General features: G+C 41.1%; 1 protein-coding gene and 1 non-coding gene across 4 annotated transcripts; both read left to right on the top strand.

Moving 5' to 3' along the window:
• Positions 1–56,076: 56,076 nt before the first annotated feature.
• Positions 56,077–121,592, top strand: LOC132636117 (uncharacterized). Of its 3 annotated transcripts, XM_060352834.1 has the most exons (15): positions 56,077–56,319; positions 56,727–56,828; positions 56,916–56,975; positions 57,077–57,298; positions 57,401–57,660; positions 65,194–65,347; positions 65,841–65,950; positions 66,059–66,146; positions 117,281–117,613; positions 117,690–117,764; positions 118,014–118,263; positions 118,336–118,600; positions 120,334–120,442; positions 120,536–120,715; positions 121,119–121,592. In XM_060352834.1, exons 4-15 carry the CDS (start codon positions 57,134–57,136, stop codon positions 121,293–121,295), a joined length of 2,166 nt encoding a protein of 721 aa, XP_060208817.1. In that variant the 5' UTR covers positions 56,077–56,319; positions 56,727–56,828; positions 56,916–56,975; positions 57,077–57,133; the 3' UTR covers positions 121,296–121,592. The 3 variants fall into 3 exon arrangements, with proteins under 3 accessions (XP_060208817.1, XP_060208808.1, XP_060208810.1); XM_060352825.1 differs by having other exon boundaries at positions 56,078–56,319; positions 118,014–118,600; XM_060352827.1 differs by lacking the exon at positions 56,727–56,828 and having other exon boundaries at positions 56,078–56,319; positions 118,014–118,600.
• On the top strand, positions 73,149–73,255 carry LOC132618701 (small nucleolar RNA R71). Its single transcript, XR_009574267.1, has one exon. It is a non-coding gene; the product is annotated as a small nucleolar RNA R71 (small nucleolar RNA).
• Positions 121,593–144,179: the final 22,587 nt, after the last annotated feature.

The following is a 144,179-nucleotide window of genomic DNA, read 5'->3' as shown; positions in this document are numbered from 1 at the left end:
GGTTTTGTTGTGAGCTCAAGGGGAGTTGAGGTTGATGAATCCAAAATAGACGCTATTAAGAATTGGCCAACTCCTAAATCCATTGGTGATATTAGAAGTTTTCATGGATTGCCTAGTTTTTATAGGCGGTTTGTTAAGGGGTTTAGTACCATAGCCGCTCCTTTGACCGAGGTAATTTGAAAGGATAAAACTTTTTCTTAGGGTATGGAGCAAGCAAAGGCTTTTGAAACTCTAAAACAAATGCTTAGCTCCGCCCCGTTGTTGCAATTACCCGATTTTGACAAAATCTTTGAAATTGAATGTGATGCTAGTAAAGTAGGTGTTGGTGTCGTTTTGATGCAAGACCAAAAACCCATTGCCTATTTTAGTGAAAAGCTTAAGGGTGCGACGTTGAATTACTCCACCTATGATCTTGAATTGTATGCTTTGATTAGAGCTTTGGCTAATTGGCAACACTACTTGTGGCCTAAAGAGTTTGTGATTAGGACCAGCCATGAGTCCTTAAAACATCTTAAGGCCCAAGGAAAGTTGAACAAAAGGCATGCTAAATGGGTTGAATTCCTTGAAACCTTCCCTTATGTAATCCAATACAAAAAGGGAAAGGAGAATGTAGTGGCGGATGCCCTATCAAGGAAACACGTTTTGATTAATACCTTGTCTTCAAAATTGATGGGTTTTGAAAGCTTGAAGACATTGTATCCCGAGGACCCCGTCTTTGCCAAAATATTTCTAGATTGCGAAGAGTGGGAAAGGGAGAGGTGGATTAGGGATAGGTATTCTACTCCCTATTCTAGGTTTGATGGTTTCTTGTTAAAAAATAAGCGTTTGTGTGTGCCCATGAGCTTTTGGAGGGAATTATTTGTGAGGGAGGCACAAAATGGGGGATTGATGGGACATTTTGGGGTTGATAAGACTTTGGGAATTCTTGAGGAGCAATTTTATTGGCGTCATATGCGGAGGGACGTAGCTAAGATTTGTGGCCAATGCATTAAGTGTCGTGGCGCCAAGTCTAGACTCCTTCCCCATGGTTTGTATACCCCTCTCCCCACCCCTCAACAACCTTGGGTTGATATTTCGATGGATTTTGTGTAGGGTTTGCCTAGAACCAAAAGGGGTAAAGATAGCATCTTTCTTGTGCTTGATCGATTTTCTAAAATGGCTCATTTCATTGTTTGTCATAAAGTTGATGATGCTCCTCATGTTGCATCTTTGTTTGTTGAACATGTGCTAAAGTTACAGGGTATTCCCAAAACCATAGTGAGCGATAGGGATCCCAAATTCCTTAGCCACTTTTGGAAAGAATTGTGGGGACGACTTGGTACTAAATTATTATTTTCTACCTCTCGTCACCCACAAACCAATGGCCAAACCGAAGTTGTCAATAGGACCTTGCGTTCTATGCGTAGGGCCACGGTTAAAGGGAAACTAGCATCTTGGGAAGATCCATTGCCTTTGGTTGAATTTGCTTACAATAGAGTCATTCATAGCACTATTGGAATGTCACCTTTTGAAGTGGTTTATGGTTTTAACCCCCTAACCCCTTTAGATCTAACCCTTTTGTCTCAGGATGTTGTGTTGAGTTTAGATGGCAACAAAAGAGCCGAGGCCATGAAGAAGTTGCATGAGAAGGTGAGGTTTCACTTTGAGAAGAAGAACCAAGAAACGGCCAGCAGGGCAAACAAGGGCCGCAAAAGAGTTGTTCTTGAACCGGGTGATTGGGTTTGGGTACATTTCCGAAAAGAGAGGTTTCCCAACAAAAGAAAGACAAAGTTGTTGCCTAGAGGAGATAGTCCATTTGACGTACTTGAACGGCTCAATGATAATGCATACAAAATTGATCTTCCACCCGAATACCAAGTTCACAACACCTTCAATGTGTGTGATCTCTCTCCTATGGTTGTGCAAGATAATGATCCCTTAAATTTGAGGACAAATTCTCTTCAAGAAGGGGAGAATGATACAACCCGAGTGACATCAAGTCCTTTTACAAGGAGCCAAGCGAGGGAACTTCAAGCTATGCAAGCATTGTTCATGAGGAGGGACATACTTCAATACATTCTAGAACCTTCCCGAGGATTCCAAGTGTTCATGACAGCATGGGAGGATGGTTTGGAAAAGATTTTTGAAGATGGCCATGCTTGCAATGTGGCCATTACTTGAAGATTTGCAATTTCAAGTTCTCTTGCCAAAAGAAGACATCTAAACAAGGCCCTTACTTCATTAAGGGTAGAAGTGTAATAATATAGTTGTCTTCTTTTGAGCTTTAGTATAAATAGTAGTTTCTTTCATTTAGAAGACTTAGACTATTTTGAATATTGATATTTGCTATTGTAAAACTCTTGAGAGTTGAGAGCTTGTGAAACCTTTGATTGAGTAATTATTGAGAGGATTGGTTATTAGGGAATTCCAAATCCCTCTTGGTCATCCTAGGAATTTGGTGTTTCTTTTGTTCTTAATTTAGAGGTCTTAGTTTTTTATAATTGTGGTTGCTAAATTAGGTCTTAAGTTGTGTCAAATTATCTATCCTTTTCTTTTGTTGCCCTTTTATTCTATTTTCGTTCTTAATCTTGTATCACCTGGGCACGAGGACCCACTGTAGCCTTTAGGGATCTATATCGGAGATTCAGGGATGTCACCGGGTATACTCTGTATCAGAGGGATTTCAAGAGTAGAGAAGAGTGGGAAGCTGTCAGACCTTTGGCGTTCGCCATAGCCTTACTAGGCACTATGGTGTTTCCACAAGATGAGTCGTTGGCCATAGACACACGAGTGATCTACTTGGCCCACGCTATCTTCTATGGTACAACCAAGAATCAAGAAATGAGGTATTTTGACCTGGCACCCATCATCCTGGCGGATATTTTTCAGGCTTTAGACAAATGTCGGAATCGCTTCCGATACTTCCAAGGATGTAGCATGTTGTTACAATGGTGGATTATCAAACACATCAACATGGCTAAGGAAGTCCAGTATCTGAACAACCACAATAGGATAGACCATCTTAGATATTATTGCCTGAGCCTTGGTTGCATGTCCAAAGGGGCATGGACCCGCTTCTTTAAAGAGTTGACTGAAGATAGGATCCAATGGATGTTCCCTGACTTTATTTCTAAGAGCATAGTGGTTCGGGGCAAAAATTGCCCGTTTGTGCCATTAGTCAGGATTCGAGGAATCCGTCCTTATTACCCGTCTCGGGTCTTAAGGCAGTTTGATAGTAGGCAAGTGATACCCCAGATGGGGAACACCAAGCAGTTCATCATTGAGCTTACTGAGCAGAAAATCAAGAACGCCGGGGAGATCCTCAGGGAATGGAACGGCCGTGTAAGTTGGGTTCCAGACACTTTAACCTCAGACAGGTTCGAGGCGAGATGTGACCCAGGGTATCATGAATGGCTACAAGGACACTTGGCCCGCGCATCCATCTCGAGGCCCACACTTCCTCACGATGCCCAAGAAGAAGAGCGTCTAAAGGAATGTTTGGAAAGCACAGATGAGAACTTAGCCAAGAATTTAGCAGAAACAGATCCGGTGATAATCAGGATGGAGATGTACCAAGCATGACATCGGATTCAGACCACCCTTCAGAGGGACAAGAAGGCCAAGACAAGCCAGGCCTCGACATCAGCCGCTGGAGGAGAGCCTTACTGATTTATTGCTTTTATATCAAGCCCCTTGTCAGCTTCGTCATCTTAATCCCTTCGAGGAAGATATTTTTATTATTATTATTATTTATTAACTAATTATGATTTTTTGGGGCAATGGTTCATCTTCACAAATGGCACTTGCACGTTTCAAACGATTAAGAGAGCCTTAACTCAAAAGGCCTTAGGAACGCGAATAGTGTAAATATTTGCAAAATTACATAAATACTTGCTATGTGCTTCACAAGCCTACATGTTGTGTGTTGTCACATGTCAAAGTTTGAATACATTTGATCCAATGTCTAAACTACGTACCACAAAAGAAAAACCATAAAGCCTAAAACTTACCTGACTTTATGTCCATAAAAGGTTGACTAGCAATGGCAAACCAAGGAGAACAAGAGACGCGGACTCTAGGAGAGACAACTGAGATGCTGAGAGACAAGGTACTACAAATGGAGAAGCACCTCCAGGAAATAGGGGGTAAAATCGAGGAAGTGGATAGATTGCTGGAGATAGTTGGGAACCAGCCAAAGCGCATACCCCAAGAACAATACTATGGGAATATCCCAGAAGAAGTAAGGGATTTGGTGTTGAACTATATACCTTTAAAGAAAAGGCCTATGACGCCTAGAGAGAGGACTCCAGAAGGATTGAATGGCAACTAAGGAGCTAGATCAAACCCGTGGGTTACGAAATCAAATCTGCAAGAGGAGTCTGAGCCTCAACAGGAAGCCTCTGAACCCGTCGAGGAAGAAGAACCAGAAGAGGAAGAAGAAGAGCCCCAGGACATGGAGGAGAAGGAATTAGAGCCCGTTGACATAGAGGATGAGGGAGAAGAAGAGCCATTTGAGATGTTTCCCGAGTTTGCAGAATAAGAGAATGATGCGAATAAGGAATCTGACTACTACGCCCTAACCAACAAGGGATCTAACTTCTATGCACCGTCACCCATGCTAGTACCTGCAACCTCTACTATGGCGTCAGAGAATTTTGGGAGAGCAGGCCCTTTCGAACCAGCCTGGTGGGGCATAGCCTTCAAAGTCCATTCCTCCCCATTCAGAGTAGCTCCACAGCCCGTCACCTGTAAGGAGGTATACGAAAGATGGTCGCCACGAGAGTGCCTTGCATCACTACGGCTAGGTTGGCACCGCCCGAGTTGGTGTACGCATACAAAAAATGGCCTTTTCACCGTAACCAGGCCGGTCATACCTTAAACGAGTGTCTGGGGTTAAGAAGAAGAATTTGCAGCTTGATTGATGATAGGATCGTTGGGACCTTGTGGGGGCCACACACCCTGCTAGTCCATGACCCTATTATCCCTGAAGAAGGGGTCACCGCTAGTACTCAAATATGGCGATGTGATTTGTTATAGCCCGTATTTTGTACGTTCGGATAATTAAAGATAATTGCCAAAAGTTAAGGGCAAGACTATTTTCCAAATTATTTTAATATACAAATTGTTCATTAGTATGGAAATATTGAGAAAGGCTAAGGGTAAAAAGGGAAATTCACAAGGTGGCCCATGGTAATATTGTGGAAGGCTAGGGGCAAAACGGGAATTTCATAAAATGTTCAAGAAAATTCTTGAAAATGCCACTTTGGCCGTGTGTCATAAAGAGTGGGCCCCACCCATGGCCATGTGTCCATATTCTTACTTGAGGGGCTAAAATATATATATAGATAAATGGTGGAAAAAAATAAATAAGACATATTTATCTTCATCTTTTAGAAAGATGAAGAAACTTGGAGAAAGCAAGAAACATAAGAGACCATTCGGCCATGGCTATCAAAATTTGGTCCATGGAAATTGATCAAGGAAAATTATTTTCTTCTAGCAATTCAACTAATTGGAAAGCCCTTATTAACATGGAGTAGTTGTTGGAACAAGCAAAGCATTCATTTGGACAACTCATAAGCCTAGCCGAATGAAGAAGTTAAGTGAAAAAGGTATGTGTTCAATCTTCTCTTTCATATGTTATGGATGGTTTGTATATGTTGTAGTGTGTAGAAATGGATGAAAATCATGAATTTGGTGTGTTGGGGTGTTGGCCGTGTATATGTTATGTTGTGTAGGAATGATGAACTAATTTTTATTTAGTATTTTGATTGTTATAGATGTGAATTCCGTGATGAGAATGAAGGTTGGATGGATTGAAATGAATTTGTAATCGTTATGGGATTGTTGAAGAAGATAATGTGATACTAGTATGGTTCCTTACATTTGTATGAATGTTATTGCTAAAGTAAAGATTGTTGGTGTAGTTTATGAATTTGGAAGAAAGGAAATGTGTTGTTAGTGTTCTTGTGGAATTTGGAAGATTCCGGGTGAAGTAGTATGTTGATTGAGTCGTTGTGAATATTATGTGAATTGTTTGAAGTATTCTTGAATCATGTTAGAATGATTTCGGATAAATACTTGAATGTGGGATCATTGTTGTTAGTTTTAATATATGTGATTGAGTTGAATAAAAATGAAATGTCGTTGAATCGTGTAGAAAGAATTGCTAGTGTTAGAATGCATTTGAAATAATTGTTGAAGTTGGAGATATGATTGTTGATATTGTTGTTGATAATTTGGCCGAGTTGAATTCTCGGATTGTTGTTGATAAATTGGCCGAGTTAGATCCTCGGGGATGGTGTATTTACAGGGGAAATGCTGCCGAAATTTCGGTAGAAAATAAATGAATCCATTTGAAAGACTAAGACAAGTATATGTCGATGAATCTAATGATTATGTCAATTCTCTTGAACGTAGACTAGCAAGTTTGGACGAATAAGCGTAGCTAATAGGACGTGGAGCAGGTATGTAAGGCTTACCCTTTCTTTCTTTCTTTTGGCATGTCCTAGAGCCAAATAAGGTATGATATGCACCTCGGGGTTACTCTATTCTTGGATTCCGAGTCTGTTTACGATTCTTATGTACTTTTGATATGTTTTTAAAAGAGTTCTATAAGCTATTTCATATGGTTTTGATGCGTATCTATGATGTCCAAAGTTCTATTTGATATGTTTTTGAATGGCATTCGAGAGAATATTGGAGATGACTAATGTCTTGATTTTCAAAGGATAGCACGTTTGATTATTCCGTTGAGTCTTTGATATATTTGATACGTACATATGGTTCCAAAAGCTCTGTTTGATTTGATCCATAACGATATTCGAAAGGTACCTAACGTGATTGTTGCTTTGATTTTCCAAAAATGGCTTCTGAAACGTTCGTAGAAGGTTCTGTACTAAAACGTCCATAACTTTTTCATACTAACTCGGATTGACTTGAAACGTGTTTATGATCCTTCAAATGTCGGTAAGTGTACGTATCTATCGAGTCTTGATTTATGTGCATATGGTTTCTCACTACTCTGTTCGTGCAAGCCTCAGTATGTCTTTCACTGCGTCCCGGGCCAGGTTCTGTTATCGTGCGTCTTCCTCTGCATTGTTCACCGCGTCCCTCTCCCTTGCGAGTCGGGTTCTGTTATATGTAGATGTATATGATGATATGGGATGGCGGCCAGGATGGCATATGATGATTCTGTTCACCGCGTCCCGCAATAGAGGGCCGGGATCTGTTATATGCATATATGATATACGATTTCGACATGCATTGATGATTCTGTTCACCGCGTCCCTCACTAAAGGGTCGGGATCTGTTATATGCATATATGATATATGATATCGGCATATATGATGACTCCATTCACCGCGTCCCTCACTAAAGGGCCGGGATCTGTTATATGTGTATATGATATATGATGTCAGCATACATGATGACTCCATCCACCGCGTCCCTCACTAAAGAGCCGGGATCTGTTATATGTATATGTATATGATGACATATGATGTCGGCACGCATGGTCTGTGTTAGGAAAGTAAATATTTTGGCACTCTGGACGGTTTACTTATTTTCTGTACTTCTTCTGACATATGACATCGGTATGCATGATTTGCGTCCGAAAAAGTAAGCATTTTGGTATTCTGAATAATGTACTTACTTTTGTCCGGTTTGTTCGATTTTGGTTCTCTTTTCTGTATTCCATGCTTTACATACTCAGTACATATTCCGTACTGACCCCTCTTCTTCGGGGGCTGCGTTTCATGCCACGCAGGTACACCCAGATTAGTAGAAGACTTTGCTAGAAGGTGTTCCAGCGGGATTGGCGAGCTCCACTTCCTTCTGGAGTGTTGCCGAGTCTGAGTTTATATGTTATGATTTCTGAGTGATGATTAGAGACTTTGCAGACAGCGTCGTGGGTATAGAATGTCGGTATTGTAAGCGGCTCCATCAGCCGATGTGTCATTCTGTGTTATGTGATAAGTTCCATATGATTACAGATTTTGTTTGAATTGAGAATACGAAAAAGAATATTTCTGAAAGCTTTACTATGTATTTCATCCTTATTTGATTAAAAGTCCAAAAAGATTATGTATGTATTAAGAGTCAGTGGGTTCGCTCGGCTCCGAATATGGGGTCGGGTGCCCATCACACCCTAGCAGGATTAGGGTGGACATGATTTTACGGTCTTCGAAGAGTCATATGCCCATATCTTCTCAACTCTGGCTAATCTAAGAAAGATTAGACCCATGCAACCTGCCCACAAGGCTGCGCCATTAGGGCCCAACAGGAATAAGTTTTGCCTGTATCATACAGGAGCTATGGGGCATGACATAAAAGAGTGTTATGCATTCAAGCTCGAACTCGAGCACAAGATCAGTATACAAGAGATCTTGGTCATCCTCCCACCACAATACTGAGCGGAAAGTGAAAATGTGAAAGAGCGAGTTCGTAAGGACAGCGACTCGCAAAACCATATTTTTGGGTAGATATTAGGTGTCCCTACTTTTGCACATAAAAAGTTACCTCCTCCCCCATAAATATTGTAAGGAATCGCACCAACCAGACGTCCCTATGAAAGGATACACAGGAAGCCCTAGCCGGGACTGGTCTGGGGATGTCTTTAGCTAGGATTAGCCCAAAGGATATTTAGGAAAGTGTATATCCTTCTTTTGTAAAACGAAGTACGATAGGGCCTGATTTCCCCTGGTGGGATACGTAGGCAGTCTACGTAAGGCTCGGCCCCTACATAATATAAATTATAATTCCCCCATTTGTTAAAATTCTGTAACAGGGAAAGGTTTGCCAAAGTAAGTCAACCATAAAGCCCATTAAACCAAGCTCTACCCAAACATCAAAGGCCCATAAACGTCCGAACCTTTAGAACAAAGGATCAAGAGTATTGAAGCTTTAATATATGACTTTATGTGTTATGTACGCTTTAAATATAAATATATGATATCTTGCTTTTATATTTTTATGACAAGTAACTAACTTTGTCTACCGTTGAGTTATTCTTACCTTATAGAATGAGGCCGATTAGCGTAGTACCGAAAGGTGGCATACTTCACGAGATCCAAAGTCGCGTTAGCATCCTTCTCAGATAAAGGAAAAAAAAGATGACTAGTACGCCCGATAATGGAAATGAGCTCACTCTCCGTGACAGAGATACCCAAGACCCACAGGAAGCATCATCTCAAGAAGATGTGATCACGACATTACTGACTGTCGTCACGGCCCTCCAAGAAAAGGTGGAGGAATAAGGCAACAAATGCGGACAAGGATGCCTCGACTGAGGGAAGAAGTCCTCCCCCTTCTTTCCCATCATTAAGCTCCCCAATACCTGATCACTTTCCCATATATCCACCAGGAACCATCCCACCTCCACCAAACATCACCAACCCTAGCCACGCTAGTCCCTCTCACCATACCCCACCGCCAACAAAATACACCCAAATCCCAGGGACTACTCGCTTGGTCCCCTCTTACCAGGTTCCCGGGACCGTAGTCGTCAATCCGGCGAGCCAAGTACGTGCTGTAGCACCACCAACTGTGCAGACCACCACTGCCCCGCTCAACCATACCACCCACCAAGCATCATTCTTCACTCCAAATGTCCCAAATGAATCCTCCCCAGCGCATACGGAGCTAGACCATTACGAGGAAATGGAAAGGGCCTGGAGGGCCGAAAAGGATAAGCGCGAGAAAGATATGGAGAAGAAGATGGAGGAATTACTGGAAAAATCCAACCGGTCTGTATTGAAGGCACCAGGTCTAAGATATGATGACCTATGCATGCATCTGAATTTGGACCTACTAGAAGGGTTCAAAATCCCAATATTCGAAACGTTTAATGGGACAGGGAATCCCAAGGCATACCTCTGATCCTACTGTGACCAATTGGTCGGAGTGAAGAAAAATGAACCTCTGATTATGCAACTATTCAGTCGTAGTCTGATAGGATAAGTCGCTAAGTGGTTCGCAACTCAAGATATGCGCCAATGGCATACCTGGAAGGACATGGCAGGATTCCTCATGGAGAGATGTCACTTTAATGTCGAAACAGTACCCGACTGCTACTACCTTGAAAAAGTAAAGCATAAATCAACAGAAAATTATAGGGAGTTTGCTAGCAGGTGAAGGGCCGAGGTAGCCCGTGTGTAGCTACCGATGTGTGAGGGAGAGTTAGTCTATGTGTTCATTAGATCCTAGGAGCCTAATTTCTATGACAGAATGCTATCTATGGTTGGGGGACCATTCGCTGAGTTGGTCAAAATGGGATAGGCCATAGAAGATAGTCGCAAATCCGAAAAAATAGTTAGTGTCTTTAATAAGGCATCTGGACAAGCTACTGTAGGAATCTTCCGCAAGAAGAAAGAGGACATGGCAAGCATATCCCACACTCCAAACCAAAGCCCAAAAGAACCACAATCCTCCCACATAACTGTACCCCTCATAAATTATCCAACACCTGTGTATTACGCACAACCAAGCTTCACCACCACTGTACTAGTCTACATGGCTCCGCCTAGCATCCGTGTGTCTTCTCCCACTTACCAAACACCGCCACAACAAACCTACCAACTACCACCTTAATAAAATTACCTCCCACCACCAAATAACCCACCACAAGCATATCAACCACCTCAGAATTACCAAAATCAATCACCACCCCAGCATACAATGCTCCATGTCCTGCCTTCGAGAGGAGGACAGTAAGAGAATTCACCACACTCCTCGAGCCAAGGGCTCGGCTCTTTGAGAGGCTATTGGCCGCCGGCTTGATCCAAAAGGTCCCCCCGAAACTAGCACAGCTAAGGAACAGATTTTACAGGGATGATCAAACTTGTGCTTACTATTCAGGAGGAAATGGGCACAGCAAAGAAGACTACATAAATCTCAAGCACAAAATTCAGGATCTGATCGACAAAAGGGAAATCATTCTGGAAGCCGCAGCTCTCCCAATGTGAACACAAACCCAACCAGAGGGACATGACGGGCACTTGAAGCTAACCTACCGAGCACCTTTGAACATACATCTCATAATCATTTGTAGGTGGGCCACAAAGCTAACTCATGGACGCCATACTCTGTAAGGTCATATATCGTAAGACGATGGCACATCTGTATATAATCATCAACAACTATGCCCATACATATAAGCCAACAAGGCGACCAAAATACTATATAACAATATAGACTGATAAGGCTATGGAACATCTGTTGCACCTCTCGTCTTCGTCGCAAAAAGTCCTTGGCTTATGGGTGGTCTATACCCTTAGTATGGGAATTCGTATCTGAGTTTTTTAGAAATTAAGTGCCTTAATCCGGTGTACCAAAATGTAAGTATACGTTCTTTGCGATTTGATAGCAATTGAAGCTAAACGAATCGAATCGTCGCGGGCCGGAGCGACTCATGAGAGTCCACAGAACTCAATCACCATTGACGGGCCGTCGACATGTCGACGCGCTGTCATGGTGCACCATCCCTGCTCTGCCGCCTCTGAAGTTTTAGGTAGCAGGTCAACGGAGCACGTCGACGAGCCATCGACCCGCACCACTGGAACTTCCTAGTTCCATTTATATATATTTGACCCTCAAATTTTTTCTCATTATTTTCCACTTCCAAAATTAGAGAAAGTCCTAGAATATTCCTCTCAATATTTTCCATCATCATAGTGAATATTTAGGAAGATCCGAGCCCCGTAAACCCGAGCTTGTGAAGGGAAAGTAGCTCCTAGGGTTCTATTGGAGTTGTTAAGCTTTGGGATTGGAGTTGAAGTTTGATTCTTGGAACCCTAGATTCCTCAAGGTATGTATATGATTCCTAACTTTGTGTTTAAGTTAATTATCATGAGTTTTAGTGTCCTTAAGTAAAGAGAATTATAGCTATGAAAGTTGTAAGTTGAATAAGGGTAAAGTTGGACTTGAGGGATATTCTGAGGGATAATTTGGAGTAGAATTGATTATATTTTGATATGTAAGTATTGATATGGTTGTTTTTAGTATTGTTGTTGATATTCAAGCTAAAATTGGAAATTGAGCAATTATTCAGTTATGAAGGAGATGTTATCCGAACTTTATTAAGTCCCTTTTTCACTTGAATTGGATGCTAAGTGTTATAAAGGGTCTAATTGTGGCCTATGTCATCGTGGTTGTAGACTTACGAGTTCAAGAAGTAGACGTTGGACGAGTAGATACGCTTCAAGGTATGTTAAGGCTGTCCCTTTTATTCTTTTAGCATGATCCTTATTATCTGAATGAACAAGTGAGCGAGCGAGTTCCAAAGACTCTACTGTTAGATGGTACAGGATTCATCGTATCCTTGATCCCTTATGTTCATGTTCATGACTTCTAGAGACCTTTTATTATCTAGAGTAATCCGGAGTGCATCTTTCATGAGTCCTTTATGCATTATATATATATATACACACACATACATGTACAACTATATTTTTGCACCGCGCCTATATGGCCGGGCAGTATAACACCGTGCCTATATGGCCGGGCAGCACCACTAGTGGGCGGCGTGAGTTGACTACCGTCCCGGAGGCGGGATGCCCGGACGCGGGAAGATGATGATGACACCGCACCTATATGGTCGGGTATTTTACTCTCTCTCTCTCTCTCTCTCTATATATATATATATATATATATACACACACACACACACACACATATATATATACACAGAGATGTCATGATTTTTACAGAGTGCATGCATATCTGTCACACCCCGACCTTACTAGGGTGTGATGGGCACCCGACCCTTACTTAGGGCCGAGCGAACCCTCAGACTCTTGATGCACATAAAGTTACGTCAACCTTTTAAATCAAATCAGATAAAATACATAGTAATTTTTTTTCTTTCAGAAATGTTCTTTCTCGAAGCTTCCAAGCGAACAAATCTATAGTCATACAAAATTCAATACATAACACAGACCGACATATCGGCTGACGGAGCCGCTTACAGACTGACATACTATACCCACGACGCTGTCTGCAAAGTCTCTAACACCATACAGAAACCACAACACATATACCATACACTGACTTAGCAGTCCTCCAGGAGCAAATGGAGTTCGCCACCACTGCTGAAATATCTTTTATAGCGTCCTTGTCTCGTCTGGGAGTACCTGCGCGGCATGAAACGCAGCCCCCAAAGAACAGGGGGTCAGTACGGAATATGTACTGAGTATGTAAGGCATAGAATACAGGAAGCAGAACCATAATCGAAACAAACAGTACCAAGGGTAAGCATATTATCCAGATTGCCGAATTACTTACTTCTTAGACACAGATCATACAGACCGTACAAATCATACAGAGCGTAACAAAATCATACAGAGCATACAGAATGCCGACATACTTACTTTCCAGACACCGATCGCACATACCGATATCAGACATCAGAAGGAGTGTGGCACGTACAGAACACACAGATAATGTCATAAGTCAGACGGAGTACAGAACGTACTGAATGCTCAGATGATGTCATATATCGGATGGTATACAGAACGTATAGATTACTCAGATGATGTCATATATCGGACGGAAGACAGAACGTACAGATTACTCAGATGATGTCATATATCGGACGGAATACAGAACGTACAGATTACTCAGATGATGTCATATATCGGACGGAATACAGAACGTACAGATTACTCAGATGATGTCATATATCAGACGGAATACAGAACGTACAGAATACTCAGAATCGTATGTCACATATGTGTATAACAGAACCCGGCCCTGTGATAAGGGACGCGGTAAACAGAATCATCATATGTCAAATTCATGTATCATATATGCATATATCAGAACCCGGCCCTCCAGTGAGGGGCGCGGTAACAGAGCCCGGCCCTCTAGTACGGGACGCGGTGAACAGACAGATCATATGCCATCCTGGCCAACACCCCATATCATCATATCATCATACCGTATAACAGAGCCCGGCCCGCCTATGAGGGACGCGGTGAACAATGCAGGGGAATGCGCACGATAACAGAACCTGGCCCGGGACGCAGTGAACCATATCGTAGCGGACACACGAGGACATAACAGAACCTGGCCCGGGACGCAGTGAAAGATACATTGAGTCATGCACGAGCAGAGTCGTGAGAAACCACATGCATAGAAATCAAGACTCGACAGACCAGTGTACTTACCGATACCCGGAGGCTCGGAACAGATTTCAGGTCAATCCGACGTAGTATGAGAAAATTACGAGCGTTTGAAGTACAGAACGCTTTATAAGCGTTTCAGAAGCCTTTTTCGGAGGATCAGAGTCATAGTCATATCAAGCACCTTCGGATGTCCTTACGAATCAGATCAAATAGAGATTTTTGGAACCATACTTACGTATAAGAAAATTTTGGACGTCTTGATACAGAAACCTCTTCGAACATTTCAGAGCAATCCGAGATCGTATACGGAAGTTAGGGACATTAAATCTTACAGAAGTTTCTCGAACCGGAATAAACATATCAGAATGCTCATATCAGGATACTGATTTCGGAATTCTCATATCAGGATACTCATATCGGAATACCTATATCAGCATACTTACATCAGAATACTTATATCAAAATACTCATATCAAATTACTTATATCAAAGGATGAACCAGAATCATAAACTCAGATCAAGAAGTGATTTAGAATCATAACCAGTCTCAGAATCACAGGACAGAGTTACTCCAAGGCAGCATATCACATCATACCTTACTTGGCTCTAGGACATGCCAGAGAATGAAAAGGTAAGCCTTACATACCTGTGTTGCGACCAACTAGTTACGCTTGTGCATCCCACTTGTTTGTCTACATGCAAGAAAGTTCATCCCTTCATTAGTTCCATTATCATATACTTGCTTTCACCTTTCAAACACATTCACTTATATTCTGCCGGAATTTCGGCAGCATCTCCCCTGTAAATACCCCATCCCCGAGAATACGGCTCGGCCCAATCAACAACAACAATCCGGTAATTTGACCCGGCCACAATATCAACAACGATGACAACAAACATTCTAACAACATCGACCATTAATGTAAACGCACTTTAACATCAACAACCTTTTTTCGCAATATGCGACGACATTCCAATTACGTTCAAATCAAGATATATAATCAATCCAAAACCATTCAAACATGATTCCATAACATTTCCAACAATCCACAAAATTTTCCAAAACGACCCAAGCAAGGTTCCAACTCACCCGGAATTGTCCCCAAGCCCGAGAGCAACACCAAACACATTCTTTCCTTCCAAATTCACACATTATGTCACAATACATACATTTACAACTTCATTTCATAAATTCAAGAAACCACATCAAGACTACATTTCCTTCCAATGCGGCCCACACGATTATAATCTTATCTTGGATTATTAAAACTTCATTTTCCATCATAAAACTCACAACGACGACAACCAAAATACTAACGACGATTTATTCATTCTCAACTACACAAAAGGGGGACCATACGGCCAACACCATACCCACACACTACATGCACAATTCCATGAATTTCCATCCTTTTCCATGCATTATAACCATCAACATACTACATAAACTTGACATAATCTTTTCAAATAACACAACATACACGGCTACATAATACACACGGCTAGAACTTCAACATAGATAATTCCATGTATTTCATTCATTTCTACACACTACAACAACCAAACATGCTAAATAGAGCTAGTTCATCACTCCTACACACATACACCTACACGGCCACATCAACATACACACTTCCATGAATTTTTATTCATTTCTACATATTCCAACATGTTCAAAACTCCCATAACATATGAGAAATAAGATTAAATTTTTACCTTTCTTCTTCACTCCACAACTTGCCTAAAGTTGGTCACGGATGAAAACGGACAATCTAACGCTTCCAATAACGCTTCAACGTTAATGAGCACCCTTCAATTAGTAGGTTTGCTTGGAGAAACAATTTTTTGGATGGCCAAATCTTGGTCTTGTTTTCCATTACTCTTGGCCGAAAATGGCCCCCTTTTTTTTGTTTCCCATGTTTCTTGAATTTTCTAGAGAGAGAGATATGAATTATATGTCTAGCTTGGTCATCCATAATATATATATAGTTATAGTAGCATGTGAGGGGCACATGCCCCTCTCTAGATTTTTCTCCTCTTTTTCTATTTTTCCTTTTCTAGAGTTTTCTTCTTCTTTTCTTTTCTTTTCTTGAATCTTGTGAAATTACCTTCTTGCCCCTAGCCTTTCCACAAAATTACCATAATGCCATTTTTCCAATTTCCCTTTTCGTCCTTGGTCTTCCTCAATATTTCCACACTAACAATATTCATAAATAATATTTTCAACAACTCGTATATTAAACTAATTTTTGAAACATAGTCTTGTTCTTAACTTCTCCCCATTATCTTGAATTTTCCGGACGTACGAAATACGGGCTATAACAATATCATACACCACAGAGGTATCTTCAGTTATGCAGATGCATTCAGACAGTCAGTTTGTTTATGAGTTTCAGATTCCTTTTATGATTCTTATGTATATGTTACTCTAATACCTTGCATACTCAGTACATTGTCCGTACTGACTTGCCTTTTTCTCGGGGGTTGCGTTCATGCCGGCAGGTACAGGTAGACAGACAAGCAGTCCATCCCAATAGGACATTTCTCCAGCGGTGGTCAGTGCGCTCCACTTGATCTGGAGCAGCAGTTCATTTTAGTATGCTACTTTTGAGATATAGATATGCATATGGGTATGACAGGGCCCTGTCTTGTCCTTTCGATTGCTTTTATTCCAGTAGATGTCTGTAGACAGTTATGTGTAGATGACTTGTGATGTAGCCTTGTCAGCTCCTATTCTTTTGTGTACAGTTCATGTGGCAACCTAGTGGGCTTGCATTGTTGATATATATATATAATTCCTGATATTCTTCTTTCATGAGTCAGTTTAATCCAAATTGAGTTGCTTGTGGGCCCTTATTATGTAGTATTATCCAGGTAAGAGTATAAGGGTGTTTGGTCACTAGTGATTAGGCACTTATCGTGACTCATCAGTTTAGGTCGTGACAGAAGTTGTATCAGAGCAGTTCCATCCTAAGGTTGTCTACAGACCGTGTCTAGTAGAGTCTTGTTTATGGGTGTGTCGTGCACCACACTTATAAAAAGGAGGCTACAGGACATTTAGGAAATTGTCATTCTTTCTCTCTTAGATCGTGCGATAGAGCCGTATGTTAAGAGTTCGCTTCCTAATAGTTTATTCTGATTTCAGCGATGCCTCGCAAGAAAGCTACAGCTACCCAGAAGGGCAAGAGAGTGGCTGGTGAGGCCACTAGCCGTACTCAGAGGGCTACTAGGGCTCGGGGCGAGTCTCAGCGTGAGAACCCATCTCAGACTTCGCATATACCGCCTCCAGCACCTGCCCTAGTGCCCTCAGTTCCTCAGCCAGATGCACCGGGCCAGGATATGCGAGATGATATACAGTTATTGACCAAATTGGTAGACGCTCAGGCTCAGTGGTAGGGAGTTAGTGTTGATCAGGGGGACCGAGCCGGTAGTGTGAGGGTTAAGACTTTCCTTGGGTTAGATCCTCTAGATTATTCTGTGTTGAAGCAAAATATGGATCCTCAGGACTTTATTGATAGTATGCAGCGGACTTTGAGGGTTATGCACGCCGATGATATTGAATTAGTGGAGCTGGAATCTTATAGGCTCCGTGATGTTGCAGTGTAGTAGTATCAGGCATGTGAGCTGTCTAGGGGAGAAAATGCTCCTCCAGCCATTTAGCAAGAGTTTTCATATGCTTTTATTCATCATTACTTACCACTAGAAGTCCGACGGGCCCTAGCAGATAGGTTCTTACATATTGAGCAGGGCAGTATAAGTGTTCAGGAGTATTTTGTACACTTTTATTCCTTGGCTAGATATGCCCCAGCCATGGTGGCTGAGATGGAGGATCGAGTTCATCGCTTCGTGGCTGGTCCAGGGCCACATTTGATAGATGAGTGTACGACAGCTGCATTATAGCCGGGCATGGATATTTCCCATATACGGGCATATATACAGATTTTAAAGGACCGCAAGCTTCAGCGAAGGACAGAGCGCGAGCGTGATCGGAGCCATAGTAAAAGGGCCAGATCCTTAGATATTGCGGGTGAGTTCAGGGGAGGACAGAGACAGCAGAATTCCTGGTATTCATTTCATTCAGCAGGGAGCGCACCTCTGCGATTTTCAGGCCTTAGATTTGATCGGTCTTCTTGTTCTGGAGTGGGCTAGAGTTCTAAAGCACTAGGTTCTTAGCATAGACCAGAGTCAGGCCAAATGAGACCACCTGCACCGCGGTGTGCCTAGTGCGGTAGATTACATTCTGGACAGTGCCGATGGGGATCAGATGCTTGTTATGCTTGTAGCCAGCAAGGTCATGTGATGAGAGAGTGTCCGTCGAGGGGGGTGTAGGCATTGTTCAGCCCACCGGGTCCGTAGCTGGTTCTTCTTCATCAGTACGCCCCTTAGGGAAATTTCTAAGACACCAGCGGGATGCGGTAGAGTAATGAGTGGAGCATCTAGCTTAAGTGGGCCTCAACACCGCATTTATGCATTAGCCGGTAGACAGGATCGTGAGTCGTCTCCTGATGTGGTGACAGGCATATTATCAGCTTCTTCCTATGATGTATACGCACTGATTGATCCAGGCTCAACCTTATCATATGTTACTCCATTTGTTGTTGGCAAGTTTGGGATAGAGCCTGAATTGATTGAGCCATTTGAGGTGTCGACACCAATTGGTGATCCAGTTATAGCTAGGTGAGTATATCGAGGCTGTGTTGTGATAGTTTGTAACCGCCATACCCTAGCAAACTTGATCGAGTTAGACATGATTGATTTCGATGTTATTATGGGCATGAATTGGTTGGCTTCCTGTTATACTAATGTTAATTGTAGAACAAAGATAGTTCGATTCCAGTTTCCCGATGAGCCAGGCCTAGAGTGGAAGGGTAATGCTACTTCACCGAGAGGTAAGTTTATTTCCTACCTTAAGGCAAGGAAGATGATTATAAAGGGGTATATTTATCATTTAGTTCGGTTTCAGAATATGTAAGAAGAGTCACTGACCCTTCAGTCTGACCCTGTGGTCAATGAGTTTCCGGAGGTAATTCTTGATGAGCTTCCAGGCATTCCACCGGAATGGGAGATCGATTTTACTATTGATCCACTGTCACATACTCAGCCAATATCTATTCCTCCTTATAGAATGGCACCTGCAGAATTGAAAAACTTAAAGGAGCAGTTGAAGGATCTTCTTGAGAAGGGCTTTATTAGCCCCAGTACATTGCCTTGGGGAGCACCGGTATTATTTGTAAGAAAGAAGGATGGTTCTTGTCACGACCCAGCTAGGGGCCGCGACGGGTACCCGGAGCTAGTTACCGAGCACCGCTCACTCTATTACTTATCTTACTCAATTAATACTCTTTTATCAATTCTACATACCAATTGTAGAAAAATCATATTTAATCAAATATAAATACTTTATATACATTTGCCTCTTGGCCATCAAAATAATATACATACATAAGAAAACATCTTGTGAGACCATCTAACCCACACTGCGTATCTACGAGCCTCTACTATCATAATGAATACATGGACGGAACAAGACTCCGTCATGCCCAAGATATGCATTTATGAATGTACATCAAAAGAATAGCCATAAGCACCTCCGAACAATGGAGTGCTATCTAACAGCTGACAGCTACTGAGGACCTGGGCCAAGCTCTCCTCCCTGTCTACCTGTGGGCATGAACACAGCGTCCGAAGAAAGGACGTCAGTACGAATATTGTACCGAGTATGAGAGGCGTACATAATGAAAGGAAACATCAGTAATATGAGGATAACATCAATATGAGACAACTGAATCTGACTGATAATCATACATGAAGTAATGCATGCTGTCTTACTCATCATCATAACATGTATGCATCATATGCAAGCTGCCCGTCCATGCCGGAACGGTGTGAAAATCAATAATATTAGCCCGCGTCCAGGCTTCCCGCGTCCGGGGTACCATCTCATGCCGCCCACTAGTGGTGTATGCCCACGCCCGTAGGTCGTGGTGTATCCGTATCGCCGCCCCCCGAAGCGGTGTCTGCCCGGCCAACTAGGCCCGGTGTGAAATGCTCATGACATGCTCAATATAAATGCTCATAGTAATATGCTTATCATAAAATACTTATCTTATCATAATGCGTATATAAAACTCATGATCAACTTTACTCTATCGGGGTGACGTAAGGTCGTGATCCCCCGATTACATTATGGAACCATCATGGACATTCCGCCTCACCTTGAAAGGACTAGTACATAAGGTGAGTGTAGGCAAGGAATAACATCATCATCATTCTAGTGTCATCATATCACATAACTTATCTCATATAGACATTCATCGGCATAAGCTTTTAACTTCTTAGAATGTAAGAACTCATGAAAGGAATAGGGATTCAAACTAAAAGATTCATGCCATTAGAAAGAAGGACTAGCCTCACATACCTTGGTTGCTTAGCTAAGATATTGCTCACTTGTTCTCCGTCGACATCACGTCGTTACCTTCATAAGAGAATTCGTATCAACATTAGTAAGCTAACAACAAGAATGCGTCGCTAATTCTAGGAGAAGTCGGACAACGCTTCCTTCGCTCATACTACTTTTCTCACGTTCTATATCAACTCCCAATATTCATAATATTATTCGCAATATCATGATCGACAATCGTCATTTACGTACATTTGGCAAAATCCACCATTTTCCTCCAATTTTCCCTTATTTCTACTTCTAGCTCATCCTTGCGTTTTCATGCATTTAATGCTTGTTTCGTGATATAAACATCATTTATAACGTATTAGTACTCACAACACTTCAATATTCATAGTCCAATTCCACTATCATTCATTTATGTCACTATTCACTCAATAATGACCCATTTCTATGTTCTTCTACATTTCAAGTGTCTAAGCTTTCCAATACTTCAAACAACATGGAATAATCATGAAACTTACCTTGGATGATGGTTGAACAATCCTTAAGTTGAAATACTTCAATTAGCCAAAACCCTAGTTCCACCTTCTTGGGAATTTCTTGACTTAGAAGATCCTTTGATGTGTTCTTACACTTGATTCCATGAAATTAGTGTTGTTGGTCTTGATATTCCCTTTAATTCTCTTGAATTCTTGTGGAGGAATTATTTGGAATGTTCTAGAGGTCTCTTGAGTTGGTTGAATGAATAATGAGTTGAAATGAGGCTTAGGTCCCCTTTAAAAATCACAAAATCTGATCTTTAATGAATTCTTGTCGGGGTGAACAGTGGTCGTAAACCACCATATACGGACCGTATTTTGATTTACGGACGGTCCGTCCACTGTGGTCGTATTTAACCATTTCAAAGACAGAAAGTTTTGGCTGATGGACATGGTAGTTTACGACCTGGTTTACGGTCCGTAAACCAGTTTACTGGCCGTAAACTAGGTCGTACTTAACCATATTCAACATTTACAGAAAGATGAGATTTTTGACAAGCTGGAGGACGACTGCACTATACGGTCCGTAGATCACTTTACGGGTCGTATAGTGCCATATACGACCACTGGGCTGAAAAAATTTTCGCGATTTTCTTATTTCCAAAAATTCTTAATTATCCAGTCCCGACTTAATAAAACATCATTCACTCAATTTTTCATCATTCCACTCATCATACAAGTACGGAGAAATTTCTGAGGTGTAACATTCTTCCCCCCTTTTGGAACATTCGTCCTCGAATGTTCGACTCGGGGATTCTGGAAAAATTTTGCCAGAGTTTCCTTTGTAATTTGGATACTAACTTTCCATTACAACACCCACAATATCTTCGCCTCACAGGCTATATCACAATATCAACACATTTATGGCCACACACTACCAAAAACATAGAACTAAAACATACATACCTTACACCATCGACGCCTCATCTTGAATCTCTTCTGGGGATTGGAACAAATGGGGGTACATAGATTTCATCTTCTCCTCCGCTTCCCAAGTCATTTCTTCCCGATTATTGTTTCGCTATAGAACTTTGACTGAAGCAACCTCTTTATTCCGAAGCCTTCGTACCTGTCTATCCAAAATGGCAATGGGCATTTCCTCGTATGTTAGCTTCTCTGTTACTTGCACATCATCAATGGAACTATTCTTGTTGGGTCTCCAATACACTTGCGGAGCATCGAAACATGGAATACTGGATGCACGGATTCGAGCTCTGAAGGCAAGTCCAATTCGTAGGCTACTCGACCCACCTTGCGAATGATTTGGTCGGGTCCGATATATCTGGGACTTAGCTTTCCTTTCTTGCCAAATCTCATCACTCCTTTCATCGGCGATACCTTCAGGAACACCCAATCGCCCACCTGAAATTCCAAATCTCGTCAGCGATTATCTGCATAAGACTTTTGGCGACTTTGAGCTGTTAACAGTCGGTCTCGAATCACTTTAACCTTTTCAATTGCTTGTTGGATCAAGTCGAGGCCTATCAATTGTACTTCTCCGGTTTCAAACCATCCAATTGGATATCTGCATTTTCTTCCATATAAGGCTTCATACGGGGCCATTTGAATGCTGGAATGATAGCTGTTATTATAGGCAAATTCAATAAGAGGCAAATACTCATCCCAACTACCGCCAAAGTCCAATACACATGCCCGTAGCATATCCTCTAAGGTCTGAATACTGCGCTCGGCTTGTCCGTCAGTCTGCGGATGGAACGCCGTGCTGAGCTTAACTTGGGTACCTAGACCTTCTTGAAAGGACTTCCAGAACTTGGCTGTGAACTGTGCCCCTCTGTCTGTGATAATGGCCAAAGGAATACCGTGAAGTCGTACAATCTCCTTGAGATACAATTTAGCATAATCTTCCGCTGAATATGTGGTTCTAACGGGGAGAAAATGAGTTGCTTTCGTGAGTCTATCCACGATCACCCATATAGAATCATACTTCCCTCGCGTACGGGGTAATCCTACCACAAAATCCATGTTAATTTCTTCCCATTTCCACGTAGGAATTTCCATTGCTTGCAATAACCCTCCTGGCTTTTGATGCTCGGCCTTCCCTTGCTGGCAATTCGGGCACTGTGCTACAAATTCTGCTATGTCTCGCTTCATGCCATCCCACCAATATATCAATTTGAGATCGTGGTACATCTTGGTTGCACCTGGATGAATAGAATACCGGGAATAATGTGCTTCCTCTAAAATCCGTTGGCGCAAGTTTGCCACATTCGGTACACATAGCCGGCCTCGATATCTAAGAACCCCTTCTATGGAAACTTCGAATGAAGACTCTTCCTTTTCCTGAGATAGATCTCGATAGTGGCTTAACTGAGGATCTGCATATTGTCGTTCCTTCACTTCTAGATTCAATGATGAAACTGTGGGGTCATAGATGCTAATACTTGCATCTCCTGAATCAATTGGCCGTACGCCGATACTTGCTAACCGATGGACCTCACGAACCATTTCTCGCTTTTCCGAAGGAACCCCACATAAACTACCCACCGATCGGCGGCTAAGTGCATCTGCTACTACATTCGCCTTCCCTGGATGATATAGAATGTTCACATCATAATCCTTCAGTAATTCTAACCATCTCTTTTGCCGCAGGTTCAACTCCTTCTGTTTGAAAATATATTGAAGGCTTTTGTGATCCGTATAGATGTCCACGTGCACACCATATAAATAGTGTCTCTATATTTTCAATGCATGAATGACCGCAGCTAGCTCAAGATCATGAGTGGGATAATTCTGTTCATGTTTTCGCAACTGTCTCGAAGCATATGCAATAACTTTCCCATTCTGCATCAATACACATCCTAATCCCACACCGGAGGCGTCACAATATACTACATAGCCATCTGATCCTTCTGGCAGTGTTAGCACTGGTGCTAAGGTCAACCTGTTTTTCAACTCTTGGAAGCTACGCTCACAGGCATCACTCCATTAGAATTTAGCCGACTTCTGGGTTAACTTTGTCAATGGGGCTGAAATAGATGAGAATCCCTCCACAAATCTTCTATAGTATCCTGCTAACCCAAGGAAACTACGAACTTCTGTGGGTGTTGTAGGCCTTGGCCAAGTCTTCACAGCTTCTATTTCCTAAGTGTCGACTCGGATAACATTATCTGAAATAACATGGCCTAGAAATGCCACTGAGTTTAGCCAAAACTCGCACTTCGAAAACTTTGCATACAATTCCCGATCTCGAAGAACGCCAAGAACAATTCTTAGATTATCTGCATGTTCCGATTCTGTGGGAGAATACACCAGGATATCATCGATAAACACTATTACAAAAAGGTCCAAGAACGGCCTGAACACATTATTCATTAAATTCATAAATACTGCCGGGGCATTTGTCAACCCAAACGACATTACTCGGAACTCATAATGGTCGTACCTCGTTCTGAAGGCTGTCTTGGGAATGTCTTCTTCTCTGATCCTCACTTGATGATAACCCGATCTTAGGTCTATCTTGGAAAACCACTTAGCGCCCTGCAATTGATCGAACAAGTCGTCAATTCTAGGAAGAGGGTATTTATTCTTTATTGTCACCTTGTTCAACTGCCTGTAGTCGATGCACATTCGTAGAGATCCATCTTTCTTCCTTACGAACAGGACTGGTGCTCCCCATGGCGAGGAACTAGGCCTTATAAACCCCTTCTCAAGTAAATCTTTTAGCTGTGCTTTTAGCTTTTTCAGTTCTGCTGGAGCCATTCGATGTGGAGGAATAAAAATAGGCTCGGTGTCTGGTAGTACATCAATAGCAAAGTCGATCTCCCTTTCTGGAGGAAGGCCTGGTAACTCGTCGGGAAACACATCTGGGAATTCATTTACTACCGGGACAGACTGGAAAGTTGGCACTTCCGCTTCCGTGTCATGAACCCGAACTAGATGACAAATATAACCTTTGGCTATCATCTTTCTCGCCTTAAGGTAGGAAATAAACCTACCCTTTGGGGAAATTGTATTACCCTTCCACTCGAGTATGGGCTCCCCAGGAAATTGGAATCGAACTACCTTTGTCCGGCAACAAACATTAGCATAGCATGATGCCAACCAGTCCATACCCATAATTACGTCAAAATCTATCATCTCAAGTTCAATTAGATCAGCCCTTGTCTGACGACCACCTATAATGACTACACAGTTCTGATATACTTGTCTCGCTATTACAGGATCACCAACCGGAGTGAATACTTCGAAAGGTTTAATTGGCTCACGTCTCACCCCAACACAATCAGCGATATACGGAGTAATATATGAGAAGGTAGAACCCGGATCAATCAGAGCATATACGTCACGGAAAAATATAGTCAAGGTACTTGTGACAACATCTGGGGAAGACTCAAGATCTTGTCGCCCAGCTAAAGCATACACACGGGGCTGAACAGCACCTGAATTAGATGCTCTCCCTCTACCTCTGCCCCTACCTGCCGTAGTCTGAGGAGTTTGTGCTGTCGGGCGTGCTGAAGAAGAACCCGCTACTGAACCTGTAGGATGAGTCCCAGCTCTATCTCTCACTGAGGGGCAATCTCTCATCATGTGACCAACTTTCCCGCAAGCATAACAAGCATCTGAACCCTGACGACACTGTCCGGAATGTAGTTTGCCACACTGGCTACACCGCGGTACTGGAGGTCTCCTCTGGCTAAAGTCTCCCCTAGACTGCGAATCTGAGGCCCTCGAACTCTGCCCCTGGCCTGACTGAGTAGAACGATCAACCCTCCTATCTGATAATCTAGGAGGTGCACTAGTCACTGACTGACCTGAGTGCCTAGAATATGTCTGTCTCGGTCCCCCTCGGTACTCACTGCTCTCCCTCATAGATCTTTCCCTCTTACCTTGTCTTCTGTCACCCTCACGATCACTTCTCTGCTGTCGTTGTCGTTCCTCGAGGTTCTGAGCATGGGCCTATATACGGGAAATATCCATCCCGTCTTGCAAAGAGGCTGTCAAGCAATCTTTGAACAAGTGCGGTCCTAAACCACTCACAAATCTATAGACTCGGTCCCCCATGTCAGCCACCATAGTCGGAGCATACCGGGCCAATGAGTTGAATTGCATACTATACTCTCGGGCACTCATGCTTCCCTGTTTCAAATTCAAGAACCTGTCCGCTCTAGCTCGGCGGACTTCAGGTGGCAAATAGTGACGGATAGGCATCTGCAAACTCTTGCCACACGGGAGGTGGTGCATTCTCTCCACTTAATATCACCCAATTCTTATACCATAGCACCGCCACGTCGCGAAGTCTATATGAGGCCAACTCTACAGATTCAGTCTCAGAAGCATGCATAAGTTTCAGCGTCCGCAACATTTCATCGATAAAACCTTGTGGGTCCTCATCCGGCTTCGACCCGAAAAATTCTGGAGGATTTAAAGTAAGGAAATCACGGGCTCTAGTACTAGTTGAACAATCACTTGGGCCCGCATTCTGTCGTTGTGCCTGAGCGACAACCAACTGCGTCAATAAATGTATGGCCTCGGACACTTGTTGACCCGAAGCACCCGGTGGAGGAATCGGAGCTGAGGCTCCTCCCTGCTCTTCTACATTGGGCGCGGCCTCACTGTGCGATTCACTTTACTCTACATTTGCCGGAGGCTCTCTTTCCGCCTGCCTCTTTGTCGTAGCTTTGCCTTTCTGGGCAGCTGTAGCTTTTCCTTTCGGCGGTATTTTTCTGAAACCATAACGCACTTTTAGGAATGATATAATCCTAGACATGGCTCTATCGCACGATTCATGATAAGAAGGATGGTCATTTTCCTAAATGCCCTGTAGCCTCTTGTTTATTAGCGTGGCGCGCAACACACCATAAACAAGGCTTTACTAGACACGGCTCGTAGACACTTCCTAGGGCGAACTGCTCTGATACCACTTCTGTCACGACCCAGCTAGGGGCCGCGACGGGTACCCGGAGCTAGTTACCGAGCACCGCTCACTCTATTACTTATCTTACTCATTTAATACTCTTTTATCAATTCTACATACCAATTGTAGGAAAATCATATTTAATCAAATATAAATACTTTATATACATTTGCCTCTTGGCCATCAAAATAATATACATACATAAGAAAACATCTTGTGAGACCATCTAACCCACACTGCGTATCTACGAGCCTCTACTATCATAATGAATACATGGACGGAACAAGACTCCGTCATGCCCAAGATATGCATTTATGAATGTACATCAAAAGAATAGCCATAAGCACCTCCGAACAATGGAGTGCTATCTAACAGCTGACAGCTACTGAGGACCTGGGCCAAGCTCTCTTCCCTGTCTACCTGTGGGCATGAACACAGCGTCCGAAGAAAGGACGTCAGTACGAATATTGTACCGAGTATGAGAGGCGTACATAATGAAAGGAAACATCAGTAATATGAGGATAACATCAATATGAGACAACTGAATCTGACTGATAATCATACATGAAGTAATGCATGCTGTCTTACTCATCATCATAACATGTATGCATCATATGCAAGCTGCCCGTCCATGCCGGAACGAAGTAAAAATCAATAATATTAGCCCGCGTCCAGGCCTCCCGCGTCCGGGGTACCATCTCATGCCGCCCACTAGTGGTGTCTGCCCACGCCCGTAGGTCGTGGTGTATCCGTATCGCCGCCCGCCGAAGCGGTGTCTGCCCGGCCAACTAGGCCCGGTGTGAAATGCTCATGACATGCTCAATATAAATGCTCATAGTTATATGCTTATCATAAAATACTTATCTTATCATAATGCGTATATAAGACTCATGGTCAACTTTACTCTATCGGGGTGACGTAAGGTCGTGATCCCCCGATTACATTATGGAACCATCATGGACATTCCGCCTCACCTTGAAAGGACTAGTACATAAGGTGAGTGTAGGCAAGGAATAACATCATCATCATTCTAGTGTCATCATATCGCATAACTTATCTCATATAGACATTCATCGGCATAAGCTTTTAACTTCTTAGAATGTAAGAACTCATGAAAGGAATAGGGATTCAAACTAAAAGATTCATGCCACTAGAAAGAAGGACTAGCCTCACATACCTTGGTTTCTTAGCTAAGATATTGCTCACTTGTTCTCCGTCGACATCACGTCGTTACCTTCATAAGAGAATTCGTATCAACATTAGTAAGCTAACTACAAGAATGCGTCGCTAATTCTAGGAGAAGTCGGACAACGCTTCCTACGCTCATACTACTTTTCTCATGTTCTATATCAACTCCCAATATTCATAATATTATTCGCAATATCATGATCGACAATCGTCATTTACGTACATTTGGCAAAATCCACCATTTTCCTCCAATTTTCCCTTATTTCTACTTCTAGCTCATCCTTGCGTTTTCATGCATTTAATGCTTGTTTCGTGATATAAACATCATTTATAACGTATTAGTACTCACAACACTTCAATATTCATAGTCCAATTCCACTATCATTCATTTATGTCACTATTCACTCAATAATGACCCATTTCTATGTTCTTCTACATTTCAAGTGTCTAAGCTTTCCAATACTTCAAACAACATGGAATAATCATGAAACTTACCTTGGATGATGGTTGAACAATCCTTAAGTTGAAATACTTCAATTAGCCAAAACCCTAGTTCCACCTTCTTGGGAATTTCTTGACTTAGAAGATCCTTTGATGTGTTCTTACACTTGATTCCATGAAATTAGTGTTGTTGGTCTTGATATTCCCTTTAATTCTCTTGAATTCTTGTGGAGGAATTATTTGGAATGTTCTAGAGGTCTCTTGAGTTGGTTGAATGAATAATGAGTTGAAATGAGGCTTAGGTCCCCTTTAAAAATCACAAAATCTGATCTTTAATGAATTCTTGTCGGGGTGAACAGTGGTCGTAAACCACCATATACGGACTGTATTTTGATTTACGGTCCGTCCATTGTGGTCGTATTTAACCATTTCAAAGACAGAAAGTTTTGGCTGATGGACATGGTAGTTTACGACCTGGTTTACGGTCCGTAAACCAGTTTACTGGCCGTAAACTGGGTCGTATTTAACCATATTCAACATTTACAGAAAGATGAGATTTTTGACAAGCTGGAGGACGACTGCACTATACGGTCCGTAAATCACTTTACGGGTCGTATAGTGCCATATACGACCACTGGGCTGAAAAAAATTTCGCGACTTTCTTATTTCCAAAAATTTTTAATTAGCCATTCCCGACTTAATAAAACATCATTCACTCAATTTTTCATCATTCCACTCATCATACAAGTACGGAGAAATTTCCGAGGTGTAACAGTTCTTTACGAATGTGTATTGATTATCAGCAATTGAATAAAGTGACTGTAAAAAATAAGTATCCACTTTCGAGGATTGATGATTTATTTGCCCAGTTGTAAAGCGCCAAATATTTCTCGAAGATAGATCTAAGGTCGGGATATCATGAGGCTAGGGTGAAGGAGGAAGTTATTCCCAAGACGGCATTCAGAACTAGATATGGGCACTACGAGTTTCGTGTCATGTCATTCAGGTTAACTAGTGCTCCAGCCGTATTCATGGATTTGATAAATCGTGTATTCAGACCCTTCTTAGACCTGTTCGTGATCGTATTTATAGATGATATTCTGGTTTATTCACCATCAGCAGCTGATCATGCAAATCATCTACATGCAGTGCTTAGAGTTCTTCGAGATAGAGAGCTATATGCAAAGTTTTCCAAATGTGAGTTCTAGCTGAACTCTGTGGCTTTTCTTGATCACATTATTTCGGATGAAGGCATTAGAGTGGATACTCAAAATATTGAAGCTGTGAAGAATTGCCAAGGCCACGACATCAACGGAGATACGCAGCTTCTTGGGCTTAGAAGGATATTATAGAAGGTTTGTGGAAGAATTTTCTTCTCTTTCAGCCCCATTGACCAAGTTGACTCAGAAGTCAGCTAAGTTCCAATTGACGGATGCATGTGAGTAGATTTTTCAGGTATTGAATGATAAGTTGACTTCAACACCCATCTTGACTTTTTCAGAGGGAACAAATGGCTATGTGATATATTGTGATGCTTCAGATATTGGTTTGGGCTGTGTATTAATGCAGCATGGCAAGGTTGTTGCTTATGCTTCTAGACAGCTGAAGCAACACGAGAAGAATTATCCAACCCATGATCTTGAGCTAGCTGCAGTGATCCATGCCTTAAAGATGTGGAGACACTACTTATACAGTGTTCATGTTGATATCTATATTGATCATAAGAGCCTCTTGTATATCTTTAAGTAAAAGGACTTGAATTTACGTCAAAGGCGATGGCTAGAGTTGCTGAAAGATTACGACGTGGATATTCTGTACCATCTGGGAAAATCTAATGTAGTAGCTGATGCTCTTAGTCGTAAATCCATGGGTAGTATGTCATATGTGCAATCGGAGAAAAGGGAGATAGCCCGCGATGTTCGCCAACTAGCCAGCCTTAGAGTCCGGCTGTTAGATTCAGGTGATGCAGGAATTACGATCCAAGATATAGCGATATCATCTTTGGTATCAGAGATAAAGGAACGTCAATATGAAGATCCCGTTCTAGTTCATTACCGAGACACGACACCTCAGAAAAAAAAGACACCCTTTGTAATTACAGGGGATGGAGTACTTAGGTATCGAGGTAGATTATGCGTTCCTATTGTTGCATGACTTCGTCAGCAGGTTATGGGAGAAGCTCATTATTCTCGGTATTTTATTCACTCGAGAACAACCAAGATGTACCTTGATCTCAAGGAAGATTATTGGTGGGATGGAATGAAAAAAGACGTAGCAGAATTTGTCGCTCAATGTCCGAATTGTCAACAAGTCAAGATAGAGCACCAGAAGCCCGGAGGTTTATTGCAGGCTATGGAGATTCCAACATGGAAATGAGAGGTAATCAACATGGATTTATTTCATCACAAGTTTGCCCCGTACTCAGCGGAAGTATGATTCAATATGGGTCATAGTTGATAGGCTTACAAAGTCAGCCCATTTCCTATCTGTCAGAACTGCTTATTCAGCTGAAGATCATGCGAAGCTTTATCTTAGGGAGATTGTACGACTTTATGGTGTTCCTACAACCATTATTTCAGATAGAGGAGCGCTGTTCACCGCTAACTTCTGGAGATCTTTTCAGAATGGATTGGGGACTCAAGTGAGTCTTAGTACTGCATTTCATCCAGAGATAGATGGACAGGTGGAGCGTACTATACAGACACTTGAGGACATGCTAAGGGCTTACGTGATTGACTTTCAAGGTAGTTGGGATGATCATTTGCCTCTCATTAAATTTGCATATAATAACAGTTACAATTCTAGTATTCAGATGGCTCCTTACGAGGCTTTATATAGGCGAAGATGCAGGTCACCTATAGGATGGTTCGATGTTGGAGAAAGTCAGTTAGCAGGCCCATATTTAATACAACAAGCAGTTGACAAAGTGAAAGTAATTCAAGAAAGGTTACTAGCGACGCAGAGTCGACAGAAATCCTATGCAGATAATCGGCGGCGCAAGTTAGAGTTTAAGGCAGGAGATTGGGTCTTTCTAAAGATTTCGCCTATGAAAGGAGTGATGAGATTTGGCAAGAAGGGTAAGTTGAGCCCTCGATACATTGGGCCATATAAAATCGTTTGTACAGTAGGTGAGGTAGCTTATGAGTTAGAGATACCCTCTGATTTAGAGTCTGTGCATCGGGTATTCCATGTGTCCATGCTCCGTAAGTCTATAGGAGATCCTTCGAGGGTCGTACCGGTAGATGATATTCAGGTAACCAAGCAATTAGCATATGAAGAGATTCCTATGGCTATATTGGATAGGCAAGTTCGTCGATTACGAACCAATGATGTGGATTCTGTTAAAGTTCTTTGGAGAAACAATAATGTTGAAGAAATGATTTGGGAAGCTGAAGAGGAAATGAAGGCTAAATACCAGTATTTATTTCCGTTATCCCAGGAGGCTCGGTCTGAGGCATCATCTCCCCCAGGTATTGATTTTATTTACAGATGTGGTGATTGGTCGTGTGAGGCCATGGTGTTGCATATTTTAGTTTGTGGCCCTGTGTAGCATTATTTTGGGTTGCTGTGTACAGGTAGGATTGGTATATTTACAGGGGAGACTCTGCCAAAATTTTTATAGCCCATGACTTGCATAAACATTCGAGGACGAATAGTTATTGGGGGGGAGAGTGTTACACCTCTAGTCTTCGTAGCAAGCAGTCGTTGGCTTATGGGTGGTCTATACCCTTAGTATGGGAATCTGTATCCGTGTTTTTGAGAAATTAAGTATCTTACCCTGCGTGTACCAAAATGTAAGTATACGTTCTTTGCGATTTGATAGGAATTGAAGCTAAACGAATCGAATCAACGCGGGTCGGAGCGACTCAGGAGAGTCTGCAAACCTCACTCACCATCGACGAGCCGTCGATATTTCAACGCGCCATCGTGGTGCACCGTCCCTGCTCCGTTGCCTCCAAAGTTTCAGGTGGCAGGTCGACGGGGCACGTCAACGAGCCGTCGACCCATTGTCGACCCGCACCACTGGAACTTCCTAGTTCCATCTATATATAGTTGACCCTCACGTTTTATTCTCATTATTTTCTACTTCCAAAATCAAATAAAGTCCGTCCATCATCATAGTGAATATTTAGCAAGATCCGAGCCCCGTAAACCCGAGTTTGTGAAGGGAAAGTTGTTCCTAGGGTTCTATTGGAGTTGTTAAGCTTTAGGATTGGAGTTGAAGTTTGATTCTTGGAACCCTAGATTCCTCAAGGTATGTATATGATTCCAACCTTTATGTTTAAGTTAATTATCATGAGTTTTAGTGGCCATAAGTAAAGAGAATTATAGCTATGAAAGTTGTAAGTTGAATAAGGGTAGAGTTGGACTTGAGGGCTATTCTGAGGGATAATTTAGAGTAGAATTGATTATATTTTGATATGTAAGTATTGATATGGTTGTTTTTAGTATTGTTGTTGATATTCAAGTTAAATTGGAAATTGAGGAATTATTCAGTTATGAAGGAGATGTTGTCCGAACTTTATTAAGTCCCTTTTTCACTTGAATTGGATGCTAAGTGTTATAAAGGGTCTAATTGTGGCCTATGTCATCTTGGTTGTAGACTTACGAGTTTAAGAAGTAGACGTTGGACGAGTAGATACGCTTCAAGGTATGTTAAGGTTGTCCTTTTTATTCTTTTAGCATGATCCTTATTATCTGAACGAACAAGTGAGCGAGCGAGTTCCAAAGACTCTACTGTTAAATGGTATAGGATTTATCGTATCCTTGATCCCTTACGTTCATGTTCATGACTTCTAGAGATCTTTTATTATCTAGAGTAATCCGAAGTATATCTTTCATGAGTCCTTTATGCATTATATATATATATACACACACATACATGTACAACTATTTTTTTGCACCGTTCCTATATGGCCAGGCAGTATGACACCGTGCCTATATGGCGGGGCAGTACCACTAGTGGGCGGCGTGAGTTGACTACCGTCCCGAAGGCGGGATGCCCAGACGCGGGATGATGATGATGACACCGCACCTATATGGTCGGGCATTTTACTCTCTCTCTCTCTCTCTCTCTCTCTCTATATATATATATATATATATATATATATATATATATATAGATATATATATATATATATATACACAGATGTACATGATTCTTACAGAGTGCATGCATATCATACACCACAGAGGTATCTTCAGTCATGCAGATGCATTCAGACAGTCAATTTGTTTATGAGTTTCAGATTCCTTTTATGATTCTTAAGTATATGTTACTCTTATGCCTTGCATGCTCAGTACATTGTCCGTACTGACTCCCCTATTGCTCGGGGGGCTGCGTTCATGCCCGCAGGTACAGGTAGACAGACAAGCGGTCTAGCCCAGTAGGACATTCCTCCAGCGGTGGTCAGTGCGCTCCACTTGATCCGGAGTAGCAGTTCATTTTGGTATGCTACTTTTGAGATATACATATGCATATGGGTATAACGAGGCCCTATCCCATCCTTTCTTCAGCTTTTATTCCTGTAGAGGTCTGTAGACAATTATGTGTAGATGATTGGTGACATAGCCTTGTCGGCTCCTATTCTTTTGTATACAGTTCATGTGACAGCCTAGTCAGCTAGCATTGTTGCCTTCAGTATATATATATATATATATATATATATATCATATGCACAGTTCCTGATGTTGTTCTTTCATGAGTCAGTTTAATCAAGATTGAGTTGCTTGTGGGCCCTTATTATGTAGTATTATCAAGGTATGAGTATAGGGGTGTTTGGTCACTAGTGATCAAGCACTCGTCGCGACTCATTGGTTTGGGTCGTGACAACATCTAGCTACATAGATCTGTCTACGAGCCTCCATATAGAATACAGGAATTCATAAGGATGGGGCAGGACTCCGCCATGCCCAAGTATATACACAAAAGAGTAATACCAGTAGATTACAGCTCTGAAACAAGCGGAGTGCTCCTGAACCTCCACCGATGAATCTCATAAGGATTAGATCCATCTATCTATCTACCTGCGGGCATGAACGCAGCGTCCACAAGAAAGGACGTCAGAACGAATAATGTACAGAGTACGTAAGGCATGAATAACAACATAACAAGTGATATGGAATATAACATGAGGTAAAGAGATAACATGTACATCTGATTGCCTCTCAAGGCAGATATTATGCACGCTTAGCTTTAGAAAAATAAAAAATTTCATACATATATATATATATATACACACACACACACACATTGTTGCGGAATGTGCATCCGGATCCATACATCATATCTTCATTGTATATATTGCTGCGGAACGAACAGCCCGATCCATATATCCATATATCCCGTGTCCGGGCATCCAGCGTCCGGGACGATATCGTAGTATACCAACTAATCAGGTGGTTATGCGTATATAACGCCTCGCCCCCTTATCCCATATATATAATATAAATAGCATGCATGAGATCTCAAATAAATGCTATAACTTTATTGGAGGGGCGTAAGGTCGGTAGCCTCCGATTTATATTATGGAACAATCAGCATCGCTATATCTCACCTCGAAGGAACAACTATCATAAGGTGAGATCAACAACAATGAATAAAATCAAGAAAATCATGAAATAAGCTCAACGATCTCATGATAGCATCAAAACCATAAGCCTTGGAATCTGCAGAAATGGGATCATCATCATCATCATAGAAAACATCTATCTTTCGTATCATAAGAACTTTGAGAATCATGAACTTCTAGCTTTGTGGGAACAAGGATATTATGGAAGACATGTATGGGTTCATAAGAAGAAAATCATGCCTTTAGAAAGAAAGGGATTAGCCTTACATACCTTTTGGTCTCCTTAACTACTTAACGCTTATCCTCCCAAGCTCGTAAATCTACATTCAAGAGAATTCATACTATTGTTAGGCTTATCGTCATATGCTTGTCTTAAGCCTTCAAATTAAATCCTTTTATAATATGCCGAAATTCAGGCAGCGTCTCCCCTGTTTATATCCCTAGCCCGATATCACAATACCAATAGCCAACAACAACAACACTAACATCAACAACAACATCCTCAATACAAATATACTCCATAAAACATCCTGCACGTTGTTTACCCGATTTCTCAATCAACTAATTCATTATACGACTATTTAGTAGCTCTATCTTCGTAAGTAAACCTAAATCAATATCAATAAGGAGAGATTCATACCTTGTTCTCACTAAAACTGCAATATCTTCAATATTCACTTTGAATCCAAGCCAAGACCCACCGCAATACGATACTATAATCACAACTATACGCTATCCAAACCTAAATCCCGAGATTTCACTTGATTTACGCTAAAATTTTATGGGTGGAAGTTAGGAGAATGTTCCAGAGGTTTTGGGGTATATTTGGAGGGTGGATAGTGAAAATGAGGGGTAAATCCCCTTTTGTTTCATTTTAGAGTCGGTTTACACCGACCTAAAATTTACTCTGCGTGTTCGCGCAGCCTTATGGTGCGTTCGGGCAGAGTTACTCAGCGCTTCTCTGCGCATTTGCGCAGCCTTGTGGTGTGTAGCACCCCGAAAATTTTAAACTAACACTTGAATTTTCGATTGACCATATCTTGATAGTAAGGGTCTATTTTACTTCGCATTTCCTAAACGTGAATTTAACAATGTTTGGAACTTGTTTGAAGTGTTACGGTGTAGTTATGTAAACTACTCCTACTTTTATTATTTTAAGTGAATTAAGAAATGGAACAGATATTTAATATTTTGGGCAGCCACCCTTTCATATTATCCAAACATAAAGTTTGGGTAGCCACCTTTTCTTTTCATCCTTATCCGAGGAATATATAATATCTTTTGGCTCATATCTCTCCACCTCCTCAAATTTCGTTTTCTCCAAAAAAAAAGGAGACCCAAAACTTCTCTCCTCCCATAAAATTCTCCCACTAATCACCATCAAGACTTGTTTTGGTTAAGCCACAAGCTACTCCACACTTTTAAGGTAAGTTTACCAAATCCGTTTTTGAACTGGACAGCTGTTAGTAGTTTTAGCATATCTCCTTGTATAAAATTTCGTTTTAAGAGATCCAAGTTGATCTGGAAATCTATTTCATAGATCTACAACTTTTGTTCAGGCTCGAAAACCTAGTTTTGCTTGTATTTATTCGAAAAAGGGTGATGAAGTACAGGGCAGGTGCTGCCCAGATTTCCGTTTCACAAACCCTCCATGTACTACTGTTAGTATTTTGAGCATCTCTTTTTGTACAAAACTGATATAGGAGTGATTTAAATTTCTCTAGAACCCCAAGACATATATCTACAACTTTCGTCAAGACAACAAAGTCTAGTTTTGCCATTTAGCCCTTTGAAACTGATCCATATTACAAGACAGTGGTACTGTCCAGAATTTCTGTTTAGATAGTTTAGGTTGATTTTCACTGATATCATGTTTAGTTTCGATGTGCTGAAACCATTGAACTTAAATAGATATTTGATTGTGTATTTAAGGTATATATACTCTTGTACAAGCTAAGGGAAATTGGCTAAGGAAGTTGACATATTTATTTGATCATTGCTTTGCGGATTTATAACTTCTTGATGTTTGTTTGAGCTTTAGAAGCACTAAAGCTCCAAGGTTTGCACCTAAACTTGAACTTTTCTTTCAATTTATTTTGTTTGAGATATTGTTAGAATCTTGAATCTTGGTTAAATAGTATCTACTTTAAATTGTTGTCATATTGATTTTGTTGTTACTTTAATAGTTTACTTGCTTTGTTGGTTGAGAAAGAATATCTTGAGACACTGCAATATGATAATGTTATGATTGAGGGTATAATTTTTTAATTTTGTTATGAGTATGTTAAAATCACATTGGTGTTATGTGAAGTATGTTTGTAAGACGACTTCATTCGCCCACACATATGGATTGCTTCAGCATTATTGCATTCTTGTCGGGACATTGTCCTTCTTGTGATAGTGACCTTGTCACTTATAATAATATACCTCATGGTATTGTTCGGATCCTTCCCATCTTGACTTTGGATTTACATTTCATCTTGACAATGGACTTTTGTCCATTTTAGAGTATGAGTGGAAAGCCACTTTCAACATGGCTCTTGATTCCCTTGATTATTGGGTGACGACCCTTCTTGATTTCGGATCGTGCCCATATTGACTTTGGATTTACATTTCGTCTTGATGATGGACTTTTGTCCATTTTCGGGTATGAGTGGAAAGCCACTTTAAACATGGCTCTTGATTCTCTTGATTATTGGGTGACGACCCTTCTTGATTTTGGATCTTTCCCATCTTGACTTTGGAATACATTTCGTCTTGATGATGGACTTTTGTCCATTTTCGAGTATGAGTGGAAAGTCACTTTCAACATGGCTCATGATTCTCTTGATTATAGGCTTCGACCCTTCTTGATTTGGGCTTCGGTCCTTCTTGTTATTTGATTATGCTTGAAGTGATGGTATGACGTATGTGTTGGGAAAAATTAACTAACTGAATGACTTTCTCGAATTAGCTTGGGAAGCTTTCTTGACACTCGAGATATGACTATTATCATTTGGAACTACTTCTTGGGTTGATATTTGATTCTCTTGAATATCGTATATAGCTTACTTTGATAAGTCTATTCCTTGAATTTAGTTTTTGGACTCATTTTTGATACGTAGCTCACTATTAAATTAACTAATTGCATGACGTTTCATGAATTAGCTTCGAAAGCTTTCTTGACACTTGGTATTTGAACTATCTTATGGTTTGGTGGTTCTCTTGAAATGTCGTACATTGATTAAGTACTTGATGATAAATCGGATAAGCTTATGTCTTGAATTTACTTCTTGCACTCACATTTGATACATAACTCGCTATTCAATTAACTAATCGATTTTGAATTAGCTTTGGAAAGCTTCTTGACATTTGAGATTTTGAATATTGATATATTGAACTATTTTATTATTTGATATTTGATTCTCTTGAAACAACTGTACCTTGATTAAGTACTTGATGATGATTTTGATATGCTCATTTCTAGAATTTATTTTTGTACTCCTTACATAGCATACTTTTTTATACGAAATGTTAGTTAAGTTTATGTGTCACTAAGCTTTATGCTTAGCGATAGTTTGTTACTATCGTAGGTGAGGGAGACTTAAGGATGACCATTTAAAGTAGACTATTTGGAAGCTTAGATGAAGATCACATTTGCATGAGCATGTTCGTATTGTATACTTTTGGGGACTTGTACGTGATCCCTGGGATACACTTAAATATGCACTTTTGAATGAAATTTGGGTCATGATGCTAATATTTTGTAACTTGATTTTGTTTGAATAACTTGACTATTTTGGGAGTGTCCATGCCCAAGTCTTGTAATATTTTAAATTCAGTACTTATGTTGAACTTGGGAAACTTAACTAGTTTGTATTTAAGATTGGGAGTTGAATTCATGCTTGGTATGAGCCTTGGATGTTGTAGCATGAAAATATCTCTCTACTATGTGTTTGATGAATTCTAAAGTGTTGATTTAACTCAAAATAGGTGTTTTCCATTTTTATGATTGGATATTTCTATTTTTTTTAAGTCCTACTATGTTGAGATGTTGTATTTTGAAATTTGTTCACATGGGCCTATTTCCGCTACTAAATTATTGTGAATATCTTATTAAATAAATTTCTTCTGAATGTTGTAAGTATGAAATTTGCTTTTGTTTCGTAAGTGACATTCTCCCAAAGGGGGCGCAACAAGTTTTTGTATCAGAGCCTTAGGTTTGAGATTCTGGGACTTTTGTTGTGACTTGTTGGTACACTTGTTTCTTTTTAACATGTTTTGTTGCTTGTATTGTGCATATGCATCCTGTACATGTCCCTAATGCAATGTGATCTTCTCTTCTATAGGAACTAAGACATGGCCTCTTTTTTAATAGAGCTAATGAGGATATTGATCTATGTTTTACCAACTATTATATTTCTCATCACTTGCATTTTCTATAGGTGTGATACTTACGAGATTGATTTTGATGTGTTTGTCGGAAATCTTTTGGGTCACCAAGTTGTTGTTAACCAAGTTAATAAAGATTATCCTTTCATGATTAAAAATCTAATTTTCTCTATAGACTTGGTTGTAATGCCTTTTCAAGACTGGTCACCATCATCCGTACAACAAAATATAGGCTGACAAGGCTATACAACATCTATATACATAATAACTGTCTACAAGCTCTAAAGAGTACATAAACGTCATAAGGTCGAGACGGGGCCCCGCCATACCCATATATACGCAAAAATCATACCAAAATAAGACAGCAACTCCGGAACAAGTGGAGTGCTCCAATACCAACGCTAAGCGGGGGAACCTACTGATATGCACTATCGCCCTATCTATCAGCACCTGCGGTCATGAAACACAGCGTGCCCAGGCAAAGGGACGTCAGCACGAATAAAGAACCGAGTATGTAAGGCAGATAACAACATAAGTGAGACATGAAGATAACATAGGATAAGAAGATCAACTTGAACATCTGAAATGCCTCTGATGACATGATACGCATAGTACAGTATATATGCGTATATAACGCCTCGTACATATATATGAGTATATAATGTCATCAAGCCTCTGTGGGCATCATCATCGTAATAACCAACATATCAATGGTGTGTATATAATGTCGTTGTACACACACATGTGTATATAACTCCGTCACGCCTCTGTAGGTATCATCATAGTAATATCATATGTATATAAATGTATATGAATGATAAAGGAACATTTTGAGCCAATCGGAGTGATGTAAGGTCGTTGCACCTCCGAATATCATTATGAAGCTAACATTATCAACATATCTTGCATTAAGGATCAATGACCAACATGACAAGAATCAGTAACACTATATAGAAGACAAGAACATAAGTTTCTAGCGTTTCTAAGAATTGAGTTGTTATGAGTATTGTTCGTTTACGTTTCGTTTCGTTAGGAATCATGTCAAGAGAACAAAAGAATGTGCCTTAAAATACCTCGATCTCCTTGTCTCCACAATACTTTCAACGCAGCCCATAATATAACTTAATCTATATTAATACAATAAGGTCTATGATTAATGCCATGAAGGGACTTATTTAGAATCTCTAAGTAAGTAACTAGTCTACAAATTTGGGCAGCACCTCCCCTATAACTTTGACTTCCTCCAACTCCACACACCAACAACAATAACCCGAGCAACACAATAAGAACAACATCAACAATAAGGTACAGTATATCATTAACAAGTCATTAACATATCACGACGAGCTGCTAGCTTAGATTGGAACCAATATAACCCTTGTCGCCTCTTATGAATTTCTCACTTTAACTCAACAATATCTATAACAAGATAACAAGTATATTCATCTAATTTTCCAGCCTTATATCTCACAAAATAATAAGAAAACAGTCCATAAAGTTCAGCAACCTCAACTAGCAGTTCTAGGTGCTAGTTTATGCTTTTTTCAATTATCTACATCAACCAACACCAAAATAACCTTAAGCACAAGCAAGGAGATGATATACTTACCTTATACAACAACTAAAACTCGAAATCCAAGCCCCTCTTGGCTCACAATAACCTTTAATATCACAACAACACCATAAAAATATTATTCCTCACTTATTAATGTTGATCTTGGATGAAAACACTTGATTTAGCATTTAAGCATTTAAGCCTTTAAGAACTGACAGAAAGGGTTTTAGGGAGTGTGTGAACGAAGGTTGGATGGTAAATGATCAACAATAACCCTTCAAACACTTTTAAAACATAACAAAGTCGGCCACTGCCTAGAAGTACGGCCAGATGTACCCTATGAAAATATTGTCCGTACCTCATTGCACGGTTCGTACATTGTGTCCCAAATTTCGATTTCCGACGAAATGTATTCTCTGCAACTTGTTCGACCCCAAAACCTTAAGATACATGCTCAACACTTGTTTAAAACCTCCCTTACCTTTATAAGGGTTCCATGGCCTCTCCGGGCTTACGTTAGTTTATTTACGACGCAAAAATTTACGAGGTGTAACGGTGTATGTGTGTGTGTGTGTGTCTATATATATATATATATATATATATATATATATATATATATATATATATATATATATATATATATATATATACGTGTCTATATATATATATATATATATATATATATATGTATGTATGTATATTATATTTTCAGATTAAATATCTGGAGCGAAAATTGTGGAAGTAATTGCTTGGATTCATTTAATATAAAGGTTCTACTAATAAAATAATTATCATTTGGCTATAATTGATATAATCATTCTTATGCTAAAAATTAGTAATGTCTATTCTAACATTGCTTATTTAGGTTATCTTCTCATTAAAATAGCTCCGCAAAAAGAGGAAATAAGATCTCTTGGCCTCTTATAATTTGAATAGAAGAAAATGATCTTTTCATATCTCTTATGTGTAAAAAATGAGAAGAAAATGACTTTTTCATATTTCTTATGTGTAAAAAGTGAAGATCTCTTGTAATAGAGTCATAAAACTAAAAAAAAAAATTGTAAAGGTCAAATAACCATTTCTCCTCAGCAAAAGTATCATGTATTTGTGAAAGGGTGAATTACGTATATATGCATATTAAGAAAAAATATTTACGAAACGTGACGATATTTTTCTATTTACAAAACATCACATTACAAACCCTATAGCGAACATACTTTTTTTTTTAAAACAAAAAAAATATTTTTTATTTTTTTAAAAATTATTTTTAAAAAATTATGTTTTTATTTTTTTCGCTAAACAATTTATGTATGAAAGTTGTATGAAATATGTGTATCTCGCTCAAGGTTTAAAAAGTTTGCTCAAAATTTAGTGTATGAAAACTGTATGAAATGTGTATATCTTAGTCAAGGTGTAAAAAATCGCCTTAAAATTGTATGTATGAAAACGGTATGAAATTTGTATCTCACTCGAGGCTTAGAATTTCACTCACATTTTCGCGTATAAAGTTCATGTTAGATTTCTCTAAAATTAATATAACTACAACAACATTGTAGACAATTTTGATACAACATTCAAGACTCAAAATAATCGCTTAAATTTTTGTGTATGAAATGTGTACATCTTGCTCAAGGCTTAAAAAATTCGCTCAAATTTTGTGTATGAAAAACGTATGAAATGTGTTATCTCGATCAAGGCTTAAACATTACGCTCAAAATTTTATGTATGAGAATGGTATGAAATGTATATATCTCGCTCAAGACTTAGAATTTCATTCACATTTTGGGTATAAAAAACTATATTAAAAATTTCGCTTACAGATACACATTTCATACACAAAAATTTGAGGTAATTTTTTAAGCCTTTCAGCAATTTTTTTTAAAAAATATTTTCTTTAAATATAAAATTGTTTTTTAAAAGTTTAAAATAACTTTTTTAATTTTTTTAAAAAATAAAATTATTTTCTAAAATTAAAATTATTTTTAAAAAAAATTATTTTCTGAAAATAAAATAAAAAAAATATATATATAAAAATCTATCGTGTTTCATAAAATATGTTATATTTTGTAAGTAAGGAAAACTATCACCACGTTTGTAAATATTTCTCCTTAACACCCTTTGTGAAAATCTCGTTTTTTTTTTCAAGAAAAATAAAGATGACTAAGAAACCTTTTGGGCCAAAATTGTAGTCCAACATGACATCGGGCCTAATTAAGGAAGATCAAGCAAAGACATTTTTTTGCACGGATTGCCCTTCTTTTGGGGTGGTCTTTAAATTTTGCCCCTCATATTTGTGTTCTTTAAGTTTTGCCCTTCGCTTGGATACCTGAGGTTCTGGGATCGAACCTCCGTTCAGGCATAAAATAAAAAAATAATTTCACAAGGCAGGGCTGGGGGGAGTGTATGCCGGATCCGGCACACAACCATAAGGAAAAACTAAAGTTATGCCGGAGGGGGCAGACTTTGCCTTGAGACATATATTTTATTTTATTTTACTTTTCAAGGCAAACTTTTAATTATGCCTTAAGGAAAAGTTCCGCCTTATGGGGCATACTTTTAGTTATGCCTTAACTAAAAGTGTGCCCCATAAAATATAACTAAAAGTATGCCCCATAAGACGGAACTTTTCCTTAAGGCAAAACTAAAAATTTGCCTTAACGAAAAACTAAAGTTATGCCGGAGGGGACAGACTTTGCCTTGAGACATATATTTTATTTTATTTTTACTTTTCAAGGAAAACTTTTAATTATGCCTTAAGGAAAAGTTCCGCCTTATGGGGCATACTTTTAGTTATTGTCACGACCCGTCGGGAGGGCCGCGACGAGCACCCGGTGCTAGCCCACCCGGGCACGCCTAAACTTACTCTTACATCTAGGTGAGCCATACAGTTAAACATATAAATCTATTCATTCATCATATTAGTCCTTTTGGACGACAATGCCTTTATATCATAATTGGCATCTAGGCCACATCAAATGTACACAAGCCGACAAGGCTACCTAAAGATATACAAAACATAGGCCGATAAGGCTACCAAAAGATATACAAAACATAGGCCGACAAGGCCGGACATGTCTACCTATATACACGTGGCTACGAGCCTCTAAGAAGAGTATAACATATCACATGAGCGGGACAGGACCCCGCTATGCCCATAATTATGTACACAAAAGAATAAGTACCCAAAAGCTATGGCTCAGAATGAAATGGAGCTCTGCTATGTAATCTCTGAGAAAGCAGCAATGGATCAAGTCTGTCTCCCTGTGCACCTGCGGGCATGACGCAGCGTCCACAAACAAAAGGACGTCAGTACGAAGAATGTACTGAGTATGTAAAGCATGATCAATATCAATATAGAAGCATAAGTAGCAACATAAGAAATAACATTGAATGGGAGATGGCAATATCATCGTCATATGCACTTACTTGCCTTTCCTAGGAACTTTCCATTTGCTAATACGCATTTGTGTACATACATCATCATTCGTATTCATAATAGTACCCGTACCATATTTGTGCTCGTATTCGTATACATGCCCTTATTCGCATTCATATACATAGTCATATCATATTCATATTCACGTCATATACATAATCATATCATATACATAGCATTTACATAGCATACCCGACCACGTAGGATCGGTGTTTCATACATACTTGGCCAACCAAGGCTCAAGGTTACTCATACCTGGCCCTACCAAGGCTTCAGGGTTACATCTACCTGGCCCTACCAAGGCGTCAGGGTTGTCCGTACCATCTGCAGAGGTGTGCGCGCGTTTCGTAATCGTATACGTATTATTTACATGTCATGCCCAGCTTCATAAGCTCGAGGTTCCATAATAGTCATACATATACTAGCTCATAAGCATCATTTCTAGTAACATCATTATCATCATTGTCATCATTATCGTCATTGATATCATTATCACTATTATCGTCATTCGTCACATTTGCCTTAATGGGCCTACTCGTCATTCGAGGAATTTAGTACAATCGTAGCATATCGAGGATCATAAGCTTAGTAGCTTTGAAGATAGAAGCATTTGGAGAACATCATAAGCTCGTAAAAGATTTAGATGATTGGCCAAAGAACCATGCCTTATGAATGAAGGGTTAGCCTTACATACCTTTCCGTTCAACTATTTACCACTTGTGCTTTCTCCTCCAATGCTAGCGTTTCTACCTTCATTAAAGTCATACTATCGTTAGAATCGACAACTAGCACACATGGCTAAAGCTAGAGAAAATCGAACAGCATCTCATTTATTTATACGACATTCCTCCATAGCGTATATCAACTCCCAAACGTCAATAGTGCATTCACAATACCATAACAATAATCATTATTCACCCACATTATCCACATTTCTAGACTTACTTTCAATTACTCATATCCGTGGCTATAACACACAACTATGTCCATTCACGTACATTGCTCATCTCATTTTCTCAACATCATTTATAACACATTCATATCACAACACAACAAGAACCATGGTTCAATTCAAACTATCTCTCAAAATATCACTATTCATCATTCATGACCCATTTTTTCTATACTCATCTAATGTCCAAGAATTTTAACTCTCAAATACCTTAAACAACATGTATATACCATAAATCTTACCTTAGATGTCGTAGGAACGAGCCTTAGTTGATAGTACTCCACTTTGAGCAAAACCCTAGTTTATCTCCATTTGGATTTCTTGACCTTGGATGATCTTTGATGGTTTTCTTACACTTGATTCCCTTGATTTATGTTGTTGATCACCAAATATCCTTGAATCCTTGTGGAATATATGTAGAGAGATGTTCTAGAGAGAAGGGGTGTGATGTAGAAGTGAAATAAAATAAGCCTTGGTCCCCTTATTTAATGACTTAAAAATCTGATTTGAAGTGCACAGTGGTCGTAAACTTGGTTTACGGTCCGTATTCCAGTTTACGGACCGTCCTTCATGGTCGTATTTAATCATAACAGAACCAAAAACTCAAACTGAGACGTGGTGATTTACGGACACAGTTTACGGGTCGTAAACCACTTTACGGTCCGTATTCCAGGTCGTATTTAACCATTTGATCATTTGGCAGAAAGTTGAAGTTTTGGAAGCCAAAATACGTCATGGCAGTTTACGGACCGTATACCACTTTACAGTCCGTATTTCACTTTACGACCAACTGGCCAGAATGCAAACCTGCAACTTTTCACATTTCCAAAACCTATAATTATTCATTATGGAGCATAATGTCACCACCCGGATAAAGGGCCGCGACGAGCACCCGGTGTTACCCCACCCGGGCACCCCCTTATCGTACATAACATAACATCTAGGTGAACCATAAGTCAATTCGTGCTTTTCTTATCGTTAATCATATTGATCCCATTAGACGACCATCATCATTTAACATATCATAGGCATCTATGCCACATCATAAGTACAAGGCCGACGAGGCCAACAAAAGATATACAAAACATGGGTCGACATGGCCGAACATCTCTACCCACATACACATGACTACGAGCCTCTAAGAGTATGACATATCGTATGAGCGGGACAGGACCCCGCTATGCCCATAATTATATACACAAAAGAATAAGTACCCAAAAGCTACGGCTCCGAAAGAAATGGAGCTCTGCTATGCAATCTCTGAATAAGCAGCTATGGATCAAGTCTGTCTCCCTGTGCACCTGCGGGCATGACGCAGCGTCCACAAACAAAAGGACGTCAGTACGAAGAATGTACTGAGTATGTAAAGCATGATCAACATCAATATAGAAGCATAATAGATATCATATGAAATAGCATAGGAGGGGAGACAGTAATATCATCATCATCATGTCGCTTTCTTGCATACATCGTCGTTCATATCCCATAATAATAGCCATACCACTTTGTGTTCATATTCGTATACATGCCCTTACTAAGTCTTATCACACTCATATTCATATTATATACATGGTCATATCATATACATAGTATTTACATAGCATAACCAACTTCGTAGGATCGGTGTGTCATACATACTTGGCCAACCAAGGCTCAAGATCATACATACCTGGCCCTACCAAGGCGTCAGGGTTATCCGTACCATCTGCAGAGGTGTGCGCGCGTTTCGTAATCGTATACATACTTTATACATAGTCATATACATATAGTCTTACCCGGCATCATAAGCTCGGGGTCTTATCATAGCCCTTCATAGGCATACATATACATATATCATAGCTCGTAAGCATCTCTAATCTCATTTTACTCTCATCATCATTACTATCCTCATCATTATCGTTACATCTACATTATAGACTTACTCGTCATACGAGGAACATAGTATAATCATAGTACATATCAAGGGTCGTGAGCTTATGAGCTCGGAATGTCAACCATGTGAAGACAACATACTCATATAGAGGAATTAGGAATTTGGCCAAGAACCATGCCTTATGAAAGAAGGGTTAGCCTTACATACCTTTCTGTCGAACTATTTTACACTTGCACGTTCCCTTCCAATGCTAGCGTTTATACCTTCATTAATATCATAACAATGGCCATTAGTCATTCACATCATCCACATTATCTAGATTTCTCAATTTGCTACTAATTCTCCCATATTTATGGTCATGACCTCCAACTTCGTCCATTCGTCTAAAGTGTCGAGTTCATGATCTTAGTACCATTTATAATACATTCATATCGTAACACAACAACATTCATAATTCAATTCAAACTATTCCTCAAAATGTCACAATTCACCATTCATGACCTAGTTGACCACATTTTCTACAATCCATGTATTTTAATTCTCAAATACCTTAAACATCATGTAAAAATCATGAATCTTACCTTAGAAGTTGTAGGAACAAGCTTTGGTTGATAATACCCCACTTTGAGCCAAACCCTAGTTTTTCTCCATTTGGATTTCTTGACTTGGATGATCCTTGATGATTCCCTTATCCTTGATTCACTTGTCTTAATGTTATTGATGGCTTATAATCCTTGAAAACTCATATAATACATGTAGAGAGAAGTTTTAGAGAGAAGTGGTGTAATGTTGTAATGAAATAAAACAAGTGTTGGTCCCTTTATTTAATGACTTGTGAAATCTGTGCTGGGTGAACAGTGGTCGTCCATGGAGATTTATGGACCGTATTCCACTATACGGCTCGTCCTCCATGGGAGTATTTAGCCATTTCCAGAACCAGAAGTTGGGATGCCTTCATGGTGGTTTACGACCACGGTTTACGGGCCGTAAATCACTTTACGGTCCGTCCACCAGGTCGTATTTAACCATTTCCTCGGCTGGCAGACAGTCGAAGCCTTACATGGCAGTTTACGACTGCCAGTTTACGGACCGTATTGCACTTTACGGTCCGTATTTTGCAATATACGACCACTGGGCAGTTGCAATTCTGCAACTTCCCATATTTCTTAGACTTCTCATTTTAATCACCCCCGTCCATGCACATGCATTGCTCACCTTGTATCTCATCTTAACTTAGCCAACTTCTTCGTCTCACATCGGATACTTTCGAAATCTCGCCTATGGTTATCAATGTCGTTTCTTGCTCATAGACATCATGCACTCATATTCATCACTAGTTTATCCACTTGCGTACCAACGGAAAATTTTCCGAGGTGTAACATTCTACCCCCCTTAGGAACATTCGTCCTCGAATGTTAAAGGCTTGGGGAATTTTATAAAAATTTCGCCAGAGTTTCCTCTGTAATGTGGCACTACCACCCTGTCACAACAACCCACAATAACAATGCCTCACAGGGCAATAATACAACAGCACTAGAAATTTGGCCACACACGACCTGAATGTATAAAAGGAAAACATGCATACCTTATGATTTTGACGTCTCATCTTGGACTTCTTCCAAGGGCTGAAATAAATGTGGGTATTTGGATCGCATATTCTCTTCTGCTTCCCATGTCATTTCCTCTCGATTGTTATTTCTCCACAGAACTTTAATTGAGGCCACTTCTTTGTTTCTAAGGCTCCGTACTTGCCTATCTAATATGGCAATGGGTATTTCATCATAAGTTAACTTTTCTGTCACTTGAATATCATTCACTGGGACGATCCTCGTAGGATCTCCAACACACTTCCGAAGCATCGAGACATAAAATACTGGATGGACTGACTCCAAATCTGGAGGTAGATCTAACTCATAGGCCACTTTGCCTATTTTGCGCACAATCTCATAGGGTCCGATATACCGGGGACTGAGCTTCCCCTTTTTGCCAAATCTCATAACGCCTTTCATTGGCGACACTTTCAGGAATACCCAATCCTTCACTTCGAACTCTAAGTCTCTTCGACGATTATCCGCATAGGACTTTTGACGACTTTGTGCCGCTAGCAACCGATCTTGTATGAGCTTAACTTTCTCTATTGCTTGCTGGACCAAGTCTGGCCCTATCAACTTAGCTTCTCCGGTTTCAAACCACCCAATTGGGGATCTACACTTTCGCCCATATAGAGCTTCATACGGTGCCATTTGAATGCTAGAATGATAACTGTTATTGTAAGCAAACTCAATGAGTGGCAAATGGTCATCCCAATTTCCTCCAAAATCTATCATACATGCCCGTAACATATCTTCAAGAGTCTGAATAGTACGTTCAGCTTGCCCATCGGTCTGTGGGTGAAATGCCGTGCTTAGGCGCACTTGGGTCCCTAGACCCTCTTGGAAGGACTCCCAAAACTTGGCTGTAAACTGAGTTCCCCTATCGGAGATAATAGATACTGGAATATCGTGGAGTCTCACTATCTCTTTAAGATAAAGCTTTGCGTAATCTTCAGCCACATAGGTCGTCCTGACCGGTAAGAAATGAGCTGATTTAGTGAGTCTATCCACGATCACCCATATGGAATCATACTTACGTCGAGAACGGGGTAACCCTGTAATGAAATCCATATTGATCACTTCCCACTTCCAAGTTGGGATTTCTATAGCTTGCAATAATCCACCCGGCTTTTGGTGCTCGATTTTCACCTGTTGACAATTAGGACATTGAGCCACGAATTCCGCTATATCTTTCTTCATGCCATTCCACCAATATATGGACTTAAGATCATGATACATTTTCGTCGCTCCAGGGTGAATGGAGTAACAGGAACAATGAGCTTCTCTTAAAATCTGATGGCGTAGACCTGCCACATCGGGAACACATAACCTGCCTCGATATCGGAGAACTCCGTTTTACGAAATGTCAAATGATGACTCCTCCTTCTAAGGGAGTGTATCTCTGTACTGCATTAGCATGGGATCCTCATATTGTCGCTCTTTTACTTCCGCTACTAGCGATGAGACTGCTGAATTCTGAATAGTAGCTCCGCTGCTACCTGAGTCCACTACTCGGACTCCTAGGCTCGCTAACTGTTGAAGCTCACGGGCCATCTCTTTCTTTTCTGGTCGTACATCACTTAGACTTGCCATGGATCTGCGGCTAAGAGCGTCAGCCACAACGTTAGCCTTTCCGGGGTGATACAAGATATCAACATCGTAATCCTTTAGCAACTCCAACCATCGTCGTTGTCGCAAATTCAACTCTTTCTGCTTGAAGATATACTGAAGGCTCTTATGATCTGTATAAACATCCACATGGACACCATATAAATAATGTCGCCATATCTTTAAAGTATGGACCACTGCGGCTAATTCTAAATCGTGGGTTGGATAGTTCTGTTCATGTTTCCGTAATTGTCTAGAAGCATACGCAATCACCTTACCATTTTGCATCAATACACAACCTCGCCCGACACCTGAAGCATCACAATAAATAACATATCCTTCCAATCCCTCTGGAAGTGTCAAGACTGGGGCTGAAGTCAATCAGTCTTTCAACTCTTGGAAACTACGCTTGCAAGCATCTGTCCATTGAAATTTAGCTGACTTCTGAGTCAACTTGGTGAGTAGCGTAGAAATATAAGAAAAACCCTCAACAAATCTTCTGTAATAGCCTGCTAAGCCCAAAAAGCTACGAACCTCCGTAGGGGTCGTGGGCCTTGGCCAAGTCTTCACCGCCTCAATCTTTTGGCTATCCACTCGAATACCGTCAGCTGCAACAATGTGGCCCATAAATGCCACTGAGTTCAACCAAAACTCGCATTTGGAAAACTTCGCGAATAACTCTCGGGCTCGAAGAACTCCAAGGACAATTCGCAAATGATCCGCATGCTCGTCCTCGGATCTAGAATACACTAAGATGTCGTCGATGAATACAATTACAAATAGATCCAGAAAAGGTCTGAATACATTGTTCATTAGGTCCATAAACACTGCTGGTGCATTAGTTAACCCGAACGACATCACTCGGAACTCAAAATGTCCGTAACTTGTTCTGAAAGCTGTCTTAGGGATATCTTTCTCCCTAACTCTTACTTGGTGATACCCGGACCTCAAATCGATCTTTGAAAACCACTTGGCACCTTGCAATTGATCAAATAGATCATCAATCCTCGGAAGAGGATATTTGTTCTTAATCGTCACCTTATTTAATTGCCGATAATCAATGCACATTCTCAAAGAGCCATCCTTCTTCCGGACGAACAATACGGGTGCTCCCCACGGGGATGAACTAGGCCTAATGAAGCCTTTATCAAGCAAGTCCCTCAATTGCTCCTTCAACTCTTTCAATTCTGCGGGTGTCATTCTATATGGGGGAATAGATATGGGTTTAGTGTCTGGCAACACGTCAATATCAAAATCAATCTCCCGCTCGGGAGGAGGGCCTGGAAGCTCTTCCGGGAACACATCCGGAAATTCATTCACTACCGGAACTGGCTGAAGAGTCGGCGACTCAGCTTCTACATCTTGAACTCGTACTAGGTGATAAATGCACCCTTTCGTGATCATATTCCTTGCCTTTAGATAGGAAATAAACCTACCTTTTGGTGACGCCGTATTTCCTTTCCATTCTAAGACTGGTTCTCCCGGAAACTGGAAGCGAACCATTTTCATTCTACAATCAACATTGGCGTAGCAAGAAGCCAACCAATCCATGCCCATAATGACATCAAAATCTACCATCTTTAGTTCATGCAAGTCAGCTATAGTACGGTGGTCACATATCACGACTACACAATCTCTATACACTCGGCTAGTTATCACCGATTCGCCAACGGGCGTAGACACCTCAAAAGGTTTGATCGACTCCGGCTCGACCATAAACCGACCCGCAATATATGGAGTAACATAAGACAATGTGGAGCCCGGGTCAATCAAAGCATATACATCATGAGAGAATACCGATAATATACCTGTGACTACGTCGGGAGAAGACTCAAGATCTTGGCGTCCAGCCAAAGCATAAATACGGTGCTGAGAACCGCTAGTACTGGGAGCTCTCCCTCTGCCTCTACCATGGCCAGCTGGCGCATGTGAACCTGGCCCCGTAGGGCGTACAGATGCCGAAGATCCGGCTACCGACCCTGATGGCTGGGTCCTACCTCTACCATGTACTGAGGGGCAATCACGCATAATATGGCCTGGCCGACTACATGAATAGCAATCATCTGAACCAAATCGGCATCGACCCCAATGCATCTTCCCACACTGGGAACACGGTGGTACGGGTGGCCTTGACTGGACCAAATCACCTCTGAACTGAGGTCCTGTATAACTCGGACTCGGCCCTGAACGAGCAGATCTATCAAGGCCCTGGCCTGAAAACCGTGGAGGTGGACTGGTCATAGAATAGCCTGAATGGCTGGGAAGCTGCTGTCTGTGTCCACCCCTGGACTCGCTCCTCGAACCCGAAGGTCTAGCTCTCTTGCTATGTCCCCTATCTTGCTCACGTTCATTTCTCCGCTGCTGTAGGTGTTCCTCTAATTCCTGAGCATGTGCCTGAATGCGTGCAATATCCATGCCATCCTGAAGGGACGCAGTTAAGCATTTATCCATCAAGTGTGGCCCTAGGCCTTTCACAAACCGGTGCACTCGATCGCCCATATCCGCTACCATGGCCGAAGCATACCTAGCTAAGGAATTGAAGCAGAGACTATACTCTGTAGCACTTATGCTACCTTGCCTCAGATTCAAGAATTTATCGGCCCTAGCTCACCGAACTTCTGGAGGCATATAATGACGGAGAAAAGCATCAACAAACTCTTGCCATACCGGTGGAGGTGCATTGGCTCCCCGCGAAGCCATCCAAACCGTATACCACTGGATTGAGACATCCCTCAATCTATATGACGCTAGCTCCACCGATTCGGTGTCTGAAGCATGTATCAATCGAAGCGTGCTCAACATACCGTCAATGAAGTCCTGAGGATCCTCCTCCGGTTTCGACCCAAAGAATTCCGGGGGTTTCAAAGCAATGAAGTCACGGGCCCTTGCACTAACGGCCCTATCACCATGCCCTGAACTCTGCCTCTGAGTCTGGGCCGCAACCAACTGAGTCAACAAATTAATGGCCTCTTTGACATCTTGACCCGAAGCGTTTAGTGGAGGAGCTGGAGCTGGGGCTGAGGCTCCCTCACGCTCCTCAGTAATAGGCACTGTCTGGGAAGACTGAGATTGAGCCGCACTCTGGGACTCACCTTCCTCTACTACCGGTGGCGGTGCTCTTTTAGCCGGCTTTTCTGCCACCGTCTTGCCCTTTTGGGCTGCTGTAGCCTTTTTCTTTTTAGGCATCTCTGAAATACACAACACACGATTAAGGAATAAGAATTTCTTACATTATAGCTCTATCGCACGATTCTTATGAAGAAAGAAGGTCATATATTCCTAAAATGTCCGCAACTTCTTGTTTATAAGTGTGGCGCGTAACACACCCATAACCAAGACTCTACTAGACACGGCTCGTAAACACATCCTAGGACTGAACTGATTTGATACCACTTTTGTCACGACCCGGCTAAGGGGCCGCGACGAGCACCCGGTGTTACCCCACCCGGGCACCCCCTTATCGTACATAACATAACATCTAGGTGAACCATAAGTCAATTCGTGCTTTTCTTATCGTTAATCATATTGATCCCATTAGACGACCATCATCATTTAACATATCATAGGCATCTATGCCACATCATAAGTACAAGGCCAACGAGGCCAACAAAAGATATACAAAACATGGGCCGACATGGCCGAACATCTCTACCCACATACACATGACTACGAGCCTCTAAGAGTATGACATATCGTATGAGCGGGACAGGACCCCGCTATGCCCATAATTATATACACAAAAGAATAAGTACCCAAAAGCTATGGCTCCGAAAGAAATGGAGCTCTGCTATGCAATCTCTGAATAAGCAGCTATGGATCAAGTCTGTCTCCCTGTGCACCTGCGGGCATGCCGCAGCGTCCACAAACAAAAGGATGTCAGTACGAATAATGTACTGAGTATGTAAAGCATGATCAACATCAATATAGAAGCATAATAGATATCATATGAAATAGCATAGGAGGGGAGACAATAATATCATCATCATCATGTCGCTTACTTGCATACATCGTCGTTCGTATCCCATAATAATAGCCATACCACTTTGTATTCATATTCGTATACATGCCCTTACTAAGTCTTATCACACTCATATTCATATTATATACATGGTCATATCATATATATAGTATTTACATAGCATACCCAACCTCGTAGGATCGGTGTGTCATACATACTTGGCTAACCAAGGCTCAAGATCATACATACCTGGCCCTACCAAGGCGTCAGGGTTATCCGTACCATCTGCAGAGGTGTGCGCGCGTTTCGTAATCGTATACATACTTTATACATAGTCATATACATATAGTCTTACCCGGCATCATAAGCTCGGGGTCTTATCATAGCCCTTCATAGGCATACATATACATATATCATAGCTCGTAAGCATCTCTAATCTCATTTTACTCTCATCATCATTACTATCCTCATCATTATCGTTACATCTACATTATAGACTTACTCGTCATACGAGGAACATAGTATAATCATAGTACATATCAAGGGTCGTGAGCTTATGAGCTCGGAATGTCAACCATGTGAAGACAACATACTCATATAGAGGAATTAGGAATTTGGCCAAGAACCATGCCTTATGAAAGAAGGGTTAGCCTTACATACCTTTCTGTCGAACTATTTTACACTTGCACGTTCCCTTCCAATGCTAGCGTTTATACCTTCATTAATATCATAACAATGGCCATTAGTCATTCACATCATCCACATTATCTAGATTTCTCAATTTGCTACTAATTCTCCCATATTTATGGTCATGACCTCCAACTTCGTCCATTCGTCTAAAGTGTCGAGTTCATGATCTTAGTACCATTTATAATACATTCATATCGTAACACAACAACATTCATAATTCAATTCAAACTATTCCTCAAAATGTCACAATTCACCATTCATGACCTAGTTGACCACATTTTCTACAATCCATGTATTTTAATTCTCAAATACCTTAAACATCAGGTAAAAATCATGAATCTTACCTTAGAAGTTGTAGGAACAAGCTTTGGTTGATAATACCCCACTTTGAGTCAAATCCTAGTTTTTCTCCATTTGGATTTCTTGACTTGGATGATCCTTGATGATTCCCTTATCCTTGATTCACTTGTCTTAATGTTATTGATGGATTATAATCCTTGAAAACTCATATAATAAATGTAGAGAGAAGTTTTAGAGAGAAGTGGTGTAATGTTGTAATGAAATAAAACAAGTGTTGGTCCCTTTATTTAATGACTTGTGAAATTTGTGCTGCAAACAGCTTATAAGCTAAAAAAAATAAGTTGGGGTAGTCTAACTTATTTTTTTGGCTTATAAGCTGCTTTAGATAAACTAAGTCTAATGGGCTCAATTATTTAAACAAAATGACTTTAAGTTGGCCAGCCAAACACTCAAAAAAGCTGAAAACAGCTTATAAGCAACTTATAAGCCAATCCAAACGGGCTCTAACTTTAGTTTTTTCTTAAGAACTTTATGCCGGATCCGGCATACACTCCTTCCAGCCCTGTCTTGCGAAATTATTTTTTTATTTTATGCCTAAGTGGTATAAGGGCAAAACCTGGGCCAAATTTAAAGCCGGGGCAAAATTTAAACACCACCCTGTTTGTTAGGTAGACCAACCATCTTCAGTGATTCTTTTGTCGGAATTCATTTGCTCAAAAGATAATTGGTAGTTTCAGTTCAGATGCTTAACGCCTTAGCCATTTTTTGAATTGTTTGAGTAAATTGGAAAGGGATGAGATAATGAAAGAGAAGAATCCAACTGCTTCAATTTTCAAGAAAGTATTGTTGAATTGTTCAGCTCAGGTAGAACCCTATACCTTCATTTTTACCCTTGGTAAAGTCGTAAGGATTTGATATCCTTTCTTTTCATTTTTTGTTTTTCCCCCTTAAATACATCCCTTCGTCTATATAATGTTTGGGCGAAGAGTGAATACTTTTATGTTCTTTGGTTTTATATTTGATTTGTAATGAGATATATTTGGTGGGTGGTCTCTCCCACAATACTTTGTTACATGTCCATTGAGGCTTGCGGTAATTGGAATTAACTCTATTTTCAGAAAGGGTGAAAGGAGAAAAAAAAGGAATTTGTTTATCTTAAATTATGACCTAATAATGACTGTAGTAGATGAAACATTACTCCCACCACCTATGTGAATTGTTTCGAAATACTGAAAGCATCAGGATCTTTGGTCTTGCTTGATAAAACACAGGCGAAAGTGTATGGCAGTTGTGTTGCAGCAAAGGTTCCAGAAGTAGAACGTGATATGTGCTTAAAAGAATTCCTTCAATTGAGGAACTGCATGCAGAGTGTGGTATGATAAATTCACCATCATGTTTGATCAACAAATATGTGTGCATCTCATTCCTTTGCTTGCCTTTTTTTTCTGTTTATTTTGCAGCTAAAAAGAAAGGGTTGAATAGTTAGAGTGAAAAGCAGCTGTTAAATCATGCATGAAAAGGTTTGACGTTTTAGTTTTTGAAGGATAATATTTTTTTCATTTAATTATAATGTGTTAGCATATAACTCGTTGCACCGTTATATTTATTTATGCATTTGCAGTTGGGCATAGTTTAGGTGTTTCTCAAGTCAGTAGTTCTACGTAGAGGATAGTGAAACATGTCAGCACAAGCATCCTCTTCTCAGCCTTGTGGTTTTGGTAGTTCTGGTGCTCTATCACATGTGTATATTCAGTATCCACCTTTAAGATGCAAAATCCCAGGAGCAAGAAATATTTTCTATGATGATGGCACGAAACAGCTTATTGTACCCACATCTGATCAGGTAAAATGCTATGCGAAACTCAATACACACGGTCTGCGTTGAGAAATGATACTGCAACATTCTTTTGCTGCCTCTTACCATTGAACTAAACTCCTTTTGCAGGTTTTCTCTTGGAAAACAAATCCATTTAATCCAAATGTGACTCAATCCTCTGATTTAATAGGCGAAGGTCCAGTTTTGTCCATTCGATATTCTTTAGATTTAAAGCTTTTGGCTGTACAACGATCCCCTCATGAGGTTCATATCTGGATCAGAGAGAGTGGGGATACTTTTAGTCACAAGTGCAGGTCTGAGTCAGAAAGGATTCTTGGATTCTTTTGGACAGATTTACCAACGTGTGATATTGTCTTTGTCAAGACCAGGTATATATAGCACAAAAACTTAATCTCTTAAGTTTCTTGTCTGTATCGGCTTTCAAACGTAACTATTTGATTACTTCATGGTTCTTAAATGTTTACCTACAAAAAGAAAAAGTGGTATTTTCATTAGTAACTCAAAGCTACTTTTTGTGTCTTTTGAAATTTGACTTTTTAATCACTTCCTCGCTAGGACAGATCTTTATATCTATTTGATATATTAGCATGTCTGGTTTGGATATATTACCTCATCTTTGTCTGAATTTTAGGTCACTTCCGTAATCATAACTAGAGCTTGGTTACTTCAGAAAACAGCTGGAAATTTTTTAGTGAGGCAATATTCAATTATGTAGAAATCAGTTTCAGAATCCAAACTAAACAGCCTGTTGTTGTGAAGTCTGCTTTATACTAATTTAATCAGTAAAGGGTAACTTTGTATTTATTATAACAAAACCAGCAAAAAGATGATGCTGAAAAGTTACTCTGTTTTTATACTCATGGTGACCAAAAAAATTATTTTCTTACAAGAAAATTAGAAATGTCTATTTGCCAAATGTTCAATAATATTTTCATATGTTCAGTTATATAGTTGTCCCACATGGTTTCTGTAAGGGCTACACAATTTTTTTTTTTTGGTAAGGTAATGTTTTGTTATTAATAAGGTACCAAAATGGCATAGAAACAGAACAGGATTCAAGTACCTCCAAACAGCAGACTAAGCTCCCTGTTCCCTCCCAATACAAAAAATCCAAATATTGATCCATACTTTCTAATGTACAACTTTTACACCAGAAATACAAATTACGCAAACATTTGTTCTCGACTCTAGAGATATGACTTCTCTTCCCTTCAAAGTAAGCATTATTTCTTTCCATCCATATGGTCCAGAATATACAAATGGGAATGGTCTCCCATAGCTGCGTCATGCTTCTTGAGACTTTTTGGCCTTGCCAGCTTTCCAATAAATATCTAATCTTCTGAGGTATAACCATGAAATACCGGCATTGTTTAGAAAGGGCTCCCAGCATCGTCTAGAAAACCTGCAATGAAGAGGTAAATGCTCCATAGTTTTCTGATCTTCTTTACAGAGGCACATCTGTTGTTTGATGAAAAACCTCTTCTCTGCAGATTGTTTTGAGTTGAACATGCCTCCCTGGTTGCAATCCAATCCAAAGGAGTCTGCCTTAACCGCCCTGCTGCGGTAACAAGCTATAGCAATTCTTGACTGAAAACCTCTTTTCCCTGCTGTTGATCCAAACCAAACTATCCACTTTATTTTGATCTATTGATATTTATCCCAACTATTGAAGTAACTGACATAAGTCTTCCATTTCCCATTCATTCAGATATCTTCTGGAAGTTAACTAGTGCCCTGAACTATCCACTTTATTTTGATCTATTTATATTTATCCCAACTATTGAAGTAACTGACATAAGTCTTCCATTTCCCATTCATTCAGATATCTTCTGGAAGTTAACTACTACCCTGAACTAGAATAGGAGTCTGAAATATAACCATCTTTCTTCACAGAACAACTGAACGTATCTGAATATCTGAATATGTGATCCTTAAGTTTTCATTTTCTGTCCATGAATCTGTCCAAAACCTTATCTTGGCCCCATTCCCCTCTAATTTAGTGAGCTTTGGAAATTCATCCCACAACTCACTAATTCCTTTCCGGATTCACCTACTGGACGTTAATAATGAAGAATTCTGTCTCCATTCCCCAAACCATTCATGTTACCATAGGTAGCATCCAGTACCTTCTTCCAAATTTCATCACCACCCCTGCTATATCTCTATAATCATTTAAACAACAAGCTCTTTTTATGTTAACTTCTTCCTCATTCCCAACCGTCCATCCTCCTTGTCATTCGTAATCACTTGCCATTTGACCAAGCGAAACTTCCTCTTACTGGCACTCCCTTCCTAGAAGAAATTGACTTCTTATGGAATTCAGTCTCTTTTCCATTGTGACAGACAAAGTGATTAAAGACACAGTATAAGTAGGCAATCCATCCAATACACTATTACTGAGGATGAGTTTTACCTCCAAAGGAAAGATATTGCTTATTCCATGGATTTGGTTTTATTCATATATCTATTAATAACTCCTATACAAATACTTTTGTCTTTCCTTTTCACCCCAAGTGGCAACCTTAAATTGACTGTAGGGAATTTTTCCACTACAACAACATAAAGTAATCCCACAAGTGGGGTCTGGGAGGGTAAGATGTACGCAGACCTTACCTCTACACCTAAAATATTTGCCAACTTCTCAATACAATCATCAACATTAATGTTAAATATACTACTTTTAGATAGATTAATCTAAATCTTAGTTACTGCCTCAAAGCATAACAGATCCTCTCAGATTAAGGGTGTGTTTGGTATGGAAGAAAACATTTTTCAGAAAATGTTTTCTGATCTACCCATGTTTGGTTGGTCAAAATGTTTTGGAAAACAGTTTCTTTAGGAAAACAAGTTACTTAAAAATGAGGAAAGTTACTTCTCTAATAGAAGTAGGAAAAACAAGTTCCATAAGTGACATTCCAAGTTCATTGTCTTCTCCGCATCCATCCAACGCCCCCAACCCTTACCCCTTGACCATCCCACCCCCTGCCACCTCTGAACCCCACTCCCAACCCCATAATGATTTGTTAAATTACATATAAATGTTCTTGGGATAATGTTTTTTTGCTTACTGAACACTAGAAATAAGTAAGATATCCAGTTGTTTTCCAAGAAAACATTTTCTAGAAAAACATTTTCCTTCATACCAAACACACCCAAAGAAATTGATTATTTTCTGCCTCATAGAAGAATATCATCAACATACAAAATATGATTTACAACCATTCCCCCGTCATTATTTCTGCCAATTCTCAAGCCATTTAACCAGCCTAGATTTTCTGTCCTTTCCATATCATGCTGAGAATCTCCTTTATTAAGGTTTATCTTGTCTCAATCCTCTTTGAGACTTGAAAAAGCCTAGAGGGTGATCATTTTTCAAAATTGAAAAATCTGACCATAGAGATGCATTACCTGATAAAGTTTATCAGTTTTAAAGTATTCAGACAAGATCAGTTGACTTGATCATATGCCTTTTCTAGATCTAGCGGACATGCTACCACTCTCTTCTTCCTTTTCAATAGATGGTCCACACTTTCATTGGCGACCATGGCCGTATCAGTAATCTGTCTACCTAGAATACATTCTGATTTGGTGAGATTAGTTTACTAAGAGCTTTGCTATGATTTTATATATACTTCCCAATAGGTTGATAGGTCTGACGTTTTTCATCTCAGATTGCTACCGTCTTCTTTGGTATTAATGCAATGAGAGTAGAATTCAAACATTTGGTAAGGGTGTCTTCGGATGAAAATTCTCCGCTATCCTCGATACATCAAGGAGCCTTATAACTTTTAGAGCCTGTTTGACCAAGCTTCTTGGAGGCCAAAGCACTATTTTTACGGGAAAAAACACTTTTTTTTTTTTTTGGAAATTTGAAGTGTTTGGCTAATAAGTAAAAGTGTTTTTGGGTAGAAGCAGTTTTCTGCTTTTGGGAAGAAGCTAAAAGTTTCCACTTCTTGAAAAAAGCAGAAGCAAAACATTGTTTTTCCAAGACAAAAATATCCTTACCATAAATATCCCTCATTAATTGTTTAATTGAAACAACCATTTCCTTTTCGTTTGGTTTCTACGTTCTAATATTATACGAAATATTTAATATTTCTTTGATTTCTCTATGTATTATGTTGATTAGAGATTTTAATATAGATTTTTTGTTTTAATTAAATAGAAGTACAAAACTTAATATAAGTATTTCATAATGGATATTTAGAACAATTTCTCTCTTTCAAATAATCATAATAGGAAACATGCCTTGATACTTGTCCCTTTTTGTAATTTGACACTCAAAAGCACTTTTTTCAAAAGATTGACCAAACACAATCTGCTTATCAAATACTAAAAAAACACTTTTCAAACGAATTAGCCAAACACACTGTTTTTGTCACGCCCCGAACCTGGGCCGAGCGAACCACATAGCTTGCTGAATCAGTATGAGACATGTACTGATGCGGAATATGAGTTAAAACATGAATAGTCTGAATAAAACATGTGACATCATAATAGTACTGAATATGTTGTTTTAAAACATGTCGGAAACAATCTAAAAACATGATGGTGTAGCCCACAAGACTGAACATAATTGAATACCCAACATGACACACTGACTAGTCTATGAAACCTCTGACATGAGTCTGAAGCTTATATCATTAAAGAATTAAGAGTTCTGAAGCTTTTTCATGAAACTAAGGCATACTCTCTATTTCTGATGCTATTTGTAGTAATCATGAAGAACGAGGGGTGTGGAAGATCAATAACATTCCCACACGTAGAGAGTTAGCCTTACATACCTGTAATCGCTCTAATCTAACGAACTAAACTGCTTCTTTGAGGAAGAACACCAAAACCCTAACTTTGAGCTCTTGCGAAGGATTTACCTTGGAAATTCGATGTTTTGGTTGAAGAATCATGTCACTAATCATGAATTAATGTTAGAATTTCTTAGGAATCGTTAGAGCTATCTTACCTTGACATTGGACGTTGGGGGATGAGATGAGGAAAAAAACGACTGCTTAGGGCTTTAGAATGAAGTTGGAATGTGAAAAATGACATAAAATCGTCTAAGGGTCGTATTTATAGGTCTGGGGCGAAGTACCCCTTGGCTCGCTGAGCGAGATCCAAAGCAAACTCACCCCTTGCTCTGGGCCTCGCTGAGCGAGCTCACCCCCCGCTTTGGGCCTCGCTCAGCATGCTCCATGGCGAGCTCCAGCTCGCTTTGGGGCATACCGAGGGTGCTTTAGTAAAACGGTCATAACTTTTTGTACATAGATCCGTTTGACTTGCACCTTATGTGGATGGAAAGGTATTTCAAACAACTACAACTTTCATGCAGGATGTTTTCCCAAATTCCCAACTAATAAGGGGGTTATACTAGCTTGAAGTGAGGCCTTGTGCAAACTCACTTGAAAACATGCTTCGTAGAGTAGCTTCCGACTTTACTTTGTCCTAAGACTCTTCTTATGCCTTGATTTGGTTTCAAAACTCTTTCTACACTCCTCATATTGGTTCTAATATACTCCCATCTTACGAGTCAAATCTTAGCCAGAAAGTACGGGGTGTTACAATTTTTCTCCAGAAATTCTTTTCTAAAAAGCTATTGTGACAAAAGTGCTTCTCAAAATAAGCATTTTTAGCAGCTTGACTAAATAGACTCTTAAAGCTTTAATTACTGCTTCCACTTCTTCGCGAGTAAAAGGCCTCTGCACCCGACACCTATCTTAGAAAGCCTTCTCAAACTATCATCTTTCCAACTAGGTCTCCACTGTTCTGGTTATCGAAAAGGTTTTTCTTAAAAGCCAAGGATATGCTCTTTGCTAAGTATTTCATCCTCCACTAGTTCCTTCCCAGTTACCAACAACCACCACCACAACAAACAACAACATACCCAGTGTATTTCCATAAGTGGGGTCTGGGGAGGATAGGATGTACACAGGCCTTATCCCTACCTTTGTGGGATAGGGAGACTGTTTCCGATAGACCCCCGGCTCAAGAGAAAAAAGGATTTAAAGCATGATATTAAGAAAAATATGATAACAAGGTAGCAAGATAAAAAGCAAAAGAAGAAACAAATATTAGTACACCTCGAAAGAATCTATGCGATCACTAACTAATACTTCCTCCATCCTAATTTGTTTTTCGCTTTTCGCTTTTCGAGAGTCAAATTTTTGAATTTTGACCGTGTATTTGAACATAGAATCTTTAAATTTCCGAGAGAAGATTTACATATTGAAAACTACGGAAAAAGTACTATAAGTCACCATAATTAATAATTTGAAATATTTAAAAGACATGAAAAAATTACGGTCAAAGAACAACTCGTTTGATTCTTGAAAAGCGAAAAGTGTCAAACAATTTGGGAGGGAGGGACTACTACTAATCAGGAGAATACTCAGCTACCTACCAACCTCCTATACTAATACTCGACCTCCACACTTTCCTATCTAGGGTTATGTCCTCAGTGGAGCTGTGTCATTGTCTTGCCTAACCACCTCCCCCAACTCTTCTTCGGTCTACTCTACCTCTCCCAACTCCTATTATAGCCGATCTCTCACATCTCTCCTTGTTGGTGCATCCACACACCTCCTCTTCACATGCCCGAACAATTTCAATCTTGCTTCCCTCGTCTTGTCCGCCATAGAAGCCCCTTCCACCTTGCCCCGTATAATATCATTCCTAACCATATCCATCCTAGTATACTGACACATCATCTGAGCATCCTCATCTCCGCTACACTCATCTTCTGGACGTGAGTGTTCTTGCCTGGCCAACGTTCTGCTCCATACAACAAAGTCGGTGTAACCACCATTCTGTAGAATTTACCTTTAAGTCTTGGTGACACATTCTTATCACGCAGTATCCCGGATGCAAGCCTCCATTTCACCCACCTCGCTCTAATACGATGAGTGACATCATCATCAATCTCTCCGTCTCCTTTGGATTAAGGACCCAAGATACTTAAAACTATCTTTCTTGGGTAGGACTTGTGCATTGAGCTTCACTTCCACCTCTGCCTCTTGTGTCAGCAATGGGCAAATCTAGCTCACTAGAAAATGTAGAGAACTCACCAATAGACGAGGATTCGACTTCTTCTGCACAATTTCTTCTTGAGTACGTTATCAAATCAAGTCTATCCAAATGCCCAATAGCCTTCCCTTGAATTCTTTCTCCAATTTCAATTTCCATTGTGATTGTGGTATCAAGAGGTTTAACAGTGGAATTAGGGATAATCACCTCTTTATTGCTTCCCCCCTGAAGAGGTGATTCTGTAATACTTAACTAGGGCTCAGATCTCAAAAGGTGACACCCATGCTTACAAAGGATCTCCTAGTGGGAGAATGACAGCATGCATACCCTTTCTGTGTTGGAGAATACCCAATACAGAGACATTTGAGGGGTTTAAAGCTTCCCATAATTTCTATGTGAACAAAGCAGACACACGCAAAAACCTTTGGAGGAACAATATTTTACCCTTTAAGCTTCCAAAAGGACTCTAATAATTAAGGGGTTTAAGTGACATTCTATTGATAAGATAGGCAGCTGGTAGAATGACATCCCTTAGTAGGTTTTTGGTAGATTCATAGTCAACATAAGAGATCTTACCATGAAACATGTATAAGTATCAAAAAAATGAAACATGTATAAGTATCAAAAAAATGAATCATGTATAAGTATCATGCAATAACACTTCCAATCTTCCTCCCTGTTTGAATATCCTAAGAAAACTACTACTACATCTCAAACTTTCTGGGTATAAGCAATGCCATTATATCATATAAGCATTGTCATAAATAATAACAACTACTGCTACGTCTCAATCCCAAACAAGTATTGCCATTGATTTAGGTAAGTTTATTTGAATCCTTTAAAAATCATTAGCATGCATCTCTGATCTAGATCCTCAACTGCAGTGGACTGGAGTTATTTTCGTGCAATTCTGAAACAAGATCACTTCAATTGGCAGAGACTAAGAAACTGAATGTGAGCTGGTATGTCTATACACATGAAAGTAGATTGGTGCTTCTTGCCACAGGAATGCAATGCAAGAGCCTTACAGGATATCAGGTTTATATATAGTCTTTCTTTTTAGATGTCTACCTTTTTGGTATGAAAATGCATTACATATATTTTTGCTTTGGCTGGTTTAATAATCTTTAGGAAGATCAAAATTGTAGTGGGGTTGAATAATTTTCCATCCTAGTTTTTAAGGTTTTTCATCATTGGCGGTTTCAAGGTTAAGCTTCAGAGCTGATGTATTTAAAGCTTCACTGGTAGGAAACTCTATCTGTTCTCCGAGGAAGTAGCATCCGTGTCAGTCTTCACCTTTCAGGATCATCATTTCTCATTATTCAGATTTTATGATAAGCCCCTTTAGCTGGAAAAAGTTTTTAGAAGTGAGATTTTGTCATTTATTTGGCTTATCATTTTGTCCTTTTATGCCTTGTATGATTATAATAATGGCAATCCTTTGTGTTCAGAACTCGTGAGATGCAAGGCATTCATCACTAAATCCTTTCAATTTTGATTGCTTGACATTAGTTTTAATTCTGTTTTATAGATTTCATCCGTAGGAATAGTCCGATTGCCAAGGTTTGACATGGCAATGGCAAAATCTGAGGCAAATAGTAAGCCTGTCCTTGCCACAGAAGACGTTTATATAGTCACAGTGTAAGTGCTTTTCCTGTTCTCTTTTCTTAAGTGAGATCTTTCACCTAATTTTTTCTGTTAAGTAGATTTTCCATCTAAGTTATGACATGTTTCCCTGTTAATCCGCAGTTATGGTAGAATTTATTGCCTGCAACTTGATAAAATAGCAATGCAGCTCCATTGTTACAGATTTTATCGGGATGCCGTGATACAACAGGTTAGCTCTTACCAACACCAAGGTACAGGTTTATTTCTAAAAAGTTTAAGTTGTGTATCTGATTAGTCCAATCATCTAAGAGACGGGTGTTGTAGCTTATCAAAATAACAGAAAGGTTTTAGTTTGAATATGGTTCTTATAACTTGTGGATGAATAGATACACGGATTGAAAAAAAAAAAAAAAGAGAGAACCTTATACACTGATCAATTGCCGGAAGCTATTCCAAATGAACTATGTCATCTATATTTCTAAAAGGTTGTGTCGAGGGGATCAACGAATTTACTTCAATAATATTAGTTGATAAACTGCTTTCCTTGGTTATCACAAAAAAAAAAAAAAAAAGGTTGATAAACTGTGCATGGGAGTTTCAACCAACAAGCTATAAGTATAAGGTATTTAGAAGATGACACTTGTGGCCTAAACGTTAAAGGCCTTCGATAGAGGTTAATGGACAAAAAAGTCAAATTAGGAGACTAAATGCTCAAGTGAAGCTGAGTTTAGTGGGAAGCATTTTCTAGATTAGAAGTGCTGATCGCGAATACGTAACCGTAAACTATTGTTATCCTGCAGTTAGAGAAATTAAGAAGTCAAGTAGAAATAGTATCCCATTATCAATGAGACTGGGAGTTCCATAATTAATGAGATAAGTAATTGATACGCTCAAATTACACCTATTAATGATGTAAAGCGGACGTTGTCAAATACTTGGATTCCCCCTTGATTTCCTTGATTGCGATAGGGTCTTCCTGCCATGTTCACCTGGTTCACTAAAATAGCAAACGAGGTGTGATGGAATAGAAAAAGTTTTAAAGAATAGTACACAACAATTAGTAATTTCTAAACCGTATTCCCCGGCGACGGCGCCAAAATTTGATACGCTCAAATTACACCTATTAATGATGTAAAGCGGACGTTGTCAAATATAGTAACCCAACAAGGTTGGGGTCGAATCCCACAGGGAATATGGAGAGAAAAGAGTACTAATCGTATGCGATACCAGTCTTTAAATGCTTTAATCCTATTCCGGATAGTTTGAATTGATTGTTGAATAATGTAATTGAATACTTTGACTTAAAATGTAATTAATGTGAGAGAGAGACTAAGGTTGTGTTCCCCAATTTGATTAGATATTATGCTTCAGGTTTCATTGTGATATACTTCTAATGGTTGTTCTATGAATATGCACTTGGTCTCTTAAGGACTTCTTAATGTTTCCCAACAGTTAAGTCGTATTTCTTCTTTATGATTCTTCCGAATATAAAAGTTACAATCGAAGAGCGACTAATAATGCCAATTTAGACTTATTCTTATTCCTAAGTTAGTCTATTAAACGAGGGTTAACGCCTCGAGTTATTGTCATTCAATCTTACCAATACTAACTTTCTTTCCCAAGAACAGTTAATATAATGGCTTAGGATAATGCTTGCAATCATCACCCAATAGTAACGTATAAAAACTGAATGAATACCAACAACCATTATGCATATATCAATAATAGAAACCCATTCACATAATATCCATCATGGGTTCCACAACCTTAGCTTTAAAATTAGCTACACATGATTTTAGATAACAAAGAAAACTTACAAGTAAACATAATGAACTTACAATGCAATTACAAGATGGAATGAGAGTGAAGTTGTTGTCTTAAATGCTTCAACCACTTCTAAGATTAAGGACCTAGGGTTTGTGCCTCCAAAACAAAATCTCAATAATGAAATAAAACCCTACATTAAGTATTTATAGAGCCAAAAATCGCGCCAAGTTTCTGGACAAAAATGCCCTTACGCTGTATTGTTACGGATCGTAACCTGTGTTACGGTCCGTCCTTCAGTTCGTCATTTGTCAGCTTTGATGTTACGGCCACCATGCGACGGACCGTAACCTGTGTTATGGTCCGTCCTTCTGCGGCGTAACTTGTGACTTTACTTGGCAACTCTCTGGAAATTTGGCTGATGTTACGGTGATATGTTACGGACCGTAACATGAGTTACGGACCGTAACACTGATGGTTTCATTGAAAACTCTCTGGAATTTTAGCTCATGTTACGGTGATATGTTACGGACTGTAACACTACACCGTAACACTGATGGTTTCAATGAAAACTTTCTGGAAATTTAAGCCTTGTTACGGTTCAAAGGTACGAACCGTAACATGAGTTACGGATCCCGTTACGGTCCGTAACTCATGTTACGGACCGCCATTTAGCTCCAATTTGTCCGTTTTTCAGCGTTTCATCTCATTTCCGATCCTTAGTCAACCAATCCTATAAAACACAAAAATAACATAAGAAACAATGTAACAACACTTAAAAACAAGCATCATTTCTAGTTACAAAGGCATAAAATGTGCCGAAATTCACGGCACATCAACACCCCCAACTTAAGCTTTTGCTTGTCCTCAAGCAACTACAACAATACTCACTACTAACACACGACATCTTAGCAAAATAAGAATGACTACGGTGGTTTTGGCATGTGTTTCTAGCACGGACTCTTCAATTCAAGAAAACTATTTAGGCTCTTATCCATCTCCTATTTGTGACACAAGACGCACATTTCAGAAAAATTGCAATTCACTATGCAACCTCAATTAATGACACAATCATAGTACGGGGGTCTCTATGCACATGAATTTCAACTTCCGGAAAGCCAGTTACTTTGAAACCTACAATCCTTACGCCCTCACATAGACCAAAGAATGTCCCAACACACATTTACAACATAAATGGGACAGAAGACTAAAGAGACAGAAGAACACTCACACTCATAAAGAAATTTGCATATCATGCTTGCACATACCATAGGCTTGCCTTTATTTTCCCTGCTTTCAACTTTGAACAATTTGATTGTGATCACATTAGGACTTTTTGGGCTTGTAACATTGGCTTAGGGACGGGTAGGATGAATATTTGGATATCGGTGACTCACCCTCCTCGACACTTCTTTTTGACTTCATTCACCATTCTTCCTATTATTTCCAACCCTCCATCTTCAGCGTGGATTTATTTAGAACTTATATACCTATATATCTTTTTTTTTTTTTTACATATACATATATATATATATCCACGCTGAATTATTCCCCTTTATATTCGTGATCACCCCCAACAGACCTTTGGCCTCATTTTCCGCATCTTTGACTTATCACCCCAACTTAGGCTTTTAGCCTCATTTTCCGCATTTTTGACTTATCACCCCCAACTTAGGCTTTTAGCCTCATTTGTCATTCTTCCGTGTCAAGGAGGGACTTGGTGCCAAATGGGTTTATTCACAGAAGGGAAAGAGGTTAGTTAATGGTTAATCGAAGAAAAAGTCTATAGGCTAAAAAATGGGAGACTAGGGATCATTTTCTGTACGGGCCAGGCTCATTTAAGATACTTTGGGGTTAATACAAAGAAAGCCTAAGATCACCTCACAATCAAATTCTCCTTAGAATTCACGCACGACCAACCAGGCAAGTTCTAGATTGCAAGCATCATATGCAAATAGAAGCTAAGAACTCACAACACAATGGCATAAGGATTGTTTAAATACTCCGACTTCATTTCCGTTTGAAGATTTCACATGCATAAACACCCTTTCTTTGCAATGCCATTAAAAGAACCATACATGTCAATATCAACAACTCATTCTTGATGTACATCACAAATTATTTTTCGGAGGGATATCATTGAACTTGTAAAAACCATTTTTATCTATGCTAGAAACACGGACCACCACCACTTAAGTCATCATTACTTTACTTCTATATTAAACATCCTAAACATGCTAGGTTCAACAAACACATAACATTCTTCGGGAATAGAAACACATAGCAAAGAACAGCCGAAGAACGTCCTAACACATACTTGCTAATAAAAATAATACCAACAAAACAAAACAATAACAATTGTCTTAAACACATGCTTACTATCACAATTTTGGGCTAAAATGCCCACAAAAACAAAAACAATATCCAGTATACCAAAGCAATACCAACAAAACAAATAAAAACAGTAATTACCCACACCCCCAACGGAAAAACATGCATTGCCCTCAATGCATCAATATAAAGCATCAAAATAATGGAGGGCCTCCCTGGAGCGCACTAGGCGCTCGGGTCTGCAGCAACATCAGAAGGCTGGCCAGCACTAGGCGTCAAAGTCGTCAGAACTCAACTGGTTGTCAATCCAACATCAAGCAATGTCAGTCTATGACAAAGAATTATTGGCTCTTGTTATGGCTGTTAACAAGTGGACACAGTATTTGACAGGAAGGCCTTTTGTGGTCAAAACTGACCAAAAGGCCCTTAAATTTCTGTTGGAACAAAAACTACACACTGGAACACAATTAAAGTGGATAGCAAAGTTGATGCAATTTGATTTTTGCATTGAATATAAGAAGGGTAAAGAGAATAAGGCAGCTGATGCATTATCAAGAATGCCTATGGTGGAACTGGTTTCAATGACTTTGTCCACTATCAAGACTGAGTTGTTAGACATGATTATCAAGAGTTGGGAACAAGATTCTGAACTCAAGAACCTTATTCAAGAACTCATGGAAGAGAATGGTGAAGTAAGGGGGTTTACCTTCTTGCATGAGCAACTAAGGAAAAAGGGGAGACTGGTTATCGGTGCTGATGATGCATTGAGGAAAAATATCATGCAGTTGTGGCATGATTCATCCATTGGGGGCCATTCAGGTATGGATAATACTCACAGGAAGATTGCTGCATTATTTTATTGGAAAGGAATGAAGGAAGATATTCAACAGTATGTGAGAAATTGTGACATATGCCAGAGACACAAGTATGACAATGCACCTTACCCTGGACTTTTACAACCACTGAAAGTAGCAGCTGCTTGGGAAAGTATAAGTATGGATTTTATTGAAGGATTGCCCAAATCAAAAGGGAAATCTGTCATTTGGGTAGTGGTGGACAGACTTACCAAGTATGCTCATTTTGTAGGGTTGTCCCATCCTTATTCAGCTAATGACATTGCCAAACTTTTTATGGAGCACATTTATAAGCTTCATGGGATGCCAGCGGATATAGTAAGTGATAGAGATCCGGTATTCACTAGTAAGGTTTGGCAAGAACTTTTCTCTATGTTGGGAGTCACTCTCAATACTTCAACTGCTTATCACCCACAAAGTGATGGACAGACTGAAGTGGTGAACAGATGTTTGGAGACATATCTAAGGTGCTTTTGCTCTGATTCACAAGTGGACTGGTTTCTTTATTTAGCTGCTGCAGAATGGTGGTACAACACCACCTTCCACACCTCCATTCAGACCACACCATATGAAGCACTCTATGGGCAACCCCCCCCTCCCCTCCCCCTCCCCCCCCCCCCCCCAATTCACTTGCCTTACATTGCTGGAGAGTCATCACTACAAGATGTGGACAGAAGCTTGCTTACTAGAGAATTTAAATTTCAGTTACTACAACATCACCTTACAAGAGCTCAACAGAGGATGTCAGACCAGGCTAATAAGCACAGATCAGACAGGCAGTTTAAGGAAGGAGATTGGGTATATCTAAAGGTTCAACCATACAGACAAGTGACTATGGCTGGACATCATTTTACTAAGTTGTCTGCTAAATATTATGGCCCTTATCAAATTCTCAAGAAGGTGGGAAATGTAGCTTATAGGTTGGCCTTGCCATCTCAGTTGATGTTACACCCAACTTTCCATGTTTCCCAAATCAAAGCATGCCATAGCCTACCTGATAATATCTCACATCCCCCAGTACTTGGTCTAGCAAGTCCTTACTGTCCCCAACCAGTGAAGATCTTGGATAGAAGGATGATACAAAAGGGGAGCAAGGCAGTTCCACAGGTTCTAATTCAATGGGATCAACTAACTGAAGATCAAGCTTCTTGGGAAGATTATCAAGCCTTAAAAGTGAGGTTCCCTTCTTTTGTTCCTTGAGGACAAGGAACTTCTTAAGGGTGAAGGACTGTTGCACACAGAAGAAGAGAAGAGCTGAAAGTAGTACTTAATGAATAAAGAAGAGTACTAGTTAGTTAAGTTAGTTAGGGTGACCTATTTTGCTATTTCCATGTATGCAGATTAGTCCCCTTGTTATTAGTTATTTACTTATTAGTATTTACACATAAGTCCATTAGTTGTTTGTTTTCTATTGGCTGATGGAATAGTTAGTTACAGACCAGCTGTACCAACTGTATATCAGACTGTTGCCAGCCCTTTCTTCATCATCAATGAAAATATCTCTTTAGTGTTAACCTAGAGTAATTTAGCTGTAGTTTTTCTCTGGTTTTTCCCTTCGATTTCTGCCATTGGCAACAATCAGCATTTTCTGCATCATACTCTTTAATTCAGCAGAGTCATTAGATGTGTTGCCAGCAGAGTTGCTAGCTGAATTATCTCTCCATTGTTGGGAATTTGATGCTTGCCCATTAGGTGGAATGTAGGGGTTGGAGCTCTTGTTGCCATAATTATAGTTGTTGTAATTCCCTTGATTGGGATTGCCCTGATCATTTCTTCCATAATTATTTCCTTGGAATTGTTGTTGAGGCTTTTGCCATGGGTGATTACCGGGACCTTGATAGTTTTGCCGTTGATAACCCCCTTGCGAGTTATTAACATAATTCGCATCCTCATATTGTGGCTGCCCCTCTAGATAAGTTTCGTCTGAGACTTGGTACATTCCGGGAGCATGAGGTGGCATCTCTTCGACAACATTCACACCTTTGGCTTCTTTCTCCATAAGCCTTTTCGATAATAAATCCACGGTGGTTTGCAATTGAGCGAATGCATGATCTCGCTCATGATTTTCTTTGGCCACCGCGGCAGCAGAGGGATTACCATATGATAGGACTTCGCTATCACTCGAATGCCAGGCTTGATTGTGGGTAGTAAGCTTGTCGAGCAACCTGGTGATGTTGACAAAGGATTTGTCCATGAAGCATCCCCCAGCTGCAGTGTTGACAGCAATTTGATTCATGGTATCTAGCCCCTTGTAGAACTTCTCGGTGAGGATTGCATCCGGAAATCCATGAGTCGGAGATTGAGCTAGATAATATTTGAAACGCTCCCATGCTGCATATAACTGTTCCCCTGGAAGTTGTTTGAATTCAAAGATCTTGTCCCGAAGCTCAGCCTTTTTGCTTGGTGGGAACCATTTTTTTAGAAATATATTGGCCAACTCGTTCCAGGTGTGAATAGTATTGCTTGGAAGCTTTTCATACCATTCCCTCGCTTGGCCAGCCAAGGAATATTTGAAAACCCTTAATCGCAGTGCATCAGCAGGGACGACACCTTGGGATTGTTGAGAGCATACATGCAGGAAATTCCTCAGGTGTCGGAGTGGACAATCCTCCGAAGAATTTCGAAAATAGCCTTCAAGTTTCAATAGCTGATAGATAGAACTATCAATTTTGAAATTTGCATTTCCTGTTCTAGGCGGAACTACAGCTGAAGCATAATCAGCTTCGTCGATGAATTCCGCAAATACATTCTCATCCTCCTCTTCTTCTGGTGCAGGATGGTTCACTTGGATTCCCCCTTGATTTCCTTGATTGCGATAGGGTCTTCCTGCCATGTTCACCTGGTTCACTAAAATAGCAAACGAGGTGTGATGGAATAGAAAAAGTTTTAAAGAATAGTACACAACAATTAGTAATTTCTAAACCGTATTCCCCGGCGACGGCGCCAAAATTTGATACGCTCAAATTACACCTATTAATGATGTAAAGCGGACGTTGTCAAATATAGTAACCCAACAAGGTTGGGGTCGAATCCCACAGGGAATATGGAGAGAAAAGAGTACTAATCGTATGCGATACCAGTCTTTAAATGCTTTAATCCTATTCCGGATAGTTTGAATTGATTGTTGAATAATGTAATTGAATACTTTGACTTAAAATGTAATTAATGTGAGAGAGAGACTAAGGTTGTGTTCCCCAATTTGATTAGATATTATGCTTCAGGTTTCATTGTGATATACTTCTAATGGTTGTTCTATGAATATGCACTTGGTCTCTTAAGGACTTCTTAATGTTTCCCAACAGTTAAGTCGTATTTCTTCTTTATGATTCTTCCGAATATAAAAGTTACAATCGAAGAGCGACTAATAATGCCAATTTAGACTTATTCTTATTCCTAAGTTAGTCTATTAAACGAGGGTTAACGCCTCGAGTTATTGTCATTCAATCTTACCAATACTAACTTTCTTTCCCAAGAACAGTTAATATAATGGCTTAGGATAATGCTTGCAATCATCACCCAATAGTAACGTATAAAAACTGAATGAATACCAACAACCATTATGCATATATCAATAATAGAAACCCATTCACATAATATCCATCATGGGTTCCACAACCTTAGCTTTAAAATTAGCTACACATGATTTTAGATAACAAAGAAAACTTACAAGTAAACATAATGAACTTACAATGCAATTACAAGATGGAATGAGAGTGAAGTTGTTGTCTTAAATGCTTCAACCACTTCTAAGATTAAGGACCTAGGGTTTGTGCCTCCAAAACAAAATCTCAATAATGAAATAAAACCCTACATTAAGTATTTATAGAGCCAAAAATCGCGTCAAGTTTCTGGACAAAAATGCCCTTACGCTGCATTGTTGCGGACCGTAACCTGTGTTACGGTCCGTCCTTCAGTTCGTCATTTGTCAGCTTTGATGTTACGGCCACCATGCGACGGACCGTAACCTGTGTTACGGTCCGTCCTTCTGCAGCGTAACTTGTGACTTTACTTGGCAACTCTCTGGAAATTTGGCTGATGTTACGGTGATATGTTACGGACCGTAACATGAGTTACGGACCGTAACACTGATGGTTTCATTGAAAACTCTCTGGAATTTTAGCTCATGTTACGGTGATATGTTACGGACCGTAACACTACACCGTAACACTGATGGTTTCAATTAAAACTTTCTGGAAATTTAAGCCTTGTTACGGTTCAAAGGTACGAAGCGTAACATGAGTTACGGATCCCGTTACGGTCCGTAACATGAGTTACGGACCGTCATTTAGCTCCAATTTGTCCGTTTTTCAGCGTTTCATCTTATTTCCGATCCTTAGTCAACCAATCCTATAAAACACAAAAATAACATAAGAAACAATGTAACAACACTAAAAAACAAGCATCATTTCTAGTTACAAAGGCATAAAATGTGCCGAAATTCACGGCACATTAGTAATCCATATGAGTCTCAAGGTCTCCAAGAAATATTGCTCTCACGCATTCTCCAGCTATACTTCGCTCAATAGCTTATCTGTCCTAAAATTATGATTGTTTCAATTTTAAATGGGGCATACATAGACTATCTAATCCGAGTCATAGGTGCTTCAAAACTTCCCAAAATATATCACTAAAATGTACTAATTTATTTTGATCCCATCAGAAGTTCTACGATTTCTTTCCTTCCAGATAGTCCACGAGTGCTGGGGGCCTACTTCCAATGCTCTATTCCTCCTTTTCCTCCTAAAAGTCCAGCTCAAGAAAATCATTTACTTTGTATGATACTACCATTCGATTTGGAACTGGTCTCATACTCTTCTCGATAACCAGCAACCAGATAGTGAAGCAACATATTGTTCAATTTGAAATTTTAAGAAGAAGAGAATTCTTATAGTTTTGGATGTCTTTACATCCCATGAGAAGGGATATTTATCTAATGAATCCCACAACTAATTAAGGAAGACAATCAATTAAAATAAAGGAAATATTATATTCCTATAATTATGCTAGGAAAAAAAAAATCTCCTAGAATCATGCTAATTAATTAACACAATCAATACTCCCCCTCAAGTTGGTGCAAAGATATCGCACATGCCCAACTTGCCAACCAAAGTATGAAGAGACTTGTTGCTGAGGCCTTTTGTAAGCACATTCGTGAGCTGTTTTTCTGACGGTGCATGAATCAAACTCAAGGTACCCACTAGTAACTTTCTCTTTGATGAAGTGCCGATCAATTTTAACATGTTTTGTTGCGTCATGTTGAATAGGATTTTGAGCTATACTGATTATAGCTTTGTTGTCGCAGTACAACGAAAGTTTCCCTTTTTAAAACAATCTCAATTCCATAATTTTTCTAGCCAAGGAAGTTCATAGACACATTGGACCATAGCTCTATAGTCTGCTTTGGCAATCTGGCAACTAAACTTTGGTTCTTGCTTTTCCAAGTAAGCAAGTTTCCTTTCTACAAGTGTACACTAACCTGGTGTAGTCTTTTTGTCCTGTAGACATCCAGGGCAATCTGTGTCTCTTAAGGCTTCTATCTAGAGGTGACCATGTTTAGAGAAAAGCAAACATATCTTTGGAGCAGACTCTAGATATCGCAAAATGTGAAAGACAGCTTATATGTGAGGATGTGGAGGATCATGCAAGAACTGAATCACCAAGCTAGATAAGCTATGTCTAGTCTAGTGTGAGATAAAAGAGTCTTCCAACCAAGCTCTGATATCTATCCTTATCCACTACTCCCTAACCCTCTTGTTTGTAACTTGTGATTGTTTTTACTAGGCGATTTTGCTGGTCTGCAACCTGTCATACCAGTTTCTGTTAAGATATCTACAATATACTTCCTTTGAGAAATAAAGATTCGTCTTTTGATCTAGCAACCTCAATTCCCAAGAAATACTACAACTTCCTTGGATGTTTGACCTCAAATTTATGTGCTAATAGCTTCTCCAATCGGGTCATCTCCTCTTTGTCTATGTCTTATGAAGGGGGTGTGATCAACATTGCTTTGTTGGTTGTCGAAGGAAATCATCGCTTTGCAGAACCTATCAAACCATGCTATAAGAGATTGCTTCAGTCCGTGCAAGACTTTGTTTAGTCTATGCACTAGTGTTGTGAAAGGCGCTCGCCTTACGCCTTTTGGCGTGAGGCGTGGCTAGGCGAGCTTGCCTCGCCATAGACAGCCAAGGCGTGGCATTTCTTAAAAGGCGAGGCTATGGCGACATAGCGACTAAGGCGAGGCTATGGCGTATGGCGACTAAGGCGTCGCCTTTTGATTATTTACCTAGGGTTTCATCTTTTTTCCATCAGCAACTGCGTCTCCTTTGGTTTACTTCTCCATTACTTTGATTTCTTCTTCTTCTTCTTCCATCAGCAGCGGAGCAAACTTTATTTCTTCTTTCTTTCCGGCATGGCTGGCTTTTTTCGGCAGCAGATTAGCCTTTTTCAGGTAGATCTGACTTTCCGGCAGCTGGCCAGTGACCCAATTCTGGCAGGGTTTTTGTTTTTTTCCATTTTTGAGGAAGAAAATGACAACCAATATAATGCTAACACTCTTGTGGTTGAAGAATTTGGAGATCTTGAAGAAGAATAGATGTTGCTTCGTTATAATTTCGTTTTGAATTTGTGTCTTATGACTTATTAACTATCTAGTTGGAGACTTTAGACTTTAGTATCAACTATCACCTATCTACTTTTAGTTTTTCAATTGAAATATTTGCTAGTATTTTTTTGAGTGTTTGAGTATTTATATATGCATATTTAATATTTTAATTTTTTGTGTTACTTCTCGCCTCGCTTCTAAAAGGCGCTCGCCACTTCACGCCTCGCCATGACGCGAGAGGCGAGCCCTTGTCACCACGCCTCTCCTTTTTTTTTTATTATTAAGTACCGGGTGTCCGGGTCTCTTTGAGCCCCGACTAATCCCGGGGGTGCACAGGACCTCGGCAAGGAGTTTCCCGCAAGTGCACCACGAGTAATTCAGGGTTTTACCCCAGTCCGATGGCCCTCAGAAATTGTTTGCACCCAGTGGGTTTCGAACTTGAGACCTTGAAAGGGAGCAAACCCCAAGGCTCAAGCCAATTACCACCAGGCCAACCCCTGAGGGTTTTGTCACCACGCCTCGCCTTTCGCCATCCTAAACACTGCTACGCACTTTTCCCTGACTTTGTTCACTATCATTCTAGGAGGAATCTTCATATACACCTCTTCTTCTAATTCTCCATTAAGAAATGCTTTCTTCACATTCAACTATTGTAAGTCCCAATCAAGTTAGTTGCACAGGACAAAAGAATTTTGATAGTGTTCATCTTTACAACTGGGACAACTGTGTCCTGATTAATAACTCCATAAGTTTGAGTGAATCCGTTAGTCATCAATCTTGCTTTGAATCTTTCAATCGAGCCATAAACTTTATGTTTCATAGCGAAGACCCGTTTGTATCCAACCAATTTCTTGTCTGGTGGTGAAGTGACAAGTTCCCAAGTCTCATTTTTTGACAAGACCTTCATATCTTGCTTCAATTTAGGATCTACAAAAGCTTCCCTCCAATTCTGGGGAATAGATACCAGTGTTGTCAAGGCGCGCTTAAGCTCTGAAGCGAGGCACAAAACATGTTGAGCGCTGGGCCTCGCTCTATGAGCGCTTCAGTGTCGTCATCAAGGCTCTAAGGCATACTTTCCTTGCCAATGAGTGCAACCCTGAATATGCGACACTAAACAATTGATATTTCACTTTATTATAATCTTTCATTTCCTTTGTCCATATATTTGTCATTCATGCTTATGATTATTAATCTTGGACTACACATACATATTTGTATTTTTCTCTGTTAGAATAGGAATAGGATATGTATATAGTATCCGACATGGAAAGGATTGGGATATAATGCCTATAAATAGGAATCAATGTAATGTTGTAGATACCCAATTCCCATAATATTTTTTCTCATAATTTATTTACATGTCATCAGAGCATGTGAGTAAATATCCGCTGTGCAATATTCCAGCGAAGTTCTGGAAAAAAAAAAAACACCACCGCACATTTTTTCGGTGGCTGGTCACGTCACTTTCTCTCCGGTGGCTTTTGTGCAAAATCCGAATACAACACAGGGTAGAGAACACTCCGGCAACCAAATCCTTGAAAATTCCGACCATCGGAACCCTAATCCAGCGCCGTCAGATTTGTTTTATGGCAAATCTGCATTTCTCCGGCCACTTTCTCGAGAAATTGTCTCCCAGTCAGGCTGCCCAGCAATTCCTCAACCATATAATTTTCTTCAAGATCCAGTCACTTTTTATTTTTCCGGCGAGTTCTCCGGCGATATCTGTTCTTTTTTTTTCCTGCGATTTCAGTCTGATTTTCCAGGTCATTGTCCATCTAATTTCAGATCTAAGTCCTCTTTTAGTCTGACTTCAGATTTCAATTGCTTTCAAGTGAAAATTTCACAAGATGTCTTTCGGATTGATATGTTTAATTCTAAAAACACTGGAATTGGAAATTCAAGTCCTATGGTTACTTCAGAATCCTTAATGAGGAGATTCAGAAACCGAACATCACAGTCTTTGAAGAATCGACGAGGAGGTCGGTTTGGAAGATCTCGACCTAAGTGTAGTTATTGTAATAGGTTTGGACACACTCGTGAAGTATGCTATTCTCTACATGGTCGACCACCCAATAATGCTTATGTTGCTCAGACTGCCACCACAAGTAATCTAAAGGTAATCAACAGGTTTATTTATCCGAAGAAGAATATAATGAGTACCTTCAGTACCGAGCAAGTTAACCGGTTTCTTCTGATCATATTGCTAGTGATACATCACTTTTGTCGAATATTGATTATTCACCGTCTTTTCCCGCTATTACTTTTGCCAATGGGATCCAAACAAAAGCAAAAGGAGTTGGACAAGCTAATCTCATATCCTCTGTCACTCTAAATATTGTTCTTTATGTCCCTAGTTGTCCTTAATCTTGCATCAGTCAGTTGTTTGACTCGTGCCTTAAATTGTGCCATAATTTTTCTTAATGATTCTTTTGTTATGCAGGACCGTAGTACGGGACAGACGATTGGCGTAGGATATGAATCACAAGGCCTTTTTACTACCTTACCTCTACTCCTAATTCCTCCATAGCAGGTCTAGTTACAGACCCTCCAGACTCGATTCACAAACGATTGGGACATCTGAGTTTGTTCAAGCTACAAAAGATGGTGCCTACTTTGTCTAAGTCTGTCCAAATTAGATTGTGAGTCGTGTCAACTTGGGAAACACACTCGCACTACCTTTCCACGTAGGGTTGAGAGTCGTGGAAAGTCTATATTTTATTTAGTCCATTATGCTATTTGGGGTCCTACTAGAGTCGGTTCAACTTTAGGATTTCGTTATTTTGTTAGTTTCATTGATGATTATTCAAGATGTACTTGGATTTTCTTAATGAAAGATTGTTTTGAGTTGTTTTCTATATTCCAGAGTTTTTGTGTTGAAATACAAAACCAATTTGGTGTCTCTATTCGTATGTTTTGTAGTGATAATGCCTTAGAATATTTGTCCTCCCAGGGAATTATTCATCAGACATCTTGTCCATACACTCCTCAGCAGAATGGGGTAGCAGAGAGGAAGAATAAACACCTCATTGAGACTGCTCGCACTTTTCTCATTCAGTCTCATGTTCCGCTGCGTTTTCAGGGTGATGCAGTTCTCACATCTTGCTATTTAATTAATCGGATGCCCTCATCTTCCATTCAGAATGAAATTCCTTCTTCAGTAGTGTTTCCTCAGTCACCTCTATACTCTCTTCCCCCTCGCGTCTTAGGGAGCACATATTTTGTTCATAAATTAACCCCTGAGAAAGATAAATTAGCCCCTCGTGCTCTCAAATGTTTATTGGTTATTGTCGGGTTTAAAAGGGGTATCGTTGTTACTCACCTGATCTTCGTCGGTACCTTATGTCAGTTGATGTTACATTCTTTGAGTCTCAACTTACTTTACATCCTTCTGATCATTTGACATATTTGAGGTCTTACCTATACTGACTTTTGAGGAATCTAGTGGTACTTCTACATCTCCATCCACAGCGCCATCCGTCTTACCCATGCCGATTTTTGAAGAATCTCCAGTTACTTCTACGTCTCTACCCACAGTGCCACCGCTCCTAACTTATCATCGTCATCGACGTTCAGCATCAAGCTCAGATGATTCATGTCCTGCACCAGACCCTGCCCCTACAGCTAACTTGTCTTCTCCTAATCAACCAATTGCACTTCGAAAGGTATACGGTCCACTCGTAATACTAACCTCCATTATACCCTTTTAAGTTATCATCGTCTGTCTTCATCCCATTATGCCTTTGTATCATCATTGTCCTCTGTCTCCATCCCTAAGTCTATAAGTGAAGCACTAGCACTTTCTCATTCAGGATGGCGTCATGCTATGATTGACGAGATGTCTGCTTTACATGCGAATGGTACTTGGGAGCTTATTCCTCTTCTGTAAGGTAAATCTACTATTGGTTGTCGTTGGATTTATGCGATCAAAGTTGGTCCGGACGGCCAAGTTGATTGGGTTAAGGCTCACCTTGTTGCAAAGGGGTATACACAGATATTTGTGCTTGATTACAGTGATACTTTCTCTCTCGTGGCTAAAATAGCATATGTCCGTCTTTTTCTATCCATGGCTGCTGTCCGCCATTGGCCTCATTATCGGTTGGACATTAAAAGTGCTTTTCTCCATGGTGATCTTGAAGAGGAAGTTTGTATGGAGCAACCACCTTGTTTTGTTTTGTTGCTCAGGGGAGTCTAATTTGGTATGTCCATTGCGTCGGTCACTTTATGCTCTGAAACAGTATTCTTGAGCCTGGTTTGGTAAATTCAGCACAGTAATTTAGGAGTTTGGCATGACTCGCAGTGAAGCAGATCACTCTGTGTTTTATCGACATTCTACTCCAGATCTGTGTATTTATTTAGTGGTTTATGTTGACAATATCGTTATAACTGGCAATGATCAAGATGGTATCACTAATGTAAAGCAACATCTTTTCAGCATTTCCAGATTAAAGTATTTTCTAGGTATTGAGGTTGCCCAATCTAGGTCAAACGCAAGTATGCCTTAGACATTCTTGAGGGGACAGGAATGATGGGATGTAGACCCATTGACACTCGTATGGATCCGAATGCTAAACTCCTGCCAGGACAGGGGGAGCCACTCAACGATCCTGGAAGATATAGGTGGCCGGTTGGTAAGTTGAATTATCTCACAGTGACTAGACCTGGCATTTCTTTTCATGTGAGTGTTGTAAGTCTTTATGGATTCTCCCTGTGATAGTCATTGGAATTCAATTGTCTGCATTCTGCGATATATAAAGCCGGCTCCTGGCAAAGGACTACTCTTCGAGGATTGAGGCCATGAGCAAATCGTTGGATATACAGACGCTGATTGGGCAGCATCACCAGGACGTCTGGATATTGTGTTTTAGTAGGAGGTAATTTGGTATCTTGGAAGAGTAATAAACAGAGTGGTTTCTTGATCTAGTGCAGAATCAGAATGTCGAGCAATGGCTGTAGCAACTTGTGGGCTAGTTTGGATTAAACAGTTGCTTAGAGAATTTAACTTTGGACAAATCAGTCAGATGGAATTTGTGTGTAATAACAAACCGGCCCTTCATATCGCATCAAATCTGGTATTTCATGAGAGGACTAAGCACATTGAGATTGATTTTCACTTTGTCAGAGGAAAGATACTCCTCGGAGATATTGTTACAAAATTTGTGAAGTCAAGTGATCAGCTTGCAGATATTTTCGCCAAGCCCCTCATTGGTCATCGTATTAGTTACATCTGTAACAAGCTCGGTACATATGACTTGTATGCACCAGCTTGAGGGGGACTGTTAGAATAGGAATAAGATTTGTATATAGTATCCTACATGGAAAAGGGTTAGGATATAGTGCCTATAAATAAGAATCAATGTAATGTTGTAGATACACAATTTCAATAATATTTTCTCTCATTATTTCTTTACATTCTCCATTTGCGCTTTTTTCATCAAAGCCCACGTTTTATTTGCGGTTTGCGCTTAAATCCTCAAAGGACCTTAGAGGTTTTTTGCGCTTTTCACTTTTGATAACACTAATAGATACAGGAGACGACCTTTTTTGATAAGGTAAGTAAGTTCATTAATAAATGGGGAAACCCCGTATACAAGCCGTAAACCAAAAGAAGAGAACCTACATCAAAATATGGTTCTCAACAAAAGAGATCCAATCCTCACAGAAGACAAAATAAATAATGTATGATATAAGATTTGACTCCTTTTTGATGAGTAATAGGCAAATCTAATTCACTAGAAAAAGTAGATAACTCACCAGTTGAAGAGGGTTCGACTTTGGTAGATTGCATGATGACTTCTTCTGCTCTATTTCTCCTTGAATAAATTATCAAATTAGGTCTATCCAAGCGCTCAACAATCTCCCCTTGAATTCTTTCTCCAATTTCAGTTTCCCTTATGGTAGTGGCTTCAACAATGGAACTAGCGAGAATCATCTCTTTCTTATTATTGCTCTCCTCCTGAAGAGTTAATGGTGTAATACCCAAATAAGGCTTAGACTCTCGAAAGGTGACATCTATGTTGACAAAGGATCCCCGGGTGGGAGGATGATAATAGTTGTACCATTTTTGTGTAGGAGAATAACCTATAGACATATCTAAGAGCTCTAGGATCAGGTTTTCTGGAGTTCCTAGTGTGAACAACACACCCAAATATATTTGGACGAACAATATATTATTCTCACCCTTTAAAAGCTCACTAGATGAGCTTGAAAATTGAGGATTTTAAGTGACATTCTATTGATAAGATAGGTAGCAACTGGAATATCATACCCCAATAGGTTTTTGGTAAATTTATGGTAAAAATAAGAGACCTTGCCTCTTCTAACAAATGCCTATTTTTTCTTTCTGCAATCGTATTTTGTGCACTAGTGTAGGGACAACTAGTTTGATAGATTATCTCTTTGAATTCTTGATAACTACCAAATCTTGTATCCATGTATTATGTGTGTTCACAAGATTTTTATCGTACCCTCGAAATTGAGTACAAATCATATTAGAAATTACTTAAAGCCAGAGAAAACCTCACTTTTGGCCTTTAACTGATATACCTGAAGTCTTCCTAGTGCAACAATTATTAATGGTAACAAACCATCGATTTTCAGACAAAGAAACAGTTTGAGTAGGATGCCATACATCAGAATGAATACTCATAGAAGTAGTACTTTCGTTATGATTCCGAGGGGAAAAGTTTTTAGTATGCATGGCATATTCACAAGCACCACAAAACAAAGAGTCAAATTCAGTTCTGGAAAACAAACTTGGATATAACCTCTGTAAAATAAAACAGGATTGTTATCCCAACCGCTTACGCTGTTGTATTATTTTTCGTTGACATCTTACATCCTAAAAAAAAAGGCTTGACTAGAGTCACAAGTCTCATCAAACATATATAAGCCATCATGCAATCTGTTACTGCCGATCTTCTTCCTTGTTTGAAGATCCTGAAAAACACAATAGTCAGAGAAAAACTCGATACTACTTAGTTCTCCGGTGGTGGAGCTATCAAATAACAGGTTAACAGGAAACTCAGGTACATGAAAAATGGATGATAATGTAATATCAGGTGTACAGACAACAAAACATGTTCTAGAGACTGGGTTTAGAGAGCATTGGCTATTTTGACATAATCCCCTTTGAGACTACCAGAGTAGTTTTGTAAGCCTTTTAGAGGAGAATGTCATGGGTTTATTCGCATTAGAATAAACAAATCCAAGAATTAAGGTGAGTAGTAAAGGCAGTACCTGATTGCACATAATTGGATGTGGCAGTTAAAGGTAAGTTAAGTTTGGACAGGTGTTGGTGAAACGACAGTTTCTCCAGAAGCCATTTCTCTTGATGTCTCCACAAATTTTGCAATATATCCGGACCCCTTGATGAACCTACACGTTTCCCCATGACCTCTTATTGGTCTGCTATGTAGTTTCCAAGATGTCTATTTTGTATGCCTTGGCTTTCAACAATAATCGTAGTGCAAGCGATCTTACAGAAGCGGTCGCCTTTGGTTGTTCTTGAGAGACAGTTAACCCAGTCTTTTCGATTGGACATTGATCAACATGACATCTCGTTGGCTTTCTTCCTGTTGAACATAGGAGTATGCATCCTAAGGAGAAGGAAAAGGAACTTTGCCAAGAACTTGAACCTTGATCGGATCATACTCTTGGTTCAAATAGGCCAAAAATTCGTAGACCCTTTCCTTTTTAACCAATTATTGAAAAAGGATGCATCATCGACACACTTCACTTGGAGATGTTGATGATAGTCATTCTCAGCCATAACCTACTTAACTTGGAATAATAATCAGGGAGAGTCAACTTCCTTGCTTAGTGGTATGAATTTTATTTCGAATCTCAAAGACCTGGGCATCATTACCCTCAGGAGAGTAATGTCACGGGCTTAACTCCTCTTAAGCGGCAGCGGCACACAAATAGCCCGTGTGGCGTCCGTAGTCCCATCTGACTACAAGCCAGCCTTTTTTTTTCCCAAGTTTCTTGGCACGACCCGGTGTCTATGATGAAGCTTGCCTCAGAGGCTTAACTTTCCTTGTGCCGCCCGTTTGATGTCAAGGCTTCAGCCTTGTATTGCTATCATACTCCTGTGGTGAATTTCATATGCTGGGTCTTGTCTATGCGCACCCCTTGGGTTGGCTACGGTCATATATGTCCCTCGCCTGACACTGAGCGTCGCTCCTGCGCGCACAGTCCAATCCTCAAGCTTGGCACTTGCCTTGTGCCTAGCCCGAGTAGGGCAACTTCCAATCCTTGGCCTTTGTCATGTGCGGTTCTCTTGTATATGCCCATGGTTGTCTCATGGTATTGGCAAGATAGCCCTCGCAACATACTTCCATCCCTTATAGTGCAGCGTCACCCTACGATTGCACGTCTAGGCCAACGGACCCTTGCTTGCAAGGCTGAACCCAAGCCAAGCTCACAAGTCAATACACGAGGCTTTTAAGAGTGGTGCCTCGAGTGCTCAATCGGCACAGAGGTCTTTAACATTCATAAGAATAGCCCGCAGGGCATAATCAATCAGTCCATACGTCAAGCCTCCGGAACCCGTTGTGCGCCCAACGCTAGCTCGCAGGCGTGGCGCCGTCCATAGAGTTGCCTAACTCGTATGGATACCTAAGACACTCCTCTGAGATGCCTAGGTAGGCCCTTGAGGTCCTCCCTCAAGCTTGCTCACTTGGTGCGACTGGCCGGCAGCACGCACGAGGGAGGCTGGCTGAGCTTTAGACACCTCTGCCCCCCTTAAAGAAATAAACCCAAGTTTCTCCACTGGACATCCTTTTGCCAGAGAATCATGATGGCCCTTTCTCATTGATTCGAACTCCAAATGAAGCGCCGTCTGTTCCTAATTCTTCCTCTTGACTTCCTTCACACCTCGATGAAGTTTCATCCCATTCCCCCACTCGTGGAACGAGATATAGCCTTCGGAAGCTTCGGCACTGACGCTGTTTCTTGGCTAGGTCAAGCCCTTAGGTAAACGATCTTCAAATTACGCCAAACTTGGTAAGCACATTCCTTAGCATCCTAGTAAGGGTCCTCTCACCCTAAATCCCAAGATTCAATCCATAGCTCGGAAACGCACGGGACTGACACTCAGGCTCGCACGTGGTCGGTTGTCCACCGACAAGGCCCTTGGGCTCATCCCAGATCCTTGCTAAACTTCCTTGGCACTCTTAGGATATGCAATACAACATATCTGGATGCTTGTTGAATCCCGCATATCGGAGCCCATCGTCAGTGCACGTCGCCTGCACGGCTGACACACGTCGCCTACGCGGCTGACACTCGCTTGGGCTGCTCGGGGCGCGCAGGGTTATGGGCGCCAAGGCACAATGAAAGCAGCCCGTAACATTCTCCCCCACTCAAGCTTGCCATCGTTCTTGATGACATAAACATGTCCACGAAAACCCAGAGTTTGACCCCTTAGGGTTTCACATCACAGCCCCCAAATCCTTAGGTTGGAACTCATCTGAGCTCCTCTTAAAATGGGGTCGTGCCCCACACACTTCTCCTCCCAAGTTTTTCCCAAGCGTGCCTCTGCACTTCACATTCCGGTGTTCACTTGGAAAGTGCCTCCGCACTTGCACCTTTTGGTGACTAACGTTGTGGTGACACGCTTGCCATCCACACAATGTCCCTCACGGCTTTCATCTCCGTTTGGAACCTTTGTCTCCCCTCTTGGTAATTTCAATAGAGCACCCTCTGGTGTGACTTCCACAGTCCAACTGCGGCCTTTGCAACCCATTTTTTACCGTTTATGTTGGCAGACACTCATCCTTCAGGTTTCACATAGCCCAACGCCTCTTTGTAGGCGAACACTTCCCCACTCAACGTGGAAGACACTTTTCAACGCTTGTCACAATTGCACAGCACAATTGTAAAGCCTGCCCTGATGGCCAAGGTAGGCATCCCTCGATGTGGCAACCTTTGCCAACCATTTCTTTATGGTCCTTGTCCATTTCCCTCGGGAAGATCCCACTATATCAGCTGCACAAACAAATCAGGTCTCGACCCCATAAATCCAAGTAACTTGCCCACACACTGACACTAGCGGCTTTTCAAAAAGCTCTGTCATAACTGACGTGTAACACGGCCTCAGATTAACCCACGCTTCACTGTGGTGTCTTTGGCAACTCCCATGCTTTGCACCCTCTGGCACAAGTCAAGTTCTTGGAACGTATTCCTGGTGAGTACTTCATTTACTCAAAGTGATAGCTTATTTACTCAAAGTGATAGCTTCGCCCATTCTGAACATCTTTGTTCTCAAACCGTCACTTCCTCGGCAAATCCCTTACGCTCTCGGTGTACCTCAGCACTTGGACCCATTTCTATGGTTCCCCGGCCGTTCGGTGTACCCTTGTACTCTGTAGCTCTGGAAAGACCACATTCTCAAACTTTGAAATCCATCCAATTCTGAAGCTTAGCTAACCCCACTTTGATTTCGCTTCCTCACATCTGTGATTCAGCACACTACCTCCTTGACTAACTCTTGTATCTCCCCATTTCGGTGGTTCGACACGTTTCCCACATCTGCCTCCCCACGCTAAGTGGTTTGGCTCACCCTCAGCATCCCACATCTGCCTCCCCACGCTAAGTGGTTTGGCTCACCCTTACAGTTTGGCCCAATTCCATTTTTGCCTCCTTACAAAGTAGTTTAGCACGCTTCAAGGATCTCCCCGCTTCACGGGGTTCGACTCCGTAATCTTTCTGCTCCACGCAGTTCCACTCAAACCCGCAATGCCTCTCCGTCTAGCGGTTCAACTTGGTTTTGATCATGCCTCCCTACCTCTGTAGTTTGTCTCCCTTCTGACCGTGCCTCCCCATGAAATGGTTTGGCTCATCTTTTTCGCAAACCTGGTGGTTGCCACCACCTTTGTTGCTCGGGCCCTTCACTTTTGCTACCGCACCCGTGTTCGACACTACAAGACACCGACACTAACACCGGATTCGTGTCGGATTTGGTCAAATGACATTGGATAATTTGACCGAATCCATGGGCCAATCTGAGAAAAAATTTGAGGCTAAATTGGAAGAAACGGAGAGCTCTTGAAGAGTGGACACTTATTGTATCTAGAAGAGTTTCAAGTTAATTAAAAATTAATATTTAATTATAAATGAAACATAACTATTAAAAAATTATTTTTGTTTTTTATTTCTAGGCATAGATTTAGTTATTTTTCTTATAATTTTGAATTATTTTAGCCGAATCCCCGAACCCGTATCCGCACCCGGATCTGTACCCCTGAATCTTAAAATTTACATTATGCCGAATCTGACCTCTAGATCCGTACCCGTATCCGACACTCGACACCGAGTCCGAGCAACATAGGCCACCATCTCATTGTGACACACAATCTCCCCGTAAGGAATCCTTCGCAAACTTGGTGGTTGCCACCACCTCATTATGACACACAATCACCCTATAAGGAATCCTGCTCTCAGGCTCTTCCTTACGTTGTCGCGGCCCCTGGCACGACTTGCTCTAGCTTTGGCATCACCCAAACGTGTAGAGCTCAAAGTTTGTGGTGCTAGCTCATCTCCCACCAAACGTAGCACTGAAATTTGCAAGCCAAGCTTGCCCCATGCTGTAGGCACCATGCCCACTTGTCCTACATGGTTTTTAAGGGGCTCACCTTCCATTCATTGCAACCCTTAAGATGGCTAGGCGTCTGTGATTTTCACCACAACGTCCAACTCTCTAGTAGGACGCCTTCCAATGCCCTCAGGCAAGGCTCAAGTCCATCTGTCTTGGAAGGACACTTAGCTGATGCGTCACTCGCATCCATGGCAAGATCTCCACGATCAAGTCCTAAAGTTTATAGTCCATGGCTTGCGGCTCTCCACAACATGGTTGCTCGACCTGGCAAACATGGCCTTTTTCTGACCACCCGACTGTTCGGCATGTCCCTTTTCTCAACGGAAGCCTAGACTGTTCGAAAGAAAATTTTTGTTTTCCAATTTCCTCTCTAAAAAATAGCCAACAACTCTGACTTGTTGCATCACACGAACAGACCCCTTGAACCGACCAGTTTCTGATGTAAGTGAGCCCCCTGGAACGCTCGCTATCTTCACTTGACATTCTAGCCAAGTCCATGCCTTGCTCGGCAAAGCTGCTAGCCCACTCCTGACTAACTGATGGATCATCACAATCAAGAACTGTTGAGCTTCAGCTATCCGTTTGTCCCATCTTACAATAACATCCCAACAGTATGGCATGCCGGTGCAATAAGCTGATCATCTCCTGATAGCTCAAAAGCCAACCAAACATGCCTCGATGGAATCCCTCTGAAAACAACACCCACTGCACCGAAAACATCCCCTGAAGATACCTCAATCAAACTAGGATGCCCCAAAATCAACTCCTAAAACACAGACAATGGCGAAAACAACGGCTGTGAAATGGCCTCATCATGAAAGTCGTATTTCATGGCTGATAAAGCAAATTCTAGCCATAATGCACGCAACCAATCTCATGTAACCAGTAGTATCGGGTTCACCCATTCGACTGGCACGAAGAATATCATTCCTTCTTTGATGTGATCTCTCCATTGACATTCAACCGATGCTCTTAAAAAATTTAGCTCATGGCAGCTGTGAAATAACCGTGGCTTCGCGCGTCTTTCTGACCCTAGCCAGATCAACCTTCGCTAATGGCTTCATCTCAAAACGCACTGCAATAAACATTGCTAATATCAATCACACATTATATCAACTCAGCATCACAATGCTCACCCTTTGCTCTAATACCAACTGTCACGAGCCGACTCCCCCTAAGCGACAGCAGCACACAAATAGCCCGTGCGGCGCCCATAGTCCTATCTGACTACAAGCCAGCCTTTCTTTATCCTAGGTTTTTTGGCATGACCCGGTGCCTATGATGAAGCTTGCCTCAGAGGCTTAGCTTTCCTCGTGTAGCCCGTTTGATGTCAAGGCTTCAGCCTTGTATTGCTAGCATATTCCTGTGGCGCATTTCATATGTTGGGTCTCGTCTATGCACACCCCTTGGGTTGGCTACGGACATGCATGTCCCTCGCCTGACACTGAGCGTCGCTCCTGCATGCACAATCCAATCCTCAAGCTTGGCACTTGCCTTGTGCCTGGCCCGAGTAGGGCAGCTTTCAATCCTTGGCCTTTGTCATGTGCGGTTCTCTTGTATAGCCCTCGCAACATACTTCCATCCCTCGTAGTGCAGCGTCACCCTACGACTACACGTCTAGGCCAACAGACCCTTGCTTGCAAGGCTGAACCCAAGCCAAGCTCACAAGTCAATACACGAGGCTCTTAAGAGTGGTGCCTCGAGTACTCAATCGGCACAGAGGTCTTTAACAATCAGTCCGTACGTCAAGCCTTCGACACTCGTTATGCGCCCAACGCTGGCCCGCAGGTGTGGCGTCGTCCATAGAGTTGCGTAACTCGTATGGATACCTAGGACACTCCTCTGAGATGCCTAGGTAGGCCCTTGAGGTCCTCCCTCAAGCTTGCTCACTTGGTGCGACTGGCCGACAGCACGCACGAGGGAGGCTGGCTGAGCTTTAGACACCTCTGCCCCCCTTAAAGAAATAAACCCAAGTTTCTCCACTGGACATCCTTTTGCCAGAGAATCATGATGGGCCTTTCTCATTGATCCGAACTCCAAATGAAGCGTCGTCTGTTCCTAATTCTTCCTCTTGACTTCCTTCACACCTCCATGAAGTTTCATCCCGTTCCCCCACTCGTGGAACGAGAAATCGCCTTCGGAAGCTTCGGCACTGACGCTGTTTCTTGGCTAGGTCAAGCCCTTAGGTAAACGATCTTCAAATTACGCCAAACTTGGTAAGTACATTCCTTAACATCCTAGTAAGGGTCCTCTCACCCTAAATCCCAAGATTCCATCCATAGCTCGAAAACGCACGGGACTGACACTCAGGCTTGCACGTGGCCGGTCGTCCACCGACAAGGCCCTTCGGCTCATCCCTGATCCTTGCTAAACTTCCTTGGCACTCTTAGGATATGCAATACAACATATCTGGATGCTTATTGACTCTCGCATATTGGAGCCCATCGTCAGCGCACGTCGCCTGCGCGGTTAACACTTGCTTGGCCCGCTCGGGCCTCGCAGGATTATGGGTGCGAAGGCGTAACGAAGGCAGCCCATAACAGTAAGTGCGCTTAATTGAATTCCAAATCTTTTCAGTAGTATCTAGCATAAATATTGCTTAGAGATTCAGGGTGCATGATATTCAAAAGCCATGTCATAACAAGGGAGTTATCAGAATCATTTTGAGCATAGTTAGCATCAATCACCACATATGCTTTCTTTTCTCCAGTAATATAATCAATCAACTTTCTAGACTTAATAAAAAGCAAACAGATCTTATCTAAACAAGGTATGTATCAACCTATCTTGTTTCACAACACTGATTTGGGAAAGAGAATTACTGTCCACCGCTCTCGCCTCCCCCATAGTTTGAACAAATAAAGATCTAAAGCCAACAGTTTTTCCGAAAAGAAATACTTCAAAACAGATGCCTAAGGCAAAATTTCTGGAAACTGAATAGTGTCTGGACCTCAGAACCCTACTGTTCGTGGTCGGAGATTGACAAAAGTTATATGGGCGTGCTCGGAATTATAGGAGAGTCTCAAGCAAAAAGGAAATCTCACTAATAGTGGCCTCACATGACAGTGACGTGTCGCTAGCGTCGGACCTTTCTTGTCGGACCTTCTGGTGGCACGCGATGATAAGATTCTACCTATGAAACTCTAAAGTCTTAAAGAACAAGAAAAATGGAAAATAGAGATGGGGAAGAATAGGAATGGGAGAAGGGTAGATGGATAGATACTAGACCTAAGAGCAAGAAATCTATGGACAAGAAAGGATATATTAAACCCTAACCCTTCCAATCGGATTATCAAACCCTAGAACCTAAGTAATACGAATCAACAAACGACTCAAATGAATCCACAAATGAGCAACATTAAATTCGATGGAAAATAAACAATTCACTTTGCAACTAAGAATCACACTTAGATTTATGCAGCCAAACAAACTATATTAAACTAAAACTATCACTAAACAATCTCTCATAAGAATTTCATCAATCAACAAAGTCTAAGGATGAAAATCACCTAAGTCTAATATTTATACTAAGAGACTTAAGAGCTAGGCTAGTTATTATAAGAATGCCATTAATGAGGCAAGGGCCTTGTTTGGCTAGTTGGATGTTGGCTTGAAATTCGAAAAGGCTCCTCTTGCACATATAGCCATCATCCAATCCTCAAGCTTGCAATTGTGACCATTTGCATTATGGCCCTTCTTTTGCACGTCTAGCCACATTTGTGTTTCTGTCCCTTTGCGATTCTAGCCACTTTGAGTGTTGGCCTTCTTTCTTGTAGCTTCTTCTTTCATTCCTCTCCAAGCTACTTTCCATACTTCATAAGCCTCCTTATGGGGCTTGTATGGCTCTCTATGGGTCTCCAATGCTCATTTGGACATCCTCCTAGCTTGAATAGATTGGAGTCCCATGCCTTGGTCTTCAATGTGAGCCTTCAAGTAAAGTGTGCCTAGTAGGGTCATATCATCCTCCCCTTTTCGAAAAGGATTCGTTCTCGAATCCGAACCTTGCAAAAGCGAAAGGAAGATGGAAGACAACATACTCCTTAAGGATTGAGGGTTAGCACACAATAATAACCACATAATCATGCCAAGGATGAACAAATTTGTGGTACTACCACACATCAATAGTAATGTCATGGGCGGCTTTCCAGCCATGCCCCATGACCCCTTGGGCGCGCCCCATGGCACCATGGCAAGCCTCTCAGCGCCTAGCGCCATGGACGGCCCCGTGGTCTCGGACGCCCCAAGTGACAAGGTTGCTTCTGCCTATGTCGCCCCATCAATTTCCCTCGCGCGCGCCCCTGTGCTGGCCGTGCCCCAACGCGTGCCCAGCGCCCAATGTCAGTGCAGCCCAGCTACAGTGCCAGCGCCCAGCACCTAGCGCCCGCGCCCCAGTGCGCGCGCGCACCGTGCCCTGCGCGCATGACAGTGCCCCGACCGAGGGTGCACATGGACCTGCTCTAGTTAGGTCTCTTTTGTTGTAATTATAGAGTAGTTTACTTTATGTAATTTTGGTTGTGTTTCTCTAGCAAAACCATGTCTAGCTCTATGACTTGGGTTTTTATTTTTAAAGCATTATTAGGGGGGATCAAACAATCAAAACTTTCAAGCAAGCAATCAATTCTCTGTACTGGTGTCTCTCCCCCTCGACACCGCTTGCTCTCATTGTAATCAATTTTCATTAATGCAAACAAGCTCTCTTTCTTTCTCATTCTCAATTCACTTTTCTGTTCTCTCAATTGTTCCTGACATTGGTTTTCCCGCACGACACTGACAGTCTCGTCTAGCGTGCGGAGGGGACCCCGGTTGGCGGATAGCAACTTTGGAATCTTCGGTTGCTTAGCCTTACGTCGCCCTTCCAAGAAGTCTCAGGAAGGCGCCGCGTAACAGTTGGTATCAGAGCTTAGGCTCGACATCGGACGAGGGAACACGTTGCTATTGTCATCATTTTCTGACCATGGTGAACCATGGAGACCGCCTCTTGATTTTGGAAACGGCGGTCAACAGATTTCGACCCGTGCCTGAAAGGGTGGAGGACCTGGACCGCAGGATGCGGCAGGCCGAACAAGACATTGTAAACATTGCTACTGACACTGATGCAGCCGCACAGGCGGCCGCCACACAAAGAGATGAGGACCTAGCCCATAGGACTCAGGAGGCAGATAGACTGACTGCCATGCAAGTAACCATCGACAATTTGACTAATCAGATCAATGTTGTCAATGCTGCCTTACAAGGCCTACTCCGAGGAGGGGGCAATCCCATTGGGGGCGCGACAAACATTGCCCTGGCACCCCAGAAACTCAAGATTCCTGAACCAAAGCCCTACCAGGGTTCTCGAAATGCCAAAGAAGTGGAAAATTTTATCTTTGACATCGAGCAGTACTTTGACGCTGTGGGCGAACTGGAAGAGCCAAAGAAGGTCGCAACTGCTGCCATGTATCTACAAGGCGACGCCAAACTCTGGTGGCGTGTTAAATATGAAGCCATAAAAGCGGGCGAGGATGCCCTTGAGACATGGGAAGAACTAAAAGCAGCCATCCGCTTACAGTTCTTCCCCGAGAACGTCGAGTATAATGCACGGAGGAAACTTCGGGAGCTCAGGCAAACGAAGTCAGTCCGAGATTATGTCCGCGAGTTCTCTGCCCTCATGCTGAACATAAGGGACATGGGCGACAAGGACAAACTTTTCACGTTCATGGAAGGCTTGAAACCCTATGCCCGCATGGAAATACAAAGACAGAGGGTGGATACCTTGCCCAAGGCCATCCAAGCTGCGGAATGCCTCAGTGACTATCAAGTGGATGCTCGAAAGGATAAACCTCAACCACCAGCCCGTGGGGGATTCAAAGGGGGCCAATCCTACAATGCTGGCCCCAGCAGAAGTGGGGGAGATCGTAGTGCGACCAAATCAAAAGGTTCTTCCTCAGGCAGCAATAGTGCTGCGTCTCATAATAATGATCGGGGGCGGAAGCCCCCCTCAGGATGTCGTCATTGCGGCGGACCACATTGGAACAATGAATGCCCACAGGCACAAATGAACGCCCATCAAATTTTGGATGATGGGACGGATGATGAGGATGATGCGGATCAGACAGAACCAATAGGTGCCTTCAATGCACTTGTTTGTTCCATTTCCAATGCTGTAGAAGGCACCAGTGCCGGCATATGCAAAAAGAAAGACCCAAGCTCAACTGCCAAGAAGGGAAAAGCAAAGGCAGGCAACGGGCCTCCTCCCAGAAAGAAGAAGACCCTGATGTTTGTCGACTTGAGAGTAAATGGCAAGCCTATTAAGGCCATGATAGACACAGGTGCTACGCACAACTACTTGGCCACCACAGAAGTAGAACGCCTTGGTCTAGTTGTTGGAAAGGGTAAGGGTCGTGTCAAAGCTATCAACTCGCCACCCCAATTGGTGGGCGGAATAGCCAAAGGAGTGCCGGTAAGGATGGGTCCTTATGAAGGCAAGTTCGACTTGCGGGTTGTGATCATTGACGATTTCGACTTGATAGTGGGGTTGGAATTCATGAGGCAAACTAACATCATTCCCATACCCTATGCGGACATGCTTCTGATGATGGGAGCAAACGGGGCCAAACCCTGCATTGTCCCGTGCACAACCATAAAGATGGCATCAGGAAATATCTCTGCATTGCAATTGAAGAAGGGGGTCCATCGACAAGAACCCACGTTCCTGGCTACCCTTTGCAATGAAGAGATTGAGTCTTCTTCAGGCCCCATTCCAACGCCTGTGAAGGAGCTCATGAAGGAGTTTGAGGATGTCATGCCACAAGACATGCCGAAGCGACTCCCGCCTAGGCGGACGGTCGATCATGAAATTGAATTGGTGCCTGGCGCGAAGCCACCTGCCCGCGCACCCTACAGAATGTCACAACCCGAACTCACCGAGCTTCGGAGACAATTGACGGAGATGCTGGACACGGGGATCATCGTTCCCTCCAAATCACCTTATGGGTCACCTGTACTATTCCAAAAGAAACATGACGGTACCCTAAGGCTCTGTGTTGACTATCGAGCTCTCAACAAGATCACCGTGAAGAACAAGTATCCCATACCACTAATGGCGGACTTGTTTGATAGACTGGGCGGAGCCACAGTGTTCACCAAAGTAGACCTGAAGACAGGTTATTGGCAAGTCCGCATTGCTGAAGGAGACGAGTCCAAGACGACATGTGTAACCAGATATGGCTCGTTCGACTTCCTGGTCATGCCGTTCGGCTTGACCAATGCTCCGGCCACGTTTTGCACCCTAATGAACCAGGTCTTTCGAGAATACATTGATGAATTTGTGGTAGTGTACCTGGACGACATTGTGGTGTACAGCAAAACGTTAGGCGAACACCTGGAGCACCTGAGGAAAGTCCTAACTCGGTTGCGAGAGCATGAATTGTACGTAAAGCTGTCCAAATGCTCTTTTGCCCAAAAACAGATTGACTTCCTCGGGCATGTTGTTGAAGAAGGTCGCATCAAGATGGACCAACAAAAGATCAGGGCTATCACAGATTGGCCACCACCCAAGGATATCCATGCCGTGAGGGCTTTCCTTGGCCTATGCAACTTTTATCGGCGGTTCGTCAAGGACTACTCCCTCATTGCATTACCACTGACGGAACTCCTCAAGAAGATCACACCTTGGGATTGGTCGCCAAAGAGAGCAGACGCTTTCAATTCACTAAAAGCGGCTATGTCTAGTAGCCCTGTCTTGGCCTTGCCTGATTTGACCAAACCTTTCGAGGTGGAAACGGATGCCTCCGACTACGCCTTGGGCGGAGTCTTGCTACAAGAGGGGCACCCGGTGGCCTACGAGAGTAGAAAGTTGAAGGATGCAGAACGGCGCTATGCGGCTCACGAGAAAGAATTATTGGCTGTTGTCCACTGCTTGCGCCTTTGGAGGCACTATCTTCTGGGATCCCCATTTGTGGTGAAGACGGATAACACGGCTGTCAGTCACTTCATGACCCAGCCAAGTCTAAATGGCCGCCAGGCCAGATGGCAGGAGCTCCTAGCGGAATTTCACTTCAATCTGGAATACCGAAGTGGGAAGACCAACCATGTTGCGGATGCACTTAGCCGAAGGGCCGATCTAGCATCGGTATGCTTGCTCGCCACCCTCAGGGGGAGCGAAGTAGCTACCACCATAAAAGATCAAATCCAGGATCTTCTCACCAAAGACCCTTCGGCACAGTACTTGGTCGACCTAGCAGGTCAAGGGAAAACTCGCCAGTTCTACATGGAGGACGGGTTCTTGAAGGCAAAAGGGAACCGCCTTTATGTTCCTAAAGGAGGAGATTTGCGGAGAACTCTCCTAATGGAATGTCACGATACTCTATGGGCAGGCCACCCAGGAGAAGAGCGTACCATGGCACTGCTACGCCGTGCATATTATTGGCCCCAAATGGCAGATGATGTCGCTCAGTATGTGAAGACTTGCCTAGTATGCCAGAAAGACAAGTCCGATCGCTTGACACAAGCGGGCCTGTTGGAGCCATTACCTGTCCCAAAGAGACCTTGGGAAAGCGTCTCATTGGATTTCATCACCGGCTTGCCCAAGGTTGGAGATCTCACGACTATCTTGGTCGTGGTTGATCGGTTTTCCAAATATGCTACTTTCATTGCAGCTCCCAAGTATATATCAGCAGAGGAGACAGCTCGACTCTTCTTCACCTATGTTGTCAAATATTGGGGTCTGCCCAAGGATATTGTTAGCGATCGTGACTCTCGCTTCACTAGCAACTTTTGGACCCAACTCTTTAAGTGCTTGGGGTCTAAGTTGAGTCACAGCTCGAGTTTTCACCCACAATTCGATGGCCAGACGGAGCGGTTCAATGGCATGTTGGAGGAATACTTGCGGCACTTTGTTACCGGCTCGCAGAAGAATTGGGTGAAGCTATTGGATGCGGCCCAACTGTGTTTCAACTCACAAAAGAGCTCTAGCACAAACAGGAGCGCTTTTGAAATTGTTACCGGGCAGCAACCGCTACTCCCACACACTGTGAATGTCCCAAACATGGCCAAATCTCCACGAGCAGCTAGCTTCTCGAAAGAATGGAAGCAGAATTTAGAGATAGTGCGGAGCTATCTAGTGAAGGCACAAAAGCGGATGAAGAGGCATGCAGATCAAAATCGCCGCTTTGTGGAATATCAGGTTGGGGACAAGGTGATGGTGAAGATCCCAAAGAGATACCTATTTGCAGGGGTCCATGACCCCCGCCTGTTGCAAAAATACATTGGCCCTCTGTCCATTGAGAGGCGCATTGGGAAGGTAGCATACCGGGTGGATACCCCAGCTTGGTGGAAGATTCATCCTGTGTTCCATGTCAGTCTTCTAAAGCCTTTTCGAGAAGACAAAGAAGATCCTTCACGCAGCCAGCTCACAATACCCAGTATCCGAGGCCCACAAGCAACCGGAAAAAAGATAGTAGAAGCCATCCTCAACGATCGAGTCATACATGCCTCAAGAAAAGATCACCAAGAGTTCCTGGTGAAATGGTTGGGATGTGATGCCGAAGAGAATACATGGGAGAGAGGCACCAGCCTCAAAGCCTACAAGCACCTGATCGATGACTATCTTGCAAACAAGGCGCCGAGGACGTCGCCAACTTAGGTGGGGGAGAATGTCATGGGCGGCTTTCCAGCCATGCCCCATGACCCCTTGGGCGCGCCCCATGGCGCCATGGCAAGCCTCTCAGCGCCTAGCGCCATGGACGGCCCCGTGGTCTCGGACGCCCCAAGTGACAAGGTTGCTTCTGCCTATGTCGCCCCATCAATTTCCCTCGCGCGCGCCCCTGTGCTGGCCGTGCCCCAACGCGTGCCCAGCGCCCAATGTCAGTGCAGCCCAGCTACAGTGCCAGCGCCCAGCACCTAGCGCCCGCGCCCCAGTGCGCGCGCGCACCGTGCCCTGCGCGCATGACAGTGCCCCGACCGAGGGTGCACATGGACCTGCTCTAGTTAGGTCTCTTTTGTTGTAATTATAGAGTAGTTTACTTTATGTAATTTTGGTTGTGTTTCTCTAGCAAAACCATGTCTAGCTCTATGACTTGGGTTTTTATTTTTAAAGCATTATTAGGGGGGATCAAACAATCAAAACTTTCAAGCAAGCAATCAATTCTCTGTACTGGTGTCTCTCCCCCTCGACACCGCTTGCTCTCATTGTAATCAATTTTCATTAATGCAAACAAGCTCTCTTTCTTTCTCATTCTCAATTCACTTTTCTGTTCTCTCAATTGTTCCTGACATTGGTTTTCCCGCACGGCACTGACAGTCTCGTCTAGCGTGCGGAGGGGACCCCGGTTGGCGGATAGCAACTTTGGAATCTTCGGTTGCTTAGCCTTACGTCGCCCTTCCAAGAAGTCTCAGGAAGGCGCCGCGTAACAGTAATCATGCATAGAGAGTGCATACATGGGCTTTCAACAAGGTGATTTCCCTAAAATTCAAGAAATAAGGGTAATATGAAGGAACTAAGGCTATTAGAATAGGGAACAAAGGATGCCACATTGGCTCCCAAAGAGATAAAGCACATTAATTCCTCACTTCGCAAGAAAGTTGTACCTTCATTTTGAGTAAGTGTAAGATGTAAAGTAAGGTCATTCCACCTTAGAGTCCAACTCTCTACACTAGTCTCCTTAAACAATGGTTTCACTACCAAGATCAAGAGGACACTACATTGGGGTCATAAACAAAGATATTCCTCAAGTCACGGTCTACACATCCCTCTTGCAAACCCATCATAAACTTAAGCAACAACATACAAAGGGTTTCATGAGCAAAGAGGTCATAAGGAAAGGTATCACACAAGATATTGTTAGCAATTTGTAGCCAAGTTTTGCCCTCATTTTCAAGATAATCCACTTTAGCAATCCAGTCAAATAAATTCCCTCAAGAGGAGGTTTTTCTTATTAAGAAATGGATCATCATACCATAGTGGTTCTTTAATGACTTTGTGATCCCCACGAATGGCTTCATTTTCAACATCACAAAACACAAAGCCATGCATTTCACAATCATCCACTATGTCACTATCAAGTAAATTATCATCCTTGAAGAGAGTAGATTCAATCACAAGATCACATTCAAAACAAGCAAGTTCACTCTCAATAGGATCAATATCAACACAAGTGCTACCACTAGATGGACACAATTTACTCTTGTAAGAAGAGTCGATATAGTCATCAAAAGGATCAACTAGTGGGTAAGCACTTTTCACCAAGACATCATCAATTAACAAAATGTCACTAATTCCCACACAAGGCAAAACTTTACCTCTACTCAATTGTTCATCAAACACAAAGTGATCCACATTCGCTAAAGTAGAAGGGTTAGCTTTGTTATCTCTTTGTTGAAGCATATCACCTTTGTCAATTTGGTCAAGTTCCTTGTATTGGCCTTCCTCTTTGGAAGAGGGTCGCACTATTTCACCTTCCAAAGGGACTTGGAAACTCGGGTCCACTTCTCCTTTGGTGTGATCATCTACATGAGTACCTACAAAAGGAACAAGACAACTAGAGAAAATAGAAAGGTTAGAGGGGTTAGCTTGACTTGACACCAAGTCCTTCTCTTCACCACACCTTTCTTCTCCTCGTAACATTCCTCTAGCGACCATACACTTCTTACTCTTCTCTTGGGTCGAATCTTGTCCTCCTTGAGCAACCAAGGTCTCCTTTTCACTCACAACCATTTCCTCCCTTTTCATCTTTTCACGTAGTTCTTTCATGACTCTATCGTCTTCACGCACTTCATGGGGAGTCAATGGAGCAAGGACATACTTTTTACCTTTGACCACAATAGAATACTTGTTGGTCCGCCCACTATGTTGAGCATCCACGTCAAATTGCCAAGGTCTTCCAAGAACAATATGACACGCTTGCATTGGCACCACATCACATAAGATTTCATCCTCATATCTTCCAATGCTTAATTTGATAATCGCTTGCTTGGTCACCCGCATTTCTCCACTTTCATTGAAACATTGAAGCTTGTAGGGGCTAGGGTGTTTTCTTGTGGGGAATTTCATACTTTCAACCAAAAATTGGCTAACCGCATTAGTGCGACTCCCACCATCAATGATCAAGGAACAAACCTTGTCTAAAATCTTACACCTAGCATGAAAAAAGTTCTCCCTTTGGTCACTCTCTTCCTGAGCTAGAGCTCCCATGGATCTTCTAGCAACAACAACAATAGCATGATTCAAAGCCTCTTTGTATCTATCTCAACCTCTTCATCGGAATCACCCTCACACTCACTTCTTTCTCCCTCGTCATCATTCCCATTCCCGCTCTCATTCTCATCATCGGTTTGGTACTCCTCCCGCACAATAGTAATAGTCCTCCGATTGGGACACTCACTTGCATAGTGCCCTCTTCCTTGGAACTTAAAGCATTGGATGGTAGAAGGGCGATTATAGTTGGGTTTAGGGTTGTTACCTCCTTTAGCCTTATCATCACCCTTGGCTTGAGGTGTTGGAGTGTCGGTCTTGGGCTTTTCCCAAGTGGAACTTTTCCACTTTTCTTTGCCTTTACTCCAAGTCGAAGATGATTTGCCCTTGTCTTTATAAGATCTCTCCTCCTTTAGATCCGTTTCAACCTTGGATGCATCGTGGAATGCCTCTTCTAGACTATTATAAGTCTTGAGCCTCATATCATAGGTTTAGAAATGTCACGGTTCAAATAGGCTACGAACCTTATAATAGTGCACTCCTCTTGTTCTTCTAGCTTGACTTTCATCCGCAAATCCTCAAACTCATCAAAGTACTCTTCCACGCTTTTCGACCCTTGTTTCAACAAATACACCCTTTTGATCGCATCTTGATCATATGTGGGTGGAAGCCACCTTGTTTCCATGAGCTCAATCAAGTCGTTCTAAGTTGGAAGATCAGAGATGTGTTATTGAGACCTTTGTAACTTCTTAAATTCCCACCACGTGGAAGCGTATCCCTCAAATTGGGTGAGGGCATACTTTGTCTTTAATGCCTCGGACACATTGTTGGTGAGGAAGATGCGTTCACTTTGTAGCTTCCACTCAAGGAACTCTTCCGTGTTGCTACCTCCTTGGAAAGTAGGGAGGTTGACCTTGATTATGTTCAAAGTCCGGTTATTGTCTTGCCATCTCCATCGGTCTTCATACCCTTGAGCCCTTCCTTGGTCGACATGACCTTGGAACCTAGCGTCATGGCCCGGAAATCTCTCAAAGCCTCCTTTTCCTCCCCTTCCCCGGTTATTCATCCCTCCACGCCTTCCTCCTTGTGGGTTAGCATCCCACCACCTATCTTGTGGATAATCAACATACTCCTCTTCATTCATGGGGTATTGGTATTGGTTTTGGTTAAGAAAGGTTCTTGTATTTGGGCTTGGGGTGGAGCTTGGGGTGCTTGTTGTAAGATCACTTGAGGGATTGCCTCATTCGGGTTGTTTTGGTAAACTTGGGGATAGGTTTGTCGATTGGTGTTTTGGAATGTGGAGTTTTGGGGTGAAAGGTTGGTTGTTTGGGGTGGTGGAACTCTTTGGTCGGTAGTGGTTGTGGGGTTGGGATTGCACAAAGCATGTGCTAGTCCCGGGGTAATGGTTGGTGTCGTATCTTGTGTTCTATCCCTATCACCTTCATTCCGAGAACGGGGAGTGCCCATTCTACTCGAACCATCCGTTCGAGTCTTCTCAATTCCCATTATCCGCGCATCCATACCACTCAACGTCCCAACCACGCCACGCACCTCTCCTTCCATGCCATCCAACCTCGATGTTACGGCCGATAGTTGACTCATGATCATAGCCAATGAACTTGCTATGGATGACATATCTACTACCCCTTGCGTTCCATCGCCTTGGTTAGATATGATGACCTGCAAAACTAGCAAACAATATTAGTAATAAAAGCCTTACTTCACTCGTATTCAACTCTCAAACCTTACTACTGTCACGACCCGACTCGGGGCCGCGACGAGCACCCGGTGTTAACCCACCCGAGCACCCACTTAGCTTACTCTGATACTTACATCTAGGTGAGCCACATAATTATACATGCATTTCCATTCATTCTTCAACTAGTCCCATCTGGACAACAACCCATTTATATCATCGTAGGCATTTATACCACATCAATGTACATGGGCCCACGTGGCCGACAAAATGATATACAAAACACAGGCCAACAAGCCAAACACATCTACCCACACACACACTTATGTACGAGCCTCTAAGAGTATAACATATCACATTAGCGGGACAGGACCCCGCTATGCCCATAATTATATACACAAAAGAATGAGTACCCAAAAGATATGGCTCCGAAGGAAATGGAGCTCTCTATGTAATATCCAAATAGGCAGCTATGGATCAAGTCTGTCTCCCTGTGCACCTGCGGGCATGACGCAGCGTCCACAAACAAAAGGACGTCAGTACGAAGAATGTACTGAGTATGTAAAGCGTGATTAACATCAATATAGAAGCATCATAGACAATATATGAAGTGGCACAGGAGGGAAGACAATAATATCATCATCATGGCACTTACCTGCCTTTCATAGGAACTTTCCATTTCTCATGCGTATTTCATAATAGTGCTCGTACCCTACTTGGGCTCATATTCGCATACATGTCCTTATTCGTATTCGTATACATAGTCTTTTCACATTCATATTCATATTATATACATAGCCATACACTTATATACATACATAGCGTGCCCGACCATAAGGTTCGGTGTTTCATACGTACTTAGCCAACCAAGGCTCAATGTTATTTCTACCTGGCCCTACCAAGGCTTCAGGGTTATCCGTACCATCTGCAGAGGTGTGCGCGCGTTACGTAATCGTATACATTCTTTATACATAATCATATACATATATCCTACCCGGCGTTATAAGCTCGGGGTATCATTATAGCCCTTCATAGGCACATATAAGTATAATAGCCCGTAGGCACCTTTGGCATAATTATTATTATTATCGTCATCACTATCTTCGTCATTATTGCTACATCCATATCTTAGGCTTACTCGTCATATGAGGGGCGTAGTACAATCGTAGTACATGTTAAGGATCGTGAGCTTATGAGCTCGGAGTGTCAATCACTTGAATACAACATACTCATATAGAGGAATTAGAAGTTTGGCCAAGAATCATGCCTTATGAAAGAAGGGTTAGCCTTACATACCTTTTCGTCGGACTATTCTACACTTGTACGTTTCCTTCCAATGCTAGCGTCTATACCTTCATTAATATCATAACAATGACCATTAGTCATTCACATCATCCACATTATCTAGATTTCTCCATTTGCTTCTAATTCTCCCGTATTTATGGTCATGACCTCTAACTTCGTCCATTCGTCTAAAGTGTCGAGTTCATGATCTTAGTACCATTTATAATACATTCATATCGTAACACAACAACATTCATAATTCAATTCAAACTATTCCTCAAAATGTCACTATTCACCACTCATGACCTAGTTGACCACATTTCCTACAATCCATGTATTTTAATTCTCCAATACCTTAAACATCATGTAAAAATCATGAATCTTACCTTAGAAGTTGTAGGAACAAGCTTTGGTTGATAATACTCCTCTTTGAGCAAAACCCTAGTTTTTCTCCATTTGGATTTCTTGACTTGGATGATCCTTGATGATTCCCTTATCCTTGATTCACTTGTCTTAATGTTATTGATGGCTTATAATCCTTGAAAACTCATATAATAAATGTAGAGAGAAGTTTTAGAGAGAAGTGGTGTAATGTTGTAATGAAATAAAACAAGTGTTGGTCCCTTTATTTAATGACTTGTGAAATCTGTGCTGAGAACAGTGGTCGTCCATCGTGGTTTACGGCCCGTATTCCACTATACAGCTCGTCCTCCATGGGCGTATTTAACCATTTCCAGAACCAGAAGCTGGGCTGCCTTCATGGTGGTTTACGACCATGGTTTACGGGCCGTAAATCACTTTACGGTCCGTCCACCTGGTCGTGTTTTACCATTTCTTGACTGGGCAGAAAGTTGAAACCTTGCATGGCAGTTTACGACTGCCAGTTTACGGACCGTATTGCAATTTATGGTCCGTATTTTGCGATTTACGACCACTGGGCAGTTGCAATTCTGCAACTTCCCATATTTCTTAGACTTCTCATTTTAATCACCCCCGTCCATGCACATGCATTGCTCACCTTGTATCTCATCTTAACTTAGCCAACTTCCTCGTCTCACATCGGATACTTTCGAAATCTCGCCTAAGGTCATCAAACGTCGTTTCTTGCTCATAGACATCGTGCACTCACATTCATCACTAGTTCATCCACTTGCGTACCAACGGAAAATTTTCCGAGGTGTAACAACTACACTCCCGTGCGCCTTTGAAGTTGCTGATGAATCGCTTAACCAATCAAATTCACACGGTTGCTTATACTTTGTGGTAGAATGGATTCTTGTTACGAACGAGAGCCAATAAAATTTCAACGAAATAAAACGAAGAAAAGCATGAAAGAACTTAGCACGAAAGAAATGCGGACACAGGAACTAGTAAACACAAGTAGGAACAACTACTAAATGGCTACTAGTTGAGAAACACAAGAAATTGGAATGCTAAAATTGGAAAATAAATGAAATTTCGGGCCCGGGTAGGTGATAACTTGAAAACGGGGTCTTGAAGCCTCAATTGATCCAAGGTGTCAATTTGAAATAACGAAAATTTTAAAATTTCTATACTTTTTTGGTTCCCTACCTAAGAAATAGGGACACAATCAAGGCTCAAGAAATTTTTGAAACTGAAGGGAGATAAAATGAATTTTGGAATTGAAAATGTACCTCAAATTTACGGGTTGGGAGTTGTGTATTATACGGTCTGTATAATATTGACGGACCGTAGAATTGAACAGTAGATCAAGAGCAGAAACTCAAAATTTGGTACCCAAATTTACGGGCCGTAAAATCTTTACGGTCCGTATTTTCCAACCGTAAATCACTAACAGAATGCAACTTTTTTTTGACTCCCAATTTTACTGACCAATTGTACGGACCGTAAAATTTATACGGTCCGTATGTGGGACCGTATAATGGCTTCAGTGATTTCGTATTGAACCCGTTCTCCTCGAAAATTGGATCAAATTTCTTGGATCTGATGATGTCGTAGGCCCCACACAGAAACTTAAAATTTAGTTCCCAAATTTACGGACCAAAATTTACGGGCCGTAAAATCTTTACGGTCCGTATTTTCCAACCGTAAATCACTAACAGAATGCAACTTTTTTTTGATTCCCAATACTGACTAATTGTTCGGACCATAAAATTTATACGGTCCGTATGTGGGACCGTATAATGGCTTCAGTGATTTCGTATTGAACCCGTTCTCCTCGAAAATTGGATCAAATTTCTTGGATCTGATGACGTCGTAGGCCCCACACAACCTAGGACTTGCCCTTTTTGGCCCAACAAACAAATTTCCACTTGTCTTTGGAAAAACCTTTGGATCAAACCTTCTTCTTGGGTTTTCTTCTCCAATATGAAGATATGAATGTTCTTAAGAACACCAAGAACACCCAAATGCAATCTAGGACCAAATCAACTCGTTTTTGCTCCAATTTCCAAATCTAAGCTCCTTATCACTTGGAGAACAAAGCCCAATATCCAATTTGTTTCAATTCCAACTCAATCACCAAACCTACTTTTGAGTTCTTCAAAGCTTCAAAGCTCAACAATTGACTCCAAACTTGTCCAAATGAACTCAACTCTTGGTTTTAGGGCTTTTGGATATCAACAAACTCAAATATATCTTCAAATTCGAGAAACAAGAACAAAATTTTTGGGGTTTTTAGAAAATGGATTTTTTGGGATTTTCTATATATATATATATTTTTTTTTTTTGAATTTTCTTTGAACCAGGGATTGAAGAATGTAAGAACACTCTTCTAAACTAGCTCTGATACCAAATGATACGATTCTACCTATGAAACTCTAAAGTCTTAAAGAACAAGAAAAATGGAAAATAGAGATGGGGAAGAATAGGAATGGGAGAAGGGTAGATGGATAGATACTAGACCCAAGAGCAAGAAATCTATGGACAAGAAAGGATATATTAAACCCTAACCCTTCCAATCGGATTATCAAACCCTAGAACCTAAGTAATACGAATCAACAAACGACTCAAATGAATCCACAAATGAGCAACATTAAATTCGATGGAAAATAAACAATTCACTTTGCAACTAAGAATCACACTTAGATTTATGCAGCCAAACAAACTATATTAAACTAAAACTATCACTAAACAATCTCTCATAAGAATTTCATCAATCAACAAAGTCTAAGGATGAAAATCACCCAAGTCTAATATTTATACTAAGAGACTTAAGAGCTAGGCTAGTTATTATAAGAATGCCATTAATGAGGCAAGGGCCTTGTTTGGCTAGTTGGATGTTGGCTTGAAATTCGAAAAGGCTCCTCTTGCACATATAGCCATCATCCAATCCTCAAGCTTGCAATTGTGACCATTTGCATTATGGCCCTTCTTTTGCACGTCTAGCTACATTTGTGTTTCTGCCCCTTTGCGACTCTAGCCACTTTGAGTGTTGGCCTTCTTTCTTGTAGCTTCTTCTTTCATTCGTCTCCAAGCTACTTTCCATACTTCATAAGCCTTCTTATGGGGCTTGTATGCCTCTCTATGGGTCTCCAATGCTCCTTTGGACATCCTCCTAGCTTGAATAGATTGGAGTCCCATGCCTTGGTCTTCAATGTGAGCCTTTAAGTAAAGTGTGCCTAGTAGGGTCATATCACGTGAAGACGCGTCGAAAGGTATTTTCGCAACGTTTAGCTAGGTTTTGGTCACCTTAGTCTGCCGGAGCATGAGTAGTTTTCCCAAAATTGATAGAAAAATTGTTCTGTCGCGGACAACTTCAAGGAGGGAGAAAGCTTGGCCTCTTTTTGAAGAAAAGGATCCCTAACGCTGCGAGGGAGGGAAACTCACCTCAAAAAGCAGTTATGGCTCTGATACCATGATGTTTTTGCGGAGAAGAAAAATGTTCTTGTTTTTTTTTATGTGCTTACATATCATAAGAAGGGGTGTTATACAATGAATTATGAATCCTATAACTAATTAAGGAAAGACAATTAATTATTACAATAAAAAGAAATAGTTTATACCTATAAAAATAAAGTCTCCTAAAATCATGCTAATTAATTAGCACAATGAACACAATCTTATCCTGATAGCCAGCTTATGAAATACCAACTTATGTGAACTCTTTTCCTTTTTCTCAAGTTCGCAGTTCTTACATGCCAGTAGCTATATGAAAGAACATAATTCTTTTAAGTGCTCTTGGACCTATATCCAACAATGGGAAAATCTTGGTCCCCTTCACCAACAACTAATGATAGAAAAGACAGGAGTTCGCCATGAATACCTATTTACTATATCCATTTTATGTCCACATGTACTGCCATGAATGACTATTTTTAGTCTTAAAATGATTTGAGGAGATTTGGACTCTTCTACTTGCCAATCTTAGATTCCATAGCATATGTCAGCTCTTAAACTACTAAGAAAATGCTCCCAGGCACAGGAAACGAGGTAAGCCTTAAAATACCCTTTCCCGACATTGTAAGCCCTAAAATACCCTTTCCCGACATTCTCTCTCCCCTAATCTTCTCGCCGGAGATTGCAATTGCTTCTCCCACATGAGCCAGCCCTTCTTTCTCAGACTTTCTCTCTCCTCTAAACTCCTTCCGACCCTTTCCTCCACCTCCTTTCGATTACTGACTTACACTGAAAACTACACAATCCCCTTTTCTCACAGACCAAAATTTCAGACTATCATCAGAACCCTAGTTTCACATCCTTTCCTCTTCAAATCTTCTTCCGACCAGTTTCTCTCCTTGGGAACAATGCCGGAAAATCAGTCCTTTTCTTTCTTCTTCTAGTAACTCAGATCACTACTTCTAGCAAATGGAGAATATCATATATTTTGCTGTTGGGTTCAAGTCCTATGATATTGCGAAGTCTTCTAACACTGCTGATTCATGGTACGATTGGACTGAAAGAAGCAAGAATTTCATCAGGAGAGTCTCGTTCAACAGGAACACCATGGAATGGATTGTCCAGACACTTCGCGAAGCATCTAAGACCCGAGGAAACTTTGTGAGAAGATGGAAGAAGAAAGACAATTTTTCCGAGACTTTTTGCTCCAGAACTTATAACAGCTATGGTCGATATATCAGTGTTATAAGCATCAGAGGAAAGAAAAGAGCAGTGCTTATTATACCAGAAGTGGCTTTTAATGCAGGTTGGACTTTTTTAGCTGACAAAGTTGGTAGATTTTTAAGCAGTCAGAGACGCCCAATCACTGCTGTAGAACCAAGATTAGCATCGAAGGTCTTCCATATACAGATGCTCTCAGAAACATTAAATGGTCTAATCAAGTAATTATTGATGGCAAAGTCATTAATGAAAGGAAAACCCATCCATATTAAAGAGGCCCCAGAATCCCAGAATGAAGTTCTCAATAAATGTCTAGTTGGTACTTTCCCTATGAACTCATCGGTGATTCCCACACTTTCAGCAGTTAGGCGTTGGACCAGTCTCTGTGGAAGCAAGCCCATGGATTGAACATATACGCGATGGGAGATGGAAAATTTCTCTTTGAATTTTCTTTTAGAATCACTGTTGAACAGATCATGGAGGGGAATGGTGTTGGAAGAAATTACCGGTCAACTTTCAGTGGACACCATTGTCAGGAGCTGTTAACCACGATGAGTTTCCCAACTCAGGGCCAAACTAGTTGGTTTACCACTTCAATTTTGGTCTCAAAATGTCTTCAAGGCCATTGGAGACTACTGTGGGGGTTGGATTGAGACGGAAGAAGAGACACTACTCTGTAATCATTTGAAATTGGCTAGAATCAAAATTAGAGGAAAAGGGAGAGAGATTCCCAGTAACCTTGGAGCAAGGGGGCATCCTCTTCACCATCCAAATTTGGGTTGAAATTCCGGCAAGTTTTTCCGTCGGAGAAGGAAAAGATGTACAAGGTTTTGTCCAGCGGATATCAAAAACCCTAACAAGGGGTACGCGTGCAGATATGATACAGAAAAAGGGGATTTACTTTGACCACGTGGGCACGTCACGAGGGCCCCAAGAGACAGCTGTTCAAGTGGAAATTTCAAATTCAAACCGGGACCTGAAAATTCATAGGGAAAAGCCCATATTATGTTGGACCCAAATCAATTTAATTGTTTGGGCCAAAAGGAGATTGATGACATAGAAACTTTCCCTCAGCCTTTAAGAGACCCACGTGAAGCAGCACGTGAGGCTCCACTTATTGAAAAGAACCTCTTAGAAGATACGAATGCCTCACTTCTCTCAGATTTGAAAGACACTGCTTCTAAATTTTTGGAAAGCTTTGCAATTTGGGAGTCTGCCAATACAACGTGCAAGGAAGTCACCCCATCATTCATCCCTCTTCTTCTTTTCTGAATCACCAGGAAGAATACAAGGAACCCCAAGAAGCTGGAAAAGAAAAGGATATTGATGCGATGACAATTATCGAGGATGAGACGGACCAAGTAATTTCAGCAGAACACGATGGCACAAATTTGCAAATTATGCAAGTTCACGAAGCGGAACCAGTGAGCATGCAGCCTCAGGAACATTTTGAGGCCGAAACTAGGGCCTCCAATGGGGTGAAGTCCAATATTTTGGAGTTAAAGCAACATATATGGGGCTGCTTTTGAAGGGTGCCAGGAAGAGGCACTAGCACTACTCATTAAACTTGACAAAAGGAAACAAATCCTAGAAAAGGAAGGTAGACCCAGCAAAATCAAAACACCTAGGAACAAGGGGATTAGCAAAAATGAATTGAAGAATTTGCAATCAGAGCTCAATAAAGAGGTGGAAGGGGTGACAAACAGGGGGAAAACTTTAAGTTTGAATCATCAATGAAAGTCAAACTTTTATCTTGGAATGTTAGGGGACCTAACAAGTTACCAAAAAGAAATATTGTTGAGAGCTTGATGTTGAATTGAAAAGCAGACGTCTATTGTTCTTCTATTGTTTTCAGGAGACCAAAATTGAAAAAGAGCGGGATCTTGTTGCCAAACAATTATAGGCATGTAGATGGATGAAGTGTGGAATTCTTGAAGCTCAAGGCAGCAATGGTAGTATTATGATCCTTTGGGATAGTAGAGTGTGGACTAGTGAATTAGTTGAAAAGGGCTTCTATTCAATCACTTACAGCTTTGCTTCTGTTCATCATTCTTTCAATTGGTGTCATACAGGGGTCTATGCCCTCCAAACCAGAATGGATAAGGCAGAATGCTGGGAGGAAATTTCAGCAATCAGAGGGTTAAGGGATGGACCTTGGGTCACTTGTGGGGATTTTAACACAATCAGACTCATGGTTGAAAGAAGGTTTTGTCACAGAGTCACTAATGTGATGACTGATTTCTCAAGCTGGATAGAGGACGTGGAACTTCATGATCCTCCTTTGAATGGAGGAAAATATACTTGGTTCAGGGGGCTAAATCACAACAGTGCTGCAAGACTTGATAGGTTCCTTTTTTCTAAGGAATGGGAGGAGGCCTTCAGAGATATAAGGCCAAGATTATTGCCCAGAACTCAATCTGATCACAGTCCAATCTCTCTCGAGTGCGGTATCTGGGAACGCAAAGGTTTTTACTTTAAGTTTGAAAATTGGTGGCTTGGGGTTGATGGTTTCAAAGAACTTGTTTGGAAATGGTGGACTGAATTTGAGGTCCATGGCTGTCCAGATTTCAAACTTAGCAGCAATCTAAAGATGCTGAAGTACAAGCTTAAAGAGTGGAGCAGGCAAAACTTTGGGGATTTAGTCAATAAGAAGAACAGCCTATTGAATGAACTAGCTGATCTAGGCCATATTCAGGATAATAGGGAGCTTAGTGAAGAGGAAATGATGATCAGGGCAACTGTTATGGTTGAACGGGAAGATCTAGCAAAAAACGAAGAAGCAAGTTGGAGGCAAAAATCCAGGGTCTTATGGTTAAAACAAGGTGACAAAAATACTAGATTCTTCCAAAGAATGGCAACATCACACAAAAATACAACACAATTGATAGCTTAATAGTTGGAGGTGAAGAAGTGGTACATGAGGCTGATATCAAGGAAGTTATGGTTGATTTTTACGAGAAGCTGTATTCAGAAGCCGAATCATGGAGGCCTTCTCTGAATTATGCTAGCTGTCCCAAGATAAATGAGGAGGAAAGCCAATGGTTGCAAAGACCTTTTTCTGAAGAAGAAGTGCTAAATACCATCAATTTATGTGCAACCGACAAGGCTCCGGGCACTGATGGCTTTACAATGGGTTTCTTTAAATAATGCTGGGTTATTCTGAAAGAAGACCTAATGCAGACCATTCTTAATTTTCATCACAATGAATTCTTTAAGAGATCCTTCAATGCTACTTTCATTGCATTGATACCAATGAAGAATGGGGCAGAAGAACTTAAAGATTTCAGACCTATAAGCCTTATCGGAGGAGTTTACAAGATCATCTATGAAATCATCACAGAAAGGCTGAAGGCAGTTATGGGGAAATTGGTCGATGAACACCGAATGGCCTTCTTGAAAAAGAGACAGATTAATCCATTAGCTAGTGGACTCCAAATTCAAACAAGGAAGACCGGGAATTCTATGTAAATTGGATATCGAAAAAGCTTTTGACCATGTTAATTGGGGCTATCTGCTGAAGATCCTGGAAGACACGGGCTTTGGGCACAAGTGAATAAACTGGATCAAATTTTGCATCTCTAGTGTCAGATTTTCTGTTCTGATAAATGGTTGTCCAGCAGGTTTCTTTTAATCTCAAAGGGGTCCCAGACAGGGTGACCCATTGTCACCTTTCTTATTTTTGATTGCTATGGAAGGTCTTAATCACATGGCTAGGACAACTAAATCTAATGGTTGGATCGGGGGCTTCGACTCTCAGTCCACCATTAGCGGTTATCTGGAGATCACTCATTTATTATATGCTGACGATTCACTAGTTTTTTTGTGATGCTTAAGTGGAGCAGATCAGACATCTCAGAGCAATCTTGACCATTTTTTAAGCCTTGTCTGGCCTTCATGTCAACTGGAGCAAAAGTTCACTCTATCCAATTAATTAAGTCGATGATTGTCAGCATCTAGCATGGAACCTAGGTTGTCAAGTGGGCTCCCTCCCCACTAAGTACCTAGGGATGCCTCTAGGTGTGAAAAGAAAATCCAAAGAAATCTGGGATGAAGTTTTGGAGAGATGTAACAAGAAGCTGGCAAGGTGGAAAACCCAATACCTCTCTTTGGGTGGCAGAGTTACACTCATCAATTCTGTCTTGGATGCCCTGCTTACATACATGATCTCTCTCTTCACAATTCCCAGAGGAGTAGAGCAAAAGATTGACAAACTGAGACGAGATTTTCTTTGGCAAGGTAATAAAGGTGATGATGAAAGGAGATGCAAGAACCTGGTCAAATCAGACTCAATCATTTTGAACAAGAAAGAGAGTGGGCTGGGCATTAAGAACCTGGGATTGCACAACAAAAGATTATTGCATAAATGGCTATGGAGATTCAATTCAGAGGACAATGCTTTATGGAAAAGATTCATTTCCTAGAAATATGGGATGCTAGATCAATGGATTACTAAAGAAGTTAATTGCCTTTATGGTACTAGTGTATGGAAATCTATTAGGTTCCAGTGGAATGAATTCTGGGCTAATGTAGATATCATAGTTGGCGATGGCAGAAAGACTACTTTTTGGGCAGACCACTGGATTGGCCATAACAACCTTCAATCGACTTTCCTTGACTTATACTCTATAAGCCTCCATGCTCAAGCACAAATCAGTCAAGTTTGGAGCCCTCAAGGGTGGGATCTTATTTTCAGAAGAGCTCTCAATGATTGGGAAATTGAAAGCTTAACCAATATGCTCTAACTCTTAGCTTCCTTTGGAGGAACTTCAGCTTATCCTGACAGACTAAAATGGAGAGTGAACAACAAATGAACTTTCTCTCTGTTTACTGGATATCAACCATAGAACAACCTTGATGGAGATTTGGCCTTGGATGCTCATTTGGAAAGTAAAAATTTCTTTCAAGGTCTCTGGTTTTGTTTGGTTGGTTGCAAGGAAGGTATGCCTGACCCACGAGAAATTACAAAGAAGAGGTTTTCAGATTTGTTCAAGATGTTCCTTATGTGGTCAAGATGGTGAAACCAATAAGCACCTTTTTCTTACACTGCAAGACAACTACAAATCTGTCATGTATCTTTGGTATCAATTGGACTATGCCTAATACTACTGTGGAGCTTCTCAGATGCTGGAAGAGTGTAGGGAAGAGAGGTGGGGAAGAAGACTGGTGGTAGATCATCCCAGCTTGTGTTTGGTGGACAATATGGAAGGAAAGGAACGCTAGAATTTTTGAGGGCACTAGTAGCTCTATCCAAAAAGTTAGGATGAATTGTCTAAATCTCTTTTATTTTTGGTGTAAACAAAATTTGTGGGGGGATTTAATAGGACAAGTGTAAGTTTTTGTTGGGCGCTCTTTATACTTTTGCTGTAAAGATTACAATTCAGCTTCAATTGAAGCTGAATTTCACTGTGAATACAAGTCGTTACCAATTTTTTTTTTTTTTTTTTTAAAAAGCATATGTCAGCTCCTCCATTTTAGTTTCTTGGGAGTACTAGATGTCTGCCCCACACTTCTTGATCCCAACTTGATGATGACCCTTTTTGTTTGGGTCGTTTATTCCCCTCATGTTTTATGTAGTAATCTTAATATCCATTAACTACTATTTTCCCTTGATCCTCGCTCTACTGAATCAAAAGAATGACTCGCGTTTGGAATAAATAAGTTTGTTCCCTATCCTTAATCTGCCCCTCCTTCTCTCCCCTCCCTTTGTCCCTAAACCTCTTCTTGTATACCGCATTGTTCCCCTTCCCTTCATGTCTTCAAGCCGACTCCTGCTCTGTCACTACCCTCGCTAGCCCCCTCCGATCCCAAGTACCTCCTCTTGGATCTTATTAAATGTCAAGTAGAAGTTGTATGATCCTATCCTCATTCCCTTCACAGTAACACCCAAAGTTCCCCAAACCTGAGGTATTTGTCCCTCACCCATTTAGACAATCTCCTTCCACCTTCAAAGATTGCTAAGGGTGGATATTATCCTCCACTTCCACGTTTTTCTCCAAGATTGGATCCTTTACGAAACCACTTCCAACGCTCACATCCACCCAATTGAAAATTCTCCCTCACTACCCAAGTCCACATAGATATCCTACTACCTCTCTTTCCTTCAACACATTTTGTTTTGGTGGTCTCGCCGAAGAAACCACATTGTTTTGGGCCACTGGGACTTGGCAGGGACCATTAGTGATCCGGCAATATACTTGGGAGGTCGGTTTGCGAGATTAGAAGCCTAAGGAGAAGGATTTTAGAATTTAGAGTCTGCTCAGAGCTGTCCTCTCTCTCCACCTGTTACACTGATTTGCCTCCGTTTCCGGCATGCTCCGTTGTCCGAGTGCACTCTAGTCCTTTCTCATGGTTTAAAATTGACTCCGTCCCCTATTTAACTCTGCTAACTCCTTCCCTTTGGAAAAGACTGCAAAACAGTTCTTTAGTTTTTTCAAAAAACTATGTCCTCTTTACTTCTGTATTTTCTTTTTCAAACTACCTTGATATGCGTTACTTGAGCCGAGGGTCTTTCGGAAACGACCTCTCTACCTCCACGAGGCAGGGGTAAGGTCTGTGTACATCCTACACTAGGTATGTTGTTGGAAATTTGTGGGATTACACTAGGTATGTTGTTGGAAATTTTAATCCAAAGAAAATTGCTAGAAATTTTTTCAGAAAGTCGCCAAAAGATTTTGCAATTCACTGGTCTGAATCGACCCTCAAGCTGCAGGATGGAAAAGACTGGAATGGCTAGAAAGGGAACAATTCGCGTGATAAGTGTACACATCAGCGGAATAGGGTACCAACCACGAGGAATTTTAAAATTGAGTTGGAGTTAGTTGGAAGAGGAGTCGACCACCAAGAAGCCAATAAAGTGGATTTGTAGCTAGTTGGAACAGTCTACAGTCATAGCATAAGGACCAAGTTTTGGAGGTTCTGGCAATGCGTGATTGTGCGTGGAGGCTTTGGTAGCATTCTTGCGGGGTGTGATGATGCATCGAGGCTTTCACAGAGGCACAGTTTCTTGGGTTATGATCGCACAAGAATTCAGTGTAGGACACTGATACATACATACATGTCACTGATGCGACAAACTCAAAATCTGACTAATCTAAGATCTCTCACGCCTTCTACTTCTGTCTTTTAGCTTATTCTCTATGGTTTCTACAGTCATAGCATAAGGACAAAGTTTCGGAGGTTCTGCCAATGCGTGATTGTGCGTGGAGGCTTTGGTAGCATTCTTGTGGGGGGTGATGTTGCATTGAGGCTTTGACAGAGGCACAGTTTCTTCGGTTATGATCGCACAAGAATTTCAATGTAGGACACTGATACACAATATATATATATATATATATATATATAACTCAAAATCTGACTAATCTAAGATCTCTCACGCCTTCTCAAACTTTTCCTATTGTCTTTTTGCTTATTCTCTATGGTTTCTGACGAGATCATTTGGCTCTTTCCCTCTACTCTGGATCTGATGATAACAATGCTAATAAGTTGAATCATTATTATCTGTATAAATTTCTGCCTTTTGCTCCTAATGGATTCTTACCAGTGATGCTGAATTAGTTCTTAGGAATGAACGACATTCGGGTGATCAAGTACATCAGAGTGTCTTTTATGACCAAGTGAAGGAAGATATAGCATTTGTTAAACATTTCGGAGAGGAATATTGTGTATCTGAGATTCATATGACATTCTATTTTCTTCCTCTTTTTTCTCTTTTTGGTTTGTGTCTAATTGATATGTTGCCTTGTGTTCGATTCCTCTTACTTCTAATTCATCTGTAGAGCTTTGTGCCCTTAAATCATAAATTGGTCTGCCTTTTGTTTGTTTGAGTTTGTATTACTAATAGGTTGTTTTCATCCTACAACTTGTGGGCAAATAAATGCATTAACTTAATGAAATAGATTAAAGTTATAGTTTGGAGGATTTCATGTGGTACTTACTCTGCTTGCATTTGCACTGGCAGATACCAATTTTTATTTGATATTTGTCTGAAATACCTTTTCCTTCTCTGATGACTCCTAAATGTACTTCCAGGGTTCTTTGCCAGTTTATTCCAACAAGATTGCTATCAGTGTGGTTGACAATGTACTGCTTGTTCACCAAGTGGATGCAAAGGTGGTTATTATATATGATATATTTGCAGATTCTCAAGCACCAGTTTCTGCTCCACTTCCATTATTAGTTAGAGGTTTCTCTAGAGCAAATGCTGCAGCCTCTCAATTGATGGGCCGAAATGAACATCTGGAGGGGAAGGACTCAAATCGTGGTGAAACAGTCATCTATGCAGATGAGTGGGTATTCCTTGTTCCAGACCTTATATGTGATATTGCCAATGGAGTTTTGTGGAAGATCCATTTAGACCTGGAGGTAAAATTCTGATTGCTAGTCAATATCACGATTCAGAAGTTACTGTCCTTATTACAACTATCTTGATCTTTTGCAGGCCATTTCTGCTAGCAGCTCGGAAGTGCAAACAATCCTTGAATTTTTTCAGAGGAGGAAACTGGAAGCAAATAAGGTCTGCATCTTTCGGTTCTAATTTCTAAAAATGTTGATTAGTCCTGGTTTGTGCGTAAAAATGTTGAATTACAAAAAATAGTGGGCAATTTGCCCTGGTTTATTTGTTAGGATAGAAGCAGTTTCACCTTGAACTGTAGTTGACTCCATCGAGACATTAATTTGTTAATGTTGTACCAATCAATGCCTGTCCAGAAATGTTTTTGTTGAGAATTTGCAGTGAGTTAATACCTGAAATTATCTGTTTCAGGCTAAACAGTTGTGTTTGACCATGGCTCGGACAGTTATTCTTGAACGACGACCTGTGCCCATGGTCGCAAGGGTGATAGATGTCTTAGTCAACAGTTTCTCTCTTTCAATAAAAACTGGAAAATATCACACAGGATCAAAGGTGGAGAGAAGTTCAACAACCAGTGGTTCTAATGTTAATAGTGCTATTGGTGAATCCATCAGTCAAGCAGATACATCTGAAAAGTCACTAAAACAAGAAAGCGGTAGTGGTATGCACGGCAGATCTATTGTCAAATCCTCTTCCTTTACTTCAGACTCTGAGGACAATGTTAGCTTTGCAGAAAATAGAGGCAAATATAAAAATGTCGATTTATCTAGTAGTGAACGAAATGGAGTTAACTTGGTGAGGACAGATGTATCTGGTGCTGCTCAAGCTCCTGGACCAGATAGCACTCCCCTAAGAACTGATGAACAGCAGGAGTCTCTGGTAGCTTCTGCTGCAATATCCCCAGATGATCTGTGCAGCTTTGTGTTTGCCCCTGTGGAGGAAGAGATGGCGGGGGATGCTTGTTACTTGGTTGCAATCATTGTTGAGTTCCTACGCAGGTACACAATCACTCTCTGAGCTATCTCGCAAATAAGTAATTGCCATAATGCCATCGCTATCGTATCACAGTTAGAAAAAAAAAATTGAATGTTATATTCACTAATATAGGAGTAGTACTTCTGCTGTTAATACTTGTTCGTCTGTAAATCCATTTTTGACCCTGAAAGAAGTATACAAGACTTTTCAGCGGAAGGTCGTTTTTGTTTTGAGTCTAACCAAAACCAAACCGAACTTATCTCAAGAGTAGGTCACAAGTTTTAACATCCCCACTTTCTTATAAGTTATTTTTCCTTTTTAAATTTAACCAAATACAATATCAAATTTCGAAATACCAAAGACATACAAAAAAGATTTTGTTTTCATTCATTAATTCGGTATATACTAAATTATGCACAATCTTACTGCCCAGTAGAACTTGATTATTTGCCTGGGTTCCTTAAAACAAGTTCATGGGCCTGATTGTTATTCTTATTGGAGTATTTTTCTTGAAATTATAAGCCCAAACCTAAAATAACATGCCCAATATAGAAATTGTGAAAAAGTCTTTAAGAAAATTTACATTTTTTTCTAAAAGAGATGTCTCTGCTTGTGTTTATGGTCAGTTTGGTCCGATCTCGTTTTTTTTTTTTTTTTTTTTTTTTTTTAAAATATAATACGAAATCAAACTAAAGATTGTCAACTTTTCTTTTATCAACGCTGAATCGAACCATAATTTGACTTTCTTGTTGGTTTAATTTGGTTTCTGGTTGGAGTTGATGTCTTGGAGCCCGTTTGGCTTAGCTTATAAGTTGCTGAAAATAGCTTATAAGTTGTTTTCAGATTTTTTGAGTATTTGGCTGGCCAGCTTATAAGCCATTTTGTGCTTAAAATAAGCCCAAAAACATAATTGGGCCCGTTTGGCTTAGCTTAAAAAAAAGCAGCTTATAAGCCGAAAACAGCTTATAAGCCAAAAAAAAAAAAAAATTGGGCTACCCCAATTTTTTTTTTTTTTTGGCTTATAAGCTGTTTTCGGCTTATAAGCTGCTTTTTTTAAGCTAAGCCAAACGGGCTCTTGGTCTCTATTTAACACTCATAATTACATTAAAGGTGACTTGTACTAGTGTACTAAAAAAATTACCCAACGTTACTAACACGCAAGAGGAACTTGTGACCCCTCTTAAGGGTGTCGAAATTGCAAAAGACATGAGTTACACACCACTAGAAAGTTTATGTTGAAAAAAGTTTTATAGTTTATTCCATTTTACGTATTTGATTAAAAGAAAAGTTACTATTTGTTTTTCTTTTTAATTTTCTTCCTATGTTGTTTTATGTTACAAATTTACTATTTGTCTAATGCTTGTTACTTCAGGAATATTGTTAGAATGTTAGCATGATCTAGATGGGCTAATAATGTAGATGTTTGATTGATAGGTTTAAAAAATATATGGTTACCATTTGGCTTTTAGTGTTTAAAATATCCTATCCTATTTGGATCCAAACACTTAATGTTTTCAGAAATTCTCCTAAAAACTTATTCAGATAACGTTTCCACCAACCTGTTCAAATCCCATCCAACGTTCTCCAAAACTATAGGACTCACCTTGTTTATGACTAAATCCTCATCAATATAAGCTGCTCAAGTTTTACCATGTTCTTACCGCTTGTAAAAGGACAAAAAAGTTGATTGCTCTTCTTTCTGACCTGTTATCTACTTTTGATGCATGAACTGTCCTTTCTGTATCTATTCTTTCAGTGCTAACCTGGAAAGGCTGAAAGTGCCTCTGAATATTTATGTATTGATGATACAACTGCTAGCACGGAATGAAAATTATGCACAACTTGGATTGTTCATCATGAATAAGGTTAGCAAATTGTGGTAGCGTGTATTTTGAGTACTGAGACTGCTATATTTTTTTTCTTTTTCTTATAAACACTTCATATGAGTTGTGTTTCAGATAATTGAGCCCTCAAAAGAAGTTGCAATGCAACTACTAGCATCAGGCAGGCAGAATTTTCAAACAATGAAGTTGGGCCTCGATATGCTCAGAGAGCTTGCATTACATCATGACTATGTCTTGCTACTTGTTCAAGATGGATATTATCTTGAAGCTTTACGTTATGCCCGGAAAACTAAGGTATTCTTAACTCTCCCTGCTTCCGGAATTATAAAAACCTAACTGTCAGTCCTGTCAAAGAAGCTCAAAAAAAAGGAAAAGGAAAAAAAACCCTTGAGTTCAGCACTTATATATCTGTGCGCTAAACTTACATGTGTGGAAGCCTGAAGGTTTCATTCTTCTAAACCTTTACTTGATTCCAATGTTGGATATGGGTTGAGATCAGGACTACATCTGTCTGACGGGACAGCTTCAACTATACGTAACATCTCTTGATTACACTATCTCAATAATGTGCTGATATAACTTGGTTTATCAGAGAGATGAGGAGCTGCGTTTTATCTTTAGTTTCTGTTGATTGTACTCAAGACAAACTTGACAAAAAATGTCTTGAGGATTCTGACATAAAATGGGTGTTATTCAGGTGAATACTGTTCAGCCGTCACTGTTTCTTGAGGCAGCTTATGCTTCGAATGACTCGCAACACCTGGCTGCAGTTCTAAGATTTTTCTCAGACTTCATTCCTGGGTTTAAGAGTACTACTGACCACCAAACTTATAGCCGTTGTCTCACCGAGATGAATTCAGTGGTTACTGCTTGAGGCACCTTGACATAAATCAACAAGTTGAACACTTCGTTCCCCCTTGAAGACCAATTTAGTATTGAATGTCAAGGTTTTGAAAGATGGCTTTGTGGATTCATGCAAGCACAGTAGAGCCAGATATTGCGGGTAACTTGTACTAAACAGCCATTAATAAGCTTCAGCTTTTTGGATGACTTGTAACATGTACTACAGATATTAGTTTGAAATGCTGAGGTCCTAAGGACTAGTAAGACGGAGATGTAATAGTCGTACTCCTTTTTCGTGTAATGACACTCCCTGCTGCTTTTTTTTTTCGCTTTAGAATTTCTAAATTTAGACTTTTTACACTTTCATTGTATGTTTCGGGGAAAAAACAGGGGAAGGAAGGAAAACAAATGCACTATTGTGATGAAGAAAATGACTTGCATGTTTTATACCTTAATACCATATTAGACGTGAAATCGACCTAATAGTTCGTGCACCACGGCAATAATAGTAAAGTGACCTTTTATAACCTGCCCTTGTCCTTGACGTCTAAATTGTACTAGATGAGCATGGCCGGGCGTATCCCTCGTGTCATTCTTTCTGTACTAAAGCAACTACTTTAAACAATCTTTTATTTCGTAGTTTGTAATGTAGGACCAACTTTTTTCTAAGCATGTAATACGTTCATGCAAACACAAGGCATCTAGATTAACTTCGAAAGTGGACAAGTTGCCTATCCAATCACATAAATACTTCAAACATTTGTTATTTTTACATTCTAGTAATTTTATAGTTCATTCACATTGAGATCAAGAAGCATTCCTTAAATACTCCATTCTCAACAATACATCAACATCATTTGTCTTTGAGCAAACCAGCAACTGCTTCATCTCTGGTGCGTGATAGGAAAGCAAACTGGCTTTCTTCTGTAGTACTACATCGAATATTTTTAGAATACGCTTTGTGATGAAATGAAATTGCAATTAACCAAAAGTTCGAAGCTTAAATGTACCCATAGATATGAAAAATTTAATGAGTAAGAATAATTGTTATACAACATATATGTACCTAGACAGAAATAATAAGCAAAGTTGGGTTATACACACACTTTGATTTTATCTACAAACTGATGATCACTTAATCAACTTGACCATCAAAGAACTCGTGTCTCGCTAAATGCATCTGAAGATACATTAGGTTTCACTTTCAATGATATGACCTTATATGTGACATCTAGATGGATATTTTTTAACTCAGATTACAAGTATTGCCTTGAGTTTATTTTGATAGACAAGATATTTCTCGGGACATGCAGTAATAGCAATTTAGCAATGAAAAATCGTGTCATATAAAAAGCATGTGGACAACAATTAAATTCTATCTTTGCGGTTAGTGACAACTTTCCCAAACAAACACCTCAGCATTGTAATCCAATAGATAGCATTTATTTTCTTAAAAGCTAACCTCTGAAAGTCCATAATTCTCCAGCACATTTTGGTTTTGGATTTACATGATTTCGATTAGTTTTGCCACCAGATTGTCGTATTTTCCTATGAAATAGTAACAGGATTTATAGATTATCCCTAGGGAAACTTGGATTTATTTTGAAGTTCCCTCGTCTTCTTGAATTTCTAGATTGTGCAATAAGAGATCTTCGTCACCTTGTCAGAAATTGCAACTCTGATCCCTCTTCTTCCTCTCCTTAGATTCCATCGCCGTGGTACAGAGTTTTCTCCTGGAACTTGCTACTGATGATCCCCCTCTTTAGCTGTTTTGCGAGAATGCTGTAAATATTTAATCAAGGTTCACTCTTTAGCTCTTCATGATCATTCAAAGACAAAAAGAAATAAATCATTTAAACTTAAGCGAGTTAGCAAATAAAAAGTTAATGCAATTTTTTTTTTTTGTGTGTGGATATATCATTTGGTATTTTTAAATCCTGATTTTGTTCTAATATTGAATTTTAGCCTCGAATTTCGGTATTAATCTAAACTTTATTTTATTGTTTCTATTAGTGAATCGATCTTGCGAGGTTGATGGATATCCATTTAATCTTTTTCTTCTTCTACAGGCTTCTTTACCAAGTATTATAGCTGCATGTCGACTACGCACAAAGATCCAGGAGAGGTAATATAAGGAAGCATCACTATCCATTTAGAGGTCGTTTGGTATGATGGATAAGCAAAAATAGTCTTGGGATAAAAATTTAGTACCATCTTATCCCATATTTAGTTGGGATGAAACCACGGGATAACTAATCCCGGGATTAGTTATCCCGGTACATAGAGGGTGGAATAACAATCCCCGGATAACTAATCCCGGAATTAGTTATCCTGGGATAACTTGTTCCCCAACCAAACGAGCCCTTATAGAATTAATTCAAAGAAGGTCAATCCTTTGCACATATTTTCAAACATTTTTATGAGTAGGTTAACCGATTTTCCAATTGCCAAACATTTAAGTTTGTTTTTGTTAGTTTAATAATAGGGTTTTTGACTTAATATTTGTTAAAATCGTTAGAGTTTGAGTTTAATTTGGTTCATCAGTCTTTGTTTTTGCTGCTTTACCTTTTCGCTCTTATAAACGCCCATTTTAATGCATATATCATCTTTTACTGTAAATCGTGATTGAACACAGTGTAATATTTTAAATTTTGAAATTCTAGCGGCTTTTCTATATAGGTAGGATGATTGAAAGTAGTAGGTAATATTGGAAGAAAACAAAATTCTCAGGGGCTTATTTTGTTCGTGTATTTCTAGTGCTTATATTGTTCCGTGCATTTCTTGACAATTTGTTCAACGTCAAGTTACTCTTACACCTACAATGAAAATGAGAAAATGAACTGACAGAACAATTCTTGCCATGTTCTTCATGTGTTAAACAATTTGCTTTAAAGAAGGAAGAAGGATAGTATACCATCACTGACAGGGTACAAGTAATAAGTATATGAAAGAACTCAATTCTCTACAAAGTAACTTCTTAGTTATAACTTGTATGTTCCACTTAAAAAAATTGGATAACACTTGAGTGAAAATAGAGTTTAAGATGTTACTCAACAAATACTTAGTTCTAGAAAATAGCCTAAAATACATTATGACCATATTGTTTATGTATCAGAATATACCGAGTGTATTAAATATATATATATATATATATATATATATAGAATTGCCAAATTTATGAAGGAGGAAATAATTAGGAATAGTGAGAAACATGAAAGACAATATTTATTTAAAGCTATCCTATTGGACTCTAAGATAACATGGTTAATTGTTGAGTAGCTACTGACTCAATGAATAACTATGAGTTTACATTGAAGTTTTGATGATTTGACAAACAATGTATCCAATGAGAATCAAGGGAGACAAAAGGAGCGATTCATTGAAGAACCATATATCCAAACAGATCTCCAAAGGATTCAGTGAAGCAGTCATATCAAAAGTGGAACTGCTCAAAGGAACTGATTATTACTATCACGCAACTGGACACTGAAAAGCTATTTCATGCAGACAGAAGAGAAAACGAAATATTGACTGATTCCTATTTGAGGAAGGTTGGATTTCAAGTTATGGTAATATTTTCATAAGTATCGTAATTTGATCAATATGGAACTAACATTGAAGTAGGAAACAAATTTGCCGACGTGCATACAAGGAACAAAGGAAGATCCAAGTCAAACAAGGTTTGATTTTCAGGTACAATTATGAAACTAAAACTTGGTTGGATTCAACTATTCAAGGCCGACAACTACTTCTATATAAACACAACACGAACAAGCTTTGGAGCTTAACCACAACCACAAATCACGACATTCCAACGAGAGGATAATCGCAGTAAACACTTTGTCTTAAGAGAGCCAACATCAAGACAACGAAGAACCAGAGCTTATCAAGATTTATTGTAACACCCCATACTTCTTAACGTGTGTACGACTAAGTTGAAGTCGCCGAAGTTACTTGAATGTGGAAGAATAAGGTTATAGTTGCTGCTTAAGAAGTGCAAGTGTATGCGATGTTAAGTCTAGTTAAGGTAAATGAGATTCATAAAGGAATGACGCGTTAGACAAAGATAGATGACCTACTAGCCTCACCTATGTGTTTCATCTACTTGCCTAAACGTCCTATGTGCTTTAGCTACTTGCTTACCCGCCTTACTAGCTCGAGCTACTTTCTTTACATGTCATGCTTGCTTGAGCTACTTTTTTCTCGTCCTACTTGTTAAAGAAGGATGACACACATGTTTAGAGGAAATTAGTGACCCATTGTGTGAATAAATGACAAGTAGGTGCATCATCTACTTAATAAAGGAGATGTTCAGATTTTTCTAAATAAAAGAAGCGGGAAAAAAAGGGGGTCGGTTTGGGGCCTTAAAGGCCAAGAAATCTGATTTTGTTTCTTATTTATCAACCCCCTCTCTCTTTGGAGCATATTCTCTCTAGCTAGCAGACCATATATGCTCCCAAACACTCTCTAAATGTTCTCATACCATTATAGTATTGATCTATAAGGTTAATCTCTCTTCGGATAATCCATGGTGAGCTTAGTTGATGTTCTTCTCATAGTTGTTGGATTTGAGCTTACCTTGAGTTGAAGCAAAGTGAAGCTAGAGTGTGTGCTTGACATATGAAGTAAAATTAACTTCTTTATTATGTGTATGAATTAGATTAAGCTTTAGATATGCCCAAATGTTACAAGTTGATAGATGAGAGTTAGCATAGGTTTGTTGGGTGCTATATGTAGTGTTAAGGAGCTGTTTTTATGTTGATTTAGATGCTGGACATATAAGTATGTTCTATATGAGCTTGTTAATGATTTAGAGGCACTTAGTTGCTATTAGTTGGTACTTTGAAGGTTGATTGATGTAGTTGAATTACCAGCTGTGTTGTATAACATTTTGGGACTATTCTTGTTGTGTGTAGGTGTTGGAGGTGTCGTTGAACTTGTATTCACATGTTATTAAGAGTGTTACAAGGATTAGAAAGGACATAGGCTTGGATAATCGCCGTAGAAATATTTGTAAAATGAGCTTATCGCTCATAAGCTAGTTGGTATGTTTCTCTTGTTCATGCTAGCCTTATCTTTTTATGAACGAGGGTGATCTCACCATCTCGGCTGAAAGGTCGACTAGAAGGTATGCCAGGCTATTCCTTGACTCGCCACTATGACACGATGTGTATAGTTTTTTTTCCTATGTGAACTATCAAGTTTAGAGCTCTCAAGTGTAGTGATTCCATGTTCTGAGCCTATGAATCCCCTAAGAATTGCTATGTCACTATAATCAGTTGCTACTCGAGCATGTTACTCCTTGAAGTCAAGTTACGAGTTGTCGCAATGGAAATAGAGCTTCCTTAGGTGGGACACATTAGTAATCTATAGAGTACGATTCCAAAACAGAATTCTATAGGTGCTCAATTTATGTATTTGACAGTTTCAATGTACTTCCTATTTGATGGTGCCTCAATGACGTGAGTTTCAAATTTCTATTAGTAGTCTCTTTTTCCTTTCAGTAGGTATGAATGGGCCACAGTGGCACCCTCAAAAGAGTTTACGTAGAATGACAATTGTTAGTTGACGATGGGGTAAAAATCTTACATGTTTGATAGCTGTGGTATGTCATGATGACCATTAGTAAAGATGGCATGGGGATTTATTTCTTGATGATTGCTAGTAGATAACGAGGTAGGAGCTTTACTTGTTAATGGTGGTGATAGTCTATAAAGTATAATTAAAGGGATTGTAGAACATTGGCTAAGATGAATGATGCTTAAGATGAATGGTATAATGATTCTCAAGTTATAGATCTATAGCTAAAGTATGGCAATTGATAGTTATGGAATCGATAGTTATGGGCTATAGGTATGGGACTATAGACTTAAGGTAAACGATATCCCACAACTAATATTTAAGTAACTATTATGGGGGTGTAGAACGCAAAGTTAGATGGACTATAGCGATGGAATTTAGGTTGCCTCTATTGTATTGTAGATCGTTCTTGTAGGACAAGTTATGCGGATATAGATATGTACAATTTCTCCTGAGTGTACAGAGGCCGTAAGAGGCTAGAACACAGATTTGAAGTACCAAACCAGTATCAAAGAAGCGTAAGTGTGTACGTTCTTCTTGTATCCCTCGATATGAAGTCGAGTCATTTGTCTTTCTCTTCTAGATGAGTTCCACTGGATAAAGAATGCAAGTCTTTTTACTCATTTTCAGTTGGTTCTGTTATGTGATGTCATTTATATCGTATCAAGTTCCCATTTGCCTATGCACAGATCCTTGGTTAGTATGAACGTCAGTTGTCGTCACATAAGTAATCCATGAGCTATTTGAGCGCTACTTGATCTAGTCGGTATTTGAATAACCTCATTAGAGTCGTAAGTAATGACTACTTGTCCATCTTCCTTGGCATATATCTATAGTACTTGTCCTCCCTTATGACCCAAGGGTGGTTAAATGTCACGACCCAACTGGAGGGCCATGATGGGCACCCAGAACTAGCTCACCGAGCACCCGTCATCATACCTTCCCAACCATATCTAGGTGAGCGACATGACTAACTCGCAATTCCTATGCAACAATAATACAAGTTTATCGGGCGAAGGCACTTTTATATCAACATCGTCAACTATGCCCATAAATATATATGTACACAAGCCGGCAAGGCAATCAAAATAATATACAAAAACATGAGCCGGCAAGGCTGAGAGACATCTAACTATACACAACTATCTACGAGCCTCTAGAGTGAGTATGTAACATCATAAAGATGGGATAGGACCCCGCCATGCTCATATATGTACACAAAAGAATAGTACCAACAGTTTCAGCTCCGAATCAAATGGAGCTCCTCTAAGCAGTCTCTGATAAAGCAGCATAAGGGTCGAGTCTGTCTCCCTGTCCACCTGCAGGCATGAATGTAGCGTCCATAGACAAAAGGGACGTCAATACGAACAATGTACTGAGTATGTAAGGCATAAGTAATAACATGATAAGAACATGAAGGATAACATATGATAGAAAAGTCACTTATACCTCTTGAGACGTTACATCATGCTTACTTACCCTTTCTCTAAAGAAGACCTTCCATACATGTACATATACATATAGTAGTACCATACCCGACCACATAGGTTCGGTGTCATTCGTACTCGGCCATAACAAGGCTCGATGTTATCCGTACCCAACTGATCAGTGGTGTGCGCGCAATAGATATCATACCCGGTCATATAGGCTCGGTGTTATAACATAGCTTTATATATACACATATAGGATTACATAAGTAAAAAAAAACATCATCATCATTATCACTATATCTTTCCTTAGGGGATCAACTATCATTAGAATTGGATCAATGATATCATGAGAGTATCAAGAACTATGATCTTTAGCCCTTTTAGGAATCGATTCATCATGGAAGACATTAGGAATTTCACGTATAGGTATACAACAGTGGAATAATGCCATAAGAAAGAAGGGTTAGCCTTACATACCTTTATGTCTTCTTAACTACTTAACTGTCACGACCCAACCCCGTGGCCGCGACTGGTACCCTAACTGGGTACCCGTACATACCTACCTGACAGAACTTCGTACCATACAAATTTTGTTTTTCAAACAGATGTTTACAAAATCAGGCCGATACAGATACGGCACGCGCGCGAACATATACATACCTGAACATACAGAAATTTACAGATAAGCCGATGAGGCTAACATATAGACGGAGTCACAAAATCGTTCGTACCTACCAAACAGATGAAACCCGTAACCCACACATCTATCTACAGGCCTCTACAGACATACAGAATCAGATGACGGGACAGGGCCCCGCTGTACCCCAAAATACCATACATACAGAGTCTACAGATAACAGAAGATATATACCAAAAGTATTTGCTCCGGATCGAAGGAGCTCTCCAAAATAGCAGAATCTGAGCCCTAGACTGGCGGCGTGTCTCCAGGTGCGTCCGTACCTGCGGGCATGTAACGCAGCCCCCGAAGAACCGGGGGTCAGTACGAAAAATGTACCGAGTATGTAAAGCAGAAATATATCAAACATAATCATGATCTGGACCGGAAGCACAGAAATATAATAGACAGGCTCATAAGCCGGACGGACAGAGTCATAGTCCCGACAAACGGACAGAATCATGGTCCAAATAGACAGAATCAGAATTCATACGGACATACGGAATCGGGATCCATACGGACATACAGAATCGGAACCCGTCGGCCAGATAATCCAGACGGACAGACGGAATCGTAACCAGTTGGACAGATAATCCGGACGGACATACAGAATCATAACCAGTCGGATAGATAATCCGGACGGACATACAGAATCATAACCAGTCGGACAGATAATCCGGACGGACATACAAAATCATAACCAGTCGGACAGATAATCCGGACGGACATACAGAATCATAACAAGTCGGACAGATAATCCGGACGGACATACAGAAGCATAACCCGTCGGTCAGATAATCCAGACGGACATACAGAAGCATAAGTCATACATACAGAAAGAATCACACATAGGGTGCAGGAACGTGGTCGCCACTCCTGCCATTGGCACCACAACACGTCAGATATCAGAAATTCTTCTCCGATCTCCGTCACACATCATAACATAACCACGGTACCCGGGGGCGGACAGATAACACAGCACCCTGAGCCCGGACACATCATACTTCGTAATATATCCTCGGTAACCGGGGACGGACATATAACACAGTACCCCGGAACCGGACACGTCATACTTCGGAATTCACATATGGGGCTCGGCGGCCCACCGCACGATATACGTACCGGCCTGGGATCCGGTGAAAGGAATCATAGCACATGCACGAACCGATTAATGAGAAACCATATACGTACAGATCATTATACAGACCCAATCAAATTGAGGTAGGCCGTATGGCGAGTCAAATCAGAGTATTCGGATAGTGTTCATAATACGCGCCTATATCCTACTTGGGAAGGCACGACAGATTATCGCCGAAATCAGATTTCCAGATATCAGAACCATTTCGTAGGATTTATATAAAAATAGTCATATCATGATTAGAATAATAGTCCAGATGTTACTTTTGTAAAACGGACAGGAATAAGGCAATTTAGGTCATACAAGAGGTATCGGGGCTCCGTGGGCCCACCTCGGACCAACTCGAGGCGACATACGTAAATTACTGGTAATAGACCTTATGAGGTCATCCATAATTATTTGGGAGTATTCCGACTCCGTTTAGGAAAGTTTCATACAGAAGTTCACTTTAAAGACATTTTATAAGGAAATGGTTTCAATCTTACTGAAGGAATTGGAGCGGATTTTAATCTCGAATTCCGAGGAACGGAGTCGTACTTAAGGCTCGCGGCCGAGCCTATCATATTCAGAACATGCCTAAGAATAAAGGGGAAGGCTTTACATACCTCAATTGCGTCTTACGCTCGCTTGGTTTCGATTCCAATTTCGTCCAGAATCTACAAATGGTCAAGTTTGCCAAATGTCAAATTCAAGCTTTTCAATAATCCAAACTTATTACATACTTGCCTACCGAAATTTCGGCAGCACTTCCCCTATATATATATCATCCCCAAGACTCAGCTCGGCTCAATTTATCAACACAGCAACCCAGAAACAACATCAATAACAACAACAAGCATTACAAAACACATAATATGGCATACTAGCCATCTTTCCGACTTAACATAACATCTTTCATTCCGACCTTACACTTCCAAACCAATCTTACCATTTTCATATTCATCACTTATCAAGATCACTACAACATAACTCGGAGGCATATCATATCGTTTTCACCAAATATACATAAAGTATACACAATATACAAGTCTCCTTCCAAAGACATAATTCACCCACAACTTCCAATCTTTTAGCAAACATGTTCATGATATATTCATATCTTCCAACTTCATCAATGACAATCCTAATTTGCCTCTTACTACTTTCGTTTCCATATTTACATAAGTTACAATAAATTTGCATGTTTTCCTACAACAACTTAACAACCATCTTTCCATAACACTAAAGCCACTATTCTTCCATTCATTTCACAATAACACAATTGGCATACTAACGGAATTTGATTAACATTCCATTGTTAGCATAACACCACACGGCCATACACTAATTTTTCCAACTTTCACTAATTCATTCAACTTTCACTTCTAATACAATTTCTTCCATAACTACAACAAGATTTCAACAAAAAATTCAACTCATCACAAGTATACAACACACACACACACACGGTCAAAACCTCCCACACGGCCAACACATATTCACACACATAACACACAAGTTTCTGTCACGACCCAGCCCCGTGGGCCGCGACTGGCACCCTACCTGGGTACCCAGACCAAATCACATATTCATTTACCAAATCCGAACGTATTTCAGAATTTCATAAAAGTCATATCAACATAGGTTATATCAAAATATGTCTTAAGCGGTCGCACAAATCAAAATGTCATATCGAATCCAAACGGAGCGGCGGAATAGACATCGCCGGTCATAAGTGCAAATATAAGCATAAGGGCCATTTAGGGCCATCATAACAAGCTGACCGCTGTAAGACCAGAAAACAAAATCAGACAAACATACATAGGACCCTCGCCCCACATTTATGACTACAGGCCTCTACGAATTCAAAACAAAGACATATGGCGAGACAGGGCCCCGCCGTACCCAAATAGTCAAATGTACAGAATATATACATAGCAAAAGAAGTCTGTACCAAAAGTGGACTCCGAGTCAAGTAGGAGTACTCCGAAATAGCAGAGAGTGAAGCCTACAGTGGAGGATCACCAATGTCTGTACCTGCGGGCATGAAACGCAGCCCCCGAAGAAAGGGGGTCAGTACGAAATATGTACTGAGTATGTAAAGCACGGAGTACAGAAATATGAGCCAAAACTGAAAGCAAACTGGATATCAAAGGGAAGTACCAATCAGTATGTCAAAGTCCGTATCAAATCATATACATAATGCAAACGAAATCATGCAAAGGCTCAAGAACGTGGTCGCCACTCCGACGCTGGCGCCACACACAGCATAACACCAGAAGGTTTCGAATCTCCGTACATCCCCGAACACAAACATAAGTGAGCGTATCGCATCACTAGCCATATCACAACATAACTCCAAACGGAACCCGGCCCTATGGTGAGGCCTCGGGAACCGTAACACAGCATACGGCCGAATTATAATAGGGCGCACGAATCATAACCGGCCCGGGAACCGGTGAACGAAGTCAAAATAAGGCACGAGCGGAGTCGTGAGCAAACAAATGCAATTTATATTTCAAAACAGCCTTTCAAAACTTAATAATCTCATAAGTCGTTTCATAAACCAAAATAGTCGAATGATTAGTTCATACGAGAGTTTATCTCACAAATTGTTTCCAAAGTGGTACGTATGGCTCAAACGAAACTTAACATATCATAATAGTCAAAACATATTTCATAGAGGGAAGTTTCAAGGTCGAAGATCTCATATCGAAGTTCATCCAAAAAGGGAGCCCAATAGGACAAATAGGGCGTCTCGGGGTTAGCGGGCCCACCTCGAGTCAAATTGAGGTGGCGAACATAATTTACGAACATTTAAAGGCCAAAAGATCATACATAAAGATTTCAAAGTGACCCGATCACATTTCGATAGGTTTCGAACATTTGGTTGCATTCTAGCCAAAATAGAGCCTTTAGGCTTCAATTGAATTGAATGAATAGTAGTCGTTTTGTAGATCGGGTTTCGAGGAGCAGAAATGCTCCGGAGGTTCCAATATTCACCTAACATACTAAGACATGGCAAACGAAGAAGTGGGAAGCTTTACATACCTTATAGGCGTCTTATGCTCTCCTTAAAATCAAATCCCGTTTCGTCCAGAATCTGCAAATGGTCAAAGTTACCAATTAGAGATTCTTAGGCTTAAGATTTCCATTAACTTGATTTTTGTCTACCGAAATTTCGGCAGCATTTCCCCTATAAATCTAACACCCCCGAGACTTAGCTCGGCTCAATATACATCAACACAACAACCCAAACATCACAAACATCCTAAACCATAACTAAAGCACTCTAACTTCAATATTCTTCCTTTCTATATAAGTTGACAACTTTCATTCAAACTTCACAATACCAAACTAATGTCCACATTATTGTATTCATTTACTCATTCAAGATTATTCAAACACGTCCCAATAATATTCCAAGCAATATACATAAGTTCAAACAATTCGCTACTTTCCATATTGCATCCCAAACGTCAACAACTACGACGAACTTGCTAACTCGCATTGTTTTATTCCAAATTCATTAACAACAACCATAAGTCACATTTGAAATCTTAATATCATAATTATGCAAGGATATACACAAATATACCGAAATCATATACTTTTCCATAATAATCCGCCACCACTTTCAATACCAATTCATTTCGTTAAACATTCGTTTACGTTATAAATGCCACAACGACACAACTAATCAACTAAACAAATCAAATTCACCTTGCCTTCTACTCCTTGTGGCTCACGGCCACAACACCACACACGCACACACCCACGATTTCATACACACACCAAAACTATGAAGTTCTCGTCTATTCTTAATCCTTATCATATTCATACAAATTCCATAACATCAAAGTGGAAAAATTCTTACCTTTTCTTGAAAATCCGACTTGTCGCAAACGTGATTCTTTCGCCAAATAAATTATATCACGTTGAAGAGCTTCTTGAGTACACTACAAATATGGAAAGAACAAGATTTTTGGATCACAAACAAAGGCTAGAAAAATTTTTCTTTCTCTCAAAGGGGGGTTCGGCCGAGAGAGTATTATTGAGCTCAAGGATAAGGTTGTGTAATTTTCTTGATAATTCTAAGAGATATGGATATATATCCTAACTAAGGGTCATGTGAAAGTCACATGACCACTTAATAAAGGGCTTGGGCCAAGCCTTTGGCCGGCCACCCTTAGCTTTTGGGCTCAATTTTTCTTCCAATTTTTTTTTTGGCCCAATTCGTTAAAATCTCGTTTTTTATAATTCCCGAAACTAATTTCCAAAATTCCAAATTTGCCCTCGGCCTTCCCCAATGTATTTACACCAATGGTTTCATAACCAACATAGTCATATTAACTAGAATCAAAATATTTCCTTGTAACATACAAGTCTTAATTATTTCTCGATTTCCAATTATACGAAAACACGGAACATAACATTCTCCCCCCCTTAAGAACATTCGTCCCCGAATGTTAAATTAACCTTATAAAGTCTTATGACCAAGGCGGGGGAGTTCTTTATTATTAGTGGCATACAAAATTATATTTATCAACCAACATAACAAACTGAAAGGTTTAGATTACTTGTGGACATCGGGAACAAGTGAGGGTATTTCCTTTTCATCTCGTCCTCCGCCTCCCAAGTCATCTCCTCCCGATTATTGTTGCGCCACAGGACTTTGACGGAGGGCACTTCTTTAGTGCGTAGTCTCCGCACCTGTCGATCCAGAATAGATACAGGCTGCTCGTCATCAGATAACTGCTCCGTCACCTGAATGTCATCGACTGGGAATATCCTGGAAGGATCACCAATACATTTCCGCAACATAGACACATGAAACACCGGGTGTACGGCCTCCAAGTCGGATGGTAAGTCTAGCTCATAGGCGACCTCGCCTATCTTTCGAACGATCTGATACGGCCCAATGTACTGGGGGCTCAACTTACCCTTTCTACCGAATCTCATGACACCCTTCATGGGCGACACCTTCAGGAACACCCAGTCGCCAATCTGGAACTCTAACGGTCGACGTCGTCTATCTGCATAAGCTTTCTGTCGACTCTGAGCAGCCAATAATCCTTCTCGAATAAGCTTTACCTTATCTACAGCTTCCTGGATCACGTCTGGCCCAATCAGCTTAGTCTCGCCCACGTCAAACCAACCAATAGGAGATCTGCATTTTCTGCCATAAAGGGCTTCATACGGTGCCATCTGAATGCTGGAGTGATAACTGTTATTATAAGCAAATTCAATAAGCGGCAAATGATCATCCCAGCTGCCTCTGAAATCAATAACGGAGGCCCGCAACATATCTTCTAGCGTCTGAATAGTGCGCTCGGCCTGCCCGTCGGACTGAGGATGAAAAGCTGTGCTAAGGCTCACCTGAGTCCCTAATCCCTCCTGAAATGACCTCCAGAAATTTGCCGTAAACTGGGCACCCCGGTCAGTAATAATACATATAGGGACTCCGTGAAGTCTGACTATCTCTCTAATATACTATCTGGCATAGTCCTCAGCCGAATAAGTAGTCCGAACCGGAAGGAAATGGGCTGATTTCATCAGCCTGTCAACAATAACCCAAATAGAATCATACCTGCGTGGAGTGCGCGGTAACCCAACAATGAAATCCATATTAATCATCTCCCATTTCCAGGCTGGAATTTCCATCTCCTGTAATAATCCACCGGGCTTCTGATGCTCGATCTTAACTTGCTGGCAGTTCGGGCACTGACTAACAAACTCAGCAATATCTTTCTTCATGTCGTCCCACCAATACAAACACCTGAGATCCCGATACATTTTAGTGGAACCAGGATGAACAGAATACCGTGCATTATGGGCCTCGCCCATAATCTGCCGCCGTAAGCCCGCCACGTCCGGTACACAGAATCTGCCGTCATATAATAATACTCCTTCAGGCGAGATCTCAAACTGAGTCTTTGCTTTATTAAGAGCCACATCTCTGTACTGAATCAAAAGAGGATCTTCAAACTGGCGCTGCTTTACCTCTTGAATAATAGATGATTCAGCAACTGCACGAACAGAAATCCCAGAATCTCCAGAATCTGCCAAACGAACTCCGAGGCTGGCCAGCTGATGAATATCACGAACCAAATCTCTCTTATCAGATGGTACACCAGCCAGACTGCCTACGGACTTGCGGCTAAGCGCATCAGCTACCACATTGGCTTTCCCCGGATGGTACAGAATATCAACGTCGTAATCCTTTAGTAACTCAAGCCATCTCCGCTGCCGCAAATTTAGCTCGTTCTGCTTAAAAATATACTGGAGACTCTTATGGTCCGTATAAATATCAACATGGACCCCATATAAATAATGCCGCCAAATCTTCAAAGCATGAATTACTGCGGCCAACTTAAGATCATGAGTGGGATAGTTCTTCTCGTGCTGTCTGAGCTGCCGGGAAGCATAGGCTATGACTCGACCGTGCTGCATCAATACACAACCTATCCCAATACCAGAGGCGTCACAATAGACAACATACCCGTCTGATCCCTCTAGAAGAGCCAATACTGGGGCCGTAACCAATCTCTCTTTCAGCATCTGAAAGCTGCGCTCGCAGGCATCGGTCCACTGAAATTTTGCTGCTTTCTGAGTAAGCCTCGTCAGTGGTGCTGCAATAGAAGAAAAATCCTCCACGAACCTGCGATAATATCCGGCCAATCCCAGAAAATTGCGCACCTCCGTCGGTGTAATAGGCCTGGGCCAATTCTGTACAGCCTCAATCTTCTGCGTATCGACCCGAATACCGTCTGCACCGACAATATGGCCCAAGAATGCCACAGAAGTCAACCAGAATTCACATTTGGAGAATTTAGCATATAACTTCTGCTGACGGAGAATGCCAAGTACCGTCCTCAAATGATCTGAATGCTCCTCGGCTGATCGCGAGTAAATCAGAATATCATCAATCAACACAATAACAAACATGTCCAGAAAAGGCCGAAATACCCGATTCATCAGATCCATAAATACCGCTGGAGCATTAGTCAGCCCGAAAGACATAACTCTGAACTCATAGTGCCCGTACCGGGTCCTGAAAGCAGTCTTCGGGATATCTGACTCCCGCACTCGCACCTGATGATAACCTGAGCGCAGATCTACCTTCGAAAAATATTTAGCACCCTGCAGCTGATCAAACAAGTCATCAATCCGGGGGAGGGGATATTTATTCTTAATAGTCACCTTATTCAGCTGCCGGTAGTCGATACACATCCGCAGTGACCCATCTTTCTTTCTAACAAACAATACCGGCGCTCCCCAGGGTGATGTGCTGGGTCTGATAAAGCCCTTATCCAACAAATCTTTCAGCTGCTCCTTCAACTCTTTCAACTCAGCCGGTGCCATCCTGTACGGGGGAATAGATATAGGCTGCGTATCCGGCATCAACTCTATAGTAAAATCAATCTCCCGCTCAGGCGGAAGGCCAGGAAGCTCGTCAGGAAATACATCTGGAAACTCACTGACGACCGGAACAGACTGAAGGGTAGGTATCTCCGCTGCAGTATCGTGCACACGAACCAAATGATAGATATAACCCTTCTGGATCATCTTCTTAGCCTTGAGGTATGAAATAAACTTACCCCTCGGCGATGCTGTGGATCCGAACCACTCTATAACTGGTTCCCCTGGAAACTGAAAACGGACTACCTTTTTCTGGCAGTCAACATTAGCATAACAAGAAGACAACCAGTCCATACCCATAATGACGTCAAACTCAAGCATGTCTAACTCTATCAGATCAGCCCTAGTGCAACGATCATAAATAGTCACAGAACAATCCCTATAGATCTGTCTCGCTATAACAAAATCCCCAACTGGCGTAGCTACCTCAAATGGCTATATAGGCTCAGACACTATCCCAATTTTACTAGCAACGAGCGGGGATATATATGATAAAGTAGAACCAGGGTCAATCAATGCATATACAGATCTGGAGAAAACTAGTAATGTACCTGTGACGACGTTTGGCAAAGCTTCCTGATCCTGGCGGCTGGCCAAAGCATATATGCGGTTCGAGGGACCGCTAGAACCTGAAACGCCACCGCAGCCTCGACCGCGTCCTGCCGGTGCAGGCATACCTCGCCCTCCAGGGCGTGCAACAGATGGAGCAGATGATGAACCGGCGGCTGACCTTGTCGGCTGAGCCACCCTACCAGAACCGCTAGCCAACGGACAATCTCTCATAAAATGGCCCTGACCACCACACGAAAAACAAGCTCCAGTGGCTCGATAGCACTCCCCAGGATGAGACTTCCCGCAATGAGAACAACGGGGCTGGGTGGTCTGGCCTGGCTGGGGCCTCTGGATACCTGTGAACCTGCCGCTCTGGAGCTCTGACCGGCCCCAGACGGTCCCGCACTATCAAATCTCCGGCTGCCTGACTGAGTACTCCGGCCGGACGGAGGTAGCTGTCTGCCTGACTGCTGCTGCTGAGGCTGTCCGCCTCGAGAATCCCCGGAATAACCTGCGGACCTAGCCCTCTTGGGCGACCTCCTGTCCCGATCTCTACCAGAATGATCAGACCTGTGACGGTCCTCCATACCCATCGCATAGGCCTGAAGTCGGGCAATGTCCATATCTGTCTGTAATGACACTGCCATACAGCCGTCAATCAAATACCGATCCAATCCCATAACATATCTGTGCATCCGATCGGACATATCTGCTACCACGGCTGGTGCATATCGGGCCAGAGAATCAAACTCAAGATTATACTCCCGAACACTCTGACCCCTCTGCTGCAGATGTAAAAATCGGTCAGCCCGCGCCCGCCGTAACTCTGGGGGTAGAAAGTGGCGGGTGAATGCTGTCACAAACTGATCCCACGTAGCTGGAGGAGCACCCTCACCCCTAGATAACTCTCAAGTCTCGTACCAGTGAGTGGCAACATCTCGAAGTCTGTGCAAAGCCAGCTCGACCGACTCGGTCTCTGAAGCCCTGAACAAGTCCAGTGAGCGCCGCATCCCCCGAATAAAGTCGTGGGGGTCCTCGTCGGGCTTAGACCCGAAAAACTCTGGAGGGCCACATAATAAAAACTCCCGAACTCTCAGGCTGTCCCGCCTGTCATCATCATCATCATCCCTCCGCCCGCGTCTGCGAGCCTGTCCTGCTACCAGTGTAGTCAGCAACTGTACCGCCTCTCTCAGGGTCCTGTCCTCCGCCCTTGGCTGAGGGGCTGGAGTCTCAGGAGCGGGTACTCGGGCCTCTGGAGCTGCTGAAGGTCCTGCTCCAGGCTGTACTAGTGGGGGTGTAGCAGACCCCTCAGGGCTTGGCCTCCTTTCGTAATTTCACACCAATGCATTCATAGTCAACACATTCATACTAAGCAAAGTCCAAATTTGGCCTCATTCATTACGAATCAAAATTATTTTGCATTTTCCGAATATGCAAAAATGTCAGATGTAACATCCTCCCCCCCATTAAAACATTCGTCCCCGAATGTTAAATTGACCTCATGGGGCGTCTTACTACTTCGAGAGGGTTCTTTTTATAATCGTCCCTTGTTGACTTTCCAATATGGATTCTTTACCAAAATGATGGAGTAATTCTTCACCTTACTGACTCATATGCTTTTATAACATATCTTCTCATATCCCACACAGTCACTGGGCCAAGAATTATATTCCAGTAGCAGATGAATGCTTTTCGCTCCTTCACAGACATTGTGTCCCTTCTTCCTTTCCTTCAAAGCTTTTCAGACATCATTATCAATATCACTTCTTGTTACACTCCTCGGTCCCTTACCACATTATCCTATTCCCATATCATACCAATCAGGTTCATAACTGGGATCGGACGCGTAGAAGCGTATCGGACAGATTCGAAATCGGAGTCGAATGTACGGAACTATGGCGGACGGATTCGTAGTCAATGTCAGATGTATGGGAGGGTATCAGACAGATCCGAGATCAGAGTTAGACGTACAGAGATGTATCAGAAGGATTCGTAATCAGAATCAGACATACAGAGTTATATCAGACAGAAACATAATCGAGTTCAGAAGTATAGAGGCATAATAGGCAGAGCCTTATCAGAATCTGGATTAAAATCAGATCACTTCTATTAAGGCTCCAGTGATTTATGAAAATTTCCCTGATTTGTAAACTTGTTCGCCAAGTTGTCATACAGATCGTCTCACGTGTCGCTTATCGACTCTTTCAAAGATTCCGCTTATTCACACTTCTTATCCTTCGTCTTTCCTACTGTCCATACTCATTTTCTTTTCCAGACATCGTCATACCAGACTGAGTTATAATGTAATAGGGGTTTTTCTATTCCTTGACAACATTCGCGTCCTCGTCTCTGCTCCGTTTCATGTATTCGGTTTAGTAAAACCTTTTGTCTATCACAACATTAGTCACCGGGACTCGGCTCTTGATCCACATGGGCACCAGACGAAGGTCATACACACACAAATACACACATACATATACGTTTACTAATATCTTACTTGCGAACGTCTCCGACCGTTATTCAAATTCGCTCAATCTCTCGAGCAGTATTGCGCTTCTTCTTTTCGCCCATTTAGTCCGCACCGGCCTGTGCGACTCCTGTAAGGGCACTAGTTACTCCACACATTCTCTTTTCCTTTAGGTTACCCCAAATTCCCATTTATATCTATCATACTTACTTTTGAGAAAAAATTTGCATTACTTCCCAGGGGGGTCACCCATCCCAGAATTGCTCTGGCCTTAGCACGCTTAACCTCGAAACTTTCATGCATTTGGATGCGTTAATGCTAATATAATTTCGTCGATTGCCCCGCACGACCTTTGTCACATAATTTTAGGGCAGATCGGGGTCTTAGCAAATTTTCGGAAAACTTTCGTAGCGGGTCCCACCCCCGGCTAAGTCGTACCATTACCCTGTTGCCTTACTGAATCTTCAATATTCACTTTCATACACATATACATATGATTACAGACAACCCACAGATTTAAGTCTTCATCCCACAAATTCCGTCTCCGAACAGTCGGCGAAATCTGATAAAATATTACCGTAAGGTGCTCTCCAACCACCAACAGAAGGAAACTAAATTCCGACAAGCATCGCGGAACCTTTTAAGTACTTAATTTACATATTTACTTCTATATTTCTGGAAAAATTTGGGCAGAGGTTCCTCTGTATTTCTTACTATCCGAAACCTGTACACCAGAAATACCAACCATGCCTCACAGGGCCAACACATGCACGCATATATATACATCATATCATGTCGTATCATAGCCATACGAGGCTGCTAACTTCAAATAAGAATTATAACGACGTCGACACTTACCACACGTGCCCAACTCAAACGGCATCGGAGACACTTTTCTGTTCACTTTCATCTGGGGTTTCTAGATTCACACTGATGGTGGGGACATCTCAGTCGCCCTTGCCTTTAATCACTAGGTCTCTAATCCTTTTTAAATTTCCGTCGTCGTCATTGAACAACACTTTTACAGATATCATACACACATCGAAAATTCTAGGAAACTTATATACTCATAACTGATCAATCTCGGGTCTAACTTGGGGAGCTGCCGTGGGAACTGTGTCCCTCATCATCATCATCCGTCTGACCCCTACTCGCCTGGCCCCCGCTATTACCTGCATCTGAATCGGAGGAGTATAGGTAGCCCGACAATTCCTGGTTCACGGATGGCCAGGACAAAGGACTGGAGTAGGGCGTAACACTCTCCGGAGAAGCCTGTCTAACATAATGCTCCACTACTGGAGCTGCTGGCATGCCCTCGGGAACCTCCTCCTCCGGCGTCCCAGAGGAATGCTCTAGTGGTTCAGCATCGGGTCGGTATCATAACTATCTTCCCTGGGATCCTCTGCTCTGGGGATCAGAAACTCTGGAGGAATTGTCTCTGGATCCTCCGAAGGGTCTGTCTCAATCGAGTAGCTGGGGATCTGCCTACTCAGTCCTGGTGATATCCTAGGGGCCTTCTTAGCACCCCCATCCCCCTCATCAGAAGCACTCCTCTTCATTCTTTATCAACCTACAATCACCTGCAGGAAGAGGGTCAGAAACATTTTCCCCAAATACTGACACGTCTGCTCTTTTGGAGCCTCGCTGTAGATACAACAGTTCGTAGGGGAGAATCATCCTAATCGTACAGCTTTATCGCACGATCTAAGAATCCAAAGAAGGGTAACATCCTAGATGCCCTGTAGCCTCCTGTTTATAGATGTGGTGCACAACACATCGATAAACAAGACCCTACTAGACACGGCCTGTAGACATACCGAGGACTAACCGCTCTGATACCACTTCTGTCACGACCCAACCCCGTGGCCGCGACTGGTACCCTAACTGGGTACCCGTACATACCTACCTGACAGAACTTCGTACCATACAGATTTTTTTTTCAAACAGATGTTTACAAAATCAGGCCGATAAAGATACGGCACGCGCGCGAACATATACATACCTGAACATACAGAAATTTACAGATAAGCCGATGAGGCTAACATACAGACGGAGTCACAAAATCGTTCGTACCTACCAAACAGATGAAACCCGTAACCCACACATCTATCTACAGGCCTCTACAGACATACAAAATCAGATGACGGGACAGGGCCCCGCCGTACCCCAAAATACCATACATACAGAGTCTACAGATAACAGAAGATATATACCAAAAGTATTTGATCCGGATCGAAGGAGCTCTCCAAAATAGCAGAATCTGAATCCCTAGACTGGCGGCGTGTCTCCAGGTGCGTCCGTACCTGCGGGCATGTAACGCAGCCCCCGAAGAACCGGGGGTCAGTACGAAAAATGTACCGAGTATGTAAAGCAGAAATATATCAAACATAATCATGATCTGGACCGGAAGCACAGAAATATAATAGACAGACTCATAAGCCGGACGGACAGAGTCATAGTCCCGACAAACGGACAGAATCATGGTCCAGACAGACAGAATCAGAATTCATACGGACATACGGAATCGGGATCCATACAGACATACAGAATCGGAACCCGTCGGCCAGATAATCCAGACGGACAGACGGAATCGTAACCAGTTGGACAGATAATCCAGACGGACATACAGAATCATAACCAGTCGGACAGATAATCCGGACGAACATACAGAATCATAACCAGTCGGACAGATAATCCGGACGGACATACAAAATCATAACCAGTCGGACAGATAATCCGGACGGACATACAAAATCATAACCAGTTGGACAGATAATCCGGACGGACATACAGAAGCATAACCCATCGGTCAGATAATCCAGACGGACATACAGAAGCATAAGTCATACAGACAGAAAGAATCACACATAGGGTGCAGGAACGTGGTCGCCACTCCTGCCATTGGCACCACAACACGTCAGATATCAGAAATTCTTCTCCGATCTCCGTCACACATCATAACATAACCACGGTACCCGGGGGCGGACAGATAACACAGCACCCTGAGCCCGGACACATCATACTTCGTAATATATCCTCGGTAACCGGGGACGGACATATAACACAGTACCCCGGAACCGGACACATCATACTTCGGAATTCACATATGGGGCTCGGCGGCCCACCGCACGATATACGTACCGGCCTGGGATCCGGTGAAAGGAATCATAGCACATGCACGAACCGATTAATGAGAAACCATATACGTACAGATCATTATACAGACCCAATCAAATTGAGGTAGGCCGTATGGCGAGTCAAATCAGAGTATTCGGATAGTGTTCATAATACGCGCCTATATCCTACTTGGGAAGGCACGACAGATTATCGCCGAAATCAGATTTCCAGATATCAGAACCATTTCGTAGGATTTATATAAAAATAGTCATATCATGATTAGAATAATAGTCCAGATGTTACTTTTGTAAAACGGACAGGAATAAGGCAATTTAGGTCATACAAGAGGTATCGGGGCTCCGTGGGCCCACCTCGGACCAACTCGAGGCGACATACGTAAATTACTGGTAATAGACCTTATGAGGTCATCCATAATTATTTGGGAGTATTCCGACTCCGTTTAGGAAAGTTTCATACAGAAGTTCACTTTAAAGACATTTTATAAGGAAATGGTTTCAATCTTACTGAAGGAATTGGAGCGGATTTTAATCTCG

Source organism: Lycium barbarum, chromosome 1 (assembly GCF_019175385.1).
Source record: "Lycium barbarum isolate Lr01 chromosome 1, ASM1917538v2, whole genome shotgun sequence".
NCBI classification, from domain to species: Eukaryota; Viridiplantae; Streptophyta; class Magnoliopsida; order Solanales; family Solanaceae; genus Lycium; species Lycium barbarum.
Note: the sequence above shows the minus strand (reverse complement) of the source record. Positions and strands in the feature narration are given on the sequence as shown.

Bases quoted from the DNA above. Each gene is read 5' to 3' on its own strand.
- LOC132636117 (XM_060352827.1), top strand. From the start codon at position 57,134: ATGTCAGCACAAGCATCCTCTTCTCAGCCTTGTGGTTTTGGTAGTTCT. The intron at 65,348-65,840 runs GTTTATATATAG...TCTGTTTTATAG, and splicing joins AGAGCCTTACAGGATATCAG to ATTTCATCCGTAGGAATAGT. The intron at 120,443-120,535 runs GTTAGCAAATTG...GTTGTGTTTCAG, and splicing joins GATTGTTCATCATGAATAAG to ATAATTGAGCCCTCAAAAGA.